We start from the raw sequence: 119,915 nt of genomic DNA on the forward strand, positions 1-119,915 counted from the left end.
AAAGCTAAAGATGACGACAAGCCCGCCCTCTGACCACCATGTTTCTGGCAACCTTCAGCGCGTACGCAACAGACGTTTCTCCGCCCAGTTCTATGGCAGAAGAAAAGCCAATAGGAGACCATTTCAACATGTAAATTATAATTTAAAAGGAGTGTTTATCCCTTTATATCCTTCTGTTTCCATAAAGTGGTTACAGATTAATTGTTCACTCATTTTTTATTAGAAAACAAGGCATTACTGAGACCATCTTCTAAGAGAACTGATTCACTCTGTCCACAGTGGGCTGTGAGCTGAGTCACAAGCAACATCTTACGACTCAGCAATAATATAGTTGTACTGGGACCAAGTGTCCTGGAATATTCTGGAAAATTCTGGCTTTTTGTTCGAGGAGTGTTTGTTTGAACATGAAGATGCTTCGCGTGATAGAAATTGAGCTATGACCATATGAGCCAGCTCCAAGATACGAATTACTTGTCACTCTTCACAAGGAAAATATACTGTTGAAGCAATAGAATAATGCTGAACCAATTCACAAGAGGGAATAATATAGAAGAATTTGTTGACATGGGCTAACAACATCAAGCACAACCCTCAACCTTGGCTATCAATGCTACTGTTTATTATTACTAAGCTGTCTTTTAAAAATATTGGCCTTACTTTTTGCTACTTAATACGTAAGCCCCATATGCCGTCATTCTTCCTAGAGTCTCTACTCAAGAAGCAGGGGGAGTATAAATCTTGGAACAACTTGTACCATTGAAAAGCACACATGCCATGTGGCCCCCAGATGACAGGAACAGACTGAATGCTAGTTCTTTCCAAGTCGAGGGAAGCAGTTTGAGAAACCAATGTGGACAATACAGGGAATCAGCTGATGTGCAAGCCCCACGGGAGGTTGCAGGGCACACACTGATTGTTTCAAGATTAGACACCTCTCTGTCCAGAGGGAGGGACACGGCACACCCCGAACCCTGCAGGAAATTAGAGAAACGCTTTCCACCCATTCGCCCTCCAGGACTGGTAACAGTTAGACATGTAATCAAAACATTGTGCGGTTATAAGACGATGGGACTCATTTTGTTCCCTGGGAGTAGAGTGACTCCAGAGGTCCGATCCATTCCCTTGCCAGACCTACTTGAGACAATGTGTGCGCAAAATAATCTCCAATCTCCATCTTTATTGTTATCCACCTATTTCGAAGGGGCTGAGCACAGGAAGTGTGTCTGTAATTGCGTGTAGCTCTTATTTTTCTGCCACTTTGAGAAGCAAACATTTAAAAAAAAGATTCTCAAAAACTCACTAAGGTTTACAGTTGGACATATCCCAATACAAATCCCTTGTGAATGAACATCTGGTTTGGCTTGCATCACATGTACATTGGTCATTACATAAAAGTACAAAATATCAACCATAAAATGTTGGAGCCTGACCAACCTTGAACACATTGGCCTGTCGCAGATTTTCTAACATTTTTGAGATAGTTCACTTGCAAAATCATCAGCCAGGTAGCATCATTCAGTTTTCTGTATTTGAATGCAACGTGCAGATGAGTAAATTTATATAGCGCTTTTATCCAAAGCGCTTTACAATTGATGCCTCTCAGAGCAGTTAGGGGTTAGGGGTTAGGTGTCTTGCTCAAGGACACTTCGACACGCCCAGGGCGGGGTTTTTGAACCGGCAACCCTCCGACTGCCAGACAATTGGTCTTACCTCCTGAGCTATGTCGCCCCTGAGCGAATTGGTATGCAGACACTATCCACCATATGTTGTTACCAGCCAAATGCATTAATGTGGATAAAATTAACAAAAGAAAACATCTGAACTGATATGGCAGCTACAGTCAATCCAATTACAGATTGGAAACTGAAAGGGTATACATTTAGTGTAAATGTTTATCATTTCAAAAAATCCATACCTCATTAACCAACAATTGTATGCACACAACATGGTACACATTTATGGCCCAATTGCATGTAATACAGAAATTAAATCTCATTCTTCCTTTCAAATGGGGTTCAAGCTGTTTAAGTGTTTGAGAAAAGCATCTCATTAATTACTGCACTCCATGTATGAACATGTAATGGAGGATTTTTGGTATTCATTTTTAAAAAAGTTTCTGGGTAAAACAGCTGCTACAGCCAATTATATTGCAGGTATAATTAAAAGGCCATTAATTCTAAAAGTTTACTTTTATATATATGTGAATTATATGAAATATTTAAGTCTTATACAGGCCTTGGATATGTGCCAAACCGCTTAATTATGTACCATTGTACTTTTAAAACTGTCATATTTTGCAAGCATATCACTTCCTCCACTCTCTTGCCCTGAATACAGTTAATCTAGTCTATTGATGGTACAGTGATTAAATCAAGACCAGATATCCTGTTTTTCCCAGGACAGTCCCATATTTCAAGCCCTTTTTCATGTGTCCTGACTTACTCTGAGAATTAATTTGACCATATTTCAGTCATACCATATTTCAATGGGTTTTCAGGCAGTAATTGGCATTATTGTAGGTTCTCATTGCATTACTGTATATACAGTCCTCCAGAGAATCTGGTCATCCTCGATTAAATCTTGTTTTCAAATATGAATTGAATCTATTCAACTAAACATTTTAAACCTATTAAACTAATGCACTATAAATATGTCAGCAAGATTTTTGTTTTCACTTTTTTGCAGATGTTTACTTATGTCTGGTACCAATTTATTGCAAAATGTATTATAAAGTATTTTTATTATTGTCATTATCATTCATTCATTCCACAGGCACTCTTACCCAGAGGAAATTTGCAAACCCCATGGGAAGAAACAGTTTGTATTGAAAGAGCTGCACATATGAGGACATAGAGGTCAGAAAGTAAGCTAGAATGGCAGGCATAAAATTAGGTTATTTAGCATTGTACAAAGCTGAGGTGTACTTTCCCCAATGCCAAGCACAGGCCAAGGAGGTCAAGGAGGGAGAGTGACTCAGAAATCTGCCGCTCCCAGACGGTGTCTGCCCGCCTCTCCCCGCCTCTCCTCGCCGCTGGGCTGGGCCAGAGCTGCGAAGAGGAAAGGGATGCCTTCTCCACCGGAGCCTAGGAGTGCTCGCTCATGGAAGACAGCGTTACACAAACAGCAAGATGAGCAAATACCGTGCCTTTTGTGCCTCTCCTGCGGCCCTTCCTGATAAAGGAGGGGAAGAACAGAAAGAGCGGAGCCACGATCCACTGTTTCCTTCCGCACCCTCTCTGGAGAGGTGCACAGAAGAACCTTTCTGCGCAGAGCCAGCACTGTAGACTGGAAACTCGAAATTCCTCTGTTTAATTCAATTGGTTAGTGCAAATTCACAACAGATCACGTAGAAAGCACTTTGGTTTCGTTAACCAACTGAATACTGATGAGCAATAGTACAATAGTACATACAATAGTATTAACTTTCATTCTGTCAATGCCAGATCAGAATGCACGTCAAAGACAAACTGAGTTGTTGCCTCGCCAGTGCTCCTTTATACGCACGTCAGGAGTGAACACCACTTATGGTCCACACAGGAAAATAATCCTTTTCTGTTATATTTTCAAAGTGATGCTGAGGGATATTGTTCAAAGCAAGACTGTCTCGCTGGTTAGAATTATGAAACCCAGATGGTGCCACAGAACCCTTTATTCAAAACACCATTGTGCATTTAAAGAGTTTTAGAGACACAGCTAAAATTTTGAATTTGGGTTTGCCAAAACTCCCAGGGCAACCAATACTGTTCTGGAAAACATTCACTCCCCTTCACCTCATTGATCTCTTCTTTGTGCTGCAGGAATTAATAACTCGTTGCTTGTGCCGTCAACTCCTTAGAGGGTCCATGAATGGCAAACAGAGTGCTAAGAACCAGCGAGAAGGTTTTTGAAGTTGTAATAATTTTTCTGGATCGATGTTCACCAACGTTTCCTTGCACTTCTCTGCAAGACTGCCAGTGGGCGCATGAGCACAAACTAACCCAAGACCGGCAGCTTTGCAGAAAGGAAGCAGTTCTGTACGTCTGCCGTTAGGAAATTGAACATTAGGAAACTTCACTTTGTGAGTTCACAAGGGCCAAGTCTCAGGGTGTGGTTAACACTGCCCCACATATGACTCATTGACTTTCTACTGGTCTTACTTTGAAGCCGTAAACAGTGGTGTTAGAGGAAACTGGCCGACAAGGGACCTTTAGGACACGGCGCCGCGTTTTAAAGCATTCTTGCACAGCTCGTTCAAAGAGAAGCCGCTTGTGGCCTCGCAGACGACAACAGTCAAAACTACTGTAAACGGCAACTCAAAAACTGCCACGTCTCTTAGAACATATGTTCTCCATTGCCCTCCTGTTGGGGAGCAATCTTGTGCAAGCTTATGACTTGGGGGTGGGAGGGGGGTGGAGGTGGTTTGGGCTACGGGATCGGGACTTTGCTCTCGTGGGTGAATGAAGCGGACCGGCTGAGGCTGCAGGGGCTTTTAATGAGGTCACATGTCAAACTAATGCATTGATCGTAACCTCTGTCAGGCCAGCAGGAGGCAAAGATGGCCAAGCTGAAAGCTCAGGAGAGCTGACCCATAAAACGAAGGAAATGAGGAGGAAATTGGGATTTCTTATCAATGCTGTGGTCACAAGGGGTCAGAGACATATGGAAAAGGTTTAAAACGGGGAACCATAAAGGCCTTTTTGTGCATATTGCCTTTCAGTTAGAGGTAAGATTAGGAAACGAAAACAAGGAAGTGATCATTTACTCATAATTGTATAAATATGCCAGTGGCAGCAGGAGAGCGCGATAGTGGTCTTGAACCTGTTTTTGGTGATTAATAAGCCTGCTAACAAACACTAATTGGAATTTATGTATTATTGCATTTATCTGGAGTGCTTTAATTAGCTACCGTGTCTCCAAACGAAGTAATTTAATTGAAACAGAATTTAAAACCAATTTTTTATTTTTATCTAAATATTTTCACAATGTGACCAAGTTAGAGCCACAACATTAAATAACGCATAATCAATTTAAAAGGAATTGGTAGCCAATGGGTGATCTTTCATTAACCTGGCTTGATTGTTAATTATGCAAAACAATCAAAAACATGTTCAGGATGATTCAGGTGCATCCTGTACCAGTAGCTCAAGGGCTCCCATCGAGTCCAATGTTTCCAATAAACAGAGGGGCTTTGACTTGTGCTACGCGAGCTCTGTCAACAATGCCTGCTAATGCCTCTCTCAACACTCTTCACTTTCCCATGCCCAATTTCAAGGTAGAGGATTCTCTTTGTATCCTTTGTTGTTGGTAGACAAGAGGACTACAGCCCAGGTATTAGAATTAGCCTCTGGGGGTTATTACATAGACCCTCTATAGCACAGCCCTTCACTCAGGAAAACAGATTCCACCTCACAGATCCGCAGATTCTTTTTCATGTGGACAACTCTTTGGCTGGCTGCCAACATTCACTGATACAAATAGTAATACAACTGAATCAAAATACATAGGCCTATTCCTACCAAAGCGGCAAACTACAATTACTCTCTTTGCGAATGACACATGCAAAATAAGGGCACTAGGCCGGTTTTAAGAGCACTTGATTACTGACAAGCGTGACCATGCTAATTACAACAGGAGGTCGCATTCAAATGCTTTCGGTTACATTTAGGAGGGACTGTTGATCGGTGGCCGTGGAAGAGAGAGGCGATTCTTTTCCTCTGCGCAGCCTACAAAGTCTCCCTGGTAACATTATTTGCAAGAGCTAACGAATCAAGCTCAAACATTGTGTTCGGCAGTAAAGTACAGTAAGGGGAGCTGGAGCGTGCTCGCTCAGCGTTTCAGTGCCAGAACAATTCCTCCGCCACGGGATCTGGGAGCCAGCAGGGGGTTCCCCCATTCAGAGCACTTTTTCTGGCGTGCACGTGGTAAGTGCAATAAATAAGGCTAGTTCCCTTAAAGCGCCATAAGCGGGGCAAAACAGTAGTCCCATTTCCTCCCTTTATGAGCCTTCCTTGGAACGTGCCAGGAACCCTGCACCCACGGTTTTATTGCATTTTAAATAAACAGTACAGGGTTACATAGCAGACTTGGCTTTTTCCACCGCGGAGCCGATTTGCCCGAAGCTTTAAAATATTGCAATGCGTTCCCTGCGAACATGAATGCTATGTACTTCATATGCTACAATTCAAGGAATTTACAGTAGAAACTATAAAACGCAGACAGCATGCTAACGTCAGCACGCCGGGGGCCTTCTTTGATCGGGGATCCAAATAAAGCTAATAAACATTGTGGCATTCACGGAAAGATCCATTTCTTGCCATTCTGTGTCCACTGGACTGATAATGGGAAATGTACAGTACAAGATTTAAGAGAATGGCCACAGAATATTGAGGCATTTCCCAGGTTCTTTCATTATAGCACTACTTTAACAGCCTGGTCGTCACAGAATTGCATTTCCAACTCATGTCCTGTGCTGAAAACAATTACAATTATAGATTTTTTTAGGGGATACACGTATTTCTGAAGGACTAATATAAAATAGGTTGATTCTTTTGTGGAACCTTATTAAAAGTAAAAAAAAAAAAACAATGGCGGCCTTTGCAGGTGCTTTTGGACAGTGTGTGATGTAAACACTCTACACTACAACAGGTCATTTAGGGGTTAATTACAAACGTTTAAAAAGTTGCCCGAATCAACGTCCAATGAATAGACCAGCACACTGTGTTTAATAAACATTTTCCATTTATTTCTTAAATATAAAACCTTTTTCCCCAGTCGGCCAGGGCCAAGACAGGACAGAAATGTCAAGAAGATAAGACTATTGCAGGAGAGCCGTCCCGTCCCAGTGTTGGATAATGACAACTCGGCTAAAAAACCTTCTCCAGGAATTTTAGTGATTTTGCGATGGTGAAAGGGCCATTTACTCCACGCCCTAGGGCGTGCAGCTAGGCGTCCGAACGCAAAGGGGGGGTGGGGGGGGTCGTCAGAAAAGCTGAGGACTGGACTGTTCGCAGCTCTGAAACACCAGGTATTTATAAGCTTTCCCACATGTGCTCTCACAGGGCTCACCGAGCCTTTTCTACAGTACATGTTGTGTCCTGCCTGCAAGTCCTCAGACACAACAAACACCTCGCAATTGTGCAAAAAAAAAAACTCTTTGGTAATCCAAACACTTTGCCAAGAAATGAAAAGAAAATACTATCCACAACTGTGAGATGGTTATACAATCCTTCTAAATAAACAATTTCTTAAAAAATCAGATAACAGGAAAAAAAAGAAAAGTGAAATTATATTCAATAAATTAGACAGCTGAAATGAATTGCAGATATCAGATGCAGCAGGTTTTGTTCGAAGAAGTAGAGAGATGAATTTCTACCAAATGTTTTAAAAAAAAAACAAACAAAAAAAAAACACATACTCACACAAACCAAAAACAGTGTTGTTCTGCATTATAAAAAAATATATTTAAAAAAACAAATACATGACAAATCATGTAAATCTATGGCCCACGATGATAGTTAAGATCGTTGTCACTTCAGACATCAATCTTGCCTGCTGATGTTGCAAATTTATGCTCCCATCTGTAAACATTCACAAGTAAAAATACATTTACCCCAATACCACTGGTGAAAATCCAAGGCTCACATGAATGATACTATGCTTTTCCTTTTATGAGAAGCTGAATTTTCTAGGACTTCATCAAGTTCCACAGCATTACCTAGAGTACCCACCATACCCCAGTCTCTACAATAATACAGAACAGTCAGAACTCTGTGAAAAAGACTTCAAAAGTTTTACTTCCTTAAACTTTACCGTTTCCATTCTTAAGTTCACACAAAAGAATGATGTTCTTTTTTTTTAACATTATTGTTTTAAAACTTTGAATTTGAAGTCCCATGAATGCTTGTGTCTTATAAAAAGTATTTCCAAAATATCCGAGTTGTCTGCACGAGTGTGTGAATGTAGAAAATAAATTAGGTAGTTAAAAATATTGATATTCAGCCAGCTTGGTCCATCCCCATTTTGTTCATGCTGTCCTCATTGATTGGTTATTACTACTGCTGAGTTTTCGGAAGCCGTGGTCATTCTTTTCGAGCCACAGTTCAGCCAGCTGCTGTGTTGACCCGTGCGACGAGGCCTTGGACCCCACGCACATTTTATACTGTTTGGGGTCAAGGTTGGGGTCACATATCACAGGGTGATGAACATGCACTATACCAGTGTCTGTGCTTCTGAATTGTCTAATTCCTGATTGGACAAATTTGTTAAAAAGGTCCACGTCCTCTAGGCCCCAGCCCTGGATGGAGACGTCAAAGCCCCCGGCTCGAACCAGGTCGCCTTTACATACACAGACTATGCCGTAGCCATAGTGTCTCCACAGCCCGGTTTTGGAGGTGAACACATAGTGGTTGTCGCTGGGAACCTTCCCCGCGTAGACAACCTTGGGGTCGTACTGGCTGAAGATGATCGGGAAGTACGTCTGCCCTCCCAGTACCGTGTTGCCCCTACACCTCTTCAAGAAATCGGCTGTAAACAGCAAATCGACGTCACAGTAGAAAAGCAAGGAGTCGTTGGAGAAGTGGGAGGAGCCTACTTCCAGGGCCAGGGCCCGGGAGAAGGGGCCCGACACGGGCCTGATCTCCATCTCGGCCCGGGGGTACTTCATGTGGTACTCCCTCATCAGCTCCGTCTGCTTCACCCGCTCGGTGTTGTTGTCCGTGCTGAACAGCAGGATCAGGAGCTTGACGTTCTGGTTGGGCACCAGGCACACCTTCTCGAAATTTGCCATGAAGCGCGCAAATATATCGTAGCGTCCCGAGAGCGGGACCAGGATGTTGATCTTCTTCTCCTTGGGCTCCTTGGGGTCAGAGCCCGAGCTCCCGAGCTTGAAGGGCACCAGCATCTTCAGGGAGTTGGACAGGAAGGACAGCGAGTCCGAGTCCTGGTTGATCCTGCTGGCCAGCGCCGCCGCGTCCATCTCCTCCTCCTCCCGGAACTGGATCCTGCTGAAGGTCTGCTGGAGGTAGGCGTGCCTCCTCACGGGCACGGTCATGGTCTTCCCCTTGTGCTTCTTGTAGAGCAGCAGCAGGTCCAGCACGTACTCGGCCCCGTACATGGGGTTGACCCGGCGGTAGCCGTACTGGATCTCCTTGAAGTCGATGACGCGGCCCCTGGTCTTGGCGTTGGCGTTGATCATCTCCATCACCTGCATTATGATGTCGTCCAGCGCCATCCTCTGCGACGTGTCCATGGTGCGGCGCGGGGGCTGCCCGTCGGCCGAGGAGAAGAGGTACTTCCCCGTCAGGAACTCCCACTCCAGGACGTCGTCGCGCTGGTGAGGGTGGAACCTCATGAAGGAGGGCGCCACGCCCAGCTGCAGGTCCTCCTTGCGCACCTCGGAGCTGCTGTAGCGGCTGACCTGCACGATCTCGCGGTGCAGCTGCACGGTGCGGTGCCGCAGCTCGGCGATCTTGCGGCTCAGCATGTAGCTGTGCAGCCGGTACTGGTAGGGCGGGTTCTTGTTGGGGTGCAGGGTGATGGCGCGGTGGATCTTGCTGTTGTGGAGGTCGCGGATGTACCCCTTCTTGTTGGGCTCATAGTTCTCGTAGAACAGCTGCTGCATCTGGAAATGAAGAGGAAGAAATGTTGTCATTTGTTGGCACTGCGGTGATAAAATTTGGTCATGAAAATTACTATCAAATTATGACGTTATCCCTAAGATACAAATGCCTCTAGCATCTGCCGCTAAAGAATAATAAAACCCTCACCATTAAAATACCAACTGACATAGCCAAACACTAACTGCACTAATTCCTTGCATGAAATTATTCCGTTCCCTTAAGCTGGGTTACTGCCCCGTTGCCAGCATCCTGCAAGTTCAACAGTGCTGTGCAGTACCAGGCTAGCCATTTCCTGTGGATCAGGAGTATCAAAACACTCAACAGAGATGCCGTTTATCAGAAGCCATGAAAATTCTCCCTAGTGTTAATTATAATGGGTTCAAGGGACACACTGTTGGTGAGTGCCGTGAAAGACCAAATATTGACGAGGAGCAAGTCTTTGGTGGGGAATGTTGACTCAAAACCTGTCGAAGCTTTAAAAACCTAATGTTACTCAAATCACGGGGGACCAAATGTTTAAACTGTGGTACAGCTGTTACGGTCTCCACTGGCAGCAATTCAGCCGTGGCCAAGAAGGAAAGTTTTGTGCTGTTGACTTCTAATGAAGAACTTATTAGGGAGCCAGGAGTCTATTTGCCAAAAATGGTTATGTTAAAAAAAAGGCCAATGTGAGAGGATAGTTTTTGGAATGTGGCCACTGATCGGTCCCCTTGGGAAAAGCCATACACAGAAATGGACGGCAGGAGGGAAGAAATGAGACTGGAAAGCAAAACCCAAATGTGTCCAGTCACAGGAATTGAGCAACTCTTTTTCCGTCACTGGATACACAACTCCACATGTACAAGCAGGCAAGCTATCAACAGATGCGAGAGCCAAGCTCTAAACAATGGTAGGCTTCAGTCAAAGTTGTGCTCTGTGGCCAAGGCCACTGTGTCATTACATCACATTCAGAGGCACTGGCACAACTAATGTTACTGGCATTTGTTATTTATGGTGTAGTTGTACGTCACTTCTAATTCAAAACAGCTAATCATATACAACTAATTTGGTTTCCTCGAACAACACAAAATGGTACGTCTCCTGATAATGTAAAAGGCTTGCAAGGAAATACTTTTTCAGAGAGTAAAAAAAAAAGAAAAGAAAAAAAAAAAAGATCTCTCGGGTGCAACAGCAAGATAATTTACAGAATGATGCCTTGGCAGCAATTAGCTTGTTTTAGCTTGACTGTGCTTCACATTGCTCCCATATAAATATACAAACTCAGGGCTATTCACAGGGGACTATCTACATTACAAACAAAACTGATCTACAGTCTAAACAAAAAATAAAAACCAGCAGAGTTTAATAAAAAGAAGAAAAAACCTCCCAGCCTTCAGTAACATGGTGTGAAATATTAAGGTATGAAAATACAATATGCCAAAATGAAGGATAGACACACATAGAACAAGACCAGGTCAAAACCTAGTATGTGGCTGGACCTAACACACGTGATCCGGCCGACCAATGGTGTAACTTCATCACTCACTCAGTCGCTCAGTCACAGACCCGCTGTTGCGGTCCAGCCAAAAACAGCCACTGCTGTACCAGCCACACCCACACAAGAAGCAATGCAGCTGAAGATGTACACACTCCCTACTTAACACTCACGCAGTACTACAGTAACCCAGGAGACTGACTGACATAAACCCATCCTGACCCTGGGGGATGAGGATAAGGTCTGCCAGTGCGATCTTAAATCTGTGACGACAGGCCTGTGATAATGGTCAGCGTCTTTATGGACTGAGCACAACCAGAAGCCCTTCACAGACGCAATGCGAGGAAGACAGCCTGGATATATCCCCATTCCAACACTGTCTACTGTCTAATGCAGTACAGTGTGCTTAGTCAGAGCCGTTACTCTGGATAACCATACATTTGCAGAGGTGCTGAACTCCCCCTTGTAATACAAACCTGACGCAGAAAACAAAACCGTAGGGGGCTGCAATTAAAGAACAGGCACAAATTCATAATGGGTTTTAACTAGACACACACGGGACCACTTTTCTGAATGGGCAATTTTCCTTCAAGCCCAGCTTCTTGGGCTTTTTAATGTTTGTGCCAAAAGTGTGATTGAGACACAAACACAGACAGAGACCTGCAATTCAAACTGACACCGTCACCTACGCGTTTAACTGACAAATCCTCCGACTCGCGCAGTCCGCTCTCAACAGAACACGGGTGCCGGCCCTGATGAGCACGCGGGTGGCCCTCCGCAGGAAGGCTGTTCCTACCCCAGTGCCTGTGTAAATGTTACCGAGTGTTACGCGTTTGCCTGTGTAAATGCTAGACATTTTTTTCCGCTGGATTGTGAGTAAAGGGCAGTGTGGTGGTGAAACAGAGAACGCTCCGAACGGAGGCTCCCCTCCTCCCACAACTGTAACTATTACTGCTGTACTTTCAGGTTATCATAAAACTGCCATAACCAGTAAGGAGAACGAGATGGACGATGCTGGCTACAGAATGCTCGGTCTGGTTTTGCTAGCCAAGTAGAACACTGCTGCTTGAAGCACAATGCCAGAGCACGGGGTCACGCCGTCTGCTAGGCCTCGTCCAGCTGTGAGCGGACAGCGGTCCGGATGTTTGCTGAGCTTTCCAATGGCCGCTCCTTCATTAGAGCTCCAGTAATTGCCTGACCTTTGAATACCCTACTTAACTGCCAGTTATAACTCATTATAACAATTTTTTTTACAGCCATTAACCTGCTCACACTGTTCGTTTCACTTTGATCTCATGACCCCCCAGGGAGCCTTATTAAAAAAGGCTTAAGCGGCAGAACAATGAATTTATGTCTTTCGCTTTGACGGTAATGATTCGCATGCTGGCTGTATTCCGCAAAAACACCTGTTCTGTGATGAGTAAGAGTAAGAGACTGTTTCAGTGTAAACTAACAGAACATGGCAGACCCCCCACAACACTGCAATAAACATTTCATGCAACTGAGTGACCTACTGATGTGTGATGTAATGAAAACTATGAAACATCTAAGCAGAAATGTGTACAATACCATACATTCTTATGCGTGCACACTGATGAGGTGTTACAAAACCAAAAACAAAAATGTAAATTACATTTCTAAGAAATGTTTGTCTGCCTTCAGGGCAGGGCCCATTGGTATGTGCTTTTCAAAAAAGAGCCAATAAGAATTTGTTCCATAAACGAGAGCAACCACATGACAACATGGTCATGACAATAGCCTTGTATTCACAGAAAGAAAATTGACTTCCAAAGTCTTTGGTTTGTTTGCGTTAGGTTTGCAGTGACAGTTCTCATTGAATGCTTTAGCACTCTCCCTCCCAATCATTTACAATTACACATTTACAATGACAAATACAGACAAAGAACTCAAACTTTCCCCAAATCACACCGAGCCAGAGAACTGCAGCTTTCCCATTAGTGCTTCTGATAAGGCTGTCCTTCCAGAGCCCCACAGCCTAAACAAATAACGACACAACCAAAAGATTTATAGTAAGAGGATAACAGATTGAGCAGTTGACTCGGGTAAACAACCAGTCCCTTCTGTTTAATGTCAGCTCTAATGAGGCCTTCTACAAGTTGTCTGGGAAGGAAAAATCTGTGATAAAACTCACAGTACAACCAAAGGGAAACAATGCAGCAGCGCCCCTTCGTAATCTCAGAGCGCGTGTTTACATTTTATGAGCTGCAGTAAGGTGCAAGCCCGAGGCTGTTTACATGAGACTGTGCTGTACGGTCAGTTCGCACAGGGATACACTGTTACGCACGGCAGCTACTCACCAGCCGCGGGGGGGCAACCATGGGAATGACCTTACAGTCGCGATGCGCGCGAGCGTCACGGACAAATCCTGCTTAGCAATCAGCACCTGAGGATTTACTTCAGCGCTGCGCAGGGTGTGAAATCGAGCACGTGAAAATGTGCGCTAGCAGGAACGATGAAAGGGGAGGGAAGCAAGGACACGAGTCGGAGCAGGAATTCTGGAACTCATCCATGAGATCTCCAACCACCACACCGGAGATCCAGTTTAAGAAGCCCAGGCACCCCGCCGTGTGTGCAGAGATTGGGAGAGACACACTGCCGGTTGTAACTACATGTAAAATGCCCAAATGACAAAAGAAAAAAAAGATCTGAGCAAATGCATTTTATATCAAATTTATTTCACAATAAATGGAACTTAAATGGTCTGTTCCATTTTGGATCTTTTCAGTTGCACATGAATATTCCTCAATAGATATTAGTAAGCTTTTAATACACTGGTCGTGCTTGAAATGGCTTTACTCCCCTTAACAGGGAGCCAATGATCAATGAGGATGCCAAGATGCTCCACTCAAGGAGAAGCCAGGTTACATCAGCAGCTCTGTGGCTGTCTGGTGGCTTTGCTTGGCTTCATGCAGTGTACACCCGGGCGTGCCAGCTCCTCTCTGCACTGAGGGGTCATTGTGCCGGACTCTTACTGTCCGACCACTTATTCATAAAGGCTAATTAAAAGGACACAGCCCCAGTGTGTGAGATCGACTCTCGCTCTGACCCAACCGCCTCTGTTGCACTGAAACCCCATTCTGTTGTAATGCCGCATTCACTGGAGCTAATCCTGTTACAGGGACCGTCTCGCCTCTTGCCTGTGTCGGATTGGGCCGGCTCCCGCTGTGTGGCTGCTGTGAGGGTACGTGTGCTGGGGCTGGATAATCCCGCTCCCGCTTTGGAGTAATAATGTAATGATAATCATAATAATACGTGGAAGTGGAGATTACTCTGCACACGGGTTCTGCCTCAATGACAGGATTTTGGTTCTTTCAGCTTTTGTAAGCGAGAGGAAAAAGGCAGCGTGTGTGTGTTGCGCGTACGTGCGGGTTTGAATGTGTGCGTGTGTGTGCGTGTGTGTGTGCGTGCGTGCGTTTGAACGCGTGCGTCCGTGTGTGTGTTTGTGGGAGCTATGCCATTACCCACTGCTGAGTCAACAGCAGCTCCACCACAGACTCTGCCATCTATCACCAGACTGAGTGGAATAAGGGAGACCACAGACAAGTGTACAGGAGAGAAGCAAGAGAGTGAGGAGAGGAGGAGGAATATGGGGTGACATTGGTGAGGAATACCTGGTAGGGGAAGGAGAGTGGCTCTGTCCCTAAGGAAGCCAATATCTGGTTTTAATCAGCACACACCGCTCAGAACCTGCAGCGATGCGCTCCACGCAAAGCCAATTGGAAATGCTATTATGCTGATCTAATTGGCTCTTTTGTAGCCGAATTTGGTCCGTCAAAATTGATTTTCTACCCTCTCCTCATGCGAATCCATCCACCTGGCGACGGTTCCCGAAATGGCAGCAGTCGATGGAACTGCTCCTTCGGAGTAAAAGGGGGAGGGGGGGGGGACACCCCGTCTGTTTTTTGTTGATTCTGTGGAAAATCTTTTGCCTGAATTGACTGTTGAGATATTCCATATGACTTCATTATTTTCACAGTCTTGGGCAGGGAGACAGCCATTCATGCGCTTTCGAACAATATCAGGTTGCGGTGGCCGTCCAATTAAATTACGCAGGCTGTGGAGCCGTGTCCACGGAACGAAACGCTGACTGCATTTTGCTTATTTCGGGAAACAAACCTGTGGAGAGTAAAAGACTTCCTGTGCAGGGAATGACAGACTGGAGTGAAGGGCCGGCTGGCTTTTGGTAAGATCACAGGAGACAGCTATGACACGTTTTCCCACATACACAAGTCAGACGGCGAAGGAACATATGGCGTCGTCCGCTAGGTTTCTTCATTCGCGGCAAGACACGGGCTTCAGCTGGAAATAATTTGCCTCCCAGTTTGGTTTGGAAACTGGAGCGTTCCTGGTGTTCAACAAAATGCTGCTGCTTCTTTGGTGTTCTGCTGCGTCGCACCTCTCGAGAGTAAGGGGAAGCCCAACTCCTGCTTTTTTGCACTGAGACAAGTCGAGGAGGCAAAAAAATGGCAATTATAACTCAACTAAATCCCGGTGTGAAAAACAAACGTGTCCGCAAATTTGTTATAACGACTGAGTTCATTCACACTGTCCAAGTTCTAATCAACATACAAGCCTAATGTGCACTTCTCTTGCCAAGCTTAGAGTTACCAGTATAACGTGGAGTCCCTTTACACGTCTACCCACAACAGCAGCCCTGTTTTCAAAACCATCCGTCCACACTGTTCAGCCAGCTCTACATAGTCAGTATGCCTCATAATCAGATTACATCTATAGCGTTAACCACCTCATAAGTCACACCATGTTACTTTATCAGTTTATTTACTTCTTATACTTCCCTCTAAGATATGATGAAATTCATCCGTGTGGGTGCTTTCAAATGTAAGACGTTATCTAAACATGCACTTGGCATAAAATAAATGACCCGAATCTCAGGGTTGTGTGCACGGTAAACTCAGGCCAATGCAAAGTATTCACAGTATAAGCATTTATTTATTTTTTTTTTTGACAATTGGTTTGCTTTTGACTACATGAGGGTCTTACATCCAGGCTTTCTTTTCTTGCTTAGTAGCTCATGATTGTACTTTGAAATGATTCAACATTTCAAATATCATTTCACTGTCATACCTGATTATCTATACTACTTAGACCTCCTTGGTACCTCCATCTAAACCACCCTTGGACTATATTACTTGTTGGGGGGTAAATAATTTAAAACACACTGGTAAATGAAGCCCACAGCTGTTTAGATGGAGGTACCAAGGGCACACCACACAAATCTGCCCATACATGGCAGGGTCATAAATGCTTAGTCCAACAAACACTTCCCCAAGGATCGTAATTATATTTTGTCAGCGTGTCAGGAGTCTTTGAAATGGATCCAATAAGTCAAAGCCCTCGAAAATGACAAGGCAGAAAAAAAAAATGTGTGCTGAGGTTTAGGCCTACAATGTGCACGTTCCAAGAGAACGCGTTTATCCGCGCGTTCCAAGCCGCTTTCTCTTCGGGCGTACAACATCTTTCCAGGTGATTTGCAAAGGAGGTAAATAAATGGGTGGTTGACAGCTCCAGTCAGAGGACTATACCATGTTGGCAGAATTAAAGAGCTCTGGGCTTGCCTGGGCCCGCTCAGCTCAACTCCCTGGAACTGAAACCGCGGTGTAAAACAGCCGATGTTCCATAAATCAGAGGTTTTCCCAACACGCGCCATTCATCTATTCCACATAGCAACAGCAGTCCCCTCTGCATGGACCCTGGACCCAGGCAAACAGGAGATTAAACATAAGCTACGGCCAGCCGCTTCCAGCCCATTTGTCATTATTTATTAGCTAGCGGACTTACATTTTAACTGTTGTCCGATTATGCGGTTACGTATTTGCAAAATAAATTCAGGCAAAAACAGTTCATATTTCAGTTGGTTTCCTTGGAACATCTAGTAATAGATCAAGTTCATTTACTGCTATGCCACAGGCAATTCCAGGCTCACACCTCAGGGGTGGGCACATGGGAGGGGGCGTAGTGGTGAAATTAAAAGCCAGGAGGAGGCCATTCCCACAGAGCATGCTGACTCGTGGCTCGTACCGGCTGAAGTGAAGTGGACACGGCCGCCATTGTCTGAGGCTGCTGCCTGTTCACTGAAATTCACTGGGATTGTCAGGCTCGGGCTGTGGGTTAATTGGCTGGACAGTCAAAAAGGATTTAGCTGGCAGAGACTCCTTTTTAATTGGGCTACTCCGATTCTTTATCGCCGAGGCTAATCTTTCAGCCCGTCCCTTGTCCCCGAGCTGGGCCGCGTCACCCCTCCAGATTCGGTTACCTTATAATCAAGTCAAGGCTGCAGAGCCAGGAGAGAAGAGTAACTTTCAAATCAAAAGCCAAAGACCAGACGGCCAATCGCTGGCTGCCGTTGATGGTGACATTCACCTGACCACCTGGCCTTTTAAACAAACACGTGTTCCTCGCCATCACTCTTTCTCTTCTTGAAGTGGTCAAGAAAGCAAAGCAGTAAGCGGTAACACGAGCAACCCCATCCCTTTCAAAGCTCTCCCCCTGAACCTCACCATAAAACACTAAATAAATACCTGGTGTGAAAATAAATTAATGAGCCCTTTTCTGGTCTGTAATCTTACATGCAACGTGCCAATTAAAAGCAAAGAAAACCAAACATTAAACAGGAGCACCGTGTTCAGCACACGGCCCAGAGCAGACAAGGCACGGTGTTAGACTTCAATATCCACACGGCGAGTTCAGGGGGCTTATTTTTTTATTACAGGGGACCCGCTGCCTTTAATAATGCCGCGCGAGCGAGCGCGGCCAACGGCGGCGAAACCCGACGGAGCCGCGATCTGATAAGCGGCGAAGGCTCCGCTGAGACGGCCTCAGCAGGGAGAGAGAGAGAGAGAGACGGGTCGGAGAGGTGGCGGAATCTGGAGGAAGCGGAAAGAGGCCGCTCGCCCCCCCGGTCCCGGGAGGACAAACGACGCGGCCGGCGCTAAACGAAACCCGGCGCCGCAGCGGAGACGATAAGTCGAGGCTAACGACAGGGTCAGTCAGCCATTGTTGTTCAAGTATGAAATCAGTTCAATTACCAGACCCCGATGGCTAAAGAAAGGAGGAAAGAAAGCGCTACTGGAAGGATGGACGAGGGCAGCAAAGATGTTTGTTTGCAGCACCAGATGGCACACTCGATTCCAGGAAATATCTGAGGGACAGAGCCGGCGGTTGACAGTCAACATATCAAACGAGGTTATTGATTGCAACCGCAGGAGAACTTAAACGAAACCCTTTATGACTCATCCCTTCAAAATGATATTTCTCTCAATGCTAAGAAGCAGGAGATGATTAACGGGCTGTTATAGAACAGCTTCGGTCCGCTGGCCAAACCGTTATTAGGGAGCACCCACTGAATTTATGGGCCCACGACGGCCTCGCCGTTACGAAAGGCGTCGCGATCGTACGCCACCGCGAGCGTGTGGCAGCAGGCCGGGTCCCCGTTGTACGGGGTGTGAGAACCGCAGCCGAGAACAATTGGGAGGGAGGGGAGCGGGCGGGGCGGGGCCGATCCCGAGGACTTTCCTTTTTCTGGCCACGCCCGCACAAGCCGCAGGGCGCGACGCTTCAAAGACCAGGGCAACCGTTCTGCCCCGCCCGGCTTGGTCATGGCGCCACCTCGGTAATTCCAGGCCTCGGCCGCGAAGCAATTTCCCGGGCCGGCCACATTTGGCAAACGCAGGGACCTTGGTCATCCAACAGAGGGGAAAAAATAACTGATGTAACGTTCAAATCTTCCACCTCGCACCGCAACTCCTTTTTGGTACGTTGCACAGACAGGCCTGGTAAACCAATTAATCAGCAGCTAAGAAGCCGTAACACCGCTTTTCCTGATGAAGTCCATTTACAAGCAATGGCAAAAACTGCTGTTGCTCACCTACTCCAATCAATATCCAGTCCATATCCACTGAAAAGAAACATACCAGAACACTATCAATTATATTCAGAAAGACTGCTTTTATTCTTTATTTCTGTCTTCTACGCTGGCCCCCCGACTCCCCACTCCCCACTCCGAAGGTACAATGAAGTTTGGTCACTGAATTGTTGGACTATTTTGTAGAAGACCATTTATACTTATTTGCCTTTACTGTACATGCGCATACAACATTAATGCACACCATTTGTTACATTTAAACGACAGTAAAGCTGAAGTTTCTCTCTTCCCACCACCGACCCACCACCCCTGTTACATGGCGTGTGAATATTAATAAATCAATACAAATGCAGTTCCATGACCTCATGCATTCTCATTTGCATGAGAAGGGAAATAAAAATCCATATTTACTTTTATAATGTATGTAAGCTATAAAGTCATTCTGTGTACGCGGGAAAAGTGCTGGCGCACCACTTTATGATCACTCTACATGCATTACCGGAAGTCTACGTCCATTTGAAATTTAAATCATTTCCTTCTCAGCACAAAGAAATCCGATTACGTTCACCGACTCCACGAGTGCTACTGCCGTAGTTCACCGTCAAATGACTACAAGAAACAGGCTTCGTACATACACATTCGCATTAAATCGCAACTGGTATGAAATGACAGAAGTGACTGTACACAATGGTGGAGTTCTCTTCAGCAGCCAGCAGCTGTCGGGAGAGATAAGGACCGTCTGCAGGAGCCGGGGCTGCGAGCGGGTCCCCCAGCTCCAGTCAGCTGCAGACGAGCCACCGCCACTACGCCAGTGATGCTACGGCCTGCGTCACTCAGAGGTCCACTCTCACAGTCTCAGAGGTCCACTCTCACAGTCTCAGTGGTCCACTCTCACAGTCTCAGTGGTCCACTCTCACAGTCTCACAGTCTCAGTGGTCCACTCTCACAGTCTCAGTGGTCCACTCTCACAGTCTCACAGTCTCAGTGGTCCACTCTCACAGTCTCAGTGGTCCACTCTCACAGTCTCAGAGGTCCACTCTCACAGTCTCAGTGGTCCACTCTCACAGTCTCAGAGGTCCACTCTCACAGTCTCAGTGGTCCACTCTCACAGTCTCACAGTCTCAGAGGTCCACTCTCACAGTCTCACAGTCTCAGTGGTCCACTCTCACTCTCACAGTCTCACAGTCTCAGTGTCCCTCTCACAGTCTCAGTGGTCCACTCTCACAGTCTCAGAGGTCCACCTCATCCACAGTCTCAGGGTCACTCTACGTCTCAAGGTCCACTCTCACAGTCTCAGTGGTCCACTCTCAAGCCTCAGTCCAGGGTCCACTTCACAGTCTCAGTGTCACTCTCCAGTCTCAGAGTCACTTCCGCCCATGGTGGTCCACTCTCGGCCTCACAGTCTCGAGTCCCTCTACAGTCGTGGTCCACTCACAGTCTCAGAGGTCACTCTAGCTCCTCTCACAGTCTCAGGCACCCTCACCAAGTCCACCTATCTCAGTGTCCACTCTACAGTCTCAGGGTCCACTCTCACGTCTCAAGTACTCTCACAGGTCCTCCACAGTCTCAGTGTCCACTCTCAGTCTCAGAGTCACTCTCACAGTCTCAGTGGTCCACTCCACAGCTCACAGTTCAGAGGTCCTCTACAGTCTCAGTGGTCCACTCACAGTCTCAGAGGTCCACATCTCACAGCTCAGTGGTCCTCTCACAGCTCAGGGCCACTCTCACAGTCTCGGGTCACTCTCACAGTCAGGTCCACTCTCACAGTCTCACAGTCCAGTGTCCACTCTCACAGTCTCAGAGGTCCACTCTCACAGTCTCAGTGGTCCACTCTCACAGCCTCAGTCTCAGTGGTCCACTCTCACAGTCTCAGTGTCACTCCACAGTCTCAGGTCCACTCTCACAGCCTCAGTGGTCCCTCTCACAGTCTCAGTGTCCACTCTCACAGTCTCAGAGGTCCACTCTCACAGTCTCAGTGTCCACTCTCACAGTCTCAGTGTCCACTCTCAGTCTCAGGGTCCACTCTCACAGTCCATGTCCACTCCACAGTCTCAGGTCATACAGTCCAGTAGGTCACTCTCACAGTCTCAGGGCCATTCACAGTCTCAGTTCAAGGTCCACTCTCACAGTCTCAGGCCACTCTAGCTCATGACAGTCTCATACAGTCTCGGCCCCTCCAGTGGCACCTCACAGCTCACAGTCTGAGTGGTCCACTCTCACAGTCTCACAGCTCAGTCTCAGTGGTCCACTCTCACAGTCTCAGTGGTCCACCCTCACAGACTCCATTCGCCGGAGACGATAGGCCTCTGTAACACTCACAGTGCCATGCACTCATAATGCATGGCAAGGCCAGAGGTGTCGTATTACAAAACAACCAGTAACAGAAACCAGATCAGCACTATCAAAACTCATAATCCAGTCTGGCCTGTTGGACAGGGACAAAATGTTCAAATGGATTACCATCTAAAATGCTTTCCCCCGTTGCGCAGGTCTGCTTGCATACTACTCTCAGCCGCTGTCCTTATCTGCTCACCCGCATTATTACTTTTCCCGCAAACGCTGCCTATGGAACGGGCACCGTGTGAGTTTCTCAGATAAGTCCCTGCAGCCGTAACGGCACGGATGTTCTCGGCACTACGGGAAGATCCGTATTTTCATTCCAGGGTTAAACCGAGCGTGCGCTTCCTTGCGGCCGAGAGACTACGCCGTTTCTGACCACGCCGTTTCTGACTACGCCGTTTCTGAAGGGGCTTTTTGTCTTCGCGCAATCACCTCAAAATGACCATTCAGCCCTTAATAAACGGGGAATAAACGGCGGCGCTGAAAGGAGCCGTCTGGAAGCCGAGCGTCGGGTTTCTGACCTTGGCGCGGCGGCTGCAGGCTCCGCCGCTCTGCCGCCGGACGCCAGAGACGGGGACGGGGCGCTCGACGGGCCAAAGACCGCCGTTTAGGAAAATGTGAAAACCCCGCTGGATATTCCGCTTAGCTCAGCGTCCGTTTTGGCGGCCGGAGCGACGGCGGCGGAGACGGCGAGGCACGGACCTCCTGCGCGCGCTTTCCCCAGAGGAACAGGAACCTGGAAACCGCGACGGCGTGTACATTTCACAGAGATTAATACACGCAAACCTCACTCTAATCACAACCTGTTGATGTATTCCTCCGTCAGGCTCAATCTTTTCCCATTCCACATTGAAAAGTTAGCAATTGCAGGGCCTGTGTGTCACCCTATAGGCTAGCTCGACTCAGACAGCGTCTCCTGATTGCTTTAGGAGCCCTGCCCTGAAAAAGGTCACTGGGGTTATGACTGCTGAACAAACCCCACCATTTAGCCACGAAGAACAATTATCCAGCTAACTAGGAGGGCAGCAAGTCACATGGCTTTTCTAACAAGTAGCCAAGTCATTTGATGCGCTGATAATGTTAGCTAGCTAGGTAACTCAGCTTGCATATATGGTTCATAGGTTGATACTTCCCATTTCCCCATGTAACATTTTAAACACTTGTATCATTAGGTACCTAGTTGAGGTGCTGCCTCTCAGTCTCTTAAATATGAGTGCGCACGTGTTCGCACGTGTCTGCGTGCAAAAGAAAGAGAGACTGAAACTGAGATAGGGACAGGAAGGCAGTACGATCAACACATTCCACGTACACACATAGCTATTTGGCCACACGCCAGCAAGGCAAGTGCACAGGTTTTGTCAGCAGACAAGCTCATATAGGTTTATATAAATGGGCCAAACATTGGTATTACAGCATGCTAGGGCTATAATGCATAAGAAAGACACAAAAAATTAAATGCATCTTGCCTCAGGTATTGACTTTGAAAATACAACACCAACCCTGCTATCTGACCATTGTGAGTTATGATACTCTTACAGTATAAGAAGACAGATTTCTGAATAGCATACACTCAAAGGCAGATATTAAATTCACAACAGCAACAAAAGGCTAAACAAAGTGATTGAATCAAGATCTGGTTATGAAAGCGAAAAAGGGTACATTGTGTGCTTCTCCGTACCCATTGTGGCTCAGGAGACAAAGCCATCACATCTGCAGCGGATTTGAAATCATTGTGCAAATATGATTCCATCAACAATTTCCAAAAGGCTCGCAAGCAAAGGCCGCATTTAAAAATGGAACTCAGGACTCATTAAGGTGATAGAGATTTGTCTGATTGTCCATGGAAAAGCCACTCCTGACAGAGCAGTCGAATAGTTCCTATGGACATCAGAAAGTCAAAGAAAGAGCAAAATTGGTAGGATTTTAGTTACACAACCAGGAAATAATACACCTCTGACAGCGTACCAGAGAACTGGGGCAAGAACCGGAGAGAGAGAGCAAATGGAAAGAGTGAGCGAGAGTGAAGGAGAGGATAGAAAGAGGAGACCAGACAAGAGGCTGAGCGCGACTGTACGGTTGTCATGCCGATAAAGCAAACAGTGAGAGAGAGCAAGATAAGTGGATTTTTTTTTTTTTTAAATCAAAAAAGTCTTTTTCTCAGACTTTTTGAGCCAGCAGAACGGGGCGGCAGCGGGAAGGCCAGACGACGGTAAATAAACGCTCCCTCCTGACTCAGGAAGCAGATGTCTGAGGCTGCCGAGAGAGGTGGCAGCGAGCCGGCGCTCCGCGCCACCACGGACCAGCCGCTCCGTCAGACGCCGCTCGCCACGCCACGCCACGGTCCGGCGCGCGCGCGTCATGCGGGACAGGGCCGGGAACGACTGGCACAAACTGGTCCTCTTATCCGGGAGAGGATGAGGGAGAGCATCCAAACCGACCTGCCTGATCACCTGCATGCGTGCGTGCAGAGCGCCTGTGCACAGCACTTCCTTCCAGTTAGAGCCGAGAGAAAAAAACAAAACTGACCTCAATTTATCATCACGCACGTACACAGTCGGCCGCGTGACCCCATCATGTGGGCTGGTGTCGTACGCAGGGTGACAGCTTTGGGCTGTGCTGGGGTGGTGGGGGGGCGGAGCCGCACACGTGCTTTCACAGTCACAGCATCAGACGGAAGCGAGCTCCAGCTCCTCTTTGTGAGCGCGTGCAGAAGGGGACGAGCGCAGGAGCAGCTGGGGTCCTCTGAGAATGCCTTCCCCAGGGCTCGGGGCTGCGGGCTTTCACACAGCCTCATTGTCCCCGAGCAGAGAAAGAGGGGGCAAAGCTCTGGAGGCCGCTCCCCGACTGCGACGGAGCGCAGAGAATCGCACGGCCAGCGACTCCGAGGAAGAGTCTGCCTTCTTACGGCCCTGCCAGAGCAGCCTGGCACTAGAACAGAGAGACCGTCGGCTGGCTCCCCCCGCTCCACCCTGTCTCTAAAAATACACCCCGGGACAGAAGGGTTCGTCCAGGCGCGGAGAGGAGGAGGAGGAGGAGGAGGACGCACTGAAACGAGCGGGTCCTACCCGGAGCTTTCCGCTGCAGATGGAGCGCTGGCGCTGCCAGCGCCACGCCAGCCGCCACGCCCGTGGCGAGCGGCCACTCGGAGGGCGTTCAGGTGCGAGGCTTCCCCTGCGCACGCCTGCGCGCCGTCCACGCGTTCGCAAAGCTTATCTGCGCGCTTGAATAAACTAACAGGTCCCACGAGCTGTGTACACAAAGCGGCGTTTATCTGACCCTGTCCACACGCAATGTCAACACAGCGCTATCCGAAAGCGTGAACAACTGTGTACTTATAGACCTCCGGTAAACCACAGCACAAATCAAATAAGTGATGCTATTTGATCAAGTGTGATTAGAAGAAAGGGACAGATTGTCAGCTTCTACCCCAAAATTATTTCCACTATGAACTAGAAGGTAATAACTGAAATGTTACTAACATCTGGCTGGCTTTAGGAAAAGGGTGTAACCCATAAATAAAATGGGCCCTACTTCAGGTCAGGGACTGCAAACCTCTAAACATAAGTAAACTCTCCGATATTGCTTTTATTTTCCATTGACAATGGTAATTATGCTCTTGTGGTAGGGAACGACATACTTGCGGAGCCCTGGTGGTCCCAAGCACTAGAATTAGGGAGTTCCGCCCAAGGAACTTTGAGGAGGTGGAGGACGATGAAGACAAATGTGGGTACGCTGATCTCGGCAACAGTTTATACTTAACTAAGATTACTGAAAGTGAAAGAAACACAGGACCCATTATGTATGCGGCCTATAATCACTTCAGTAGCCCAGGCCTAAACAATGCTACATCTGATACCTACACCCTCGACTTGACTTTATGGTTCCGAACGGCCTTTCCTCCCAAAGAAAGAAAGACGTCTTAATTACAGAGATGTGGGAAGGGCGCACTTCTGAAACAGAAGGTGCAGCTGTTGCTATTTCTCACCTTGTAATCCTGAACTGGGCTGCCCTGAAGCTCACGAACAAAGCAAAGGCGAGGGCTTTCCTTGCATCCGGACGTTTCCACAAGAATGGGGGCCAGAGACCGAGAACTACATGCTTTCTGGCATTTCCATGAGGCGAGGGGGAACATTGGGAGACGCAAACGACACGTTTGTGGCAAGCGTCTCTGCAGGGAGAGACCTCTCAGCAGCCAGAAGGGAGGGGGATACAGCTCTCGATTACTGAACACGGTTCTCTAAACACACAAATCCATGTGAATGTCAAAACCTTCCCTACCGACTTCGAGGTCCCCGACATGGACCTGGAAACGGCAACAAGACGGAGTGCAGTGAAGTAGACAGGAAAAATAAGCTCACCCCCTGAAGTGCTGACCTGGGGTCAGTGCATTTTCCTCTTGCAAAATCCAACGACCTGGGGGAGGTCAAAAGGCCTCTGTGTCCATGAGGAAAAACAACAGACACAATCTCAACTCTAGGACCCTGATCTGCCTTCGCAACTTCTTGCAAAAAGGTTTTAACTTATTCTTACCCCATTTACATTTAGCCTATCTAGCACCTTGGCTGAAACGTCAAACCAAGTGGTATCCTCATATTAAAACAGTATATTAGAGGGACTGCTGAATGGCTAATTCTGTTACGGCAGCGTTCCAGTGGGAGGACAAGCCATTAAGGTCTGGTACTGAATATGGACCGTGCCAGTGCCAGCAGCAGCTGTGGCTGGCAGCGTTGCGGGGTGCCATATATCTGCCCACAACATTGACCGGGATAGGAGGAATTTTGGGTGCCAGGATGTTCGTGTCTCAGCGTGCCCCAATAGTCCCTTAGGGCCGATAGTCCCTAGGCAGCTGTAGTTTTCCAGGATAGTCTACATCTGACCCCAATCTTATGTCTGCGAGAGCTTAACTGGGGACAGTGGAGGCTAAAGTAGCAGCAGCTTTAAAGCACTCAAGTACTGAAGTTTTCGCTGTGCTTCTGGCAGGCCAAACCAAAAAGGGCCCCACAACTGCAGGCTTGAAGTCACTGTGAGACAATGACGTAGCCTGGGCTTAAATCCACGCAGCCTGTATTGGTGGCGTGTGCCTTTTCTACTGAGCTATGCAGAACGGCCGAATATTAGGGGCTTTGGATTTGGATTGGATTTGCTAAGGGAAAGTTAGGCCTCATGCCCCTTTATCAAATGGCCATTTGTATGCCTTTCTGTACATTCGCTGTAGTTGCATCTAAAGTTCAGACCACACGGAATGTGCACAAAGGCATACAAATGGCCGTTGATAAAAGGGCATGCAGTATTTGATGGGGGGAAAAAAGCCAAACATGAAAGTCCCGGAACTTCCAAGGTTTCCCCAATTTTTGAGCCAAGCTCAAAAGACAGGTTCCGTTGCAGCTGCAAACATTTACAAAAATACCTTTGAGGCAAAAATGTAGTAATGTTGGGTGTAGGATAGCAGGAAACGATAGGGCAGCAGCAAACGAGACACCAGAACCTACTGTACATCTGGAACTACGCAAGGTAACAAGGTAATGATAAATGGAGTCAGTTTGTATGACATGTACTACAATACAGTGACTGTTGTGGGAATGAGAGAAAGATTATCTCCTTGGCGCACAAGCACTGCATTAACAGAGCTTACGAAAATGCCAAAAATTGTGCCGGAACTCATAAAAGCATAACATGTAAGTCAAAAAACAAGTCTGTTCTGGCCCACTTCAAGCTGTAGGGACATGTAAATCCAACATGTAAATGCATTTACCTAGACCAAATAGTGAAATCTTTTCTTTTTTTTGAAGACACTTAAGGAGGACACTTCGCTGGACTACACAGAAGACACTCTAATCCAGGCAAATTAGATATTTTCACACACCAGGATACTCATTTAAGCAGATGAACGAACACTAAAGCAACTCTGTGTAATTACCTGGTTAAAGGGTCCAAAAGCAGTTCTCCAACAGAGATTTAATCCTGTAACCTAGTTAGAAATAAAGTTTTCCAACTACTATGGCACACTCTCACCCATAATTGTGTCAATTCTCAGAATGCATTTCTATTATACTAATGTTACATTTTTACATTTGTTTTGTTTCTGACTTCACTGGTAGTTAAACACAAGTTCCTTGTTATGGCATCTCAGAGAAGGCCCCATCTGCACAGGAACACGGGAGACTGCTGGAAACCACACCAATCACGTGCCTCTGCATGTTTTCAATGACCCACTACCTGGCTCCAGGCCAGGAGTGTAAATTATGGTCCTCTGTCATGGGCAATACTGAGCCTGAAAGAGGACAACTTCTTCACCACAGGCCTCTGTTGATCCCACATTAGCTCTGTATCATAAAGCTTATACTCTCTTACATGACTAGAAAAGATATATAATATTTATTCTGTGGGGGGAAAGCTTCCCTTCTATGCAATTTCAAGCACTTCTCACTTATGTAGGTCAGCTATGGTCTTGAATTAATGAAAAATATAATTCCAAGAGAAGAACTTTAAAGGTTTTTATTTTATATACATTATATTTTATTTATATTTATTATATTTTTAGTATATTTATATTTATTTAAATTTGGAAGATGCCAAACACAACACAGGGATCCATCTCTTTTGTCTTTTACCCCATAAAAAGTGATCCTAAGGCCGTACTGACAGCACTTCTACAATTGCCCATTGTTCCTGTACAAGGAAGGAGAGATGTGGCTCCTTGGCAAGGCTCGCAGCATGCATTTGTCATGAGCTGTAAAACTTCCCTCACCTTTTACCTCAAACCCACGGAGTCGATTACCAGCCGTTTGACAGTTTGTCACCTTATTCTTCCAGATGATTTAAAAACACAAATAGAGAGTGAGTGAGTGTGTGCGGATGCGTATGAGTGTGTGTGTGAGAGAGAGAGAGCGAGAGAGAGAGGGTGGAAGCTTGTGGTTATTTAGAAGTTCTCCCTCTTTAAACAGCGGGTTTTGTGCACAGAATGTGCTGTGACATGGCTCAGGTTGGGGGGAGCGACCTAATCACAACCCTGCCTGTTTGATCCTGCCGTCTAAAATTGAGAGGCGAAGCAGGTACACAAACAGCCGCCGGCCCCACAACAAAGTGCAGATGTCGTGGCTAGGCGCAGCAGGCGTAGGAACAGGTTTCCCTCAGTCTTAGACTGCATCTCCCAGCCCCCTCTGCTCAGATTTTGATGGTGACTGCGGGCAGCGTGGGGTTCTGGTCGCTGCAGTCTTCTGCGAGGGGGGAGCATTTTGTCTGGTGCACCGAGTGCATCCTCCCACTGCATGCGGAGCGCAGCGGTTTGTAAAACGTTCTGAGCGACAAGGCAGGCAGCGTGTAGCCTACAGCCTGCTGAATCAAGATTCAGCTACAAAGACTCTCACCACAAGCTTGAGATAGAAAAGCATGCATGGCTACACGCACAAAAGAAAAAGCATCAATAATAACCGTTATTAGTGGCCGTAAAGCTGGCAATTAAGGTGCCACTCCAGTCCCGGCATTCGTCAGCACCGCTGATGCTCATGTCACAGGAAATGATTTCAAAAGATGATTTTTCATCCATTAACAAGGCTTGTGTTCACAGTAATGAGTTATCCGGCTGCTGGAGGAGTTGACTGAAAGCTATGGGAGCTCAGCATCACCACTGAAGTCTAATTAGTTGTTTATCCACCTCAGGTCAAGGCAGAGCAGCACAGGGATGAACAATACTCCTCATGCTGCGCCTGGTAAATGAGTGGCGACTGGCAGTAGCACTCACCTCAGGGGACCCTTATATTTTTCAGCACCTTACCAACCTCTCAAAAGGTTACCAACAAAGTTTTTTTCTAGAGACACCTAGAAAATGTGATAATGCGCAAGGGGTTCATTGGTGAAAAAGAAAGAAAAAAAACAGCGACCTCTGTTATGTCTGAGCGCTGTGTAAACAAAGGAATACTTATAAGCCTCATTAGTACTGGGAAATGACAGGGACACCGATACACATCACCAGAGCATTCAATACACCCGCAATACAATACACAAACTCCAGAGCAATCATTCAGCTTCAAAGGCCTGGTGGCTGTTGTTATTTTTAACTTGGGAGGCAACTGCCCTGCAGGCACATTTAACACCTAGATGTTTCTTTAGTTTACATGACAATTCTTACCAGTAAAGCCATATTTACAGACTGCACTTCCTGTTCATGACAGAGACCATATCAACACAGTACATTATGAGGACAGACAGATAGAAAGACACTTTCGGTCACTATCTTTGCCGAAATCCTCAGTTAGTTCTGACATTTAAGGTGACAGAAATCTCATTCCCTCCTTCGGTCTGGCTTACGTCCAAAACAATTCCCCAGCATCCTTAGAAATAGTTGTTTTGACAGAACTCTGGGCAGGAGCGAATCTCTGTCATAACCCAGACACTTTTCATAAGACACTGAAATACACTGGGGTGAAATCACAAGGATCCTCCGTTCTCACTGCTTATTTGCTCCCCACTATCAATGACACAAATGAAAATGAACAAAATTCTTTCGAAAGAACACTTCCACTGCAGAAAGGCCATCTGTCGACTCCCGTGATTTATGGTACTTATTTCCCCATGTTTACGGCCAGATAAAAACGGCCTTTCTGGTTCTCACTACTGATGCTCAGTCATTTTTACTAGGCTGTCCGACTTAATACACCGAGGACATCGTTCGTGAGGCTATGCGAGCGGAATGAAGATGCGTTCGGAGGATGTTTCTGTACAAGGGCACGCGGCTCGCTGTCCCCTGGTCAGTCATCCAGAGGCGCTTCTCCTCACGGGGGCTAGTGGCCTGCCGAGTGCGAGCAGCCCGAGCCCCAAAGCCAGTCCGTCAGAGGCGATCGCAGGCTTATCGCATCTCACTCATTCAGCAGGGGATCCCCATCACTCACTCAACACGTTCCACCAGCCCGGCCACTGAACCAGACTCCCAGACGCCAAAGGCCTTGCCATTCAGACACAGGACCAAGAGAAAATACGCTATCAATAATAATTATGGCATGTCTTTATGCGCAAGTGAATCAAATTCAACAGTCAGAGTAAAGAGGAGAGGTCTCCAAAGGCATACAAAATGGCAAATAGTAAAAAATATTCCAAACCAACTTTATTTCAAAAAGGGCACTGGTGTTGTGGTGTTAGCTGGTAAAGCTAAAGATACGTGTCCCTTTTTAGGAACCAAGCCAAATCAGACAAAAGTAAAATGTTACTGAATTTATAACCTTGTGCTTTCCAGTTCCAAAATAAGCTTCAGTAACCCTAACCCTAAACCCAATCACTCTTTCAATTCTGACAATGCTGTCCCACAGTCATTAATGTCCGCCCGGTATGAAACACGACCATTTTCCTGATTTGGCCTTTGATAAATGTACTACACATGACACACATCACCCCTCCCCCTATCTCCACTTACGGTTTTTAAAGATTGAAGGAAGTAGATAAAGAAAAGTGCTGATTTACATAGATGCTTTTCACTGAACCGCAGGTCAGAGTCACATGAAAGATGTGAGATGAACGCACGCACCTCAAACACATTTCATCTTTATGCTGGCTGGTGACTCACGGGATAAGGGCAGGGTTGAGACTGTTAGTCGCTGGACTGATGGAAACTTTAATGAGCACGTGTTTGAGACCAGGAGGAGTTGACCACGTCAAAATGAGGTAGAAGAACAAACAGGGGACCCTTAACACTGTAACCTACGGGGCCTTTCTGACTCAACCCCTGCCCTCAACAAACTCTGTGCTCACATGCAGTCAAAGCCATCAAGTTACACTTACCACAGTGATTTACTGTATCTACACATGGATTTATGACAGTTCTTTGGCATTTCAAAAGGATGTGAAGTTTAAGGTCTAAAAAGGGGCAAACTGGGTGGGAGAGCATAAAATACACTGTTTCAGTACAGTAATTGAAACATAACAGACATATAAATCACATTTTAGCATCAAAAGCTTTGCTTCTGCGAGATTCAAGAAGATTATAAGCTGCCCGAGTTTCCAAACTGCATCCCTTGTCTTGAAAATATACAGTTGTACATAGATGTTGCTTGTGAAATCGCACATTAATTACAGGGAAAGTAGTTACTCCTTTTGATGTAGAGTCAGATCCATGTTTAGACTCGGTACATTTAAAATAGTTTTTCACTAAATAAAACCAATTTGATAAACTTAAACATACAATATGGCTGACACACACAGCTCCCTAAACCGCACAGTGGCAATGGGCAGACGCCAACCGTGTTGCCAGGGTGAAACAGCACAGTTCTTCCTTTGATTAAAAGCCAAATTTCTTCATTAAATATAGCTAAAGCCTATACACGTTTAAGAAGTAAAATGTAACCTGTGCAAGTCAACAGGATGAAAATAGAGGAAGAAAATCAGATACTATTCATTATCTAAAACGAGGAAAACCGAAACGAAAGCATTTCTCAGAAACTGCTGCACAGGAGCCGCACAGTAGCAGCGGGTTTTTTTCACGGAAGCAAACAGGCCGACGCTGAGAGAGCAATAGAGGGACTACAGGAGCCCATGAGGAGCCGGGAGCCAGGTTTAAATGCAATCTCAACGTTAAATTCCATCTGGCTAAATGAAATGTGTCACTCCATTCCAGTCAATTACCATCCGCCGTATTTCAGTGACGGACAGTCGAAATTAAGAATAATTTCGCTGAAACGCGACGCCCCGGCGGCTCAAAGGGATACTGTCACTTTGCTCATAATTCCCATCGCCTTCTTAAATGTCCATTCCTGCCATTTCTGTTTATCCAATTTATCCGCGGGAGAGCGGAAAGTGACGCTAATGGGAAGGGGCAGGAAGTACGGGATGCCAGGCGTTCCTGGGCGGTTTCGAGTGTCGGGCGGCAGCGGCACGCGCTCACATCCCGGGACTCGGTGAGACGGCGCGCTTTCCGCGGCGGAGGGCGGGGAGAGGCTGGAAAAAGCGCGGTGCATCCAGCTCGCGGAGGGCTGGCTCGGACGGAAGGGACTGGAAACTTCAGAGCAGTCATCCATCAGACGGGCAGAAGCGGCGGCTTCTCCAGTTACCGAGGCAGATGCCATGCTGGCAGCTTAGGCTATAATAGTCTTAATAATTTAATAGCGGAGCCATTGAAACACGTTAATATTTCAACATGCTCGATGCGGGCGGACACAGGAAAGTAGTTTTCCACCATGGGCAAATGAGACGGACTGGCTTTGCGCCGGCATATAAGATTACCGCCAATCCTCCTTTCTGCTCTGAGCTCACTGTGGCATGAAGTGAACAAACTAAGCTAGCTGGCAAACTCGTAATAACGACAGCTTAAAGGCACGCTGAAGGCAACCCGAGAAGAGCCAGGTGAAACTCCACAGCGCAGTAATCAGAAGTGACCTCTCTGTGACGGCGTGCCACGTGACTCACAGACGCTCTGAGGAGAACTGTGTCAAAAATCCACGCGATTCAGAAGTACGCCAGCACATTCCAAGCGTCAGCAGAATCTCGCACATGCTAGCACAGTAGTCCCACTCTACGTATTGCTAAATGTGCGCCGCACTCTTGCCAAGGAAGACAAAGAATGATGACAAATGGCCTCAGTGTAAGTGGGGGAGGGGGGTACGGGACGCCGAGCCGAACTCGCTCAGTGAAACCAGCGCGGTTCCCGCTATATTCACCAGGACTGAGGCGGCTGGCCGCTGGAAAGGCCAAGCGGCGCTGCTAATTGAGCCCAGCGCTCGGCGGCAAAGCGATCGTCTGCTCGTGATTTCGCATCCCTCTGATGTTCTGTGGTTTTCTGGTGGGAGCCGGGAGGACAGCGGCAGAGGAAGCAGCGACCGCAGCATTTGCATGCGAGCGCGTGCGCGCCTGCACCGGTGCCAACGAGCCTCCGTCTCTCACCCCGACAGAAGCCATCTTCTTAATTACCGCGTGTTGTGACTCAATCTGCGGCACAAGAGCATGGCGGGGGGGGGGGGGGGGGGCGGGACATCGAGGCATATGAGCACGGTGAAGCTGAATTGAGCTGCTTAAACCAACCGTACCAATGACAACATGCAAAAATGTCAAAGTCGTTCAGGATAAAGGCGTTTGCTACGGGGTTATTGTTGTCTCAAATCAAATAAATGAACCTTGCATAGAGTGAGATTCACCAATATTTTTCTTAGCTTTAAAAAAAAAAACCAATTGTTTTGTTTTTTACACAAACAAATCTCACCCAAATATAATTGGTTCACAAATAAAAATAATTGGTTCATATATTTTTGAACCACCTGCTGGATTTGCGAACCAATTATTTTGTTTGTAAGATACAACAAAAAAAAATCTCCTTTTATTTGTGCAAGGTTCATATTATTTATATAATGATTTGAGACAATAATAGCCCCATATTTGCTGAACAGACATACAGGTCATATTAAGGAGCACAATTCCATACTGCACTTGCACTGCAGCTCAGCAGTGAGAGATCTATGTTGTCCCCATTCTAAAATCACCCCTCAAGAAAGCGCCTCGACGCCTGACGCTTGGGGTGCGCCGGCGCCTCGAATTCGAGCCCGCCGCCCGACCGCGGAGCCAGAGGGGGCGCTGTAGGGCGGGGCCGCGAAGACGGACCTCCGTCCCTCCGCTGGTCTCCTTCAGTCCGTCTGCACCCCGGAGCCCGCCCCCGACAGACTCCAGAAAATCACCGAGCCACATCTGACCAGCAGCACGCCATGCTCCTAATGACAGCCGTATGAGTCACCCCGACGAGCGGCGGCGGAGGAAGCACGGGGGCGGCCTTCCCCATCAACAACCTGAGCGCCACTCATCTCCTGAGCCAGACAAGGTTATCTGTCCATCACGCCCCCTGAGGCTCCGGCTAATCTAAGGCGGAATTTAAGGCTAAGCCCCCGCTATGTACGGTTGATCCAACAACAGGTTGTGGGGGGGGGGAGGGGGGGACTTCTCCAGACCCCGAGTAAACCTCGCACCCTCTCAGAGATACCGTGGCCGTTGTTCAGAAACCAAAGCAAAGTGTGGACCCGCTGCGTCCTCTCTAACATCATGTGACTCGCCCGCTTGTCTTTGTCTTCCGTTTCGCAGGCAGAGATGATCAACGCGGTCTATTTTTAGAGTATTCTAAGACTCTTTCTCAGATGACAGGATGCTTTGCGCTTCCAGGCGATGCTTTAAAACAAAGGCCCGCTCTTTTTTTTCTGGACTCCTCCACGGTGCACAAAGGCATTTTCTGGAAGCCCAGCATGCGTCTCCCTGCCCACATAATCCCAAATCCACAAGGTATTTGCTGGGTTTTTCGTAATGAGATTCAGAGCTGGTCACCGAGCGCAAAGCATTGCATATTTCCATTATGGGAGCGCTCTGTTTGTTTATGTTAAGAATCGGCACAGAAGCCTCGTCCATTTACGACGCACATATACCTGGACGTATTATGAATATACTACTCTAAGGTACGGTACAGACTCAGTCAGTCTGCTGGTGCACAGAGAAGCAGCAGTGATGGAGACTGAAGCTCATGGGTGAAAGGCAGAACTCTATTACCCACATGCTTGCCGGCCATGCACTGGAGGGACGTGTGGTCTCGTGTTTGACCAGAGGGCGGGTCGGCTCACACAAAGAACACTGGGAAATGGAGGGGCTGTTTGCTTGCTGCACCGGTACGTGTTGAGCTCAGTTTCATACCTGCCGTCACTAGCTCACAAAGGTCACAGACGTCTTCATTCAGCGTCCAGAACATTTAGGGGGCCAAGCAACCACTCGATCCACTGACAGAGTGCAGACTGTCAGTCATACAGCCTCCCTTTCCTCCATCCTCCTTACATTCACATTGACCAACATCCAGTACATTTCTTTCAATGTAAAAAAACTTGAAGAAATACAGATTTCACACATTCAAACTGAGCCAATTAACTCAAACTATTAGCCAATACTACCGCAGTGTGAAAGCAGAGAACAATATTTGATTAGATGGCTGTTAAATTTACACAGAAAGGCAACAAAATCAACATTGCTCAGTGAGGCTAGGTTAAAGACATGAAATTCCAGGTTAAAGGACTTAACTTCATTAATTTAGTGGAAGTTGACATAAAATTTGAATTAGTACAGGAGGTCACTACATTTTCATACGAGTCCTTGAAAACTGCTGGTGTAGCTTGTAAATTCAGTGAAACGGATGAAAACAGCAGCCGGGCTGCATTAACCTGTGCCCTGTTTCACAGACCAGGGGCTACTGAGTTAGCTGGATAACCGCACTGAGTGAAACCTGGAACATGGACTGAAGTAAAAAGAGCTGCTCCAGGTTTTACTCCATGCAGTTATCCAGCAAACTCAGTAATCCTGCTTTGTGAAATACCCCCCAGTACTTCATCATGACAGGGATAAGCAATGTTTGTTTACTTGCCAGTGTGTTTGAAAACCTTGGATAACAGCTTTCTCCTCCATTTGAAAAGTCAGTCCCAGCAATTAGGCATTTAATGATTGCAGACTAGTATCCAAGCCGGGGGGGGGTCATACATAAGGCATATATTCTGAGGACATGTGTTCAAAATAAAACAAGCCTAAATGTGAGACGGAACATTATACAATGGAACTGTGCAGGGTGAGAGGTAGCAGTGTATGCGTAAGTTTCTTAGTGACCAATCTCTTAACAAGATGGAAGGACTTAAGTCCTCACTCTGAGATTGCCAGGGCTTAAAATCATCATGGGGGGGGAAGCGTGTTATATGGCAAATGGCTTGCTGAAAGATAACCCATTCAAACGGTACAGTGTGTTCCTGACATTTCTCACTCCAGTACAATGAGCACCACTCCCACGGTCACAAAGGCTTTCATCAGTCCAGGCTCCCAGGTGCTCACTGTGCCACAGCCCCAGTGTATCTGGAGTCAGCGGGAGGGAAATCCAATATAGCGTAAGGCAAGAAGGGGAATAATAACGAGGGAGTAATTGGCGAGATGGAGGATCCCGCAGAGCAGGATGAGCGGAGGCCAAAGGGTAGCCACAGAGCAGGGCACAGCGAGCAGGGGTCAGAGCCTCGTCTCTCCCCTTCACAGTGCCGAACGGGTTCACCGACAACCGGGGATTCCAACGGCCCCGTCCGGGATCGGCTGTTCAGGCCCGAGACCGCAGTCGGTTCCGAACGCGGAATCGCGGCAGGAGCAGGCCCGTAACCTGGGCAGCCTCCGGCAGAGGAAACGACAAACGCGTCCAAAAATAAACGGAGCGATTCAATTCATTGGCGGGAGTTACGCGAGTTTTATTTAACACGTTTGATAGCGTACAAGTTACAAGACACGAGTTACAAGACTTGCAAGTCAGCTTTAAAAAAAAAAAAAAAAAAGAAATAACCCAATGTCATCGTTCATCATTTAAGGAATAACCTGTTCCAACTGTCAGATTCTTTTCAGAAAGAAGGCTGGTGGTGAAAGACAGGAAGAGCCCTTTCTGCCAACACAGGGCAGAGAATCCAGACAAACGTGTAAGGATGTGGGACATTTGGCATCGAGGTGGAACAATGCAGAGCCGGGCCGGGGCGTCACGGGCCGTGGGGCGGCCCGTCCTTCCGTTTCCCCCGCGGTGGGGGGTGGGGTCACACCCCGGTGAGAGAGAGAGAGAGAGAGACGTGTGCGGGGAGGCTGCAGACCGCCGCGCAGCTTTAAAGGAATGCAGACCCCCCCCCCTGCTCACCGCCTCCCAAGGCCTGGCTTTATATCAGGCCGCACAATAAGCAGCGCAGGCATTCCTTTGGCATGCAGACATGCTGCAAGGCCGGGACAGTGCAGAACAAGGGCTGACCAGACTGTCAAGGGCTTCTCTCCCCACTGCTCAAAAGGCCTGCCAAGAACATGGCAGGAAAAATGAAACCCTTGACGATGTGGTGGAAAAACTGCATTCCCATCATGGTTTGCATTCTTTAAGGGGTGCCAATCTCGTTGAGAAATAGCTCCACAACTGGATTGCAGGATAAGCCTTGCTGATGAATTTGGCCGTTTTCCCCCATGTATGCAGGCAGGCCGCTTTTTCGGAGACGGTCCCTCCTGCGTCCACATCGCCCCGGACAACGATTCCTCACGAACCGACCTGCGGACAAGCCCATCGGCGGCGTGACAAAAACCCCGCGCCTCCTCAGGAGGATCTGTGCGATAGGCCATCTGCCGGACTGTGCTTTATAAAGCCACCGCAGCTTCTGACTCATCCTCCTGCGTCGTCGTGCTAACCCTCCACCCCCCCACCCCACCCCCCCGGCAGCTCACGTCTCCTTCAGAAGCCCTGGAGGAGGGCGGGGAGGTGCGCCAAAGCTGCTCCTCTCTCAGCCCGCTGCCACTCAAACCCCCAAAAGACAAGAACTCCTCCCCCAATGCATGGAGACAGCAGGGAAGGGGGGGGGGGGGGGCTACTGCCTGCACAGAAGCATGGACCAGGACAGCTGCGCGGTCACACAATGGCGACGGGCGTGAAGGGCAACGAGGGGACGGGAAAGCGCGCGGCCGCCCCCCCTCACACAATCACGCTGCAGCTGCGCGCGGGCCAAAGGCGGCCAATCCCGGTCCCCCGAGAGCCCCGGCCTTCGGATATCAGATTTACCTTCCAATCAGCCGACAATCACCACCCGGAACACAAGCTGGGGGTGACTTCCCGTCCGAACGGCCGCAGTTAAACAATTACGAGATGAGGCAGCGCAACGCCCAGCAAGCCCTGCCGTGGCCCAGGGAAGCGAAGATCCCCACCAGCGGCGCGGACGGTTTATCCAGGATTACGGAACCGGTCCTAATTGGATCAGCTCGACTGATGGAGGCCCTCATCCTCGGAGGGGAAGCCCGCTCCCGGGGGGAAACATATGGCCGGTTCACACGCAAGTCAGGCCACTTCGTTCCCCCGAAACAGAAACGGCAAGAAGCTGGGGTGCGAACGGATACGACTCGCAAACCTGAAAGAGGTAGAGTTAGTTTGTCTATAAAAAAATACACCAATTCCTGGTGTGAATTCAGGTCATCTTGAAACAGATGCTTCAGGTAATTCCCAAATCCCAGATGTCATTTATGCACTTGCTTAGTGGACAGATTATCCAGAGCAACCAACACATTACGCACACTGTACAATTTTGCAGCTGGATATTCCCTGGAGAATCACATTCAGATTCAAGGACAAAGTAGTTTGCTGAAGGTTACAGCGTGTGGGATTTAAACCTGCAAGCAGAACGTCTGGTTCCTTAACCATTACACTGCTACAATACACAACCTCCCCACTGCCTCCATGAGACCGGATAGCAAACTCAGTTTGGTATCCAAACTCTACTTTGTCATTCCAGGAGCAGTAAAGAGTAGCAGGGAGGGAAAACAAAGCCTTGCAGGGCTCTATTAAGGAGTCAAGCTAACCCCCACCCCCTTCAGGCAGCTGTCCAGACTTGCTCCAGCACCCCCCTCCCTCCCCCGCCCACACACTGATTGGACCGTGCAGAGGTGCGCTACCTTCCTAAACACTGCCCGAGGGGGTAAATAACCTCTCAGCCTTGCCACGTCATTCCCAGCTCAGCCGACTGTACAGGAGCGCCACGGGAGCCCCAAACAGAAGGGGAGGGGTTTAAAAGGGCCCCTCCCCCTCACCCCGACCCCACCCCACCACACCCCCGTATCGCCGACGGAACTCTACCGGCGGCGCACGCCCAGACAGGGGGGAGGTGGATTAATGCCAGGGCCAGGCTTTCAGTCTGTCTCCAGCACCCACGCGTCCTCCTCTGACTGCCCTTCCCCTTAAATGACCGTGCGCTCCCAGCTGCTGATTAAATGCACGGTCAGCCGGCTGCCCGCGCTCTCCAGGCAAGCAGCCCTTCCTCTGAACCGCACAGCACAGCTCCGGCACAGCCTGCCTCTGAATAATTAAACAGGGCCCAGTAAATTAATTAATTAAGCAGGTGGAGGCAGCGGTGCACTGCTTCCAATGGGGATGCTTCGAGGCCTAATTGCCTGTAGGCCGATGTACAATAATATCTCCTCTCTCCACACAGCCACACTGCAGGTGTCATAAAGCAAAGAGCATGCAAATAATGCAGAGGTGTTTAAAGTTATTGACAAAATGTCAATGTTCAAACTATAAATATTTCAAGTGCTGCACATTGAGAATTTGTTTTCATTTCTTTTTATTGTTCAGATTCTAAAGGTTAAAGATCAGGATCTAACAGCACGGCAAGAGATGTGTATGTATGGTTCCTCAACCTTTTTAACATTCAGCAGCGTATAAAAACACAGGAGTCCAATTTGTAATGAGCTGCAGGAGAAAATATTAATATGTGGAGGATGAGCAAGCTATCCTGAGAAACTAAAATTTGTCTGTCAACCCACAGGCAATCTTAAAACACTGTTTGTAGCTCATTTTTAAGGTTCATAAAACCTGCAATGCTTCAGAAAGATAGTTGTCTGGTGAAAACCATCAAAATCAACTTTAACAGGCTTATGTTGTAAATGATTGCAAAGCATGCTTTGCAGCCAATGCAAACATGCCCATACACAAGGGAAAAGCACCAATGCAAACGTGCACACACAAGGGAAAAGCACCAATGCAAATGTGCACACACAAGGGAAAAGCACCAATGCAAATGTGCACACACAAGTGAAAAGCACCAATGCAAACGTGCACACACAAGGGAAAAGCACCAATGCAAACGTGCACACACAAGGGAAAAGCACCAATGCAAACATGCCCATACACAAGTGAAAAGCACCAATGCAAACATGCACACACACAAGTGAAAAGCACCAATGCAAACATGCCCATACACAAGGGAAAAGCACCAATGCAAACGTGCGCGCACACAAGTGAAAAGCACCAATGCAAACGTGCACACACAAGGGAAAAGCACCAATGCAAACGTGCACACACAAGGGAAAAGCACCAATGCAAACGTGCACACACAAGGGAAAAGCACCAATGCAAACATGCCCATACACAAGTGAAAAGCACCAATGCAAACGTGCACACACAAGTGAAAAGCACCAATGCAAACGTGCCCACACAAGTGAAAAGCACCAATGCAAACGTGCCCACACAAGTGAAAAGCACCAATGCAAACGTGCCCACACAAGTGAAAAGCACCAATGCAAACATGCACACACACAAGTGAAAAGCACCAATGCAAACATGCCCATACACAAGGGAAAAGCACCAATGCAAACGTGCGCGCACACAAGTGAAAAGCACCAATGCAAACGTGCACACACAAGTGAAAAGCACCAATGCAAACGTGCACACACAAGTGAAAAGCTGAGCGCCGATATCGACAGACATCAGCTGGGACGCCGGACGAGCCCCCCTCCGGTGCAACGCTGCAGTCAGCATGCTGTGAAAGGCTCCATTTACGGGCTCCTCTTCATCAGCTATGCGTCTTCACACTTGCCTCAGGAAAAAAAGCCATGCAGCACACCACTGGAAACTGAGGTGGCTTTTTAAAAACTAATTTGGACATGACAGAGGGAAAAAAATGATTCAACAAAATGCAAACCATTCAGGATAAGCAGCACATTCACTACCAAACAAATGTTTTATGAGCTCTGGCAGTGTTGTCCTTGAGGGACGGCAATTTCAATTTCCCTACATCCAAGCAATAGTGAAACAGAAAAGAGCCTGTGCAGATCCCTGGAAGAATGCCACCCACCCAGCCATTATAATCCCAGACTCCAGTGAAGAGAGAGAGAGGGGGGAAAAAACTCATTTGGCAATGTCTTCACGCTTCCTGGCTTAGGATATAGGATGCAAATGACATTTTGGGGTCTCGTGAGGGGTGTCGAGCTTTGCCCAGACAGACCTGCCACCCCCGGGAGGCAGAGGAGCTCCAAAACCTCGGCCAAGCCACGAATCAGCTGCAGGAGGGGGAGACGGCAGGAGACACAACAGAGCAAAAGGCACGCTGCATGTAGGAGGAAGGGAGAGAGAGAGAGCGATCGAGGAAAAGGGATTTAAACAGAAAAAGAAAAGAAAAGGGGGCTGGCAGAGAGGTGCCAGGGATACGCTGGTTGCCGTGGCGCGGTGCCCGACGGGCGCGACGGGCCGCGGGCAGTGCGGAGCTGCGGAGCTGCGGAGCAGTCTGCTGAACGATCACTGGCAGCGCCGGGCCCGGCCTCGGCTGCAGGAGACCGTTAAAGGGGAAGGAGGACGTTAAAATAAAGGAAACCCAGAGACCCAGGGCCTGGCAGGCCTGGCAGCCGGGCCCTCGCTGCAGCGGCTGGACGGGCTGCAGCCCTGAGGTTTTGGGGGGGGGGGGGGGGGGACAGGGCCCGGCTCTATGAATAAGAAACCGCACCATTTTCCAGCCGCTCCGGTCCAATATCGCCATGCGGCAAAGTGATGCAATAGACATGCCAACAAAAACGAGAGGGAGAGGGAGAGAGAGAGAGAGAGAAAAAACACGAGAGGACAGAAAGCGCAGCAGAATTCCTACATCTCCTAGATGTGTGCTCTCGGAAAACGCCTTCTCATTCTTACCCTAATGCAAGTCGGTAATTTGAAGCTTTGAGCCCCCCCCCCCCTTATAAATGGAATGGAAAGGTTTCATGAATTGCAGTCTAAACCAGAGAACACATGACAGAAATACTGCTGCTGAGAGCCAGATGGGTAGTCTGGCAGTAGACAGAGAAATGAAGACTTTCTACACAGTCAGTAAATATTAGTCAGTTCAGCGTGATCCCTAGAGCAGTGAATGGGCATAATTTGGTTGTCTGGCACTAAAGTGCATTATTACATTATTCATTTACGGAGCAGAACACCTTACTCAGAGATGTGACTGTGCTTAAGTCCTTCACATGCTGGGCACCACAGCAGCGTCCCAGCTGGCTTTCAGACCCCTGGCCCAAAGGTCCTGAGCCCAGTGTTGTGTCAGGTCCAGCCACATGCTGGCCACATATTACTGCTGACCTCCTCATGGTCCTCGGAATCAGCAGGAGGCTAAAGCCGCCGTTTCATTAACCTGTCCGTCACCAGGCCCGCAGGGGTACTTTAAATCCCCGGACTCCGCCCACAGTTCACAGAGAAGCTCTGGGGAATGGCGAGTTGCTGTCTCCACAGCCCGCATCCTGTCAGCTTCGGCTGCTAGCCGTTCGGCTGCTGGCCCCGTGACGGCACGTGAAGCCCAGTCTCTGGAGCCAGAGCTCAGGGCCCGACGGCCCACCTGCTGGGCCGCAGGGGAACGCGACGTTCAAGCTGGGTGGTCCTTCAGCGTTCGCTATTCACTCCCGAAAACAAGAGAACTCACCCGAGCGCCCCTTGACCGGCGAACAGAGTCTCCTTCGAGTGGTCTGGCTGAGGAGTGGTCTGACAAGGGGGGGTGGGGGGGGGGGGAGATTCGGGTTGGCAACTCCCCGGTTGCTATGGCAGCAGCTTTGGCACGGGCCGCCCGCCCGCCCGCCCAACCCCCGGGCGCGATCCGAGCCGACCGGTGACACAAAGCTCCCGGGAAACGGCGGTCTCGTTTTCCTGTCCGCGGCACACACAGGGCACATCCGATACGCCCGGAACAGGACGCCAGGCCAGTGAGAGTGAAACGCAGCACTGCAGAACGGCCGATCCAGTAACTCACTTCAGAGGGAGGGAAAAGGGCCAGTCTGGATTCAATCAATCAATTTCCATTCACTAATCCCATTTTGAGTTGACAATGATATAAGAAAAATAGGAAAGAAATGGTTGTGCAACCATCATTGTAAATTGCAACAAGCTGTAAAATTTACAACCTTTCAGATGACTATAGTCACATGTTTTAATTTTTTACGTGCACTAATGGTATGGTATTAAGAGAAATTACGAGATTTGGAGAACTTACAAAAAGGCAAGCGCTTGTTGCAGAAAAGTTATTTACAGCCAGGCCCTTTAAGTTTCACTTCATCAAATCAGACTAAAACATTTTACAATAAATCCAGAGCTCGCGGTTTTAAAAAAGATCAGAACCCGTGCACAGGGTGTAAACTTTAATGCATTCATGGCATAATACTTCATACTTTCAGGGAATGCAAAAAAATAAATTAAATTTCTCCTTCCAGCGAAGCCACCACCACCACCGACGACCCAAAAGCAGGAGTGCTGCGTTAAAGAAGTGGATTCTTTAAATCACCCACCACATTAAAAAGCAGCTGGCTCCAACGCTTTAATGCATGAGGGCCAAGTCCAATTTAATTAAACGGTCTGCAGAATTTCATGCTGTTGAATAGGTCGCTTTCTTGCGTTTTTTTTTACGATTAGCTCATTCTGAGTTAATTGAGAGACCCTTCATTCCCCTCCTGGCCACCTCTCGATACTAAAGCAGTGCGCCTTCGCCTCAGAGCTGGAAAGCACCCGGCCGCCGACAGCTGCACACGTTACATTAAGCCCACATTCAGTTAACCAGACGACACCAGCTGTACTTCAGCCTTTAAAAGCACAACCGCTTACATTAAAAAAAAAAAAAAACATGTTTTGGCACGGAAGAGGAAGCTGCCACTTACAGTGACTAATCGCATTTTCAATTAAAGGCACGAAGCGCTCAGAGGAGCACAATGGCGACCGGCTAGACTTGATTTTCCCCATTACTGCGCCGGGTCCAAGCGGGGCTGCGCGGAGGGAGGGCGCGGCGTCGGCGGCGCGTAGCGCGTGGCTTCTGCAGGGAGCCGTGTGCCCGGTGCGTGCACGCGCTGGCGCTCGCATCACGGGCACCCCGAGGGAGAGCGTGGGCAGGGGAGGGCAGGGGAGGGGCCTTCACACCCGCTGCAGCGCAGTGGCCACAGGCAGCGCCGTGCACCAGCAGGCCCGCCTGTCCTCTGCAGCGCGGACAGCTAGAACCCGCCCCGGCTATACAGGCTGCGTGAACAGCGGCCCTGACTGGATCCTGAAAGAGGACCCCGAAACCGTGAAGGGGAGCAGTACACACACACGACCCCACCCTCGCCCTTTTATTCCGGAAAGACCGAGTTGGGAAAGTCACGTGACCGTACGCCTCGTCGCTCAATGGCATTTCCAGACTGACGCCGCGCACCAAATTATGACAAAGCTGAAAATACACTGCGCTTGGCGCGCAGCCTGAAATAAGTCTCGGGTAAAGCACATGGGACGTGAAGATAATAGAGAGAAAACATTTTTTTGCGTGATGCAAACACAAAGGTCGCAGAAGAGCAATCTCTGCACGGCTCAGTTAAGAAAAGGGGCGGGCCGTTCCACGTGATGGACATTCCGCGCAGGAAAAAAAACTACGACATCCTCATAAATCAAAACAGGAAACTGATGTTCCTCAATTGCTTTCCTGAGGACTGAATGGCACTTAATGAGCTGGCGGCTGGAAATGAACATTTTCAAAGGCCCGTTAATCACTTTCCCCTAAAAACACTCGAGCCGAACTGCTGACACAGGGACGTGCGAGCGACGCCTCACACAACCGCAGCTGAGAAAGCAAGAATATTAGCAACACTCTCTGCGCATGCAAACAGACGCGGAAATATTCCACAGAGCACTGCTCGCTGTGTCAGTATGTCAGGAACGATTTCAGATCGACACTCTTGAATCCAATACTTTCTCCAATATTAATTAAAAAACAAAAAAAAAAATCTTACACTCCAATTAAAGCCTGCAACCTCCAGTCAGCAAACAAAAAATGACAAGGCTCAACCTCTTTTCTTCATCAGGACATTGTCAGCAACTGTCAGGCTACACGTTACTTTTATAAAACAAAAATCATGGCAATTCAAAAAGAATTCAGCTAATTTAATAAGTCACCATTTAGGCCTAACTACACGACCACAAGCCGACAGCTCAAGAGAATATCCAAACAACCCATAACAGAAAGCAAAGAGAGACAAAGACATAGATATACGAGAATCAAAAGTGAGAAAGACACGCAGCAGGACTGAAATAAAAACAAAGGAAGAATCACTTGAGACGGCCGTTAAGAATGTTCATGTGTTTGTTTTCTGCACAGTAAATTACAGACGGGGGGGGAAGTGAAGTCATTACAGTGGTGAGTGGGGGTGAACAGGAAGTAACAGAACAGAACAAAGTGTTGTACGGGGGGCGGGAAAAAGTAACCAAAATACTTTTCATTCCTCCCCCACGATACCAAACGCTGCAGTCCAGCGGAGCAGCAGGGTTTGCCGTCATTTACAGAACACACTGAGGTGAAGGTGCAGATACGCTGTTATATCGTTTCTTCGCTTCTCGTGAGCCGAGACAAGAATACTAAACACCATCCACCCCTGCCCCCCCCACCCCTTGCCATTTCTTCCCTCCAAAACAACTCCTCTCGAGGCACAGACAGGCAGGCTGAGAGGACAAAGCACTGTAGAAAAAATGTGCCATCTTGTTGTCAAATGAATGCTTGACTGCAGAGCAGGTGGGCCAGAGGGATAATTACACCGTTTGTCTTTACGGCCCAGGTCAGATCCCTGCTGGGAGGGAGAGGGAGGGCCTTTGAAGCTGCGCACTCGATGAGAGCCTTCAATCAGATATGGACACAACTGCAGCACATCCCGCAAATACGGTAGCCCACCTGCATATTTATGCATCAGTCATGCGGTAACCAATCACAGTCCCCGTGTCCCCACTGTTGGAAAAAGGTAGCTGATCCCTCTCTTTTTTTGATGGAGAGGCTTTGAAAGACTGAAAGCCCCCAGAAATGGAATCTCTACAGGCTAACACACACACACACACACACACACACACACACACACGCACACACACCACCACAATCAGATGTTCCTCTCATTATGAGCAGTGCGTACCCCAGGTGAGAAAACATTCCTGTTAGCACGGCCGCCATCCCTAATAGCACGGTGAGAAAGGCCTCGGATGATCGGCCTTCTGGAAAGAAGAGGCCTGTCACAGAGTCATCCAGCAAAAAAAGGGCCTGTGCGTGGCTGAGCGCTCCTGCGCCACACGCATTCCTGCGCTTCCTGCGCCACACGCATTCCTGCGCTTCCTGCGCCAGCGTGCACGCCGACCACCGAATCTGCACCATTAAACGCAAACCGTGTTTGACCAGGGGGGAGGAAATATCAAGGGAGGGCCGCTGGCGTTCGGTTAGGTGGAACGGCGAGGTGGGGCGAGGCGAGGGACAGGAAAGGGTTACCGCTGCTTCTAACACAAGGGACGTCTTGTCCCGGGTCGAAAGGCTCGGAGCGTGGACTGAAACTCTAACCTCGCCTGAGATCTGGCCGGCGTGCAGCCCGCTCTCTAAAGCCATCGGGATGGAGCCGCGGGTTCGTGGGAGGATAGGACAGATGCTAGCGGTTTTGATTAGCCCCGTCCTGGCACGCGTGTTTAGCGGCGTGAAGACGACCCGCCGCGTCCGACGGGGAGCCCCACGCGCCCCGTTCCATCGGAGCGCGCTTTCCCCAGCGCGCGGCGTCTCCGACGAGGCTCGCTGTAAGACGAGAGGCAGAAATCAGACCCGCGCCGCCGCGGCCTCCTTCTCACTCCCGTTCGCGGAGGGGAACGGAGGCGCATCCGAACGCTACCGCCACCGACCTCCGCGCGCCTCCGACAGCGCCGCGCGTCACAGCCTGTGACCAAACGACGGGCCGTCCGCTCGATCGCAGCGCCCTCAAACCGTTTGACGCGTGGCCGTCTGCCGGGAACGAGGTTATGAATAAGGTCAACAGGGAGCGGTTTACAGCGAACCGTGTTCTACACACAAGGTCAGGAAGAGGGAAGTGAAAGAGGAAAAAGCGGTTGCATACAGTGGAGTATACAACAGGCAGCTGAATCCAGAGCCAGACGACGCTGCTGTTCCCTACGATCGGCCGCTCGTATTGTGACACATCCTTCAGGGAGAATATAGGCTATCGACTTTATTACACATTACAGATGCGTCCCTCAGGGGCTTCCAAGCGGTCTAAACTGGGCTGCCCACCCAGTGGGAACCTGGCTGGGGTTTGAGAGGAGCCTGAGCGTGCGTCTCCCAACAGCTAGGCCTACCTCCCCACTTCCTTTATTTTGCATAAACTGAAAGGACATTTGATGTCAAAGGAGGAATTCATCCACAAGTCAGCTCTATGCCCTCAGTTTGTATTTATTTAAAATGGAAGTTGAAAACATTTATTTGCGTGTTTTTGGTCTAAATTTAGTGTGCTCCCAAGAGAAGCCAAAGGGGGGGGGGAACGGTAGAACACATACATTTGACCAGAGGCCACAGGATGTCTCAGAATACATGAGGTTAGCCACACATACGAATGCCCGAAATACAGGGAAATCTCATGCTTAATTATCTTTTCTCCTTCTCATCTTCCCTACAAACCTGGCCAAAAATTCTCCATTTTTACAGAACAAGCGAATGAAAGACGGCTGGTGAGGGGAGAGACACGCGGGCGATCTCTGGACAATCTCAATTTCATGTGCTGAATTTAGGATTCAGCTGGCAAGAGACACAGTGAGCTCCAGGATCAAAAATCCCACACAAATGGCAAATGATTATGTCAACCGACAAACTTGCAACCTGCAGTGTCCATTTACATTTGTGGGAAAATAAATGTCAACAATCAGATCAATAGACCCACCCCTGCAGGAAGGTCTTGAATTATTAAGAATTACTACACATGCTCCACCTCATATACAGACAATTCCACCACAAAAATAATCATTGGTAGAGATTTCTATCTTATATCTGATCAGCACCTTATTAACACCTGGCACATCAGTTAAGTTGACATTCTATCCTCCTTACGACTTTTAAAAAAACAATACGTTGGAGAAGAAAGGATGGCTTTAAAGAAAATGCTGACTCCTCCGCCACCGCAAAATGAGGGACAGCTGGCTTTTCTGAATGGCCAGTCGGCATGAAGCTACCAGGTAACCATGCCTGTGATTTAAATCAACTTCCGAAAACAACTAGACAGACATGCAAATCATATGACTCATCTTATTTCCATCCTGGAGTTGTCATTAATCTAAAAAAACTATGCGCTATACATTTTCCACAGATACCACAAATACCACAAATGACTTACTTAGTTTCTCCAACAGTGAGGTTTGTGCTTTGGAATAAAAGGCCTGCACATGACTCATGTTAAATATACAGTGTGGTGTGTGTGTGTGTGTGTGTGTGTGTGTGTGTGTGTGTGTGTAATATCAGCATTGCACAATTTTTTTTTAACATAATCATTTTATATACCAGGGGAATGTAGAAAAATCTCTCTACAGCTATCAAAACCTCCTTCTAGTAAATACCCACAAAGTAGTAAAGGCAGCAAGAATCTATACAACCAACACACGTCATTTCCAGTACTATAATGAAACACCTACACCATTTCTCGCTGTGTGAGTCACCGTATGTACCATGGCAATGTGGTGAGCAGACAGGTCTGAGCCTGATAGCAGGCATAGATTGCATGAACCTGTGGGGGCTGAACACTTCCTGGGGATAAGAAACACAAACTTCATCTCATCAGAATGTGTTTGCGACCAGCCGTGGGAAATTCCACATAAAACAGGCACATCGACGGAGAAAAATAAATAAATAGCCCTGCACTCGATGGCCTGACACCGCCCCTGCTTTTTCCACCGATGCAATGGAGGCGGCACCGCAAAATATATCAAAAGCCAGATAATAACCCAGAATGTGCTGAAAAAGTCAGAAAAGACAGTTGCGTGACTTCAGACTCAGTGGAGCAGCAAGAAACCCCATTGTGTCTCCAAACAAATCTGCATGCTGTGACTTTGGAAAGTTCTTTAATCAACGGAGCTCTTGTTTTTCGCCTGAGCTATACACATTTAATCACGTCACGCATTTGGATGCACCGAACCATGATCACACATAAAACGTGGGAGCTATAAAGCTCAGAAGTTGCATCCACAAGAAATGCACTGTCATCTTCTTGAGTGTGAATGTGCACAACTGATAAGAACAAAACCTCCAGATTGTTTCCCTTTGAATGGGAAACCAACTCAAACTGAACTGCTGGGCGGTGAGCCATTTCGTGTAAGCAGTCTGAGAAGAAATGAACATAGTTGTACTTCGCCCCTCGATTCGGAACAGAACTTCGGTAAAAAAACTGTTTTCAATAGAAAGAATACTCTAATGTGAACCTAACAACGGTTGTCGTGGTTTCTCCATATGTGGCCGCTCTATTACAGTCAAAGCCCTACAAAGATTAGCATCTATAGCAAAACAAGTGTCCAGTCATTTTTTCCAAGCTTGTGCATAGCATGTTTTCAAAGGTGCATAACCTACCAATTGCTTTTATATGAGAATATGTATACTAAAGTTATTTTCAGTCATTTTTTAAAGTTAAAAAAAAATAAAGTTATTTTTATCCTTAAATAAAAAAAGAAATTAAGCCAGTATTGTGTAGGCTACGCAAAATTTTCACCTGATTCAACCAATTATGGTCTTCAATCCGGACTTTGATAAGTAGAATCAGGTGTGCTGGGCTATAACAAAAGCCTGCACCCAAACCGGCCCTTTTCTGATAAGACTGGACAGCTCTGCCACAAAGCAACGTGCTTTTTTAAATTCAACATTAAGATCTACGTGACGTACCAAGAACAGTTCAAATATGTAGTAACATTTCCAAAACCGCACGACAAATGACTTCCAATCATGCATTGAACGTCTAATCGAGGAAAACCGAAGCTTTGGTGTAGGCTACATCATACCCAGTTTTATCTGAAACGACGCAAAACTCTGTCCACTTGGGTTCTGTCTGTACCAATGAACTACATAAGTGCTCTGTACCCATTCAACACAATACGTCAGTTAGGCAATGGAGCAAGGAAATACAATCTATTTCCTGCAATTGTCAACATAGCGTTGACAGTTTAATTGCAACATGCATAACGGCAGCAGTGTGGTGTCAAGATTAGGAAATGTGTGCACTAAGCATCCTTGTATCAGTGGTCATGTTAATTCAGAATTCTACGTTTTTGCGCAGATAAAAAGAGATGAAATGTACGCAAAATTAATTTGCATGACCCAGACTTGAACCACAAGAAAATGACTTCCGTTTCTTTGAGCCCATTGTCTTTCGGTGTCTGACATTAGTGTTATTGATCATATTTACACAGCATTGCGGGATTCAGAGTGAAAGCGCTTAATTTGAATGAAAAGTGAAAAATGAGACGCCACTATTAGGTTAGCTTGCTCAACATGAGCAAAGTAAGGCAAGAATCGCTCCTAGGGTTAAAAAAAAAAAATTATTAGCCGATGTGGCAAAAATGTGTTTTGATCAGAACACAAAAACATTATTTGTAGGACATTTCATTCCACTAATCCTGTTATTTCATCCCATTTCTGTTACAAGTGTCAAAATAAAATTATGAAAGACTATACATTTATTGTGTTATTACGAGTTGGCATATTATGGCAAAACTTGTTGTTTTTATCAGAATGAAAGTGAATTACTGCGAAAGGCAGATTCTGAAATGTCTCGTGTTCCAAAGATGCAGCATTCCATGGGCTCACTGCTGTATGCAATGCTCATGCTGCTTCTTGGCATGTCGCCTGAAGGACAGACAGTAGGTGAGGACACTTCTTTACTCCTCGGATGGAGATGCGCATCCGTATTTTCCAGCTGAATCACTCAGATAAGATGGTGCTTATTCTTAGAGCCAGCAATCACAGCAGTGTTGTGCAGTGTCCTTGAGAGGAAGACCAAGACTGCCGGACTGCATATATACAATTTATAAGGGAGCGGAGAGGCATCGGCCACCAGTCATCATGGCCATTTGCCCTGGCCTCTCAAATCATCCAGACGGATTTACAATGGTATTTCAGAACGATGCAGTTTATCACCTGCTTTTCAAGGCTAAGCATGGTGTCCTTTCACATATGCAAACATTTTGAAGTCCAGGACCTTATTTCACCCCCCAGTTTAACCACACAGACAATGTGGAGCGATTCCTGAATGTTATCGCAGGACCGTACAGGAGGTCCCATTTAATTTTGACCCATGACTTATGTCCAGTTCTGTTTCACTGCATCTGGCTGTATTGAACAGCTATTCTTTTCATGGCAAAATTACAGTAAGACATGCAATTTTTATAGGTTCAGGAGACAGGTCCTCCTGGATTTAATGGTGCTCTTCGAGATGAATGATAATACTGTGATTAAAATTTGCATCAGTGCTAATTAAAGTTCCCAGAGGCTTTAGTAAGAAGGGTGGTTAAGAAGTAAGAAGTACCACACAATAAAAAGTAGGAACACCACTTCTGGTCAGCTCTCCACACAAAAGTACATTTTAATTCCCTTCCTTTTCTCTTAATTTATATCATTAATAAACACAAAAACAAATGTGGCATTCAAATTCCTGAAGTTAAGTTATTGCTTCTACACACAGTGATGGGAACACTGTAATGCTCCCGGAACAAGGCCATAAAATAAAATGCCTTTATATCAGTTTAATTAATTATGAACTGAACACAGAAACTGGCAGTGTTTTCTCAAGTTTAACTATAACCACGTGCCTTCAAGACAGCAAAGTTTGGAAATAGGCCGTTAGCCATTGACTTGCTGTTAATATGCTATCTGAAAGTTACAAATAGTCCATGCTTGAAAGAAAGTTACCTGCTGCTACACTCCGATGCCCCTACAGAGCCCCACTGCTTCTGTGTCAGTTTGTTCTAGAGAAGCTTGAATGTTAAATCAAACAGGCAGTCCAGAGGCCAGCATAACCAACCATCAAGATTCAGAGAACAAGGCCTAAAGCTGAAGGACCTGCTTATGATTTGCTGCCTTGCACTTTACTGTGTGTGGTGCCAGGAGACAGAAAGCCCAAGAGCTTATATTTTTGAAAGCTAATTTAAAGAGGTTGTAGCACTTCAGACAGAAAGCCCTTAACTGATGGACATTTAAAACTCAAATTTCATGGTATGAAGTTAACACAACACAAAGCCTGCAGGCAATTCAGAGGACAGCACCAAACAAGGATACAGATGAAAAGACTATCGCTTTTTTTTTGCTCTAACAAATAGGCCTAGACAATTCTAACTGCAATTTAAAAGCTTAAATTTTCAGTGTTACTAATTACACCTCCACAACTTGAAGGGCCTGCTTTTTATAGAATACATTAGAAAACATCAGTCTGGAAAACTAAACTTCAGTAGAAAAACTAGAAATCTAATGTTTCTATTCAAAGGGTTAACCATTCACTTTAACTGCTTTATGTGACCTCAAATGAGTAGTCCATGTTTTTTGAAAGTCAGTGTTTCATTGATGGACTATTCAAACTCCAGCAACAGCTTCAGATCCAAAATTTCAGCAGAGAATAATTAACTTTGCTTCTCAGTGGACGCACTTCTTAACATACAAGTTGTAATATTTTTCCATGGGTACAGGGCGTGTAAGGTCAATTTAGAGGAGTCACAATTAGCCTGAAATAGGCTTTCTCCATGGCAAGGCTACAGTGCTGAAATGTGCCCTGACTTTGCCTAGCAGAAAGGAATAAATAAGTTGATGAAGGGCTCTCTGCGATTTCTCTTGGTAAATGGTAAATGGTAAATCTTACCTCATAGGACCAGACGCACTGCACACCGGCGAACCTGCGCACGCAGCGGCCCACCTCCACGTCCTCGTGCGTGGTGTACATCTCCCGCAGGCACTGGCGGATGTGCGGCACCATCCGCCGCAGCACCTCCCGGCTCATGATCACCCCGGGGCCCCCCATGCAGAAGTTCTCGCCGGGCTCCAGCGCCAGCTTGCCCAGTTCGTCGCGGGCGCCCATGCCCGTCTGGCCTAGGAAGATGGCCTCGCTGCTGTTGAGGCTGCGCAGGAAGCCCTCCAGCCGCTCGCTCTTGATGTAGACGTCGTCGTCGGCCCGCATGAACCACTCGTAGTGGTCCAGGTAGTGGTCGTGCATGTACTTGAGCATCATGAAGGACTTCTTCTGCGGCGGGTACGAGTCGTCCACGTTCTTCAGGGGCACTACGGGGATGGGGATGGAGGTGTCCGAGCCCTCGCTGGAGAAGAACTCCACCCTGCCTGGGATGGTCTGAGCCCAAGTCCTGCATTGACACAAGAAAAAGAGAAAACTAGTTAAGGGTTGGCAGCATGGTGTTTTGGCTGCTTGTAATTGACTCCCTGGGTCTAGGCATTGTACTCTTGAGCAAGGCATTTAAATATACAAATCCGTAAATAAATACATGCATCGAATACAGGCATTAAACATACATTTCCCTAGTTTACATAAATAAGGAGGGACTGCTAAGAATAGTAAAAATAAATAAATAAATAAATACATGTTTTTTAAATGCCCTCGATAAGAAGTTGGGGCTGATGTTAACGTACAATTATACCATGAGAGCTTGTGGGTGGCATCCTTTTCTCCAGGTCCACACAAACAAACATAACTAAACACAAAAACTAAGCTGAGCACTCCATACTGCAGAGTACTTTAGAACATGTAATGGTTTATGAAAGATCCTATTTGCAATGTCCATTTTTGTGTTATAAACAAAGGTAAAATGAAATCGAAACAATCTTGGAGGGTGGGGGTGGGGTGGTCTAGGGTACAACAAAATCAATACATTTCCTCCTTTTTACCCTTGCATAATTTAATCTCAAATCGAAGGTGGGGGAGGGGTAACAAAATCCAGTTCGATTTTTAACCACACCACAGATTTCTTGAATGATTTAAAATACTATAGTCCCTGTATGTTCCCAGTATGATACAGTTTTTTTTTTCTTTCCTCATTGATATCAAACCTCACACATGACCGTACAAAGGTGTTCAGATGCCAGCATGGGTCAGTCAGCACATCTTCCATGGTTCAGTCTATGCTCTAATTTCATCAGATAGCCTACTCTAAGAAACTCTGAACCTCAAACCGATGACAGCTTCTTAAGCTTTGGCCAAGGATTCAGTCAGGTTAATGACTGACAACCAAATTAGAATGAGGTGACCAGTAGGCTAAAAGCTTTATAATTTCAATAAACCTCCAAATAATACCAACGCAAAATAAATGAATAAACACAACTTATCCACAGGTAAACATGATATTTCATGGATAATCAGCAAGAAAAATTTAGTAGGTTTTCTCAGGATAAGCACAGATCACTCCTGTACCGCAATGGAATAGTGTCTCCATACTGGCACAAAAACCTAGAACATGAAAGTTGTCCTCTGACTTTATTCCTGATTGGCTGAATGACAGACATTTTATAATGGGAAGATACATTATATCTGGAAATAGTGTGGGCAAATATTTATCTTCTTCAAGACAGAGAAGAACAAGTTCTATTTTGGTGGTAAAGGTCACACTCCAGGTTGCCCTTGGAATGGTGGTTCAGGCTGAAAGACAGCCGGCTGCCGAAAGAGATGTGGCATTTTTCTAGAATACTCTAGTGAATGCAACACTAAAACAGTATTCCATCTATTGAAGGGCAAGTGAGATTGAAAGTCCCTATTGTTTACATTCCTTATATTCACTTTTGAAACGGGGACGATGATTTGAATGCCAAAGACCCCGAATGAAAACAACATGTCTTGGAGATGCTTTACAGCTGATAAAATGCTGACGAAGACTGCCCATGTGATTAATTGTGATGCAGATGAAATATGAAACCACTGGACATTCGAAAATTACAGGGCCAAAGAGACAAGTAATACAATTGCAAGCGCTGGACTAAATGCAATTCCTAATACCGATACCTCTATCAAACATTAAAAGAACTTTAAAGGTAACTTTCTTGCGGTTTACCGCTTGCAGAACAGAAGCTAAACTCTGGAAACTATGAAAAAGTTAGAATTTGCCTGACAGGTGGTGGCAAGTCAATACCATACAAAGAATGTACTAAATAACACTTTCTCCCTCAAATAGTAATTTTCTTTTGTTTACATGTTTGTTTTTTCTTTTTTTGAGAAAGCATATTAAATCATAGAAGCTGAATAATCTCACAGTGTCAACACAGTGTTAGCCAGCTATATAGCGGTACTGACAGCTGCTGTTTAATTTGGTTTGATATCTATAATGTGAGCAAAGTGTGAGGCTGACCCGTGCCCTTCAAGAGGACAATTATGAAAATATTTAATCATTAAATTGCCAAATGTATCACACAGCAGTTAGGTACATCTCGCTATATCTTATCTTCAGCTAGCCAACTTGCATGGTTGCCTCTGAAAACAAGAGTTTTAAAAGAATCATCTATAGGACACGCATTTAGTATGCCTAGCTGTTAAAAACTCATCATTTAAAGTGTGTCGGAATTTAAGAGTAAAGAATTTGCTCTGAGCAAGACAAGTTGTTAAGTGTAGCAGTTAGGCCTACTGTCCAACTATTTAATTCATCATAGCCTGCTGGTAACCATGAAACAAAGCACACGTGAATATGGATTCGCCCGACTTCTTTGTTACATATGCCAATACCTAGCAGTGCTAGGTGTAGTAAGCTAATACAATTCAATAGCTAGACATCTGGTTTAAGGAATAAGTATCGCCCACGTAAGCTAGATAGCTAGCTATCCAACCCCGAATTAGTCAACCCAAATACGTAACGTTATGCGAGAAATTCGAAACCAAGGGATTCCAACTTAGGTTAGACGTGAAATGAAGACTAATAATGCCCAGTCAATGAGACCTAACGTTACTTAGGACAGGACAACGAGGACATTACCCCTAGACGTACCTGTGAGCAGCTACAGCACGGTTGTTCAGATACTTCTGAGCAGTCATTACGCCAACGAAAAGAAAACTGCTGGACCTGGGGACCGGCTTCACAGTTGACGACAATCGGTCTTCTTGCGGTTGCCACACCAGCGCACCGCCGTCTTTTCTCAAAGTCCCTTGCAACCCGCAGCCGCCGGTGCTCGCCTTGCGTTTCTGACCAGCTTTCTTCAACTCCGTGGCCCTGGGCAAAATAAGTCTGGAAGCCAGAGTGAACCCGACGACCAGTCCCAACAGAACACTTAACCATGCTCTTCGGCTTCTACCTGCCATTCCCCTTAAACTTAACCAACTCTGTTCCTTTCCACCTCGTATTATTGCAGCGTCTTTCGGCAGACCTTCTCTTTTGCTAAATTGTGGCACCCTCCAGAAGGCTCGGCTCACTCTCTTTCATGATAGAAAAGCTGCTTTCTCCTGCTGCCGTTAGTCCCACCAAGGGTCTGCTGCATACGTAGCAACAGAGTCGTCTCCATAAACCCTCCACCAAGCTAAACCATCCTCTTCATGTTACCCCTCTTATCATTCAGCAACACAGTTGTTTCAACAAAATTAAAAAATAAACCGGCTTTATCTGATTCCGTGATTACTTCTTTGCGCCAAGAGAAGGTACTCCATTCTCTCGTCTGCCGCGCCGCTGTATGAATGCCCAAAAGCCTCACACCAACGCTTAAGCTGTATAGTTTGACCTAATTCAGTCACCGTAGCCCAGCTCTGATTGGCGGCTGAATATGATTACGTATTTGTGGACAGTTTTTTCTCCAAGGCTATAAACGTATCAATTTGTGCCGCAGATAACGGTGTAGAGTCACATCCCACGTAGGACACATAGCAATATTTATATGCACCTTTTTAATGAAGACTGAAACAACGAATAACAGCCAATTATAGCAATCTGTGGTTTCATTTTTGTTTTTGACTGTTCTGATTGCTTTTTTATGTTTTGTGAAATACAAATGCTTTCTGTTGAACTCAATTTGAATTGTGTGAGCTACGACGTCGTCGCGACGTTAACAGGATTCGGGAAAGGTCGTTGCCAGATGGCTGATACTTTTGAAGCAGTGATAAAACGACACGCTTCATCAGACAAAAAAAGTTAAGCCTCCTCTTGGCGTTGGGTGGGCAACACTGGCCAATTTTCAAATGTTGGAAATCCGTAGAAAAGACCGACGAGCAAACCATGTACATTTTTAACACACTGTCGCCATCTCGTGGATTAGCTGAAAAACACTTCTTGCTTTCAGTGCGTGTCTTGAATAATAAAATTATCCCATTCATTATTATGTTATATTATTATAATCCCATTCACCCATATATCGACATGGCCTTAGTAGGAGGATGGTGGTGAAAAATCAAGTATTGCGATAGAATCACTCAAAAAATACAAATGGACGGAAAAACCGCAATGTCAACGTGGCTGAACACCAAATACTGAAAGAGGTGAAAATCATTTTATAGAGTAAATAGCAATTAATTGGTATTTTTAGAATTTGTATTACGGAAGTCTAGGCCAACTTTTCAAAAACGATTTTACTGAATCGAATGCACTGTGACCATGTTTTCTAATGTCAGATACAAATTCAGGTTTGTTTGAAAACCCACTTCGTAGTACAGTACTTCAAACATATAAACCTACAGTGTTTAATATTTTTAAAGCATAACATCAACCTGTAAAAATACAGCAACATTTTTTCAACATAAATTAAAACTTTTCATACCATCCCATTCCCTTATGGACATGGAAAAGGAGCAATTAAACACAAATTCCGTAATAATTCCTTTACAAGGGTCGATAGAATAAAAGTGAACAACTTAAGGCATTTGGGGGGGGGGTCGCAGGGAAGGGAACATCATTGGTATCACAAGACAATTTGCTTAAGGTTAGTTTTTATTGTAACTTAAAGTACTAGAAAGATAACCCAGCTTAAAAAGATTATTTCCCATTTCAAAACTTAAAGCCTTAATTTTAGGTTCCTGTCACGACTGCATAAATGTTACATAATATAATTATACTAATCAGTGTGATTACAAATCAAGTTGAGTAATCTCATCAAATTTCAGCAGGACAAGAAACTAAAAACTGCAATACAAAAAGGTAGAGAATTCTGTTGACACCTTGTACTACAGACCTTGACAACATAACATTTTGATCTTGATTACTCAGTAAATGGCATAATCAAAAACCAGCCTCTTTGAAATAAACTTAATTACATAATTTGAGGAACACTTGTCATAAAATAAACCTTAACATACAGGAGCATATTAATAGAGTAATAGTAAATTTGGGGGGAAATGGATTTCCTCAGAAGCTGCCCATTTGGAGATCAGTCCCGAGTGTGCCACTGTGTTGTGCATTGAACTTCAAAGACAGTCTCTGCCTTGGTTGCACAGAAATAAAGTTGCGTAGAGGAGTGCAACTTTTGGGCCTGACGTTGCTAGAATAACCCCAGGAAGTCCACTAGCTAAGCCCAACCACTGAAGTACTACAGCCAACTTTACTTAACGCGAGAGAAAGTGAAATTCGATCAAAATGCAGACAAGGGGAACGCATGCGAGACAATTTAACGTCAGGTGTTAACACACTGCTGGTGAACAGACGACAATCCGATCACAGCCGTTTGGATACAGATATCAGTTTTTAATTCAAGGTGTAAATGCACCCATAGTTATGTGCGAGAATGGCCAGGAACTGGCTAATCAAAAACTGGCCAACAAATTAACACTAAAATGTTTGTTAATATCTATTAAACTATATGAATACCATTCAGGATTGTGTAGTCTATTAAAGTCTTTAATAGATAGCCTTGTGTCCAGAAGTTTAAAAAAAAAGTGTTTAAATGACAACAGTGCTCACACTGAGAATACACTGTTCAAGTCGTATTCTCAAATATCAAATCAGGAAGTAATGAACACCAACCACTTCTAATAAACGATGTGGCAAGATACTTCAAATAGTTGAACTGCCCCTGAACAATATAAAGGAATATTAAGATAATTCAATAAGGTCATGGAAAATTATAGCGTTAGCCAGATGGGCACTTTACACAATGCCTTTGTTGTAAAAAAGATTAAAACCCCTGTTTATATACAAAACTGTTTAATGCAGGTTAATTTATTTTACAATTAAACAAAAACATGCCACATACCAGACATAATGGTTACAAAAACAAATTTAAATTTCCCAATCATAGACCAATAACCTTTGTACACAGCTATGCAGATCCATTAACTGGAACGCCTTCTTCCATTTCCTCTTCCTCCTCCTCTTCCTCCTCCTCCTCATCATCGTCTTCCTCATCTTCCTCTTCCTCGTGTTCTCCTCCCCCGTCTTCTTCATCCTCTCCTCCATCTTCTACCTCACCACCAGCAGCTTCCTCTTCCATTTGGACCACCGTCTCCATCTGCACAACTTCCTCTTCATTTTCATTTTCATTTTCTTCCTCTTCCTCCTCCTCCTCCTCTTCCATACCTGAAGGGCCTAAGCACAAATATAGCATTAGCCAGCCCCTGGCCAAGCTGCACTGTTGTACACTACTGAATTTGGCAGTTTCCTTAGTGCACACTTAGTCCTGTCCAAGCAGAGATTACGCCAATTATGAATGGCACACAGAGTATTTAAATGAATTTTTTTTTCAACACTAAAAGAAATAACACATCAAAATGAACTGATATTTTAAAAGTCATTAGTTACATTCAAAATAAACACCGGAAAATGACTTAAGTATTCAGCCCCTTTGTATTCAGCTAAATCGAGCGAGGCGTATTCCTTTTTTTGAGATCATACCAAATGTGTTAAGAAAGGGCCAGCGATGTTGATTTTGAATCCACTGGTGTTCAACAGTCTGACTGCCAAATAGATCCGTTAGTGAGGTCAACTGCAACGGATCAGATCAGTAACGCTGTCCTGAAGACCAAAGATCTGGCCGTGGAACTACCAGATGAAGTTGTGTAAATACTTCAGAAATTGAGAAACGAAAGTATTTTGTTCTTGGGGAAAAGATTTTGAACTGAAACAAATTGAGAAGTTCAAGGGGGTGAGTACTTTCTAAAGGTACTGTATGATCTTCACCAAGACATCTCTTGCACATACCAGGCTTCACGTCCCTCCCTGGTATTTGGCCAGACTGCAGTAGGCCTTTCAGCCTCTCGACTTCGGCCAGTGATGTTGCGTTAGCAATGGCGTTCTGATGAGAAAAACCAAGGTTGTGCAAATAAAGATCAACATACATGGAAATAATTAGATTGGAGTGAGTCCCTAAGTGACCCAGCGATCCATCTGCACCAGCAACTATGCCTGTTCAAGTTGCACAGTCCTGGAGCTCAAACCGCACATTTAACTGTACTCTGTAGTGGAAGAAAGAAAAAAAAGAGTTCCAACCCATGCAGTTCAAATTGTGAATGCTAGCATGAGCTCTCCTGAATTGGAGGATGTTGCAGCAATTACACGATTACAATGTCTACTGGGAGTTCTAAATTGAGAAATTAAGAAAAGTGTGTACAAAAAATACTTTAATAAAAGAACACAATATATAAAAAATTTGAGGGTGAATGTAGTTGCAGGATTTCCCGTAGAGTATCCTCAGATCAGAATGACAAACAGATCATCTGATTTTACAAATGACTACACGTAAAGAAACAGACAAGCAAGGACAGCTACTATAAACAAACAATAACAGCAGGAAATTCAAACTGCCAGCTTGTGATAACACTTGATAAAAATCAGGCACCTTGATGGCTTCAACGTCTGCTGGGGATGGACCAGCCTTCTTCTTCTCAGCTTGGAGCGCTGCACCAGGGGTGAACCTGAAACGCAGATACGAAGGTCACACACTTGGCAGCTGATTCACTTCTCCACGCCTTTGACCAAGTTCAAACCATCAGTGTAGTATCTCATCTTTGTCAATAAACTGATACACAGTAAGAAATTCCTTGAAACAGCTGTCCTTAGAAACACTGGCAGGACTTTTTAAAAATATAATTTAGTTTGACCAAAGGGGCTTAGAACTCAAATCCAATTCAGTGCATTGTGTCTGTCCAAAGGGTCACTCCACTTTTTGGACAGTCAGCCGATTTCGATCCCCATAGGCCAGATCGCAGTGTTTCTGAAGGCCTGTGCTTGATCAAGTGCTTTCATCTTACGTTTTTGTTCGCTTGGCAATATCCTTTGCAAGCTGTGCACCTCGCTTGCCTTTGAACATTCTCTCCGCCTCCTGACGCTCCTATGGCGATACATCACACAGTTAAAGCCAAACGTTTTCAAATCAGCAGGACTTTCAGCCGAGACCCCCACAGGAGCATGTTGTGCTTGTCAAAGAGCATGAGCTGACTTAAATCATATTGCACGTTGAAAGAATATTAAATATGCATCATGTGCATTTTTAAAAATTCTAAAACTACATCAATTGAAAATGTTAGATTAATGATTAAAGTGTACTTTAAAATCAAACATACTTCATATGTTGTCACCTCCTAAAATACATTGAAAAGCAATTCTTGGCTTTAAAAATAGGCAACTACCAAATTAATATTCCCCTGCATTTTCTTCCCAGAATCATTTTTACAGGGGTCCGTGTTTACCTTCAGTTTCACCTTCTGGAAATCTAGCACACGTATCTGAGGAATTTTGTTGATCACATAAAGTCTGTAATGTCTCTTGTTAGTCACGGGGTTCCTTAAAAGGCTGGGGGGCGGGGGGGGGGGGGAAATAAGACCGATTAACATTTTGGAAGAAAAAAAACTGGAGCAGAATAAAAGCTAAAACATTTAAGCTCAGATTTATTTTTAAATTGTGACTTAAAAAGAAGCCTCAACATCCATTATAATTATTTAAAACTTGTTTCAGCAAGAGTGGGGAAAATCATTTTGAACAAGAGGAAATACCTGAGTAGGGTTAAGGTCTTTATTGAAGCAAGAGGATCCAAGTCTCCCTGAAGGACAAAGAAAGACAATTTGCAGCGAATAGGTCCAGATAATCACACCAATTCATGTGGTTAACCTAGCAACTCACAATGTACATTTACATTACAGCTATTTAGTAGACACTGTTATCCAAAGCAACATAAATTATTTTTACGTAGTATCCACTTAAACAGCAGGCTAAGTACCTTGCTCAATGGTATGACGACAGTCCCTCTGGTTCTGGGAGTCAAACCTGCACCCTTAGGGTACCATTACACTAAACTGCAAGCTAATGTAGCTGATAGAATCTCTAGGAGAAGCAGAAATGCACACTCCATTCCAGTTTTCCATGTCAAATAACCAAACAAAAACCAGGTATCATAATTCGTCATCAAGATAACGTCCTGGTAAAATGGTTAAATAAATAGCACGTATGGGCAGTTTTCTTATTATTATTATTACTACTACTACTACATTTAAAAAGACCAGGCCTACAAACGTGAACAAGCCCTCCAAGACGAATTGTGCAAATGTAACTCAGTTTATTCAGAAAATGTAACTGAACTCCGGTGCTTACCAGCTCCTGGATGTTGTTGTTTGTGAGTACCAACTCCTTCAAGCTGGGGAGTGTGTGCTCAAGGCCTTCACCTATCCGACTTTCGGGCAAAGACATAAGATCAGTCACCTTCAATGTTACTTAGCAGCATTCAGAATCTTCTCAAGCAACGGTGTTGGCTATAAATTCATAGGCGCAAAACCGAAATACACTTACGTTACATGTGCTAAAATAACAACTAGGTAACCAACTTCCCATGTAACTTCCAAGCTACTTACCATATTCTATTATTATTCATCAGGAGCGTTTTGAGTCTCTTCAGCAAGGGGAAGCCGTCCAGTTTTCGGATTTCATTGTCAGAAAAATCGATAGTATCAAACTGGTCCAGCGTTGCACCGAGATTTTCAAGAACGGGTATTTTATAACCTTAAACGTATACAAAACAGACATAGTCAGCTAGCTAGTTAGTTACCAGTATTCACATAATCACCGGTACTCGGGAGTCAACTTGCTAGCAAGCTCAATGCTAACTAATACCCACAAATCGTTAACAACTAAAATTACTGTTACAGTGGCAATGCTTCCCATGATAATTAGTTGGATAACTACTAACTACTTAGTCATATTATTATTCTACTCATGTATTATAATGCAGTATGGCGCGACTAGCTGCATTGCAATGATTGTACTTGCAACAGCTTTGTTGGCGTTCCAGGCTAAGTTACCTAGCTAGCTAGATGCACGGAGAGCTAACGAAGCAGGCCTTATTTTAAACCCAGCATAATTTATGTTCTAACTTACCTCGTAGATCCAGTTCTCTGTCTCGAACAGGGTTTGTATACTGAGCCGCTTGCTCAATTAGCTCGGCAGATAATTTCACCATATCGATAGCTGGTTATTTCAACAAACGCAGATAAAGTTCAGCCAGAATGTATCCTTTCTCTACCAACGCAATGTATTTCACACGCTGCCGCCCGGAAACACGCATGCTTCCCAGCATGCATTTTGGAAGAATCGTGTGCCCTCTAGCGGCTTGCTACTATCCCGCCAAGCAAATGCCATATCGGTGCGGTGTGACCTGCGACTATACATATTCATGGTAATGTAAATAGGCACTCTGACTACTTAACTGTATTGCTCGTCTTATAATACCAATAGTAATACTAATACGAATACTAATTATAATAGCACCGTTGCCTCACAGCAAGAAGGTTAATGGTTAGAATAAGTTGAGTTTCCTCTGGATACTCCGGTACGGTGTATGGATACGGTTTTCTCGCATAGTAAAAAGACATGCAGGTTAGGTTAATTGGAGAGTCTAAATGAGTAGGTATGAGTGCTGCGACCCTAACCAGGAAATCAGGTACAGATAATAGATGGATGATGATGATGATAATAATAACGTTTCACTTATTACAGATCACATCTGAAGGTACATCATACATATTGTTTGAGTTACAGTGGTCCATTCCAGATAATCAAATCCTAGACTAGGATCCATTCCAGGAAGAGCAGGTGGAGATAGACTGAAAGAAATTCTTTTTGTGTTGCTGAGGATGAACCTCACAGATTGGGCCACAAAAGCAATATTCTCTGAAGGAGAGCTTGTCATCAAAAATAACGTTTTTTAACAGCACTTTACAGCTTGGGAGGGGAACAGTGAAGAACCATTAATTTAGCTGCTGATATAGAGAATTTAGGGTCAGGGATTGGCCAGTAAGTGGACCATGTCTGTCATATCGAGATAGAGTTTAAGATGAAGATTCATTATCCAGGTAGAGATTTCTACTATATGTGGAAACCTAGGAGTGTGAGGTTTCAAAGAGCATTCGGTGTTCTGCTGTGTCAGGTGCTTTAGAGGGGCCCAAAGGATGACAGAGAAGGTGCAGAGTGGAGTTCCTTTTTTTAGTTTTTGCTACAAGAATAGTACATTGCAAAAAGATAAGTATTGATTATCTCTTTAAACTCTCCGGCTATAAATGGCTCTCTTTCGTTTATATTTGAGTATCATGCCATGCACAATTTAGTGTTTGCCAATTGACTAGCTGTCCTAGTCTCTTTAAAGAATTAGGTGCAAAGGTGGCATGGGAAGTTGCATCTTAAACATCATCACAGAAAAGTATACTACTTTTTGCTGATTACATTGAGAAATGTCTGTCTAAAACATTTTTAAAATGTATTTTAAATTTCCATTTCTCTTTTGCATTTTCTTAAAACCTGGAATCCTTAATCACAATGGCAAGGCCATCCAAATGCTACAACACCCAATTTGGGAGAGAGCAGATTTACATATATTTCTGCAGCTCATGCAGCCAGCTCCAGCTTTTTTCATGCTACAGTCCACTGACTGCACTGCATTGTACTGGAGGAATAAACTTTGGGTAAACTACAGACATCCAATCAACCAGAGCAGTTGCTGGTGTGCAGCAAGGCAGATGCCGTAGCCAAATTATAAGCCATCCTGCAGCTCTGCCTGCCACAGTCAGCACTAGCAGGGTCATGATTAGATTCTGAAACTTGGAGCATATTGCTGAAGCCTGAGCTTGATATGCTACTCAACAGCCCTAGAGAAGTGATTCAGAAGAACTGTGGTGGATGGGAGGTGCTGAGTGTGACTTTTTTTATTTGCCAGGTTGAGTGTAACACAAGTCATCAAATATATTGGCAGCTAAAGCACTGTTTAGCTGTTTAAGCGTCCTCTGAAGACCGAGAATTTCAAACATCTTTGAGGAATACACAGTCAGAGTTTAGGGTTGCTATGCAAATAGATATAATAAAATTTTATTGGTAAAAAAAGGACACTGCTCTCATGATAACCTTTAGCAAGTATAGCAGAGATCAGTAGCATAATTGAGCACGTGAACCATTGCTACATTAGGTATAATCCCTCCCAGAGCCAGAATAAGGGTTTGATTAGTTCCCTTAGCTGGGGACCTTCAATTTAGAGATTTAATTGTATCTCTGCCTGTGGACAGCAAGGGCAACCCCCTACAGACCTACAATATTACACGGGCAAAATTAGACCTGAACATTGCAGTGGGAGCTGGCCTACGCTCATTTTAATATTTAATGTCAAGCTACAATCATAACCGAACCAAAAACCTCAATTCCCTCAATGGAGAAAATACATACTTTTTGTACCATCCACATACAGTATATGTATAGTATATGCAAAAAGTTGAATTTCTTTGCATAAGGTGCTGTTTGAAATTCAGAATGTGTATACATCAGGGGATCTACCCATTCAATTTCAGCATCTTCCCCAGTGTCTGCAACTGCAAGTTAAAATGTATGAATACAGAAAATAAATTGAAAAAGAGTTTTTAAGAGTCAGTCGATGGCAGTAGAAATGGGGATTTATTCACATTCTGCTCCAGTTGATTCTTTTGTGCAGGGGGCAAGAAAGAAGGGAATGGGATGTGTTTTTAGGAGGCCTACTGACACTGTGTGACTTCAGGACATTCTTGGTCTGTGGATCTCGCTGTAGCTGGCTTTCTTGCATCTGGACATGTTACAGGCAGAATTGCTTCTTATCCAGCAACAGATTGAAGAAGCTTTGTGTTTCCTCCATCTTAGGGGAGATGAGAATATGAATTAATTATAAGTCATGTAAGGAAATCACAGTGGACACATTTCAATTGATGTATAAATTTTGTATTTAACAACCACCATCCTTGATAATTAGAATTTTCTCTTTTATCCAGCCAACAGTATCATTAATATTCAATGGGGAAATGTTACTAATGCCCGTATTCTTTTCCCACGCTGATTTTCCAAAGTGCCGCTGCTGTTGTCTGAACTCTCGGGAGGTTTTAACCTATCTTGGTGCAGATTAACATGTCTAGATGATGGATTCTTTCTGTCAGTCTCTTACAGAAGATGGCTTGTGCAACCAAATGAAGCTGCGTCTCTTCCCTTTGGTTGAATCCCGGACCTCCAGCAAACTAGATAACGCACCCACCTGCCTAGTCCTCTTTGCTGCAGGAGCTCCCACCTGCCCAAATTGCACCCTCTACTTCACTTTCACCGCTCTCTGTTGCTTTTCCCTCTCTTTTCCTGTCTTTATATCCAGCCCCTCTCATCTCACCCCTGCTTGAAAGAAAATTGTTGCAAAAGCAAATAGCCAAACCATTCAACAGAAGGGAATAAATCATAAACAAATCCTCCCATTAGTTATTAGATCTGAAATGTGCATAGTGAGATGTTATTCTTCATCGCCACTCACTGATGCGTCTTCCTGAATCACTGGATTATTTTAATGAGCCGTGGCACTGGCAAGAACGAACAGGCAGAAAACAATGCTTCCTCACCAGGGGAGCAGTGTATTGCCCATCTGCATTCATTCTGCTCAGCCACCACAGCCAGGCTGATTTTCTGGACTCATTCTTCCCAGCACCTACACTGGGACCCACAAACAAACAGAGAGACTCATTTTTACACCACTGTCAGTAGAATGAAGAACATTATAATTAGCGACAGTAAGAGATAGACAGAAATGATGCTGAAAATGTTCCTTTGCTGTGTTCACAAACAGTGGAGGTGGTGGAGATGTTGATAGATCATAAATAAACAATGAAGACGCCAGCTGCAGGATCAAATAGCATCGTAAAACATTCAAAGGACAATTCAATGTAAAAAGTTTTTCGTGCACATTGTGATTTAGAAGTTCATTATTTCTTGGATTCAGCGACCCAGCGCATCTCTTTAATATCTTTTAAAAAAATAGTCAACAATGGAAAGTTGTGGTATCTGTTGCTGCTTTCTCAAGTCATAACTGATTGATGTAAAAAAAATTCTGCGTATGAGACAATACCTCAGGAGCCTTATCCTGATGTAGAGAAATGCCTGGGCATTTTATAAGCTACCATTATTCTGAAACTGACAGGTTAATAATAGCGATGGCAGATGTTGTTTTCAAGGTTTAAGTCTCGCAATGAAGGTTGCAAATGACTAAAAGTCAAAAGCATTTAGCAGTACCATAATGGTCAGAAATCAAGGGTAGCTTATACAAAATGGACAGGAGAATATGTTCTCAAGTAGAATATTGAAGCCATAGTTCCAGCCAAAACCAACAGGCTTTCTGTCAAAAAGAAAAAAAAATTAACATAACTTGGAGTGGTGTGAAGACTGGTGTCATTGTGGTGTCATTCCCCAAATTATAATTTGTGGAGTATATAATGCTACCTTGCTATCTCAGTAATAGCTATCATTTACATGGTGTAGATTGCACTGAACCACAGCTTTTCTTAATATGTATAACTTTGGCATCCTGACTATCGAAATGCACTTTCCATAATGGCCTCATGCTGAAGTCAGAGGAGATTTGTGACGTGGTTTCTGCTCACAGTACAGCAGTATTTACCCTCCAGCAATATTGTTTTTTACTGCACCGACTTCACAGTAAGACTTGCTTTCAGAAGCAGGTGTCTTCTCCCACACTGGAACCGAGAGAACCGAAGAGCCGGAGGCCCCTTAGGCTACCCCAAAAAACTGACTCAGCGCACTGGGATTTCACATTGGGTGAGTACACTTACAAAGGGACTAAGCCTGGCCTCAGTCCCTATGTGCTGACCGTACATGAGTTGATGGTAGAAGTACTGTCCAGATAGATTCATCGAAGGGCATAATAAGAGCTGAAGTTACTTCCAATTCACTCATTAGCCATGTTATTGTAAATTCCACATTGCAAGCTCTGTCTGCTCGGCGTGTATCTTGTGCCACAGTAGCACCAGCGCTTGCTTTGCGCTGTCCCTGCAGCTGAGTCATGTGCCCCTTGAGAGTGATCAGTGAAGTTCCTTTCAGCTGCCCGTGTGAGATAGCCGTGCTGAAAAGATAACCTTAGACTTCCACAGATTCTCAACGGAGATGAGGCAAGCTAATTCCTCTTGACGTTTACTGCAAAGGGGATCTTAGCATTCAGAGCGGCGTGTTTCCTTACCACAGGTTCCTTTCACCAGCTTATCTGCCTGTGACTGAGAGTTCACAAAGGGATTGGGACTGTGGAATTAGTTTGAGAGTTTGCCTTTTACCCTCAAACAAAGTCAAGCCATAAATAAATCTCTGCTATTGATAGCAGATGGCAGAAATCACTGGGTATATGACCAAACACAAATTTAATGACCCTAACGTCACCTCGAATGCTATCGCAGTGTGTGAAGAAACAACCTTCTCCACCTTCTGCCTGTGTTGAATTTTTACCAACTACTCAGTTGCAACAGAAATTGGGCAACCTAAAGTGAGGCAGTGTGTGACAGTAACTCTCATGTGACATTGTTTGTATTGTAACTACAAGGGGTATCTTCTGGAAATCTGTTGTTTTATTTGTATTCAACAAGGTGTTGGAAAGATAAGCAACACTAACTCCAAGCCAGACCATTGATAATTAAGAACCACAGTTGTTGTTGTTACTTGTGTTGCTCTTCCTGTTATTCATCCACTTAAAACATTAATACTTAATTTACACAATTAAAACAGGATCCTGCTTTCTCCTTTTCTCATCTATTTTAAGATTTTCAGAATTCTCATAGATCCAACTGGAGCATTTTGGGAATCCAGCTTGTCTCCATAACGTGCCCATTTGCTTAACTTTTGCAGCTCTCAAAAATGCTTTTCCGTTTGTAACCAAGGGGAGGCGCACATTGACAAGGATTTAAGAGATCAGTGAGCCTGGTGGTGGTGATAACTGAATTAGCTCAATAAAATAAAACAGAAGAGAAAATCATTTTAAGGGAGTCTCTGAATCGTCTTTGGTGTAGAGACCTTAATGAAATGCTTGAGCGCCAGCTGAGCATAAAGAAAATGCTGACAGTACAACTTTCAATCAGGGAATAAACAAAATATTCCCTAAGCAAAATATTTGGACGTAATTTACATTTTTGACAGTTCAAGACTTCCACATTGTTTTATAACTTCAGATTCATGTCCTTGATATCAGCCATATCAAAGCTTTAAACGCAGCCATAAATGGGTTTACAAGAAGAAATAAGCAAGCACACACATTGACAGAGCTTGAAATAAAAGCACATTCATCACGCTTCCTATGAAGTTGTTTGTCACATCGTTTGCAATGCATAAACTAAAATCCTGTGTGGTATTATGCATTAACAATTCCTTTCAGTACAAAACTAATTTAATTCTGCATTCAATACATTTGCATTTTTCATAAAGCTATAGTATTTGCTGGCACAGATCCATCAAAAAACTCTAAAGGAAAATGTCTTCAATGTTTTACATTTACCTTTACATTTTTTCCACATATGGCCAGGATGTCCAATCATAATTCATGAAATAATATCTAAAGAAAGATATTTATTAAGAGCAAAAACATTAGACATTCATTTATATAGTCCATTGTAACAGTTAATCTTCAGGCATCAAAGAAGTTTGTACGTTATGTTAATTGTATAGGGCAAATTATCAAGAACAATAATATTCAGTCAATTTATTGATTTCACAAGACATGCAATAGTGTAGTTCTGAGTTATAATGAAAGAACCCTGACTTACAGCATAGATGTGATTGAAAAAGTATATACACCAGACCACCATCCCCCTAAAAGGGGGTTAATGTTTTAATGACTCTCTTTCAGAGATACATGTTTTAACAAGCTGAGATTATTTAAGAAATTAATATTAAGTCAAAATTAATAGGGCATCTCAAGAATGTGTAAATCAATCCTGAAATTTACCAGAAGTTGTATTTGAACATATTCTCTGCTGTGACTGTTAACAGCCAAAACTGTACATGCAAACACTTCAGTATTAACAAATAGCAAGAAGCTATGCACGGTGTTTCATTGCCATGTCTGCAAAGCCCAGCGATGAGAAGCCAGCAATCTTTTCAAGAGCAATGAGCTGAACTAGAATTTCAGCCCCGCAAGTAAAGTTCATGTTCATAGCATTTGGCAGCACCAGACCTTGAGTAATGGAGGCCAAGAAGAGATGGATTACTACTGGGAATACGCAGCCACAATCTCAGCACAAAAGGTCACAGAAAATACTTTAAAAACAAGATGATGATGATGCCTTTTACAAGGGAATGGGGGGGGGGGGTGTATAGTTTCTAAACAAGGCAAGCACTTGTGTCAACATGAAATGCATGTAGTGTGTCACACGACAATGAAGATGACAACTTTTTACAAAGAGGGAAGCCCATTGATTCAAAGAGAAAGCATTGAACAGGTTCCTCCTGGGACCAAATTTAAATGGAATCGTGTTGTTCCTTTCTCAATTTGGCAAAACTTTATTTGGTAAAGCAATCTTTACTATCTTATTGTCACCGAGCACTTTTCAGTGGGAATTTTATATTTAAAAAAATAAATAAAATCATTTTAGGCTATATATATATATATATATATATATATATATAGCCCCATAGTTTAACCATTGGCAGACCTGTTGGCTATGTAAACATGGGTACAGTGAGATAGTATTGTTCAAACACATTATTCTGACTATTTGAATATAGTGAAATATGGTTATTCATATTGTGGCCTAGGCCTGTGTAATATTAAAGCAAACAGAATACCAGCAGGGGAAAAGTCCAGTCACATTTGTCACCCATTAAAGAAGAGAAATTGGTTTAACAACTCAAAAGCATAAGTGTACATAACTGTATAAGTATTCTAAAGTTTCAGGTGAATGATGGTGAATATAATTGAAAAAAGTAAAACAATCACAAATGGAAGGGGTTAACTGACTCCAAAGTGCAGTTCATCTTGCACAGATATATGGAAAAAAAGGTAAATGACGCACCCATTCATCATCACAAAGAGAAATTACGTTTATTTCCTCACACTGGAGGCAAAGCAACACTGTCTCTGGACATCTTTGAAGACTAGACCATACACTTACACTGGTAAGCTGCCACCCTGTTTCTGAGATGAACACCTGTCACACCAGCCGCTGGCATGAACACTCATTCAGAGCCACAACTATCCCTGGGCCACATAATTCATGTTTAAAAATAAATAAATAAATAAAAAAAATTTTTTAATTGTGCAACAACATTCTAGTTTACGGCCACCAAAACCCTAGGGCCGGCTCAGTGTCACACTAACAAGCACCAAAAATAACCCAGATTTTCAGTAACGCAAAGTCATTTTTAAATCTTGAAAGCCCTGAAAGATGTCAGCCTGACATGTTATGATCACACAGGGTTGTGGTGGTAGAGGTAGGTTTTTTGTACCATGACATTGGAAAAAAAAATATCTCACTGCAGAGGAGCTTAAAAAAGGTCAAAAGAAAAATCATTTAAATACACACACGCACACACACACACACACGTATAAACTATGTATATGGCTGAAAGTTAATAATGGTGCTAACCAAAATATATAACCTATTATTTATATGGATAACCTCCTCATCTATTCCCAGTAACCTTTTCATCCCTTAGAGCAAGATTTTTAAAATTCAGTTTTGGAGGTCTCCTGTGTATGCTACTTTTTGTTCCAACCAGAAATGCCATCCTGAATTGTGACAAGTTGTTCACTGCTCTTAATTAGACAGGTCTATTGAGAGAGGTTCTACCATCTGTAGGCCACATTGCATCAGAAATAACAACAGTATGCACGTCGCGAAGAATCAAGAGATTGGTTGTAACAAAAACCAGAGTGGGGAGGGGGGGCAGAGTATGAGAACTCCAGCTGTTGAGCATCAGGATGACATGGAGCCAAACCAGACAGGTGCAGGGTTAAATGCAGGGCCTCGACTCAGATGGGATGCTGGATCATTGCAGATTGCATACATAAATGCATGCAGGAACAATTCCGTGATGCTAGATACAACCGCACTGTGGGAGGAAACCACAATAGAGGAAGGAGAACACACAAGGGCTGACATGGGGAAAGAATGTTACAGGCAAGCAAGCACATTTCAAGCTTTTGGTTGGGAGAAGAGAGCATCTGCAACTGCACCACTGCGCAGGCCTGTATTCTACATGATGAATCTCAAATTACCTATCATTACCATGAGGACAGAAGTCAAAATAATATTTAATCTATGAATATGGTTCCCAACCTAGATTGCACTACACATACAGTATTCCATAAGCAAGAGTTTTAAAGAGCTTCATAAGCCATCAGAGGCCCTCCAAAAATTTTCAAAAATGACAACATTTTCCTAAATGGCATGTTTTTATTTCAGCTTATTAACATTTTACAGAAACAGGATAAAAATGGCAAATAGAATTTCTAAAATTTACAATGGCATGAACCTACATTCTCTATTCAATTGCTTTCTACTGTTATTTTTTCTTACAAAAACTATAATCCTTTCACAAAGTTGTTGTTAAGGAAATTCAATGATCAAGTATGAAAAGGATTACATTACAAGCAACACTTCATATTAACAAACCTGTTCATACTGCTGTATCGTTTTACTGACCTTTGTCTGAAACAGTGGTCCAGATATTCATATGCTGCCATATACATTCATACAAAGCACCATATTTTTGTAATAATGTGGTTTTTGAATAAAAAATAAACACTTTTTACATGTTGTGTATGCAGTTTATAAAAACATACAACCTTAATACATCTTACTAAAAATCAAATATGCACCTTAAAGGGGTCATTAAAATTAAGTGACTCTGAGGTGTAAACTAGTTTAAAAATGTACAACAGAATAAGATGCCAGTGCCCAAAGTACTTTCCAGTTCCTTTTTCACCCTGTCATGAGACACGTCCTGCAGCAGAACTGCCGGAAAAGCTTCTTCTCGCACAGCCGGTTGGACTTGACCATCTCGCAGAATACTTCATCCGCTGGACAGGGGGAGCCCATGCAAAGAGACAGGGACATTTCAGCTGTGAGACCCAGCTCCTAATTCGAGAGCCATCACACCGTGGAAAGATTCTGTTCTGGAGCTAATCTAGATCCCAATATAAACACAGTTTACTAGTCACACATTTGTTCCCTCTTGCGGGACAGATACTGGTTTTGACCGAGGTACACCAAAGTGAAACACATTTGTTTGATCAGCATTTGTTTGTCAACACAAAGGGTACTCCAGCCTCCCATCTTGCACTCATTTGCTTCGTGCCTGCAGCTCTTTTGTGCAGCAGAATTCCTCTGGATTGAGGCCACACCATCGATCGCCTTGGAAACCAGGCCTCGTAGGCCTTACGTAATTGGGTGAGGGCATATTGAAGGCGTGCAGGGCAATGTTTAGTCTTGGCAACACTGTTCTATTTCCCAGCCAATCACGCCTTTCTGCAATTCCCTGAAACTACAACATGTGTTATGGCCCACTTCAGGGCCATAACACATTGCATCTTTCAAACAAACACTGCAATGCATCATAGGATAGCAATGCACATGTGGGCCTCAGTCAAGGGACACACACTTGAATTGCAGAGAGTTGGTGTATGTGAAAGTTCCTATAAACATCACAATCCAGCAAATGCATTTCCATTATGTCATACTACGCCAACAGCCACAGTTATTGCCGTTATGTAATTAATGCTCTGAACATTAAACAAACTTTTTATGTATAATCGCTGTTTTGATAAACCATAGATTGTAACCAATTCTATGGAGATTAAAATTTTAATGTTGTGCTTTCAATCTCGAATAATATTTACCTTGTTACAGTAAATAAAGGCAAAAAAAATGCCTCCCATATTTCTACCCTAATTTAAGATAGAACTGTCCACTAAAGATGGGAAACAAAGAGAGCACCCGACACACTGTGTCTCTAAAGCCCACACACATACTGCATGTGTGGGAGAGGGATGACGAATGTGGCTTCTGCAGTAGCAGTTACAGTTGACTGGACTGTCCTCTGTTTTGTGGAGCGTGGATGCAGCCTATTAAAAAACAACAACAACAAAAAAAACACCATCTTCTACACGGCACGCACCGACTTCTCTCACAGCGGGCCTGTTCACTTGATGATGACCAGAAAGCAACCGCCCCCCTCATAAACACAGGACTTATTTCCAGGGATCAGCAGGATCAGGACAATACCATCAGAAGACAGATTAAGCTTTCTGCTTTGGCTGTAAACAAAACCATAAAAGAAAAAAAATATCCTCACCTTTACATCCTTCATTCTAATAACTTCACACACCGACAGCAGTTATTTTCAAGATGGGAAGAATAGATGATGTAGAGCCACATGAAGTGACCAATGTCCCAAGTGCGCTACTTGACATACCCCTCACTGCATATAAATGCAAAGGAACCCAGCACAGCCACCATAAAAAAAATAAAGTTTTTTTTCAAAATGATGCAGCCTTGTATAGCCACAAAAGATGGCTAGTGTTAACAACCACTTTATATTCATTATGGGTTTTCATGAGTACTGCCTCAAACCCCCCCCCCCCCACCCCCCACCCCTCAAAAAAACCTCCAAATCCCCTGAGTGAGAACAGATTCACCATTTGCAGTCTAGCTATGCCACAATACCCATTCTACGACTGAAAGAGCTCCTCAAGAACAATCAGGCTTTATCTGCAGCACTTTCACACTGTCCTCAACGGAGGGAGAAGGAGGAACAGCGTAACGGGAATCTTGGCTGCGACACAGTCACAGTCGCCTATCCTCAGCTTTCACAGCCTCCTCTTCTCAAGGCTGACCGGATTCACCTGGCAGTGCCCACTGTGGATATCCATGCAGCCCCTGCACTGGCACACGCAGCCCCTGCACCGGCAGACCAACCTACCGTTGTTGCAGGTGGCGTTTGCGATGCACGTCCTGCTCACTAGATTGTATCCTTCTCGACATCGACTACAGGTTACCCCAGGGCCCTGACAGCTCAGACAATTCTCTTCACACCTGCAAGCCACAAACATAAATGATGAAGAAAGAGGGGGGGAAAAGGGGGGAAGAGTCAAGATGCATTTTCAACATCCACAGACTTGAAGGCAAAGAGACGATTTGCGATAAGATGGTATTCCCCTGTCAAATCAAAGCAAACTGATTCAACTGAGGCACGTCTGCCGATCGCACCATGTGGCATTTTGCATGCTGTGCAGTTTAACTTTTTATTCCCCAGAAATACTGAAACATAGGTGCTAAAAAAGGAAGAGTTACAGGAAAATCTCCAAAAACATAAAAATACAGAGTTAAGCTTGAATGAAATGCAGATGGAATACAGGTGCAAAATGTATTCCACTTCCAAAAGTAAAAGTTGTTTCAGTAGAAAACAAATCTGTTCATTTTACTGTGAGTATTGAAACAAAAACATTCAGTTACAGTTAGATTAAGCAATGCCAATCAATAAACATTGTTATTTACTCATGCAAGTGGAATAGGGGTAAAATGATACCATAAACAATTAGAACAGGGAGTTCAGATGAACACAGATCAAAAGGCACATAAATCATTCAACGCTTCTGGCTATGAACATTTCACACCCTAGATGTGACAGAAATACAACAGCAGGAAACTATGGCATGAGTCTACAATGTCCTAAATCAACAGCCCTGTGTTCAAAAATGTTTTTTGTTTTGTCTCTGAAGATGAAAATACAACATCTTCACCTGCAACTCCAGGATTTCAAGCAGAATGAATACCTTGCTAATGAAATGATAATAAAATCAGAGCAAATCTTCATTTGGAGTGACGGGCCTCAAAGATACTGGCTTCAAGCCACGGGATAGTTTCTAACTGCATGTCAACACATCAGACTTGTCTCGGTGCACCTCCACTCATGCCTTCTCATTTGTCGACATAAACCGAATAAGGAGGCTGCATGAACGTGCTGACTTCACCTTGACTGTCAGCATTTACAAAAGGATTCATTGACATTCTGTTAATTGTCCTCAGACGCTGCCAACTGGCTTCAGCAAGCGATGTGCTTACTCCCGCATTAGAGCTCGAGTTGATGGAGAACTAGCGGAGCTGGTCCTGAAATGAACAGTCTGTATTCATGGGTTTTTAAATGGACAGACTAGGAAATGCATATTGAGACGTGGAACCAAATATCATCTTCCAGAGCATAATTAACTGCGGCAATAAAGTGGCCATCTGTGCCATACAGGGAATTGGGGAAATCGATGTGACACCGAGTGATCAGCTAAACTCACATCTCCTCTTAAACAAAGATCACACGCAAACAAAAGAAAGCAAAAACATGGCGGTATTTCTTCCATCCCTAATGACCCCCCTCCCCCAAACCCATTAAGATGCAATTGATTCATTAAGAGCCAAAATAAAAGACTAAATGATTAAATGCTTGTCACCTTAGCTGGAAGGAAAGAGTGACAGCTGCAGCAACTCCAGATCTCAGTCTGTCTCTGCCCACACACACACGCACACACTATCCCCACATTCCATTAATCACCGCCTCTATATATGGAGGTGGTTCCTGCCCGCAGAACACACTACCCCCCCCCCCCCTCACCACTGCCTCTCAGTTTATAAACCCTGAAGGGGCACAGGAGCATGGTTCAAATACCCAATTAACTCTCACAAGTAGGAGGGGGCATGCGATCTATTCAAGGTGGTGCTACAGTACGTACGAGCAACAAATTAAGGCATGACATTTCTTCTCCGGTTATTACCCCTCATCTCAAATTTGGCAGTCGCTGTTATTAATGGAAAACCATTTAAGAACTGGAATGAGTAAGACATCCTGCTTAAAGTCATTATGCAAAGTTTAGGACAAGGTGTCAGAGTGATTATGCGAGTACACTCCAAAGGTACAACTCATTTCCTCTTCTGTTCACGGACTCTGAATGTCATCTAAACTGGGATACTGCAAAAAAAAAGAAGTATCAGTTGCTCCACAGACTGACAGAGTTAGCGGAAGGATTACGTAAGGTGCTCATTAGAGACAACCCACTGAACCTCAGAGTCAAACAGAGGGCCAAATGGAGGATGGTGTGAGAGGAACAAGGTTTTCCTGTAACTGATGAATTTCTGCTTCCTGCTTTGCTACCGTCATCGACGCCATCGCCAGAGAGGTCATGGCCTTCCCTGCCCTTTAATTGCGGATCTTGCCTCCAGCCACCAAAAAGCACATGTAACCTCCCAGAAATCCCCTCCCATCGCTTCCCAAGCGAGTCCTAGACTCATTCAGACCACAGTCGGGAAACCACGACCTCCTTTAAAAAAGCTTCTGTTTTGTGCTGAGGGCCTCCATAAACCAACAGGCCAATTTATAAAAACGCAAACATGGGGGGGAAAAAAAGAGCAACCCTTCCATTCTGCACAGGCCTCAGTTGCGCCCATTACAGTGATCTAAAGTGCTCTGATGTGACCGTAAATTTTCAGTTGTGGCGCAGGTGAGAGATTTATGCCACCGTCATCCCCGCGGTTCCTCTTAAATTGCGGGGCGGCTGTGATTTATAGCCAATTATGGACATGGGAAAAAAAAACTGACTAAATAAACAAAAGAAGAATAAAACGAGGAGTAAAAAAAAAAAAAAAAAGACACCAGGCACTCCCATGTGAAAAGGTTACCAAGGCACCCCGACTCATCAGTGTACACATGAATTCTGTGAGCCGCCATGACTTAATACCGCAGCCCCTGTCTAAAGCCACAGAGCTTAGGAAACTCTGCAGAGTGGCTCTTCAGAAGGCCTTGCATTCAGTAATAGGCGGGGCTGCCACAACTGTCCCAGGTGAACGACATCTTCACAAGCTCATCACTACATACATCCAGCAGATACCGAATGCTTATGAGATGCGGACTGACTTATCAGAAGGACAGGAGCGAGGGAGAAAGAAGAGGAGGGAAAGAGAGGGTGAGATGTGCTGTGAAAACAGGGGAGGACAGCAGAAGGTGGCATGAGATCAGCCTCAACATGGCGATAGAGGGGATTATCACATCAGAGCCAATCTGTCCCTAGAAGTCTGCTCCACACCCACCACCATCCAAAAACCTTCTTCAGCAGAAACACTACACTGGCAAGCGATGAGAATGCTGAAACACAACTACAGTGTTCTGGTTCCTACCTTTAAATAAATAAACCCAGGATTTCAATGCCCTTGAAATGTTTATTACCTGTAGTGGCTTTATAAGGCTTTGCTAAACTCGATGGCATAATCCAAAGAGCACACACTGGCAGCACATCAGAATCCATGCTCAACAGCTGCACAGGTAATACAGTGATTTCACCAGTACTGCAGATAAAAGGAATCAACAAGGCGGGAACTACGGCATGTAAAGCAGTGGTGCACAGAGACGCAGCGGGTACTCACTTGCGACACATCTTCTGCGGGAGCCCAGCGGCCTCCCCTGGGTAATAACCCTCGGTGCATGCTGGGACACATTTCCACTCCTGCTGCAGAAAGTCCTTGGCACACTGGATACATTCCTCCTTCCCTGGGCCTGAGCAAGGGACAGCACCATCAAGACTACTTACAGAGTCAGATGCCTGCCCTGCCAATAACCAGGCCTCTCATTAAATCTGACGCAGACCCCTGCAGTACACGGACTAATTAAGCCATAGTTATAAACAGCCATCTCAAGAGTGCTGATATTGTGCATGACCCTTTTCAGGCATGGTTTTGTATCATTCCTCCCAAGCCCTCAAGCACTCAAGTGGGCTGATCTGTGTAATAACACCCACAAAATCTCAAACAGGAGACTTTCCAGTAAATGTCAACTGCACATGATTTCATGCAAATCACAAGCCTAAGATCCTCGGCAAATAATTTGGTTATCTTGTCTTATGATACCAGGCTAACAGTGATTGTATAATAAGCCAGTGCAATTTCTCCAAAGGTTTGTATTAATATGAGGATCAAATGTCAGCAATATCGTCAGACGTTTCCTCAATAGGAGTGCGCTAGTTCATACAGAATTGGATATCTCATCATTCAACAGTAGTCTTTTATCCACAGCTGAGTTGACACAGCTCAGCGCAAGTACATGGCAGGAGAAACAAAGCCTACTGTTACCACTCAGAAGCTGACTATCTGTTTCCTTATAGATCATCTGTGGCTGTGCTGACCAGATTAGGAATGCATTGTGGGAAAGAGACCCCAGTACTGACCTGTACAGGTGGCACAGGAGTGATGGCAGACGATGCATTTCATTTCTTCCAGGTTAAAAAATGTTCCATCAGCACACTCCGGCACACAGGTCATACCTGCCAAACTAAACACACACAGACACAGACACGCAAGGACACGCAAGGACACGCACAGACACGCACAGACACGCACAGACACGCACAGACACGCACAGACACGCACAGACATTCAAGCATTAAACAGAAGTAAACTCGTGACTCGTAAAATCTCTACCTCAAATCGACAGAAAAATGAACTATTAGCAACCACATACAAATTAAGCCCATGTGTCACTGTAATCCATTATATTATCAAAGCACCTCCCACACAGCTATGCTAACCTTTGAAAAAAATACAATGGTACACGCAAATGAGGCATGTAAGGTTCTAGGCATTTCGATAGTCACAGCAGTGTGGATTTTAGAAAGCGCCATATATCTGAAGTTGTTCAAGGGGGTGGTCAAACACTCAAAGCCAGATTTGAAAAAGAAGACTCACTTAACAACATATCTGTCCCTCTGCCCCATGTTGAGTAGTGAATGTACCCCTCAATCTGTTTTAGGTCTTTCTTTATAATTTTCTCTTTATAGAGTGGCTAAAAAGAAAGGACAGCAATGCCAAATACCATTGAAAAGACAGGCGTGTGCTCTGAATGCACAGAAGGGGCCAGAGAACTCCCAAATCTCAATCTGACAATGGGAAAAGGGCCAAAAAACCTCAGATCCCTCCTTTCGTGTTTAGCTTATCAATTAATTCAGCTCCAAAGAGCTGTTGGCCCTGAAAGTTGCATCCAGGGATAAACAAATTATAGTGGCTACACCAAGACCCACACAACCGTAAAAACAAACCCGAACTCAAATGCATCCCCCTGGCAAACTGCCTCATGGATGTTAAGGTCACAATATCGTAAAATAATGTCACATGATGATTGTAGTCATGCATTTGTGAATCGCATATGTTAATTTAGGCATGGTACATACACATCTGTACACATACTCACATAGGAGCAAAAAAAAAAAAAAAAAATAATATATATATATATATATATATATATATATATATATATATATATATATATATATATATACTATATAGCTACACAGTGTATGCCTATACATGACAAACAAATACAGACAAATATGCTTACTATTTATTTGTTTTTCATTTAGCTAGCAAATTTCATTACCCGAGGACAGCAGAACATTGAAGAAAGGTCTACGGCTCAATATAATAGAAGAGCCCCACCAGACATTTAAATCCAATTTTGAACCCTGACCCCACAATGCTGTCCAATCCTCTTTACAACAACTTGTCTGACTGCCTCATTTGAATTATGTCGTTTATAGATAATGGGAACCATTTACCTGTAGCCGTCGTTGCAGGCGGTGCATCGGTCAGAATCGCGCACACACTTCAGACAGTTCTCATGGCATTTCGCACACTGCCTCTGAACTGTTGGAGGTGGGGAAAAAACACCATCAGCCAAGTGTGAAGCCTGTTCAGGTACAAGCAGTGGACCTCAAAGACCACCCTCCTACACCTAGGAATAGCTAGCACCCCCTCCCCCCCATTCCTACTCCTAGGAATAGCAAGCCGCACCCCTTCCCCCTATCCAAGGAGCCAAAACACACAAAGATGAAACAACAAATTAAATGTTAATAGCTTTCCACACTTTCATATTTTTTTCTATGAAGGCAACAGAGCAAGGTTCCATCTAATGGCAATATGGACAAAGAGATGGGAGGATATATAGCATGTGCTGACTGATGGCACTATAGTATTCTGTCCGCCTGCAGAAAACAGCTTAATGGCTTTCTAGTGCCATCAACACTTTCCATTTCACACATTCTTAGGCACAATCACTAATAAGTTATTTTATAATAAAAAAAAGAAAGAAATTTAAATGAGCCAGATGTTCTTGCAGATTTTACTCTCCAGCAGCCATTTCAGTTAATAGCAACCTTGTGCACATTTCAAACATCAGTATTTTAATCACTATCTGGCCAGAACAGAAATACAACCTCCCGAAGCACCCCAATAAATGAATTCCTATCCAGGGAAGCAGCGTGCTTTCAGCAGCCTTCAAATTCCTGCATTTTTCCCAGTGGAGAGGATGATTAAGACAATGAAACCCTCCTCACGTTTGTCTGGCTTACAGAGACGGATCCACGTTGTGGCTCTGCCTTCCCTTACCGTCCTCAGCGAAGTAGCCCGTGGCACACTCGTTCACACAGGAGCTGTGGTCGGCATGGAGGTAGAGCCCTCTGCGGCAGGACAGGCACTGATTGGACGCCCGGCCCACGCAGGTTTCACAGCCTCTGAAGCATCGCCTACAACGCCGGGCCTCCACATCCCCATAGTGGCCCAAGGGGCACTGGCTGACACAGGTCCTGCAGGGGGAGAGAGGGCACGTCAGATGGGTTCAAAAGGGTCTGATCGACATTTCTTCAAATGACTTGTGAATACTGAAAAAATCCTAAAGCAAGTTTGTCAAATAATTCGGGTCCCTTTACCTAAGAGCGTTCAGACTGTTTTCACAAAAGCATCCCCTAAAATAATGAGGAACCAAAAAAATAAAAAATAACTGTCCACAGATCTCAAGAGGGACATTGGGCTGCAGTTCAAAGGCTTGATTTTATCCACTGCATCTTTCTACAGAGTGGATTTATGGAGCATAATTAGTATTCAAGCTAACATAATACAATATGACAATAAAAAGGATAAAAGGATAAAGGCAGGGAGGTCTGAGGAGAGAGGCAGCAAACAGTAACTGGCACTATGTTAAGTGGGTAGGCATCATAATGGCACCAGTACTATATCGCAGCCAGCCCATAAACTCCTTTACCTGCCTGTCTTGGCGCTGCTCAGGCTGAAGTGGACGCAATTCAGACAATGGTCAGCATCAGGACCATCACAGCCCTGGTCTCCACATTCAGTGTGGCACGGCCCTGCGAGTTATTTGGACAGGTCACATTCAGATTCCAGTTAAACATCCTTCCAAAAAGGAATCTGACCCACAGATTAAGCAAATGTTTACTAAATAGCAAAAATATAGGCCCCAGAAACAACTGCCAAATCCAACCAACAGATACAGGGTTATGCAAAAAGTGCACGTTACACTAAAAGTGCAGCAAAAATGTAGACATATGCCTCTCAGTGGGTACATCACAAATGCACAAAGGCGCTCCTTTCACAACCTCTTACCGTCATACTCTTCCTCCTCTTCCTCTGTGATCTCGTGTTGCGGCTCGTGGGCCTTGGGATCGCGGCTCGGACTGGGGATCTCTAGCATCCTGGAGCGCGAATGGTGAGAGGTGTGGGAGTGGTAGGGGTGCACCGCGGTGCCGTGCAGGATGAGGGTCCACTCCTTCAGCTTACCTGGAGGGCGAGAGGATGCACTTTCAGTGCCGCATCATACTCAGTAAAAATGTATGATGCACATACAGTAGGCTGCATTCCAACAGCTCAAGAACAAGAATGCGCACTTCTTATGTTCTCACTGCAGGATTTCAGGGGCACCGCATTGCATTCATCAATAATGCTATTAAAAATAACTGACAAAGCCATTTTTTACTTCAGTTTTTCACCCTGATAACAATTGCGGGTTTTTTTTTCTTTCTTCCCCAATCTGCCAGCTGAGCTGCTGCAGCTACAGCTGGTGTATTTGGGCTACAGGCACGGGACTGAACAGAAATGACTGATGAGCGATGAGGTGATGGGCGGACGCCCCCGCTCCCCCCACCCCTGGGTGACTCTGCGCTTGATTACGACGTGCCTCATGGGACTCAGCTCTGGCACGCTCCGGATATATCTGGACCCAGAACACGCCATTGCACCATTTCAAAACATTTCATAAGCGCATTACAAAACCATGAAAGGGTATCAGTTGTGATAACTGGCCTCACGAAGACGAACCCACCATCTCAACAAGCAGCAGGGGATGTTTACCCAAAAACTATTAGTTTGTTATGATTTCAAATTTATCGAAAATCCTAAATACCTAAAATTATAATTAGACATTTACATCCATTTGGAAACTGAAATGAACGTTATCCTTTATGAACAAGGTCCATGACCATTTAAAAACAAACCCAAGGCAAAGTATTTAATTAGGTGTACCAAAGCAAACAGCAAGTATTTATCTTACAACTCCAGGTGACTTTTAAAAAAGGTTTTTTTAAATTATTATTCCTCATATTTCATCTCATCACTGCCACATGCTGCCAGCTATCTATTGTTTTCCATGATTGTTGTGATGGAGGGGTACTGGTATTTTTATTCTGCAGGGCTACTGGCAAAAGTTAGATCTGGTACTGTCAGAATCTGAGACCAGCATCCTGGTACCTGGGCACATCACTACTCTGAAAACTTCACACAGCCCAGGAGAGATGACATTTGGACAGGCCCATGGGGAGCAGGAGGAGGGGACTCCTGAAAGGGCCAAGACAACAATCCCTTACCGAGTACCTCAGGGTTACGGTGTTGTGAGGGCGAGTCAAAGATCTCCAGAGTCCACTGTCCCTCAGCCTTCTCCCCCCAACAGTGTACGGTCATGAACTCCCAATTCCTGAAGCCCTCATTTGAGTTATCAAGCAATCTGCAAGACAGTGCGATTCAGAGATTGAAAAAAAAAAAAAAAAATGCTTATAAAACAGAAAAGCAGGGAGAGTTCATTTGAAGACATTCTCTGGGAACAGTTCCATCTTCTATCAACTGGTGTTCCAATGCTGAAGCAATTACCCAGTTCTGCAAACCAACACAAACTCCATCTACATTGAACTTCAAGTGTCTGCAAAAGAAAAACTTATTTAGAAATGTTCAATGTTATTTGTTTTTGTGATGTCTTCCAAATAACAAACCAGCTTGAATTTATCAATATAAGAGATTTGATAAGATAAAATTCCAGTCATAAAACTGAAAAAATAAACCACTGCATTATAATGCAGAGGGCAATCAATTCAATTCTAAAACTGTTGTTTGTTTATCTCAATCCTCATCCTCTCAGTTAAAATGTCTGAAAGGAACAGCAACATCAATTAGTTAGAGATGGCTAAATATTCACATATTAATTAATACTCCTCTTCAGATGTCAGTGTAAATGGATCAGGATGTAAGGTCAATTGACAGCCACAAACATCCTATAGTGTATAGTTTCTGCAATGCCAGAAAATTGGTAAAAAGCCAAAAAGGCAAAGTCCTTCTAAAAGCATGGCGTCATCATTGTACAAACCATACTACCCAGGATAAAAAGCCATCCAGTAGCTGACCCAGTACTGTATTTAGAAAACAGTAGTTTTTGTAGTTTTTCAGTCTTCAGTAATGTGTGCTACATTAATAGAGAAAGCAGGGTTTCCTTCTGTACTCCAGTGTGAGTGATTGAGGATTTCCTATGAACTCCTGAGCTTGATTAGAGGGAACTTCTCTTCCCCAGTGCCACAAAGGATAATCAGCTCCTGCGCTAATTTCACCACTAGTCCCTGCTGCAAATTAGCTCAGTGAACTCCTCATTACATCATATGTATAACAGTAAATACGCTCTGTATATTTTTACTTCGAAAAATTGAACCATTCCTGGTCATTGGGAGAAAATTAAGTTGTAAATCTAGCTGTCCATTGCAGTAGTGGTTAAACGGTTTAATGGATGTGGCTATGGGGTTCGGGCCATAGCCTCCCCTCAACACTAATTCAAAGCAAATGTCTTCTCTGGCAACATCTATCACATTATGACAATGGCATTGTATCAGCTCAAATGTTCTTCCTGTTCAGAGAGAGACTGGAATTTTAAGACATAGCATAGCAATCCACCCAGTTCAAAGCAATATACAAAAAAAGCAACAATATGGTCTTAATATGGGGAGTCTCACATGTCAGGCAACATACACTCAGCAGGAACAGAAAGCATTTAAACAAAGTCAAGAAAAAAGGGAATTTTTAAACGAGGCTGCTGTTTCAATGCTAAAAACATAGACCAAAGCCTTGCCCAAAAATGCCATAAAGAATGCAGAGGAAAAAGGAAACATGAGAGCACAGCAGTTGAAACTGCTACTCAGCACTGACTAACATCATTAAGGGCACACTGACATGAAAAGAGCACAGCCAGCTATCTTTTTTAAAATTTACATTTGATGTCAGGGACAGAGATCTCCCATGATAAAAATCAAATGAAGGTTTATCTATAAACCCTTTCTTGTTTTATTCATGAGGATCCGAGAATAATAATCATTTATCCCTTCGATGCCCATATCAGCAGTCCAGATAGCACTGGAAGGATGTCAGCAATGAGAAGTCATGTGCACGCACCAGTGTGTATCTGTGTGTGTACAGGGGAGAAAACTAGAATAGCTAACCAAAGATAGAAGAGAATACAAATATTAGTTTTGTCCTCAATGGATGATAGAATGCCTTTCATTGTGATGAAAGAGCTCTCCTGACACTGACAGAGACAACTGAAGTCACATCAGGGCTCATGTGGAGCCAATTCGCATGATGCTCCATCACAGATGTTATATTTACAGGAAAGATACTCCACTCATTTCCCGTTTTTGCCACTGTTGAAACTAGAGGTAATGAGATTTTCTGCCAAAGACGGGATATCCAAGGCTAGCATACAAGCGTGGAAAGCACAGGGACCTCTGAGATGAGGATGCATGCTGGAGCAAAGAACTTGTAGATGGCAGACTCCGGTCTAATGGTGTGGGGATCTATTCAGCGTCCTCTGTACTGGGACTGGGGGGAGAGGAGCCGGGCTGGGGGGAGGTAGAGCAGGGATGGGTTGAGTGGGATTGGGCAGGGGGAAGAGGAGCAGGGCTGTGGAGGGGCTAGAGCGGGGATGGGGGAAGAGGAGGGAGTGGGTTCCCTTTGTGGGTGTGGCATCCTCACCTCTTGGCCAGGAGCTGGGAGCGTGTCCCAGAAGGTGAGATGAGGTTGATCTGCAGGTCTCCACGGCGCGGGTGCACAATAAGCACCCTCACCACCACATGCTCCAGGTGCACCACACTCTGGTCGGCTTGCTCAGCACAGCCCGAGGAACTGATGCTGGCATTCAGGTACTGGTCCGGACGAATGTACCTGTCAAGGCAACAGAGAGCGTGAGGGCAGAGGGTATTTTGAGCTTCTTCAGTAACCAGACAGCGAAAGCCATGGCCACAGCTATGTGACATAAACACAACTGCCAAGAAAATAGAGTTCCACAGGCACTGTACTCTATGCCAATTGTACTCAAAAAATCTAAATTCTAGCTTTTGTTTGTCTGTACATGACAAAGAAACTACACACATCACCAAGGCAACAGAGATCTTGTTCCACAAAGCATGCTTCTTGCAAATTATGTCATTTTGGAAAGTTATTTGTTGTTAGCGGTCAGGGTAGTGAATTAGTTGCAATGTGGGGTCATGTGATATGGGTGCATGATTGCCTGTGATGTATTAAGACCTCCAAATTCCAATGAGGACAATATCATCTCATACAACAAAGTAAATTCAATTCATCCCTTTCTCCACGGTCTCAATTTTCCAGACTGCAATCTGTGGGTTTTGCACTGTTACAGGTAAGTTATGAAAAATCGCATTATGGGAGACAGGTTCAGTAGGCTGAACAGGAAGTTTTGAGAAAATATCATTCTTTTCATTTGTTTTAGCATGAATAATTTTATGTCTGCAAATAAATATGCATACCATTGCATTTGTATCACAAAGAATAAAGGAGATGAACGAGAAAATATCATTCTGTTCATTTGTTTTAGCTTGAATAATTTTTATGTCTGCAAATAAATAGGCACCCCATTGCATTTGTATCACAAAGAATAAAGGACAGCGTGTCAAAAAAAACTGGTGGTAAAATTCTCTTAACTGGCAAAGGCACATGTGCAATGGAGAGCAGCAAGATCATGAATGGAAAGTGCAGGGCTGCATTTTAAAACACAGGAGCACCCAGGATCACCACGGCAATGAATGATTCAGTTTGTGCAGCCAGGCATCCTCGGCTGGAATTGGATTCTATAATCAAAATGTTACTTCATGTCACATTTCACAGCAATGACAAGAGGTGGTCAGAGCTAGTGCAAAAAAGTACTAAACAACATCTAACAATGGACTTCACATCCAATCAACAGTGGTGTAACACTGATCAATGTTAGCCTGTGGAGCCGACCCCAGGAGACATGTCTGTTATAAGCTCAAAGCGCATGCATTCGGGAGGACTAGGTCGGGGATGGGTGGGTATGACAACATTTCTTCTCTTGGTTGACATTTTGACGTTACATTTCCCAATGCAATATTGAGGGGGAGGAGATTGAGATTGTTAATCAATTCATCCTGGCCGGCTCCTCGCTAATGAAAACCAAACTGTGGGCTGGAATCGTCTCGCTGGCCTAATTCAACCCTCACGCCGCTCCACCGGGGGACACACAGATGTCAGTCAAAATTTTGACTGTCACTTTGCAAACAGCGCTGACAGAGCCTGTTAAGGCATCGGTTAAAGAAGGCTGGCCATCCAGGGCTCCTCAGAGAAGATGGACCAATCAGGTCATCTCTGACGACAAACTGAAAAACGAACAGAAAAATTCAGCAACACTCAGAAGCTCATATTACCTTTTCAAAGAAGAAGCAAAGCACTTAGAAGAGTTCAAAGTGCACAGCGTGAAAATATGGTCATTTCATACTGTATTTATTGCTTGGCTCAAAGCATTAGGCGGAGCTGGGAAAGATTTCTCTTTGCTATGAAGTTCCATTACTGCTTTTGCCTAGATTTTAATATTTACTCTATTTGTGATTACAGTACAAGCTGTGGATGGTGAATAACTTAGTTTCTCTATTTTCTAAGAACATTTTTGAATGAGGTGAAGTTTGACCACGAATGTGGCATTTCGAATGTTCACAAAATACAAGTGGCATCCATTTTGCTGGGGCGCTTATCTGATTGTGTCTGCGGGCAGGCAATCCAATTCCCTCTGGGGTTCCCAAAGTTACGCTCAATCCACTTGGCATGTCCCCTCCACCCCCCCAACACTTCATTTCTGCACACTTCAGAAAAAAATCCCTCAGCGTTTCTTTCACAGGAAGGTAAATGCCCCATCTGGCTCTGAGCCAATTCAAAACACCATTACCCCAGGTAAATGAGCAACGACTCCCCGTGGAGCCCAGCGCACAACACATCACCCACTGCACACATCCTGAACGCCTCTGACACAATGCAACCACAGCGCTGGATAAATGACAGGAAGGTTTTCCCAAACTCATCCTTCTCACTGCATCATTTGTGCGATTGATCATATACTTCAAAACAGAAAGCACCAGAGGTGAATTTTAAAGCCACTTTGAACATTGCACCATGTAGAAGGGTTCAATGTTTTTTTTTTTCTCCAGCCATCAGGAATAAGCAGAGGATTCAAAGTACCATCTCCTAGCAATGCCCCTCCCCCCAAACCTCATCTTTTTGCTTCTTCTCTGCTCCATGATGAAAAAGGATTTACTTTTAAAGCTTGCAAATCGAGGAACTCTGAATGACAGCAGGAGAAAATCTGTGGACCTCAGATGAAAAAGAAAGGTTGACTCACAGCAGGAAGGCACGGACCTTCTTTCTTCGTATCCTCTACTGCCACATGAATGTGAGTTTCGGTACCTTTTAGGATGGCAGGCTGAGAATTTGGAGTGAGGGACTGAGCCGAATATGTACACACACTACAGATCACAAGCCTACTTCAAGCACCAGAGGTTCTTCCCTAAATCTCGGAAACGAGGAGGAGGCAGGAGTCATTCAGATTTGCAAGGGCCGCGATTCAATTAGCAAATGATTTACAGACGGAGCAACGGGCGAGACGTCTTTCTGTCAATTAAACAATAAAAACCCAAGGGCAGAACGAAACCCAACAGATATGATGCTAATATATGACGACTGGAACTGCCCACCCTTGACCTGAATTCACAGCTTCTTATGCAAAGCAAGGTACTGAAACGGAGCCAAGCTTTCTTTGAGACATTTTAAATCTTTTTTTTTATTACCACGGAACACCTCACAAACGCATAGCTAAATATTTATGGGCTAATCAATGAGAGGTAACATGTAAATCCTTCCAGGGAATGGCCCATCTTTCTTTATATGTGCACACAATTCATTAAATGAATCTTTTTTTTCTAGCCAGTCAAGACCAGGGACCCAGTGGGAAATTAAGAACCTAAAATTTTAAATTCATCAAACTACACTTTTTTTTCTTTTTCTGAAAATTTATAGGAGGGCAACATTATTTTGGTCAACAAGCCAGTTAAATGGCTATTTCTTTGAATTATTACACTGAATTACAGATTGCATAAAGACTTGCCAGAACAATAAAAGAGACAAGACGATGCATGCATTTAATATGAATGTCAGATATTGGCAATCAATAGAGTAGCTTCTGATTCATTAAGGGCGTTTATAACAGGTAATTATCAAACCCTCAGTTTATCACCATCACCCTCATAATAGGGCTCCCTCAGGGCACTCTAACTAATTGATCCAAAGCTCTGCAGGCTGACCATTTATTAATATTAACATGAAAAATAAAGGTGGCACATTACCCGATACCAAAACATTATGCAATGGCAATTATCCAGCTCACAATTGCCCATTAAATTTAATTTAATGGTCACGAGAGGGAAAAGCCAGTGCCTGTCAAAACTTCCACAAAGCAAAGACAATGTCATAAACTAGGACATCCAGCAGAACACCCCACCCCAGTCAAGTGGTATAAGCGACACAGAGCACATCACAGTGTTCTCAATGTGAGCGTGTGTATAGGTGCACTAGCGCATGTGGTTTTTCAGATAGTTTGAAATAAAAACGGCAGAAGATGTTATCCCCAGTTGACCCCTTTAAATTGATGCATCGCCACGCTCTGCCATTCTAGGCCACTGCACTCAACTTCCTGACGCAGAGAGGAGAAAGAAGCTCCCGCGTCTGTAGTTTCCCCCCCGATGCCCAACTCAATTTGTTTCGCCGGTTTGCAATGCGAGCACCTTCAGAGGTCCCCAAGCTCCAAAACAAATCACCACCAAAAAAAAGACGCCGCTCGTGCCATCTCTTGCTCCTGCATCACCCGTTTCTGCGGAAACCGGCGATAAGCACCTCTGACGTTCCTCCCTGTCCCGGCCGGGGGCCGGAGCTCGCCGTGGGAGAACACGCCCCTCCTCCCCGTCTCCCGTTTCCCCAGACCGAATCGCTGCTCTGCCGTTATCTCCCGTCCCTCAGAAGGCCCCGTCCCGCCACGGCGGAGGAGTTTTACTGGCCTCCTTTGTAATGCAATCACAGCCCGACGTCGCCGCGGCCCCCACCGCGCGGGGACGATGATTCACACGCCGTCCCGCAGCGCTCGCGAGGGGGCCGGCGAGTCCGTCTCAATCACAAAGCGCCCGGCGACAACACGATCGTAGTTAGACCATCACAAACCGCAGCACAGCATTTAAATAGAGCCATGCAGGGCCAAGAAGGTACATTTTATGATTATGCTTTCTGTCAGCACTGAGGGGGGAAAAACAATACAATGATAATACAAATGGACAAAATGAGGAATTCAATATGGCAAGCATGAACAGTTTCCTTCACTTTTTCCCCAGTTCTCTGGGTATTTTACTTTTAAATAACATTTTATTTTTCACAGCTGAGAACAAACAGCGCACATATTGTCACATAGGCACATATGACCCAGCTACATTTTTCACAAGCTTAGAAAGCACTGGCCAAGTCAATGAACTGGTGAATCAGATCTGTCCATCAATAAAGCTGAGACCTAAGGGAGGAGTTGTGTCCTTTGCGATGCAGGTAAAAATAATCTTGCAACTGTTGCGAGCCCAGGGGCTCCGAAGGCAATGTGCCCTTCCACACACCACGGGCACCTGAACACCGCCACCTTCCACTGCTATTCATTCATCTGCCCGAGGGGAAATGGATGTTCTGCTAAGCAGGTGGTACGCACTCATAGTGTTCAGATATGCTCCAATTATTCGCAATGTTCTCCTGATGAAAATAGATGGGTCTAATTACAGACCATTATCATCAGATACCTTTTTCAAAACACAGTAAAGGATTTATTACAACTACGGCAGCATAAAGTAATATGTGTCTTAGAAGCACAAATATGTCTGTTGCCACCATGCAGTAGAAGCAAAGAGAATTAATTAATCCAGTGATTGATCACAGTACTCCAGAATACTTCATTATGTTTCATTATGCCATTTTCGGAGGCTGTTTGTTTTAGATGAGAGGATGGCATAGACTACGAAGAAGAATTTAATTTGTACCACATTACACTCTGGAAATACTAAAGTACTTTGGCACATGGAGACAATAAATCTATGTGTTCAAATAGAAATGGCTGATGCAAAGTGGCACATTAAGAAACTGAGGCTTCCAAGATTACGACAGCAGCTGTGATATTCTCCTGAACAGCAGTGTGAAGGCACTCCCCGCCACCCCACCGCACACCACCCCCCACACCCCCTGCATGGAGGAGCAGGAAGTCCTCACCTGGTCCTGCGATCAGAGATCCTGGTGCAGGTGTGCTGGGAAGGAACGCTTCTCCACTTTTTGGCCTCCACCACCATGGCCTCTGCATCCACCAGGCCGAACCCATACAGGTGGCTGACTGAGGAGACACCAGCACAGGCAAGCTCTAAAGCGAGGAGCCACACAACTCAACCTTACATCTACAATCAATTGCTCCCCTTAAATGTTGCACCGTTTCCTTCATTTGCACTGCACCCAGGTACACCCCCGAATTACGATCAATGAAGTCCCATGACCATCGTTTAGCACGTCGGTCAAGGACAACTGGTTAACTTTAACCTACAAGCTATAGACTTTTTTTTCGTGACTGCTGAACTCACCAAACAGAGTATGTAAAGAAAATATAATCATTCTTACTAGTTGTTAGTGAAGGATAAATGTTGATCGAATCACTGCCAAAGTGTTCATCATGCTTTATTTCACAGTTCACAGAGCATGTCAAAAATAATGATTGGCAAAATATGAAGCGACGTATTGTACGTGGCGCTCAGTTGAGGAGGTCACAACTTCCAATATGGTGCTCTGGCACCACATTAAAATGTGTGACCTCCAATGGACCTGCTGAAATGAATGTTACAGCCTTCATTTCAATTTAGTGCATGAGAACATCAGTGCATTACTTAAACCATATGAAGTTTAGAGATATTTAACAATGTACTCCATATGAGCTGTTGCGCATGCAATAATAGATCCATATGTACATATACACTATAGCACGATGTGTACATAATCCAACATATGAGTATCTTATGAATGCTTTATGAAGATGCATTTGTTGTGCTGTATTGCGTGAAAAGAAGTTTTTTGAAATATAGCAATTAGTGTAGTGTTGTTCAAATCTGCCCAGGAACAAGGCGCAAAAATTAGGCTCTGCACTAACATACATTATGAAAACAGTAAGCTGCTCTTATCATGTACAAAATACACAAGCCTGAATTTGAGAGAGAGCCATGACACTGAACATGTGTGATAATGCAATTATTGCAGTGTTATGGAAAATCCATTTGAAGCACACTGACATGGCAGCACTCTGAAAATCACTACCTACCAAATCACACTGACCTTTGTGTCCTGCGGCGTTGGTCTTCCAGTCGTTGGCCTTCAAATGGGCGGGCCTTGAAGTCTTCACCAAGAGGTGCTGCACGTCTCTCCAGGTTATCAGTGGGCTGCGAAAAAATTAAAGAAAAAACCAATTTGCTTATCGCCAAAACTCTGATCCCAACAGAGCTCTCTCCATTCCATAATACTCTGACAACGGTTTGGTGATAAACATCCATTTCTATAGAATTTTTAATCATATTTGTGATATTTTCCTTTTGAATGGACTTTAAAAAGTCAATTTCAAAATGAATGAAAAAATGGCATCATTAAAGAATGTGAAGTCAGGGATGGCGACGGAAGTGAAGGAAGGGGGAGGGAGGGAGGATTGACCTTATTAGATTGTGATGTTTTTGTTCTGTGACTGCAAAGCTGAAATATTTCGGTTATCTGTTGAACTAATTATTCATATTTTCTTTCACCAAGTCCCACCAGGAAAGGGCTACAGCTAAAGAATTCAAAAACAACAAGTAAATCTGGGTTATCAATGACGCAAAATGTTCTTAGTGTCGCAGACCTACATGCCATGGAGCACGGGTCAGTCAGGGCACTCTACTGTAGGAACACTGTGTCCAATTCAGTGTTGTTATTAATGAATTCCATTACTCAGGAGGGTGAACTGTTTACATCAAACATATGAAAGGTTTAATTAAATTACACTCAAGACAAAAAAAACAACTGAACAGACACTAGTAATATTGACCACAATTACTCCACTGGCTGCCTCTCTGGGCCTCCTGTGGTAAATCATTATTGCTGCAATAACTGCTCAGTCAATAACCGCTCATTCATAACTGGCTACCGGAGTCAGCCGCAGTCAGAAACGTCAATTGATTTAGCCATTTCCATGTGAAAGGTCTTGAATAATACATGAGGAAAAAGTTGCATCAAAATTTTACATCAAAGTATTGATTCAAAAGGAATATGCAACATTATTCAAATACTGTATGCGCCAAAGCACGGTAGATTGTTAAATATATATATCACAAAAAATGTAAGAATATTTTCTGCTACAGAATTTCAGCCTATGCACCCTCAGCCAGGGGCAGTTCTTGCTCTCCTTCTGTCTTTCGCTGGCCAGCACCATGATTGCCATGGGCTACATTGTTGGTATCAGACAGCTCAGCTTGTTGCTCATTCGGCTGCTTGACCCAAGATTTTCCCTACACCAGCAGAAGCATCATCGCTCACCTGCTCCTATGGGCTTAAACTGTTGCATTGTAAAACATCACAGTCTAGAAACCTTGAATTCTCTGTTAAATTTCAAGGGACCAGCAGATAAATTAGACTGCTGATCCGAATGCCAGCTGTAGCCCGATCTGGACATTGCACCAGAGCAGATTGCCTTTGTGGTTTTGTCCTCCAGGAAAGTTATGCCCCTTTCAGACAGAATGCCGATGCACAAAATCACCAACTACATGATTATGGTAAGAAAATCAATGAAGCCCAAGAGAAAAATTGAAATGAATTCAAATGCTATTTGTATACGGTTATTTTTTGAATGACAGATTGCACCTTTCATGACAGGATCTCAAAACACTGAACACAAAGGGAGAATGGGTGGTGGGGTGAACTATTACCAATTTGCAACACTTATGTCATGTATGGCAGTGTTTTTGAAGCAGAATGCTGGCTACACATCAGCTGATGTGGAAAGAGAGGCATGCATTCTTTAGGCAATTAAAATGGCAGATGATTGGAAGGCAAGACCAAGAAAACCAACATTGGAATTTAGCCAGCATACCAGGGGTGCATTCCAATTGCTTATTTTTTTCCACCTCCTTGCCTCCTTTCATTGTGTCCTTTCCTAGTATGGAAGGTCAAATGAGTCAAAAAGACCAGAAATCAACATCTGGGGCTCATTCAAAACGCTCATTTTATTCCTCCTTGCCTCCTAGATCCTTGACTGACCCAGCAGTCGACTGAGGTCCGCCATCTTTCAGGACATATCCACCCATTAAATGCTCCTTCAAGGAGCTAGGAGCTAGGAACTAGGAGGCATCCAAAGGATTCTTGCGCAAGAAAACATGAGTGCATCCTTTGCGGAAGTACTGTTTCAGAACGTGGGTCGTATAAATGATCGACCTGTGGGTCCACCTCTCCCCATCTGCCACGTCCAACACTTGAAAGAGCAATACTAGGATACCAGGAAAGGACGCAAGGAAAGGACGTAAGGAGGTAAAATAAATAAATAAATAAATAAGCAATTGGAATGCACCGCCAAAATCATAACACATTGCAATGAGTATAAAGAGAACACTGTCCCCCTACTGGCCCACCAAAATTATATCAAAGTATATCCAGCCCTGCCTAGCTATATAGTGGTATGGTTTCAATACACAATACGAAAAGATCCTCACATTTCTTAAAGAAAACATGGGCTCATAGCTTATCAGAATCATAAAACAGGCACTTTCAGCTGCATTTTATGTATGAAAGGTGCTATATAAATAAAGCATTATTAATAAGCACTAGCATAGTAGCGATCCATGGAGCCCTTGCTGACGTCACACTAATCTGCTCAGATGGAACAAGGTTAGATTTGTCCTGCTGCTGCAGCCGTACTACACGACACAGCCCAAACTCAAGGGCAATAGGCCTTGTCCAGGCCACAGCCCTTAATCTACTCTATATTCAGAGCAAACACCGGAGCCCACTGGTCACCAACTGGGATCTTATCCACTGAGAAATTCAGGACCCTGATATTGCAGGTTTTCGCCACTGTTGTGTATCATATGAAGGGTCTTTGAAGGAAGATTATGATCAGCATATGATCTGTACTACTCCGCAATGTAATACAGCACTGACCCCTTTTGAATGAAACTGAATAAATAGCCTAAATTGGTTATTTAAATTGGCTATTACAGAGTTAATTAAATTTTATTTCTTTATTATAAATTAAATTGAAGTTAAATTGAAATGAATGCCATCTCATTTTATCATTTTGCTGGTTGAGTCTAGTTGCTACATAACTGGTTTTCATCTGGGACATTTTACAGCAATTTACTTCAGGCTAAATTAAGTTGAAATTGAAATGCATATTAAATGCAACGTTTCATATTATCATGATTAGGACTCCAGTAAATTGTCCAGTAAATTTTGTGTAAATGCATTAAAATATTATCGATACCAGTATAAAAAAATATTGGTTGAATCATCATTCTAGATTTTTTCCCATATCAGATCCTGCTCAGTAGTTTCTCTCAAAGATGACACAACAATGGCTTAGCTATGCGTGTAACCACAGTTAACGTCTTTGAACTGGCAATGGGGACAGCATGTGAAAGCAGCGTTCACTCTTATTTGGAACATCAAAGGAATTGCTCCATGTGTCTGCGTTCATGTTCCAGGCACATTTCGTGTTATTAAATCACAAGTCATTGACCCCAGTGTTTGGATACAAATGAAAACTTGAGCATCATACAACTCAGCAGGCCTGGAACAATGACTAGCCTAAATGACTCTGTCCAGTGCTAATCAGTCCTTTGGGAATGAACCTCACCCTGTGACACAGAATGTTGCCTATAAAATGCAACAAAAAAAAAACTGCCTTTGATGTTCATGTTTTGATACTTTTCCCCTTCCCAGTTTAGACCAATCACAGAGTAGAGTCTTCCTTAGAAAGCAGACCATTTCTGCTATTTTAAATCAAGGCAGTGACAGAGGACAACTCACTTGGCCTCCAGGGCCAGTGCGATGACCCCAGCCACCATGGGGGCGGAGACAGAGGTGCCCGTGTGACCGTCAGTGCAGCGCTGCCGGAGGTCCGTGGTGACCTGAGCGGGGGAGAGAGGAAGAGGGATCGACGTGACACAACCAACACGACACGATCAACAGACGGAGGCCTCAATGACAGCGCGAGAGTGTCCAGATGAACTGATTACACAGCTGAACGTCCTGGACTTGTTGTTCTGCAGAATAAGGACACTCGCTAGGACAAGCTCACCCCCCTCGTGTTAACCTCCATCCCGCTGAAATGTGAAGCAGAGTTCTGGTATTGTACAACGCTCGGTAAATATTTTCTTTCTGCCCCTCTCAAACAAGACAGGACACCCACAGAGTCGGACGAATCCACAGACGGCGCAGGCAAGATCACCGCCTGTAAATAATTAAACAGCCCCCTTAAATCAGACACAGATGGGATTCGCTGTGGCGTGTGAGAGCCCCTGCATTTGGGCCCGCCTGGAAATGAGAGATAGACGGGCAAGCGAGGCTGGAGAAACCGCTGTGTGATCCCTGGCCTTTTCCCTGGCGCTACACACACCCCAGCAACACAGAATTCATGAAAGTGAACTGAACACGCTTCTCATTGTGTCACTCCCTAATATACTGCTGTCAGGAGACAAACAGGAGGAAACCCTTTAGAGCTACATCTGACCCAGGGCTCTTCAACCCTACGGTCAAATGCAGCCCACCACATTCATTCTCTGCTCTTTAATCTACGAAAAGAAAACAGATTCTTCAAAATTTATGACTATGTTTTCATGTGTACTTTGTCACATTCAATCCACAAGTGAATACTACATACTAGCTATGCATATTATAAGAGGGCTACTTCTTTATTTACACACACATATACAGTACGTCATATTCATACGCTTTCATACAAAGGTATGCAAAAAATATTTGGTCAATTTTCATTGATTATTAAAAAATAATCTTGAATACAATGAATGTTGTACTTTCACAGCCCAGCACTACTAACCCCCAGAGGATCTCCAGAGAGCAAGAGAGTGAGAGACACTGTAAACCAGGCAAAGAAATCATTCTCTACTGATTTTCTTGTGTGTCATGTTCCAGGGTGTCTTAATCATTTTATTCTACTCTAAATGCTCCAATAATTTCTCTTCATTCTCTTGTATTCAATCACTTGTTTACAAGCATGTAAGCCAGTCAAAATGCTTTTTTAAAAATGTCACAATTTCTCAAATAAACATTCCTTAATATAAACAAAGACTAATCATCTGTCCTATATGCATGTTATTAATATTGCATTGAAGAAAAGAAAGGAAATTTCCCAGCAAAAGCAATGCTTGGAATTGATGGATGGGAAAGGCACGTGCCTTGGCACGACCAGATAATTCCTGGCTTCCTTTTGTGTGTGTGAGTGTGTGTTTGTGTGAGAGAGCATGTGTCTGCCTGCGCACATTCGTGTACGCTGTTGATCTTCTCACAACCTCAGGGGAACTGACATCAGTACTCAACTATTTTCCTGTCGTAAAACTCCCCGCTGCTGTAGGTGGTGGCCAGGGTGGAGGAGCAGACCTCCAAGTACCAGGGCTTGTTTCCGTTCTCCGTGGTGCTGCTGACGGAGATGGTGTAGATGCTGTTGGTGTAGCCGTCGCAGGAGCAGTGGTCGCCTTCCCGGCCGCCGTTCCCCGAGGCCCACACGAAGATGGAGCCCAGGCCCTTTCGACCCTGCATTTCCATGGGAGAAAAGGACAGCCAACGGCAGCAGTGGCACATTAGAAACCAGGCAGGAGGCCAGGCTCCAGCCAGACCTCCAAGACCCCCCATTGTTTCTGACTGGCGACCTCTCGGATGCCCAAGCGAGGGACATAATCGTGTCCTTTGTGCCTTTCTGCATTGCTGCGCCCGCCCGTTGTAACCTACTTTCCTGCATCTTTGGGTCACCGCACCCGGGCGGCTAATCCAGCAGCGGTGACGTTTCCCCTTCCCCTGTCCGTTCCCTGCCACGTCTTTTCCCCTCCCTAAAACCTCCCACCGAGAGCACGCCCCAGACAGAAAAACTTCTGGTGCCATTACTGCGGTTTGAGCGTAGCGCAGCTCTCCAGTTGGACTACTGTACGGACAAACAATCAGAGGCGCTACTGGAACATCCGCGGCAGCTTTCAGAGAAAAAAAAAAAAAGTTATTTCCCGCGCCAATTACCGGACCTTTTTAATGCCCTGTTCAAAGGCCTGCTTGGCAAGTGGGCCAGGCCCGTCCACGGTCTTCCCGTCGTCGTCCGGTCCCCAGCTGGCACTGTAGATGTCAATGTAGTCCGGCCGTATGCCAAGAGACTTTGCCTCCACCACATCTGTTACATCTCCGTCCAACATCCGAATGCCTGGGAGCACAGAAATATTGAAAGCGGCGAGTGCATTGCCCCGTGCTTGTAAATGTACTCTAATTGCAATCAAAGATCTTTGTTCCACAGCGACTGCTGAGAGCAAATAAGTCTTTGCTGTAAACCGTAAAAAAAGCACTTGTTTAACAAACCACCGGGAACAGAGGACATTTTAACACCACCAGACGACACAGGATAAATGGACCAATGGCTGATCTCCGCTGCTGCACCAGAGCAGTACACGGCCCTACAAAGCCTCTCTTCCTTTCATCACCCTCTGCTGCTCGTTTCAAAATTAACGAGCCTGTTCCCTGAATAGAGGGGCAAAAAATTCTGGATGAAGTTCTCAGTATCGGCCTAATTGAAATCTCCTCTCACAATGCGTTTTGCACAACAGTCAGCTACAGGCTTGAAAATCTGTTCAAATGAATTTGATTACTTATTTTGGACTGTGCAGGTGGCTTAGTCTTCCCAATCTATTTTTGGCAAATACCATCTGCTTGTTAATCTGATCTCTTCATACAGCGAAAAGCTTTTCTGGTAATGAGAGACAAGGCTACCAAAAAAAAATTGATATACACACCTGCAGCCTCACAGCTTGGGACAATGGCAGTCATACTGCATTAACGTGATCTTTGAGACAGCAGCTTTAATCTCTCACACTGGAAAGATAAGGAAAGCCAAACACTCTGTTTCTCCCATGTTGGGTTTAATCTGACCTTTTACTATAGTGTTGACAGCAAAAACTTACAAACATAATTGATTTTATGTGACATTTGTATGACTCCTTGGACAGGGACCATGTTTTTACAGGCTATATTTGCCGGAATAACCTTGGTTCACTATAAATAGACTTTCAGGCTCAAAAAAAGTGTGGCATCTATACAACAAACACCAAATCTCAGCATAAGAAGTGTACGACAAAAACATGCTCATTCCCCTGTTACAGCTTGCCAACCACTTGTGGCTTTGAACCAGGTCTGTTCAGAGAAGTTTCGACGCTGCACGGTAAATGATGTCACCAGGGGGGATCGACCTCAACAACGTTTACTTTGGCCCTCATCCCAGACACTTCAATCATCCACTTCAGGCCACAAAACAGATTTTCATTATTCTTATGAATTTGACACTCCAAGCCATACGCACTAATATCAGTTTCGCACCATGTGCACGTCCGTGCAAATAAAGTTGATACCATCAACGATAGCAGATTGTGTAAAAACAAATGCGAATATTTGCAAAGCACTTCATAGGCACCTAATGAGACCATGAGGAATTCAGGTTTTTTATGCAAGAGCACATTCAAGGCTTAACCAGTCAGATTCATGCCTTGAAAATGTTGTTTCAACAGAGGAGGCAGCCTCTGGATTAAAGAAGTCACGCAACAGATACACAGACTATTAGGAATACAGATAGCTAAAACGCACGAATGTTCAATTTAACCATCCCGTGTCACTGAGAGCCTCGAGCCTGTGGATTAAATACGATTGTGCTGGAAGTATTTAATACTATAAGCTGATTAAACAGATGGTATTGACTGCGGATTTCTACCTTAGTTCTATTATGCTCAAAATGAATGTACAATATGTAACATTGAAGAAACAACGTGACTAATGCTGATATTAAACAGACAGATACAGACAGATTAGCAGATACACATAAACAGTTGACCATGTCTGGAAATTCTTATGGAAATACAAACACTTGTATCTGGAAATATGACCAAAAACAGCTATATATAGCTCCGAGGGGCCTGTGCAAATTGTGAATCAATTGCCTCCCTTGTGAGGCTAATTTCCCATTTTAAAAACAGTAAAATGATTGAGCTTACAGGTTCACAGGACAACTATGTGTCCCAGGACCCTAACAGCCATAATTGGAACCAAAACAGCTTTGCAAAGGCCAGCTAGAGCAAAGTTTCTTCGCCATTTAAAAGCCATGTTACAGGAGTGTCATCTATACGTCTGTAACATTTATGAGAGCCAAGAGCAGCTAGCAATAAAGAAAGCCGCTAGTAAAAACTTGGCGTGACGGGTGACCTTATGAATTCTGGGAGTTGGTGAAGGTCAGGGAATGGAAGGAGAGAGAACTCCCTTCCCAGTCAGATCAATGCAGGCGCGCCTGGGATGCTAATAAGCCGCCAAGCCCTTCTGAAACAAGGCTTTTATTTTTTAAAAAGCTGGCCATCATTATTTACCTATGATTGCATCACACCTCAGGAATAATATATGCTGCACTTCATTAGTGCTGTAAAGCAGAGCCTTGGCAGAGGAGCCGACGCCATTTTTCGGATTGAGAAAGGGGGGGGGGGGGGAGAGAACTTCACATCCGAGTTTCAATAAGCACAGCTGCAGACGGCGGAGGGAAAAAACACAGGGTAGGCAGTATATGCTTGGATTCTCCTTTTTGATTAAAAGAGCCCTGACACACATAGCAGACCCTACCAGGGAATTAATAGTTTTGTGAACGCATGAATGTACACCCACTCATGGCCTACTAGATTAATAAGCGAGGGAAAAAAAGCGAGCCCTTCCACAGCACCAACACACCACAGGGTTAATCCCGGGCATCCATGCAGAATAACTCCAACTGAAGACCCTACCTCCGATCCGGGCGTTGTACGCAATGCCAACGATGCAGTGAGAATTATTGGCCACAGCTGCGACTTCACCAGCACACCGGGTCCCATGTCTGCAGAGAGAGGAAGAAAGGAGCATCACACTCTCCCTCTATCTCTCTTACACACACACACACACACAACACACACTGCAACCCTCCACCTCAGATGCCACTGAGCTCATTCTCTCACCTGACTCACAATGTCACAAAAAACGGTACCCTTTGATTGAACGGCTCTGAAACACTTACAGGCAGAACATCCGTACAGGCAAAGCCGCGAGATAACGGCAATCGCATTTGGTATCTGCTAATATCAATAGACAGAGACATATTCCTTTGCTCCCCACAGAATGAAACAAATATCTCCTTAGGCGAAAGGCAGAGGCTCTCCATTACTCTGAGGCACTATTAGTCAATAATTATGCAGAACCCGTATTTGGAGGTTTTAAGAGTCTCCCTTTATCACAATATGCAGTTCACCTGATAAGGGTTTTGGTACGAGGTGAGACAGCACTGGAGGATAACACAAAATAGGAATTACACCCCCCAACCCCCCCATTCAATAAATCACAGGACCTGCCACATTAAATGGTCTGCTCATCCAACTATGTAATGAATCTAATGAATTTTTAAACATATCAGTGAAAAACAAGCACGGAAAGGTCAATGAATATATGAAATACAGAAATAGAAAGTCAACTGTAAAGAAGTAAAACGGGCTTTAAGTGGAAAAAAGTGGAAGGAAAGCATGAACAGTAGACGAAGATGATTACAGTGAACATGCCTCAGTTTTCAAGAAGGCCCCAGACCACCTCCTACCCCCCTCCTCAGAGCTAGCTCCACACAGGGACCAACAACATATCCCTTTCAAAACGAATGTGCCCCCAAATGCGAATCACACCACAGAATACAAAGCATTCCAGCAGAACTGTCCCATTAACATTGTGCTAATGAACAGAATTGGGACAGGGAATGGGACTGAATATCAAGCTCACTCTGCTAACCCCAGGCCAGGTGAATGAGAAGGAACCCTTCGCCACCGTGCATCTCCCCGGGCTGGTTTAACAAACTCAAATTGAGCACTTCCTTTTTAATGGATTTGGTTTTTTCCCCTCTAGTTCCTGCCCTGTCCTTTCCACCAAAGGGAAATTATGCTGCTTCAACTTCAACCTTCAAAAAAATTAATTAGATCCTTTTGCATAATTGTTCGGCTCAAACAATCAAAACGGGAAATAGAAAAATACTGCTTTGAATATTGTGCTCCGTAGGCATAACCTGAATACATTGGAGGAATCCAATGCAGTAAATGTGACTGAAGATTACTGTGATTCATCAGAACAGACTTCTCCATACGAACTCACTTGCAGCCTTTGAAACTGTTTTCATTCTTCAGTAAAGTAGTGCTATAAAACACAAGCTCTGTATTGGCTCTTTGTATTCCAATCTGAGGTAATGTACACGACTACCAATTCACATTTTTTATTTTATTTTACTTGTTAAGCAAGTAAACCAGCATACTTAGTGTTTTAATACAATACAATAGCCACAGGTAATCTTATTTCACATTAAATACAAAACAAAAATCTAAATTTAAATAGGCTACACTCACACTTTTAAGAAAATGCAGCAAATGAATAGAGTGGTAAAAGATGGATGTCTTTTTCTTGTTACAACTTAAATATCCACAACAAAAGGACTGCATAGCCTCCACTGTTCCTCGGAGTTCTCATTAAACAAGCTTATGGGCCTGGAGAGGAAGGAAGGATATGGAATGGAGCACAGAGACCAGACGATCACACACCCTTATCCCCACACGCAAGCAGCCCAGATCTTTAATTAAAGCAATGTATAAAACAAGAGCATCCTGTCCAATCACTGAAGCATTTGGTGCTTGGGCTGAAGATGTGACAAAAAGTGAACTGCTAAACGCCATCTTGGGGAGCCTTACTTGTTTTCATTGCTGGAGTCATATCGTGGAGTGGGATCGTGGTCATTCCCGTTGACATCATAGCTTGCAAGCTGATCCTAGGAATGGAAAAAAAAAAAAGAAATAGCAAAAAAAAGAAGAAGAAGAAGAAGAAAGAAAACAATTCATCACCGTAAATTGAAAAAGACAGTCAGACCTCAACTTTCTTCACCTTTCAGTCATATCTCATCCGCTGTGTGTTATTAGGAAACAAGCAATAAATTAGAAGCTGCCCCTGGCCATAACTTAAGCCTGTAATCCAAACTGTCTCGTGGAGAAATTACATTTATTTACTGCAAGGTTGTGTCCTACGATATTTGCTGTCAGAGTCAGCTCTCATAGCAGGGGCTTGGTTTGGCTTTACACTGACAGTGATCGTCAGTTCAGGCCATCGGGGGAACCTGAATAGGCGGCTTTAATAAACTCACGTAGTTCTGTGCGAGGTCAGGGTGGTTCCGCTCGATGCCGTCATCCAGGATGGTGACCACCACGTTCTTGCCCGTGTAACCCCTCTGCCAGGCTGCCAGGATGTTCATCTCCGAGCGGCAGCGGCTGCTTCTATCTCCACAGTGCTGGGGGATAACGGAGAAGGGCAGCCGTGTCATGGAAAAAAATAAAAAATACACAAAGCATATTCCAGAATATTTTCGTTCATGCCCCTGCAACCAGACAGCATAATCAGAACTGGTGAACCAAACCATGTCAAACAAGATAAGTGCATTTACAAAAAAAAAAAAAAAAAACTTATTTATTCAAAGGCATGTGGCTATGTGCTCTGAATGTCCTTGGGTGTCTCATTTCTGCATCTTGGAAAGCTAAGCCAGCTGCGAACTAACCAATGCTCTCACTGGATTGCCAAGAAATTAAATTGTTTTCACCTGTGAAAGGAAGGTGGAATTGCTTTGGGAGGTTTTGGGTTTATAGATGGAGTCCCTCTTTGGATTAAATGATTTACCCATCCCCCATTAAAACAGTTAAGAAACTCCATGTGGCCTACAGCCGGTAGGAAGTACCATATGCCTTCTGTTTTTGTTGTCACCAGCACAAAGCCATGTGAGTCAACTTCCTGGAAATACATTTTTTCCTAACAATAAAAATTGCTTATATAAACAGGGTTACATGAAGTGTGCTATAATGGTTAGGGAACTGGGCTTATGACTAACAGTTTGCAGGTTCAGTTGCCGAGTAGAACATTGTACCCTTGAACAAGGTACTTAACCTGAACTAATTCAGTTCATATCCAGCTGAATAAATAAATACTATGTAAAAATGTAAAAGCTGTGTAAGCCTCCCTGGATAAGAGCATCTGCTAAATGTTTGTAATGTAATGTAATATAAAATATGCAGCTTCCCAAAACCACTGGAGAAATCGTAGGTATTCCGCTGCTTCTTTCTCCAATTTTAGGAATGCCAAATGAACTGACAGAAAATATGAAAATTCAGTTCATTTTCTTGGAAGGCACATGGCTGCACAGCCAAAGATCACAGTTGGTGTTAGTAAGCAGGCCAGGGATTGGAGGATGAAGCACTATGAACATGTTAGGGGGAGGGGGACGTATGTGTCAGTCACTAGGGATACATGCTCACTGGGGAAACACAGAGGAGATTACAGCTGCTGGTCACAGTTTGAGGCTTGCTTTCCATCTCTGAACAAAAACAACAACTGTGACTAAACAGCATGTTGGCACAAGTGGTTATCTACATCCCTTCATGAGTTTAGACATTTAAGGATGAGATTTACAGCTCAAGGAGACATTGATCTACATCACTGCAGCATGCATCCAGGAAACATCCTGGTCTTCTGAACCAGGAACTACTTTTCTAAGTGCAGTATAAGGCCTTGCTCAGGTGAAATTCATTCACACCATAGCACTGAATAAACTTGCAGACTTCTCCAGATTTCTCAAATGCTTGCGGGAGTACTTTCCCCCCCCCCCATTCACCACTCACATTCCTCCATTTTCTGTCTCTGCAACACAGTGCAGCTTGCCTGAACCCAACCTGTATACATAACTATATTAACAGGGCAGGAATAAAGGTCTGAATAAAATATATAATACATAAAATACAATATATATGTTAATAAAGTACATATTATTGTGACACACAACTGTTTCCTCCAGAATGGAAAACTCACACAATTCCTTCTATAAATCCTTAGCCAGTAAGTCATTTGTCATTTTATTTTAGTAAATAATTTCTCCCCCAAAGGGTGGTGTGTGTGTCTGTGTGTGTGCACGCATGTGTGCGTGTGTGTGTGTTTGGGGAGGGGGCTTAGCATGTTAATACACCCAGCCATGGATTTCTAGGGCTTTTACCGCTCACATAAAGACCAATGCAGAGAGAACAATTTCACACATGAGTTATTATATTTTCAAAAAATATCTTATCACACACTCATTTAAAAATCTGTCAGCAGGTATATTCGCAAAGGAGCAACTTTTATTAAATACGTGCGCACTGACAGCTGAGGCGCTTCAAACAGACCGCCAACGCAGTCATGACTTTTGCACACACAACTTCCGTTTACTCAGCTGACAGATAAAGATAGAGTCCATATCGCAAAGAAGAAGAGACAGTTGTTTGTCCATCTTACAGTAACTGCACTGCACCAGCACCACATTTTCCAGCATTTCTGGGGGCAAACCATCCTTGTAACGGAAGGGGGGGGGTCTGGATAGTGGGCTAAACACCTGTGCATTTTCAATTTTCGATTAAGGACTTCAAATCAGCATCTAAATGCATGTCATAGTGAAACTGCACTCGTGAAGGCGGACTGAGACCAAATGGCAAAGATAAATCAAATCCTGAGAAAGAGAGAGAGAGTCGTTCACTTACAATGTACCACATGCCCGACCACTTCGGATCATTGAAATGCACAAAGTTGAGGTCATTCCTGGTATGTCTCTTCACCCGTGCTTTCACCACCTGCTGCTGAACCCAGTCAACCTGTAGGGTTTTCACAAAAAACTGGTGACCCAAAACATTCCCCCTTACCTTCTGGTCTTTTTACCACGTTGCTGGCAGAGGTCAGTTACTTTAAGGTTTAATTATTTAATTGGAAAGTGGGAGTCCAGAAGCATGGATGCGATACTGGTTAGAAACGTAATGTGACGTTACTTCAAATTACCATAAATGTCTTTGATAACAGACATTTAACAATGCCTACACCATTCTTTAGAGATAACACACTATGTGAGTAGACGGGGTTTATCTTACGGTGCACATTGAACAAAACAGCCTAAGACATCTCATTTAACAGACACCATTTGATATATTCGCATATTCCCCATGTCCCACTTGCCTTGTTAGATACAATTTGAAAAGTCCTATTAAACGGATTTATCAGTGCCTGTAAATAAAGAACAATGCTCATTTTCCTATCTGTAAAAGTTATCCAGGCATAAAAAGGAAGTAAAAAAATGCCCAGGGAGAGAATTTAATTGTAGATCACTACAAATTACTATTCTGAAGCCTTCTATATATTCTGGAGGTGCTCAGAGTGCAGTTCCACACTCATCTTGCATTGCTCAAGGGATGTGGATGTACCAGAGCAGATTAATAATTGACAACATGAATTCCTCTGCCATTAGCTTTCAAAGCCTCTTTACAGTCTTTTAAGTTTTTTTCCCCCAAACCCCAAAATAAACCTAATTTCTCTTCAGTAGGTTTCCTTTCTTATTTGGGCTTCCACGTACAGGCCATACAGGTATCAAGGCACTTGGGACAAAACCCTCTGAAAATCTATTGCATGGTTCCAAAGCACATACACTCTGTCTACGTGACGAATGGTCAAGCTTGGACAAAAGGAAGCTCCTCATATTGTATGGAGCCAAACAGAGGCTGGTGCCGCGCTGATCAGTTTTGTGGCAAAAGCAGAAAATAACGCCGAGCACAGCAGGTGAATCAACAGTGTCATGACACCGATAAAGGATGTTATTGAGGGATTTTCCCACTCCACCATTTGTACACGCCTTGGGACACGATAAAAATCAGTGTGGCTAACCCTCTGAGGGGTCAGGTCCTGTTTTTTATTTGGACTGATATCCAAGCTGTCTGACACAGATAATCTTAATAAAAAGGCCAGGCTACTGGCCAAGGAAGCAGCTTTACGGTCTTAAACATGCTGCTTTCTTCAGACAATATGGAAATAGCCCATGCAATATTAATGCACCAAAGCTCTGCCTTTAGAACCTAGACTGGTCCTCACTACCACACAACATGCATGAGAGATAAGGAGAAATCTGTAATCTCACTCTTGCTTTTCGAATAAATTTCCAAATGCACGCAAGATATTTCCAGTAATGATGATTCATCTGATCGTTTTATTGCAGAACATCCAACTGAGGGCTGAAACTATTCAATGGAAGTTCATTGTGATTTTGCAACCTGCACAATGTGGTATACCTCACCAGACAGACAAACAAAGTATTTCACTCAATGAAGCAGGAATAAAACGATTATTTACATGTGGTAAACTAATCAGAGCGCCAGACTAATACCTTTGGATCCATGTGGATGAAGCTGTGAGTTCCCCTCGTAGAGAAGGCAGATCTTCTCACAACTTTGCTGTGATGAAAATGGTAGTGATCCTCCAAGCTTCCAATCTGAGTAACAAAAAAACAGACCATAAGTCACACAAAAAGACCCACTAGGGCAGCATTTGAACAATTAAAAAGTGAAAACTGGTGTAATGGTTCTTTGAACAGGGATGTTAACCAGCTATGAGGAAGCAAAATGGAATAAGCAGCCTTTTCTTCTGTGAAAAGCCTGAAATCAAAAACGACTGATGGCAACATAGACATTAGCTATTATGGATCCAAAACCAAGACTATTGATTCTCCAGGAAGTGTTATGTGAGCACCCCTCCATATCTTGTGAGGAGGGAGTGAACTACACTTAAACGTACATCCTCGGTAAGCTCAATGGTAACCGTTTGAGAATCCACAACTGACTTGCAAAATAGCATGCATATTGTGAAAGAATGTGTACTAATAAATATGCTCCTGTAAATTTTCCTTGACAAATGTACACTACGATCTGAGAACAGGTGGTTTTGGCACAGGACAAAGATTTACTGTCTCCAAATCCCTCTTTTTCTCACTTCCAGAGACTTTTAGAAGCCAAAACAGCTTTTGAATGTGTGTGTGTGTGTGTGTGTGTGTGTGCGTGCATGCGTCCATATTTCTGCCAGTCTGCATACACGTGTACTAGTGTGTGTGTGGGCATACATGAACATTACCAGGAAGACAATTGCATTATCCTGCCTAATCCCTCATTGCTTGTCAGTGAATGCATAAAGAACTTCAAGGTTCATTTGTTGATACCATCACAGGGAAATAAACAGTTTAAATTCAGATGCAAAAAACAACAGACTGCATTTGAAGTCATCAAAAATGGGCCATACATCTGTCATGACAAGAGTCCCAGAGCTCCCAGAGACATAAGTGGATTAGCTTTAGAGGTGCATGGATACAAAATACTGTATGTATTTCATTCATTATTAACATTTTTATAAAATGTAAATGTAAGCCCATAACAATTTCATGACAAATTTATCTACACATTTTTGTAATTTCTATAGAAAATTGCCTACCCCAAAACAAAGAGTTCTTTATTTGTGAGATAAAAATAAATGTATTTCTAAAATTAATGAATAAAACTACAAATCTAGTAGAATAATCTGTAGAATATCTTTCTCCAGCTTTCTTACTCATTCTCACGCACAGACAGAACTTTTTTATGAACTCCACACACAACTCTGTGGACACATGAAAATCCTCCTGACAACGCACTTGAATCAGACCAAATATGTTCTATTACCCTAATAATATCTGAGGTTGTCCAATCCTGAATATTCTAGTCCTATGTCCGCAGACGACAGTAAACTTTTTTGTCTTCCCGCGATCTCTCACGTCGTGATAAAAACCGGCATATTCATGCAATTACAAAATATAGCCTAACAATATTGTCAACATGTCAGCAAATGATAATACGATTCATCTGATTAATAACATCAAACAAGGGCTGCTTGTCAACACAACGTCATCCAGCCAGGAATGGCTGTTTTAAGAACACTTCTATCACTGTTCTGAGCTTAAAAACAAAGTCTGAATTATTAACTAGCAACGAAAAGGTTTCAAGCAAACACAAGGTTCAAAGCAAACAAAGAACATAGCCATCTTCCCACGATATAATAATACGCGGGCACGCTCCTACCGTAAACGAGTAACCTACTGTTCCGACCTATCGCAACACAAACATTGATAAATAATTATGAACAGATTTTCTTAAATAGCGTGTTAGATTCGTAAGTGTAAGTAAACGCATAATCAACGCGCACTCAGACTGGATACTCGGGCTAAATTTGTACACTTGTATGGAATACAACGGGCACTCACAGTTGCTGACGTAGGTGTATAAATTCACTAATTAATACATCCATTCTCGGATTTATAACATACCTACTGCTGTTGTTACTTTAAACACCTTGTTGATAAAAGTAATCTTATCTAAGTTATGTTAGTATAACGGGCGCGGGCTACTTTCTAACAAACAAACATCTAGTAGCCTAATCTCCTCGACAAGCCGATCAAATACGGGATTCGCAAAACATGCATTACAATACCCAAAATCATTTTGGGAATCCAAGCAGACGGTCCAAAATACTAATGCGAATGAGTCCTCTGGAAATAAATTTACTCTTACCTGCCCCAAATTAATATAGCCATATTTTGAAGCAAGTTTGTCAGCTTCCTCGCGTCCCCCAGAAATTCGCACAGCCCAGTGATTTGTATAAACGTTTTGAGAAGGTAATGTCTGGCAAAGAACAAAAGTTAAAGATAAAAAAATAAAAAACAAATCCATGTTTTCACTGAGTTTCATGGTCCTGTAATATCAAGAGTTAATGAAGATATGACACTTTGAAAATGCCAACAAAAAAAGTTCAAAAAAATAGTAATAATAAAGTGCGAAATGGTGTAGTCTACTTGAATCTACATTAAAACAACAATGTCAGACCTAGGTCGTTCCTTATTGTATCACATTGCATCATTCATTCCTAGTATCCGACCGAAGTACACAGATGAATAGATATACATTTGCACGTATAGAAAAAGTTGCAACGGAGAGTGCCTATGAGAGTCGTGCTAACGCTCCACTATATGTCACTACAGCAACCAATCGCAAGCCGCAGTACAACTCAGCCTATAGCAGCCGAACGCAGAAGGTAGAACTGTAGCTGGCGTCAGGCTCACAGAGAAGCCGATGATCAAAGAGACTGATCCTAAGCCAGTCGCACATCTTGGAGCTCCCTGTACGATCCAGAACGTGCGGTTCTCTCAGGCTAGAGTCAGATGTGAAAACTCGATACGGATTGAAACGATTGCTCGGCACCAGAGGCACGTTTGATATTGCCTAGGCTACATAACTATTTATTGATACACTGTTTGATAGAGAATAAGCATGTGCTTATTTATTAACGGTGAATATAATTTACTGTAGCCTACATTATGCACCTGACACTGATTTAAAATTCTCCTGTTCAAATAAGCATCGAGCCTGGTGTATTTTGTTAAGCATTCAGCGCATGCGAAATGCAAATCTGAATGAATCTGCAGGGAGGCGTTGATAGGATAAAATTGTCACATTTATTGTTCGCCGAAATATCCCGTAGACAGGCTTCATAATCTCCATAACCTTGAAAGCTTTTGTTGGCTGACTGGTTTGACTCCAGTAAACACAGTTCAAATGAATTTAGGCTACTACTTTATTGCCGTCACATATATAAGAAGAACACATTATGAAAACCTTACGAAAAACGTTTGTTAACTGTAACAACTTGTTCACGTTTGGCTTTTGTGTGATGTTGAACTTCAGAGTGGACCGTTTGTGTGTTTCAGTCCCAAAACAGTGGTATTCCGTATGTGCAACTCAAGTGTGTTTCAGTCTCAGAATTTTAACAAAAAGGCGACTAATATAGTCTGGCATCTTTTTCCCATGTCGCCCAAAAAAGGTATGATGTGAACAGAATTTACCCGTTGCAGTACTTTTAAACACATGGAATTAGTAGAATTTGAACAGCTGGCGTATGGCTTGTGGACTGGCATCAGAAACAGTATTGCAGTACATTCATAAGTGTGTTATGAAATTATGAATAGAATGGGAGTAACATGACCGTTCTGTTCTTGATGTTTAAATGGAAAGGATTACCAATTGCTTACACAATTAAGATTGTGTTTATTGTCAAGTGTTGCCTGTAACATGTTCCACGGTCCCAAAGGGAATTTTCTTTCTGTTAATTCTGTGGTAGTAGCTGTAGTACCTGTAATTAGCACAAGATGGCACTACAGACGACTGCAATTAGATTTTGAGACAATTGAGGGTGGGATAGAGCATTTCTGTTATATTCTCTGAACCCTCCTATTATGTTTGGGGTCAATTTGACCCAATTCAATGTTTACTCTCTCTAAAAATATGGTTACCATACTTTTTCAGCTAGATATTTCATGACTTTTCCTAACTTTATGGGGAAAACATGGCAAACATGAAATTAATTGAAAAAATTATTTTCGATGTCCTGTACGCATCAGTGTTGTTGGGGTCATTTTGACCACAAGCTCTATTGTTATATAAAACCATCATTTTGATCTTGTTTTTGTTGTGTTGGCTGAGTGCACTTTCACATTAATTTGTGTGTGTGTGTGTGAGAGAGAGAGAGAGAGAGAGGGAGAGCATGTGTGTGTGTGTGTGTGAGGAGAAAACATAGTTCCCACAAGATCTCTGATCATTCTCGCAACATGGGGGCAGGGGCAAACTTATAATAAGGGCTGCACACACAGCCCTCTAAACCATTTCTCTTTACATTTGTGCCTCAACTAAAGATTTTGAAAATGACCACCAGACAGAGGCATATATTTTCTGCCACTGAGGTTCTGTCACAGATCTTGGAGGGTGAAAGTGATTTAGATGAGGAAATGTCTGAGACTGAGGATAATGTTGAGGAGGACCCTTATTATGTGGCTTCCTCCTCTGATGATGAGAATGAAGCCTTTGAGATACCACACTCTGACCCTCCTGTTGTTTCTCAACCACCAAGAAACCCTCCTGTCATCTCTCAACCCCCAAGAAACCCCTCTGTCATCTCTCAACCACCAAGAAACCTTCCTGTCACCTCTCAACCCCCAGGAAACTCCCCTGTCATCTCTCAACCACTAAGAAACCTTCCTGTCGCTTCTCAACCACCAATAAACACTTCTGTCATCTCTCAACCCCTAAGAAACTTCCTTGTCATCTCTCAACCACTGAGAACTGACATGTTCACTTCCAAAAATGGAAAACTACTACGGTATGGATCCCCAGTTGAAAGACAGGTTAGACTTAGTGCTGCTAATGTCATCAAAATGGTTCCAGGCCCCACCAGATATGCTAGAAGTCATGTACAAGACATAAAGTCTGCATTGAACTCTTCATAACACCATCAATGCAAAAGGATATTCTTGAGATGACAAACTTAGAGGGGAGGCGTGTGTATGGTGACAATTGGAAAGAGCTCGATGTGACCCACTAGCAATGCTATATTGGGTTGCTTATTTTGGCAGGAGTGTATAAGTCAAAAGGTGAAGCAACAGCAAGCCTTTGGAATGCCGACACTGGTAGGGAAATTTTTCCAGCCACAATGTCTCTGGAGACATTTCATGTTTTCTCCCACATTATACACTTTGATGACAGGGAAACAAGGCAGGGTCGACAGGAGCGTGACAAACTTGCACCTGTCTCATCTGAATGAAGAATTGATACCCACGGGTACCTAGTTGAGCTGTTATGTTAATTTTTCATCAAAACTCAATTCTGGTGACTAATTTACTTTTTATTGGTGTTTCTTCATTATTGAATAGCTGTCATGTGTTACTTATTGATGTTCTGAAGTGTTTTCTGAACCTAAACATTTGAAATGTTTGACATTTTCAATATTTTTTCCTGGGGTCAAATTGACCCCGAACATAAAATGTTACTATGCTTGATAATAAAAGGTGTGTTTCTTTCCAAATGTTATTTTTCTTTTTTAATGAGCACTTAATACCAACATAAAGCCCTACAGACACCAAAACATACTTTGTTTTCCATTTTAGGTCAATGAATGAGATTGTACAGTCATTTTCATATTTTGCAATAAGCATATAAAATCAATACTTGATGTATAAGAGGAGGATGGGGGAGTCATGTTTTATTTACTGGGCTATTAAGATGGTCAGTAGGCCTAAAGCTGAGAGAGAAACTTGGGTAACACTTTCAGTTACAATTATTTTCTGCAGGTTTATATTGCTGGGGTCAAATTGACCCCAAACATAAAAGTTGTTAGTTAATTTGAACATAATAGGAGGGTTAAAAGTCTCTTTCATGATCATTGTTTTTACTTCACAGGCTATTTCTATTCACCAACACATTATTATTCCACACAATAATATCAACAGACTGAGAGAGCTTAGAAGCAATATATAGTTTACAGATATGTTAACACTAAACAGTGGTAAAAAATGTAATATATAATTTTCATTGTTTCTTTGAAAAAGTAACAAACAATGCATATTAATACTAAAGTCAAGGTAAACCATTTTTAATATGTCATGGCTGTCTAGAGATTAGATGCAATTTACAATCTCTGACTAAAGCTAATAAAATGACATTCCTGAAAGCCTATATGATTAAAGACTCACACATTACTAAAAATTCCTGCATCTCTAAAATGACCCATAAACAACATACATACATTTTTATTCTAAGTTATGCCTGCTACAGTATAATCAAGGACAGTTATGGTGCAACAAGCGTTGTCTTAAAAAAGGTAATTTTTCTTCTCATGCAATGTATTCAGCTGAGATACTGAACTCACTAACCATCACATAAAATGATTGTGGCCAAAGTAGAATCAGACCTTCTATCTGAAAACTATAATCTAGAATGTACTCAAAAACAATGACAAAACATCGTCAGATTGTGATGATTATTGATTAATACCAAGACTTTTCATACGCATGCGCTGTCCATTATCTCTGGAGACTTTTATGTGGTATGTCTTTCCAGTGAGCAATATTTCTTTTTATAAAAGAGAAAACATTTCATATCCAAAGCTCCACTTATCATTTTCACTTCTAGAATCTAGTTTATGCTAGCACACTCATGCATTCTGCGTTGTTATAGCTTGATTTCTTTTGATAATAGGCCCATCCATCATTATCTGTTTAACAAAACCATCAGAAGGTTCGTGCTCAAGAAAACTCTGTGCTTCAATACTTGAAGGGCAAATTCCTACACATCCTTTCAAAACATTTTCCATCAAGGTGAGAGAGTTGTTCGCCATGAAATTGCCTCGGTTTATTTAGTCTTTCCTTTAGGTATGAAAAAGGATTGATATTTTATACACCTCCAGAGCTAATATGCAGAAAGTGGCAGCAAAGAATCATGTTTGACAATATGTTATATTTCTGTGGCTGCATTTGTCTTGAGGTAAAAGACAGATTTTTCTGTCCGAAAATAGACATTTCCCCATACCATCTGTGCTCCTGTTCTCTTCTAGAAATTGATTGCTCTGAACACTTTCCTTTCACACCTCTTTAAATGAGCCTGTGATTCACACATTAATCATGCTTCTTATTGTTTGTTTTCTATAGATAGAGGTAATTTACTGCAGCCAGTCAGTGACATTGAAAATGTCAAAATGTGTCCCTAGGCCCTAGTGTCTTGCATAGGGAAATATGATAATAAGGACTTGATGTAGTTTTAGATGGACAAAAGATAGGACAATCATTTTAATGAGGTATAATGCCATGGAACTGTAGAGCAGAGAAATTATTTGAACTTGTCTGAAGATTTGTAACTGAGAAAGATACGATTTCCCCAAAATAGAAAACAGAAATAGCCATTTGGAAGAAAGGTATGGGTGATTTAAAGATAAGGGGGAGAAATGGCCCTTAGGTTTATGAGCGGTCATTCTTATCTACGTTAGAGCTATGACTCTGGCCTCAGGGAAATGCATGCTGGCAAATGTGGATTTATGTGATGTCCAACCATGTGGAAGCTGTTGAATATTTGGAAATGTTCGGTGAATGCTAGGGGCTCTGGTCTGCTGGCCTAATGATTAAGATGGATTGCATGCAAAGCGAATGGAAGAATTGGCACTTTCATGGAGAAACAGTGGTTTCGTTTTCCTGCCTCCTCAGAGGGTGGACAGGCAACCTGCGGCCCCAGTGACGAACAGACCACGCAGTGTGCGGCCGATGGGCGTCCACATGTCCTGCCGTGCACCCTCCATACCCACGCGTCTTCCTGACCACTGGGGCCAGCGTCCTCCCTTCATACCTGCAGAAACGTCACACCATACCCTGTCACAGTCTGAGACCAGATGAAATCTTCTCACATGTGTCCCATGTGTCAGTCCTGGTCAACTCAATAACAGATGTGGGGTGTTAATGTGTGCTACATGCCATTAATTCCCAAGACACTAGTGTTACATAGGAATTAATCTTTGTGTATCGGAATAATGTAATTTAAAAGAAAAATAGAGGCTCCTAGGAAAGGCATAAATGACCCCTCACCCTGCCCACTCCAGGCACTTGATATGCAAGGCACGTGCCATGGTGCCAAAACAGCTAAACTTCTAATAGCACAGCTGAAGATTTAACCTGGGTGGGTACACTATAAAGCAATTATAATCACACATTTTCTCCTAGCTTTAAGACCACTTGGCACTGGATAAGTGTGAAAGATCTTGGGGGGAAACATTCTTAACTGAACTTCATCAAGCATGAAAGACTTGATCTCGGTTGTTGCTTAGGGTATGCTGCTTGTTTGGAATGAAAAATTGCCTCAGCTTGCCATGTTGGATTCTAACCTACAGCATTTATCTGGGGCAATGGCTGAAATATAAATGAGTACAAACCCAACTCATTCCAGTTGTCATCTGCAATCTTATAGTTTTTTTCCACACTTTGGAGGCAGTAATGAAAATGAAAAAGGTGCTTCCCCTTATCTTCTATCATGACCCAGAAACCCATTTACCATCCTCCCTTACTTCAATATATGTAACTGTGATTTTTAAAATAACAGGGAGCAAACAATTGTTCTAGGCATCCAAATATACAAAAAAGGCATATCATGCAGGATTTTTACCTTGACAATGGGGAGGGGTACGTGTCATATGTCATTTGTAAGTACAATCACTAACACTAACTAAATTGAGTTTGTGAAGGAAAAGTTTGCTTTTACTTGTAATCAAATGTTGATTAAATTCAGGCCATTGTTCCCAAGGCAGGTATTAGTATTCCTGATCTTTGAGGACTGTAGTGTCTCCAGGGGAATATTTCACGAAGCAGGATTACTGAGTTGGCTGGATAACTCCAATGAGCAAAACCTGGAACAGCTCTTACTTTGGTCCATGTTCCAGATTTTGGGAGGGTTCTAACTTTTTTTGGGAGGGTTGCAGTTATCCAGCTAACTGTACATAATCCAGCTTTGTGAAATAGCCCAGGGGCAGGATTACAGAGTTAACTAAATAACTGTACTGAGTGAAACCTGGAACCCTCATAAGTCTGGAATGTGGTCTGAAGTAAAACATTTTTTTGAAAAAGCTGTTCTGGGTTTTATTCAGCGCAGTTATCCAGCTAACTCGGTACTCCTGCTTTGTGACATACCCTGCTGCTTTGCAAAACAATCAATAAAGTGCTGAGTATCAATGAATACCCGCAGACAATGCAGCTCACCAGGATCAGCGTTCAGAACCACTGATGTCTATGAACATTTATGATAGTAATTCACACTACTTAGCTAATATAAAACTGGATGTCCAATCGATAAATAAGGAAATAGTGTAAACATGTATTTAATATGCTAATGAAAAATGCATATTTCAATATAATATGCATCATAGACAAATGTGGCATTGCCAAGACAGTACTGCCACCTCCTGGTAGTTATATTTTGGATGATAAAGAACATTGAGAAATTGTAAAAACAACGATTAAGCAGCATTTCTCCACCCTGGTCCTGGGGACCCACTGTGTATCCTGGTTTTTGTGAAAGCAAATCTCTTTATCAATTCAGATAGTTGAAAATGTGTTTAATTTCAATATAAATGTGTGTTTAAACTCATTTTTACATTATGCAGGTTTGTCTTGTTGCCATTTTCTGTTAGTTAACTCCATTTTACACAGAGGTGAATGGAATTTGAATATGGGACATTTATTTTTAGGGCATGCATAGTATTTCTGGCATAATGTGGCTCTAAGAGGGTTAATTGTCCTTCAATAGATGTAAAAAGTCTCATTAAGAGCAATTAGCATCTAATTAGGAACAATTAGCAGCTCATTACAATACAGAGCATGTTACAATGGTTGGAACAAAAATGAGCATACACAGTGGGTCCCCAGGACCAGGGTTGAGAAACACTCTCTGTTAAAGGATAAAAAAAACAAATGTTTATTTAGCTCTTTTTGCTCATGGGGGGCATTAATTTAATTACAGTTTTTTAAGCATGAACTCAAACAACGCAGTTTTAAAAGCATGAACTGCAGTATATTCAGCAATATTATATACCGCAGTTGTTTTTCAAACTCGATCTTGGGGACTCATTATGTACATTGTTTTTTGTTACAGCCATAGTCTTGATTAATTAAGGTTGCTGAATAGTTCTAAAGTTCTAATTGCAATTTGCAATTGTCATTGTTATTATTATTATTTATTTATTTATTTTTACTAATTGTTTAATATCAATTACTAGGTGACCAGAGTTTGTGCAATTAGCACACAAATTAATTAATCTGACAGTGAATAATGGAATCACTTCAGAAATGTAACTTCTCTTTGAAGGAATCATTTGTAATACAGCACAATACAGAAAATTAAAGCATTAGTTGATCTCACTGATTAGAAGTCCTGGGATGTGAATTAAGTGTCAATTAAAGAACAATTAACAGCTCACTGTTATTGAAAGGTTGCAATTATGGTAGGAATGAAAACCAGCATACACCGAGGGTCCTCATGATTGAGTTTGAAGACCCCTGATTTAGCATACAGCTTAATTTCCATGAGAACAAATATGTATATAATAGTTCTTATGTTTTGGCCGAAACAGAATTTGTAGAATTAATCTTGTAGACAAGATATTGTCTCTGTGATGTGCAGCAGTAGTGCCCAAAGGCTTTGCAACATGTTGTTCACTTTTGTACCATAATTATGGGATTCATTTGCTTCAACTCTCTCTGTGGTATATTAAGACAGACACTGCAGTATGCTGTGAACACTGTTCATTAATCGTAGGGTGTATGTGAGCTAGCAACTCATAGAGTCAGAGTATCTCATAAAAGTTTGTTTTCATGTAGGAAGAGACAGCAGACTTTAAATTGCTTTGCACTTCTGAAAGGCAAGACGGCATTCCTCTGATTGCTACTGCACAGGCCGAGGCCGACCCGGATCTTATTTTAGCAATGTTTCTCCACTGACTTTAAATATCCCATTACAGTAGGATTAGTTCTAATGAAGCTGAAGCAAGCTGTTTGGCCTATCAGGACATTGAAGAGCTATCTACAAGTTAATTAACTCTCCAACAGTAGTAGCGGATCGATACGAAGCATCGCACAAGGTCAATCAATGATAATAAAAGAGCTGGATTCGGAAGAGGTGGTTTTTGTACAACTGCCAGCTGTCCCGAGCCAGCCTCTTTTTCTGCATTCTATTTGTAGTATGCTAAACTGAGATCTATATATTATGTGCATTTTCCAGTGAGTGAGAACGGAGTTAAGTGAAACAAGCAAACTACAAGTGCAGCAGCAATACGTAAGGGGTTCAATAGAAACTTTTGTGGTAATGAAGCAGATTGAATTCTGCTTAGTCTTTGATTCTTAATCACCAGGGCGAGGAGGCAAATACCCTTACAAAACAGCGGTTTTGAAGAAAATTTCAAGGTGATGTGAGCACTTAAAACATTTCAGCGGGGCTACTTATAAGTTGCTGTAGGAATGCAGGCAGAATAAATGAATACTCTATAACATGACTTTAGTCAGTACAAGACTAGGTTGGCAGAAACTCCACTACTGTGATAGATTTTCTATCACCAAATAATATTACAACACCATTTTGGCAGAGTGTTAGTCTAAATCTAATCATATTTATTGAGGATTTAAAATAGATTCTAAAGTGGTTATCTGAGGCTAAGAACCAGTGTATAGCCAATGTCCTTCTAAATGATTAGTTTTCACACCTTACCATTCTGCCTACACAACCACAAGGTCAATTAATTTACATTTTATTTACACAGGATCATTATCAATCTAATTAAAGGAGACTTTAAG

General features: G+C 43.9%; 3 protein-coding genes across 5 annotated transcripts; all 3 read right to left on the reverse strand.

Moving 5' to 3' along the window:
* Positions 1 to 6,699: 6,699 nt before the first annotated feature.
* On the reverse strand, positions 6,700 to 56,528 carry chsy1 (chondroitin sulfate synthase 1). The gene is made up of 3 exons (XM_064336635.1): positions 55,830 to 56,528; positions 52,715 to 53,210; positions 6,700 to 9,598 (listed from the first exon to the last, which is right to left on the reverse strand). Exons 1-3 carry the CDS (start codon positions 56,138 to 56,140, stop codon positions 8,003 to 8,005), a joined length of 2,403 nt encoding a protein of 800 aa, XP_064192705.1. The 5' UTR covers positions 56,141 to 56,528; the 3' UTR covers positions 6,700 to 8,002.
* Positions 56,529 to 58,944: 2,416 nt separating this feature from the next.
* Positions 58,945 to 63,342, reverse strand: snrpa1 (small nuclear ribonucleoprotein polypeptide A'). Its single transcript, XM_064336637.1, has 9 exons — positions 63,120 to 63,342; positions 62,597 to 62,744; positions 62,340 to 62,418; positions 61,745 to 61,791; positions 61,442 to 61,544; positions 61,004 to 61,083; positions 60,592 to 60,667; positions 59,955 to 60,048; positions 58,945 to 59,342 (listed from the first exon to the last, which is right to left on the reverse strand). The coding sequence occupies exons 1-9, from the start codon at positions 63,199 to 63,201 to the stop codon at positions 59,077 to 59,079; spliced, it is 975 nt and encodes a 324-aa protein (XP_064192707.1). The 5' UTR covers positions 63,202 to 63,342; the 3' UTR covers positions 58,945 to 59,076.
* A 9,092-nt stretch (positions 63,343 to 72,434) lies between these two features.
* pcsk6 (proprotein convertase subtilisin/kexin type 6) lies at positions 72,435 to 110,813 on the reverse strand. 3 transcript variants are annotated; one of them, XM_064336639.1, is made up of 22 exons: positions 110,593 to 110,811; positions 110,281 to 110,391; positions 108,075 to 108,179; positions 106,411 to 106,521; positions 104,001 to 104,144; positions 103,555 to 103,631; positions 101,590 to 101,678; positions 98,815 to 98,987; positions 98,123 to 98,335; positions 96,593 to 96,693; positions 92,882 to 92,985; positions 91,781 to 91,898; positions 86,162 to 86,350; positions 83,743 to 83,879; positions 82,487 to 82,660; positions 82,128 to 82,230; positions 81,476 to 81,672; positions 80,647 to 80,734; positions 79,264 to 79,367; positions 78,467 to 78,596; positions 74,982 to 75,094; positions 72,435 to 73,080 (listed from the first exon to the last, which is right to left on the reverse strand). In XM_064336639.1, the coding sequence occupies exons 3-22, from the start codon at positions 108,084 to 108,086 to the stop codon at positions 72,983 to 72,985; spliced, it is 2,475 nt and encodes an 824-aa protein (XP_064192709.1). In that variant the 5' UTR covers positions 108,087 to 108,179; positions 110,281 to 110,391; positions 110,593 to 110,811; the 3' UTR covers positions 72,435 to 72,982. The 3 variants fall into 3 exon arrangements, 2 of the variants coding, with proteins under 2 accessions (XP_064192709.1, XP_064192708.1); XM_064336638.1 differs by having other exon boundaries at positions 110,281 to 110,811; XR_010330170.1 differs by lacking the exons at positions 72,435 to 73,080; positions 74,982 to 75,094; positions 78,467 to 78,596 and having other exon boundaries at positions 79,319 to 79,367; positions 82,132 to 82,230; positions 110,281 to 110,813.
* Positions 110,814 to 119,915: the final 9,102 nt, after the last annotated feature.

Source organism: Anguilla rostrata, chromosome 5 (genome assembly GCF_018555375.3).
Source record: "Anguilla rostrata isolate EN2019 chromosome 5, ASM1855537v3, whole genome shotgun sequence".
NCBI classification, from domain to species: domain Eukaryota; kingdom Metazoa; phylum Chordata; class Actinopteri; order Anguilliformes; family Anguillidae; genus Anguilla; species Anguilla rostrata.

Coding starts and splice junctions, on each gene's coding strand:
- chsy1 (XM_064336635.1), bottom strand. CDS start 56,140: ATGGCAGGTAGAAGCCGAAGAGCATGGTTAAGTGTTCTGTTGGGACTG. Junction 53,211..55,829: donor CGTGCTGTAGCTGCTCACAG/GTACGTCTAGGG, acceptor GTGTCAATGCAG/GACTTGGGCTCAGACCATCC. Junction 9,599..52,714: donor AGTGCGTCTGGTCCTATGAG/GTAAGATTTACC, acceptor CTTCATTTCCAG/ATGCAGCAGCTGTTCTACGA.
- snrpa1 (XM_064336637.1), bottom strand. CDS start 63,201: ATGGTGAAATTATCTGCCGAGCTAATTGAGCAAGCGGCTCAGTATACA. Junction 60,668..61,003: donor ATTGCCAAGCGAACAAAAAC/GTAAGATGAAAG, acceptor TCTGCGTTTCAG/GTTCACCCCTGGTGCAGCGC. Junction 60,049..60,591: donor CAGACGTTGAAGCCATCAAG/GTGCCTGATTTT, acceptor TTTTCTCATCAG/AACGCCATTGCTAACGCAAC.
- pcsk6 (XM_064336638.1), bottom strand. CDS start 110,457: ATGAAACTCAGTGAAAACATGGATTTGTTTTTTATTTTTTTATCTTTA. Junction 103,632..104,000: donor CTGACCTCGCACAGAACTAC/GTGAGTTTATTA, acceptor TTCCATTCCTAG/GATCAGCTTGCAAGCTATGA. Junction 82,231..82,486: donor AGAGGAGGAAGAGTATGACG/GTAAGAGGTTGT, acceptor AATAACTCGCAG/GGCCGTGCCACACTGAATGT.